General features: G+C 43.8%; 5 protein-coding genes, 1 non-coding gene and 1 pseudogene across 17 annotated transcripts; 1 reads left to right on the top strand and 6 right to left on the bottom strand.

Moving 5' to 3' along the window:
- Positions 1 to 5,250: 5,250 nt before the first annotated feature.
- On the bottom strand, positions 5,251 to 26,905 carry LOC140847366 (uncharacterized). Its single transcript, XM_073227538.1, has 6 exons — positions 26,781 to 26,905; positions 26,154 to 26,651; positions 21,138 to 21,582; positions 19,281 to 19,485; positions 7,135 to 7,251; positions 5,251 to 6,858 (listed from the first exon to the last, which is right to left on the bottom strand). Exons 1-6 carry the CDS (start codon positions 26,903 to 26,905, stop codon positions 6,287 to 6,289), a joined length of 1,962 nt encoding a protein of 653 aa, XP_073083639.1. The 3' UTR covers positions 5,251 to 6,286.
- Positions 26,906 to 27,760: 855 nt separating this feature from the next.
- Positions 27,761 to 27,862, top strand: LOC118972160 (U6 spliceosomal RNA). Its single transcript, XR_005060990.1, has one exon. It is a non-coding gene; the product is annotated as a U6 spliceosomal RNA (small nuclear RNA).
- Positions 27,863 to 32,793: 4,931 nt separating this feature from the next.
- LOC108404222 (small integral membrane protein 10-like protein 2A) lies at positions 32,794 to 38,158 on the bottom strand. Of its 2 annotated transcripts, XM_073227620.1 has the most exons (3): positions 37,338 to 38,158; positions 36,318 to 36,487; positions 32,794 to 33,689 (listed from the first exon to the last, which is right to left on the bottom strand). In XM_073227620.1, exon 1 carries the CDS (start codon positions 37,979 to 37,981, stop codon positions 37,745 to 37,747), a length of 237 nt encoding a protein of 78 aa, XP_073083721.1. In that variant the 5' UTR covers positions 37,982 to 38,158; the 3' UTR covers positions 32,794 to 33,689; positions 36,318 to 36,487; positions 37,338 to 37,744. The 2 variants fall into 2 exon arrangements, with proteins under 2 accessions (XP_073083721.1, XP_036872875.1); XM_037016980.2 differs by having other exon boundaries at positions 32,794 to 36,487.
- A 19,541-nt stretch (positions 38,159 to 57,699) lies between these two features.
- Positions 57,700 to 78,410, bottom strand: ZNF449 (zinc finger protein 449). 10 transcript variants are annotated; one of them, XM_037016989.2, is made up of 7 exons: positions 78,330 to 78,410; positions 77,313 to 77,378; positions 76,301 to 76,375; positions 75,782 to 76,220; positions 73,759 to 73,963; positions 61,273 to 61,392; positions 57,700 to 61,084 (listed from the first exon to the last, which is right to left on the bottom strand). In XM_037016989.2, exons 4-7 carry the CDS (start codon positions 76,133 to 76,135, stop codon positions 60,201 to 60,203), a joined length of 1,563 nt encoding a protein of 520 aa, XP_036872884.1. In that variant the 5' UTR covers positions 76,136 to 76,220; positions 76,301 to 76,375; positions 77,313 to 77,378; positions 78,330 to 78,410; the 3' UTR covers positions 57,700 to 60,200. The 10 variants fall into 10 exon arrangements, with proteins under 10 accessions (XP_036872884.1, XP_073083567.1, XP_036872885.1 ...); XM_073227466.1 differs by lacking the exon at positions 78,330 to 78,410 and adding an exon at positions 76,790 to 76,905 and having other exon boundaries at positions 77,313 to 78,318; XM_037016990.2 differs by lacking the exon at positions 76,301 to 76,375.
- A 12,747-nt stretch (positions 78,411 to 91,157) lies between these two features.
- Positions 91,158 to 96,751, bottom strand: LOC140847387 (proteasome subunit alpha type-7 pseudogene; annotated as a pseudogene).
- A 1,163-nt stretch (positions 96,752 to 97,914) lies between these two features.
- Positions 97,915 to 104,537, bottom strand: LOC140842983 (zinc finger protein 75D-like). Of its 2 annotated transcripts, none has more exons than XM_073227581.1 (2): positions 104,415 to 104,537; positions 97,915 to 98,852 (listed from the first exon to the last, which is right to left on the bottom strand). In XM_073227581.1, the coding sequence occupies exons 1-2, from the start codon at positions 104,512 to 104,514 to the stop codon at positions 98,146 to 98,148; spliced, it is 807 nt and encodes a 268-aa protein (XP_073083682.1). In that variant the 5' UTR covers positions 104,515 to 104,537; the 3' UTR covers positions 97,915 to 98,145. The 2 variants fall into 2 exon arrangements, with proteins under 2 accessions (XP_073083682.1, XP_073083683.1); XM_073227582.1 differs by lacking the exon at positions 104,415 to 104,537 and adding an exon at positions 103,660 to 103,718.
- Positions 104,538 to 106,943: 2,406 nt separating this feature from the next.
- On the bottom strand, positions 106,944 to 121,557 carry LOC118972144 (zinc finger protein 449-like). The gene is made up of 5 exons (XM_073227539.1): positions 121,190 to 121,557; positions 119,343 to 119,547; positions 110,992 to 111,108; positions 110,470 to 110,715; positions 106,944 to 107,068 (listed from the first exon to the last, which is right to left on the bottom strand). Exons 1-5 carry the CDS (start codon positions 121,538 to 121,540, stop codon positions 106,944 to 106,946), a joined length of 1,044 nt encoding a protein of 347 aa, XP_073083640.1. The 5' UTR covers positions 121,541 to 121,557.
- Between the last annotated feature and the right edge of the window lie 339 nt (positions 121,558 to 121,896).

Consider the following 121,896-nt stretch of genomic DNA (forward strand, 5'->3'; position numbering starts at 1 on the left):
ATTTATTCCTAAGTATGTAACATTTCTACAAAGATGCATAAATGGCAAATAAATAAATGAAAAGATGCTCAATATCATTAGCCATTGGGGAAACACAAACTAAAACTAAAATGAAATACTACTTCATACCCATGAAAATAGCCATAATTTTTAACGAGGAAAATAAGTTTTGCAGAGGATGTGGAAAAATTAGAACCATCATACATTACTAGTGGGAATGCAAAATGGTGCAGCTTCTAAGTAAAAGTTTGGTGGTTCCTCAGGGAGTGAGTAATACATAAAACTACCATGTGATCAGTAATTCCACTCCTAGATATGAACCCCCAAAACTGAAATCAGGTGTTCAAACAAAACTTGTACATGAATGTTCATAGTAGCCACAGACAAAAGGTAGAGACACACAAATGTCCATTAACATATGAATGGATGAACAAAACGTGGAATGGCCATACATGGTATATTATTCAACCAGGAAAAAGAATGAAGGACTGGTACATGAAACAGGGTGGATGAACCTCCAAAACACTATGCTAAGTTGAAGAAACCAGACATAAGAGGTCACATATCATATGATTCTACTTTTATGAAAAATTCACAACAAGCATATACACACAGACAGAAAGCATATTTGTGTCTGCCAAGGGATCGGGTAGGGAAGAAATGGCAAGTGACTGCTTAAGGGGTATGGCGTTTCCATTTGGGTAATGAACGTGTTCTGGTACTAGAGAGTGCTGATGCTTCCACAGCGTACTTCATGCCACTGAACTGTATACTTTAAAATTTTTTAAATGATTAATGTTATATGTGTTACGCCACAATACAAAAAATCAATTGATCATAAATGTAAGGATTCGTTTATAGTCTCTCAATCTGTCTTGTTATTTACACCTATCTTTACACCAGTACTACTCTGTCTTAATTATTGTGGCTTTTTAATAAGTTTTGAAATAGGTTTGGTAAGTTTTTTCCTTTTCAAAATGTTTTCTCTATATAAGGTAATACATTGTAGCGCCATCTTGTCAATGTTTACAGAAGTCAGCTGATATTTTCATAGATAGTGTGTTCACTCTACAGGTATTTGGGGGAAGACCGCCGTCTTGACAGTATTGGGTTTTCCAATCCATGAAATGTCTCTACTTATTTAAGGAAACATTTCTTTGAATCTTCCCAGCAATGTTTTGTAATTTTTAGTGTGTGGGTCTTGTACACATTTTATCTGATTTATCCTTAAGTGTTTTATTCTTTTAAAACCTATTGTGAATCAAGTTATTTACTTAATTTCATTTTTGGAATTTTTGTTGCTAGTACATAGGCATACAATTGATATTTTAATATTGATCTTGTGCCTGTGGCCTTGCTAAACTTGTTCATGTGCCTACTAGCTTTTTTAAAATTTATTAAAGTATCATTGATATACAGTCTTATGATAGTTTCTCATAAACAACACAGTGGTTTCCACATTCACCGATATTATCAAGTCCTCAGCCCCTCTATTGAGGTCACTGCCTATCAGTGCAGTAAGATGCCATAGGGTCATTACTTGTCTTCTCCGTGCTGTACTGCTTTCCCCGTGACCTACTCATATTGTGATTGTGAATTATACTGCCCCTTAATCCCCTTCTCCCTCCCCTTTGGTAACCACTAGTCCCTTCTTGGTGTCTATGAGTCTACTGCCATTTTGTTCCTTCGGTTTTGCTTTGTTTTTATACCACAAATAAGTGAAATTATATGGTATTTGTCTTTCTCTGCCTGGCTTATTTCACTGAACATAATACCCTCTAGATCCATCCATGTTGTTGTAAATGGCAGTATTTCTTTTATTTTTATGGCTGAATAATATTCCATTGTGTGTAAGTACCACAATTTCTTATGTATTATCTACTGACACTTAAGTTGCTTCCATAACTTCATAGGCCTAGTAGCTTTTTTATGTGTGCATTTCTTGGAATTTTCTCCATACACAATCATCTTTGAATAAAGACAGATTTATTTTCTCCTTTCCAATCAGAATGGTTTTATTTTGGTGGGTCGGGGGGTTATTCCACTGGCTAGAACCTCCAGTACAATGTTGAATACAAGTGGCAAAAGTGGACATCCTGCATTGTTCCTGGTATTAGGAAAACCATTCACTCTTGCACCATTAAGTGTTATGCACACTGGGAGTTTGTGTAGACACTTTTTATTGGGTTGAGGAAATTCCCTTCTCTTCCAAAGCTGTTTTTTTTTTTTTTATCATGACTGGGTGTTGGATTTTGTCAAATCTGTTTCCTGCATCTGCTACAATGGTCATGTTTCCCCCCTTGTTCTATTAATATGGAATATAACATTCATTCATTTTTGGGTGTTAAACAAACTTTGCATTCCTGGGATAAATCCCTCTTGGTCGTGGTATATATCTCTTTTGAACCAGGCCTTGCCTAGTCTCCCCACTTTCAGTTCACAGAGGCAGAAAAAAAGAATTCCGTGTTGTGGGTGTGGAGCCGCCAGCCTCTTAAAGGACTGCAGCCATTCTCAACAAGCCACCACTTCCATACCAGGCTCCCAGCCTTCCAGGGACCTCACAGAGCAGCCCCTTGAGTCCCGAAGCACAGAGTGCCTGGAATCCACCCCATTTTGCTAGGGCCCCCACATTTGCATCCCCATCAGTGATGGGAGGAGTCAGAATGTCCCTGCCCCTAGTGGCCACAGGAGCTGTCCGCTGCACCCCATTGCCTGCAAGAGGTGAATTCATGAGCTGGGGTGGAGGCAGAGTCTCTTGTGGGGCACAAAGGCTGAGGAATTGAAGCAAGAGACCTGTGCCCTGAGAGGTCTCTGTGCCCTGAGGGCATCCGCGAGGCAGCAACTGTTAAAGCGGCAGGCCTCCTGTGGCACACTTCCAGGTGGCGACAAGGACAGACCCATGCTCAGGCATCTAACCTGGTCTATGGCTTCTTCTGCAGAAGGACTCCATGGAGGGAGGTTGGCCTGAATAGCTCGGGGGCGGGAGGGGCCCGTCAGGGACTCTCTCACTCACTTTGTCCCCAGAGGAGCACCCCCGACCCTGGCTCCCGGCTGCAGGGGTGGCTCATTCTTGTGTGCACTGGGGAGTGTCCCCAGGTCCCCAAGGGCCACGCCTGCTTCCACATAAGCCCCAAAGTGCCCTGTCTGTCCAAAGTGGCGAAAGTGGCAGCAGAGAAGGCTGTGGGTGCTCCCCTCCCCTGCATTCCCCAGAGGCTGGGGCAGCAGATTCCTCCCCATATTTCCAGCACAGTGCAGCTCCCTGATTTGAGGGTGCATTTGACTGCGGGCTCACACCTTGAGCCATAGATCCCATCCATAAGAGGGCAGGGGCTTCCTTTAACTTCTTACCTTTGCATCCTGAAAATGGGTCCTGGAGATACTGGCAATTTTATTTTGGACTATGTACCCATTGGGAATAAGTGCCCTATCAGTTAGGCATACTTTTCTATTTATATTAGACAGCAGTGCTTAGAAATGACACTGAAACCAAGTTCTTCTATTTTTCCATTGCCAAAGGTGGATTCTGTGATGGCAGAGGCCTGGTATGTCCCTTAACTGACCCTCAGAAGCAGCAGGGCCAGCAGGTTAATGGGCTTGATTTAAACTTACAATTGAGTCCCCTTTCCCTGCCTGTTCTGTTTCTACTCTCTACACCATTTATCATCACCTCCCATCTCCTGCCCAGTTTGCTAAGCAGTTAGATTTATTCTTTACATCTGTCTTTTTCCCCCTGCCAGAAGGTATACTCCACAAGGACAGGCCATTTTTGGTCTGTTTCCTCACTAATGCATCCCCAAGCACTTAGAAGAGTGTCCGGCACATACCAACCACACATTAAATATTATGAAATTCCATGAATGAGTGATCTGGTCAGCAATGATCTTTAGTTGCGGTTAATTCTTCACTCATTCTCTAGGAATAAAATTGTCACATAACCCAGGAAGACCTCAGTTGGTTTTTTCATCCCAAATATCTCCAGATCTGCTGCACGTGAGCCCAAAAGAGGTTAGAGAACTACTTTGTTGGCAAGATGCAGCCCAACTCCAGACAGGAATGACGGGTCAAACCTGCGCCCCAGGAAAGGAAGGCAAGCTTCTCTCCCAAGGCATGATGGCACTGAAATTCCCCCAGTTTTTCTCGGTGGGAGTGCTAGGATATGTATAAGTCTAAATGTGTGTGCTCACACATACATACAAACTTCTTGCAGATATATATTATCTCTATGTTGATGATATATACGTATTTGTCTGTATGTATGATGAAATAGTATCCCCCCAAAGCTCATGCCCACTGAGAACCTCAGAGAGTGACTTTATGTGGAAGCAGCCTTTGAGTTTGTGAGTAGTTAAGGATTGAGATGAGATCATACCAGGTTAGCATGGTATGGGCTGTAAGTCCAATACCTGGTGTCATTATAAGAAGAGGAGAGAGCAGAGAAAGAAGCCATGTGAGGACAGAGGCAGAGATTGGCCTTATGCAGCTATAAGCTAAGGAATGCGTTGGACTCCCAAGTGCCACTTAGAAGCTAGGAAGGGTCAAGGAAGGATTCTTCCCTAGAGCAAGCAGAGGGAGCATGACCCTGCTGACACCTTGATTTCCGACTTCTGGCCTCCAGACATGTAAGAGGATAAATTTCTGTTGTTGGAAGCCACCCAGTTTGTGACCTTGCCTTACAGCAGGGCTTGAAAACGAATACAACCCCCGAAATAGTCAAGCCACCACGTCCAGTTCCAGTGCAAGACTCCACAGTCCTCTCTCGCCTTACCCTGGCCATCCCTGCGCCTCCCTTCTCCAGCAGTGAGAATCCTGGCTCTCGCTATACTCATTGGCCTGTGTGCAGCCAATCCATGGGCGCTGCCCTGCTGCTGCCAGACTCCTGCGTGAGTCCTGAGCCCCCACTCACCCGCCTGTACCTCCTGCTCCGGCACTGTCCTCACACAGCCCCAGGCCCCCCGGGGACAGGCCTGTGTACCCCGGAAAGCTGGTACCTGGACTATGTTACAATGGGAAACCATTATACCATCAAAAGACACCAGTGAGTGAGTAAAACCACTGGCCAGGGACGGGAGAAGGTATTTGTACTACATTTTAGCAGTATTGAGAGAAGGTGAAGAGATGTAAATAAACACTGAGACGCAACCATTAACTCCTAGGGTGTGTCATACAAATGGAACCTTTATTTTCTATGGTCATAGGACATGAGTCTCCAAGAAAATCGAAATGAAATCAAAGCGAAAACAGAATGAACCTCGTTTATTAATGAATGGGCATTATAACCAAAAATCAACAGAAGGTTATCAACAGTGTCCAACTCTTGGGACAGAGAGGAAATACCATGAAAATGGCAGTAACAAACAACTGCAAAGTCAGAAGGAAGAACATTGGGTAACACTTGTGGACTGTGACCAAATCTAGACTTAAAATTGACAGCCATCCATGCTTTCACCATTTTAAAGAACAAAGAAAGAAAATACAGTATTTATTGGAAGTTCGCTCTGGGTAGGGCCTCCCCATTAACATCGATCCACTCGCTCTTCCTCGTAATTGTGTGGTACCGTTACCTGCCTTTCACGGCCCTTTCTGAGTTGGACATTTTTCCGTGAACCTATCCTTATGAAATGCTCGACATTTCAAAAGTGGGCTGTGTTAAGTCTCAAAGCATATGTAAACACACCAGCGTGGCTGCACAGGTGCACGTGGTTCTGACACAGGGTGTAAGCAGGAGTCAGGGGAGGTGCTCGTTGCCACCTTAGGGAAGCATATGCGTGTTGCTCCAAGACCTAGTTAGTGGGAACGAACCAGCAGGACCACGTACATTTCCACATGAGGGAAATGGTGCACAGACACAGATGGCTGGGGCACATCTCTTTTACTGCGATGCCGACCCAGGATCTCATGGGATTCTGACACTCCTATGTTCCTTACTTAACCCCTATGCTGTGGCTGGCTTAGGATGACATTTTCATCACAGCCATCAAACAAATCATTTTTTTCCAAGACAAAAAATCAAAACTAGGACAGTGGCAAGAGTTGGTGAATTCTCCAGAATTTATATGCTTTGGAAGGTGGGTTTTAAACATAAGAAAACACAAAACTATCCTTATGGATAAGCTCAAACAAAACTTGTTTTACCAAGACAACCTAGTGTAGGCTAAGACTTTTGTGAATTAGTGTTCGTTTGTGTAGGAGATGCTTCCCTCAACAAATGCTAAGAGGATTCTTCTTTAAAGTTGGTGCACATAAAACCTGCTTTCCTTATGAAGCTTCTACAGCCATGGCTACACTTCTATGGCTTCTTCCCTGTGTGGTTTCTTAAATGAAACCGAAGGCTTGATTTCTGCCTATAGCTTTTCCCACAATACTCGCACATGAATGGTCTCTCATCAGTGTGTGTTATCTGGTGCATAGTAAGATCTGGGTGTCGACGAAAACATTTACCACAACTTTGACATATATGGGGTTTTCCACCTGTGTGGATTCCAAGGTGTCTTATAAAACTTACTCTACTACAGAAAATCATGCTACACTCATGACATTGGTGTCTTTCTTGTCCAGAATAAGTTTTAAGGTGTAATGCAAGGTATGACCGTTGCCTGAATCGCGTCTTACACACACTGCATTCAAAAGGCATCTCCTCTGTGTGACCCTGATGATGCCTCATGAGGTCTCCGGGACTTTCCTGCTTCTGGGATTTGGGGCTGAGGGGCCCTTCCCTGCTGGAGCTTTCAGCTGCCTCTCCTAGAGAGGCGCTCTCATCATGCACAGGCACTGCGCTATCCCAGGGCAGCTGCTCTGCGGGAGTTCCCAACGGACTTTTCAGCTCTTCTGAGTGTTTGCATGAATTGGGCCCATTTCCATCTAAAGAAACAGAAAATGGATACACAGTTTCCAGTTTTTTCTGCCTGGACATATTTCTCTATTTTCTCTCCCCATACCAAAGCTTGCGAGAAGGAATAGACATTGCAGGAGCCACTGTGCTCCAAGGAGGATGGAGAGATGGGGACCAAGAAGAGTTATCCTCAATGGCTAGTGGGAAGACACAAAGTCCCAAGTGGCATCCCGAATGTCGTTACCCTGGGACTGGGGTCAATTGCCCTTTTCCTTCTTCCCAAGCATCAGTGAACCTGCACCTACCTGTCACGGAGCCGTGGACCCCTGGCATCCCTTCCTTGGGGTCGTGGAATTCCATCTCCCACGGCTCTTCTTGATGCCCTTCGGGGAGCCTCAGGTCCAGGTTCGGCCATGAGTATCCTGCCAGAGGAGGGATGGGGAGGAAGGGTAGGTTGAGTTGTCACAGGTTTCTCCATCGTCTGAGCTGCTTTCCTGCTCACGTAGCCTCTGAACACCTGCCTACTTCCTCCTCAGACAGGACTGCCTTACCGGGAGCCTCTGACAAGTTCTCGTTTTGTTTCATTTTTGTCTTTTAGGGTGAAGACAAACCCAAATTTAGGGACAGAACATCCTATTGTGTGCTCTCTGAAGGCGGCGCTGCTCCAACCTACGGAAGGAGAACCCAGCAGTTCGGGGGTGAAATGGAGGCGCTGAAGTAGTTCCACATCTGTTTCAAGAGTGGAATGGAATCACTTTGGTGATAGCAGAGCATGAGCTCAATCTTCCTTAAGTGCTGGCGTATCATACCTGAGAAACACTGTCCTCTTGACAGCCAGGGAAGAAAGAGAGAGGCCTGCTCCTAGCACTGTCCCCAGTTTGCCTTCCCCAACGTATGCTCGCAGCCCTTGTCAGCTGAGGCCACGAACCATTCTCCTCTGACCCATGTCCCACCCCTCTGCCCGTGCTTCCATCCTCTACTCCTGAACATTCCATAAAATGACATCATGAATGCTGACGAACTGGGTACATTAAAGGTCTGAACAGGTGTCAGCCTTCCTTCTGTCTGCCAATACGGTGGGAACAGTTATGACTCTTAGCAACTGTCAGACAATGTGACAATACAGTAAATAAAGCAAGGAGGAAGGACCTGGCACTCTCATATGCCATGCTGGGAGGGTACGTTGGGACAATAATTTGGGAAGACATTTGAACATACCTATTGCAGTTTTAAATGCATATATGCCCACTAACCAACCATTCTTATTTGAGAAATTTGTCCAAATTTGACACATGCCCATGCAAGGCTGCCTACTGTGTTTTATAGGGTATTATAGCTCCAGGGCATTTTGGTGAACAGTGAATGCCATCAGAGTCATGCCTCTATGCCCACTTCTGTAGGCAGGGCTCTTCTCTGTACCCATGATACCATCCAGTCAGTGTTCCCACAGTAACCACCAGAGAAGTTGTTCTAGAAGTGGGCCTAAGGGTGTAAACGAGCCCTCTTTGCATTGGCCCCTCACCGGTTCATTTTTTCACTGTAGCCTGAGACTCCTTATCTCCAAAGGCCGCCGGCACCGAACTCAAATTCTCACACATCCAATTTAAAAATTAGTCCCCAGAAGCAGACTTTTATCCATTTAGAGCCTGCCTGCTTTGCATATCCCAGAAAACCACACCCCACATCTGCTAGCCATCGAAAAGAGGGATCCTTGTGCTTACGGGAGGACTCCCAGGCCACTGCTGCCCTTCAGAATTCTCTGACCCATAGACTCCCTGTGATGCTGCTGGGCTATGTGTGACATCAACCAGACTAGTAATTCCCTTCAGTGTGCCCTCCGTCCCTGGGGACTTCCCTTGTCCTCCTCCCCTTCTGACTTGACTCCCCGACAGGCAAACCTCACAGATGCCAAACAAGCTGTGTGTGCGCTGCTGCCCCCTGCTGGGCATGACTTTTCCTTGCACAGTCCCAGATCCTCAGACCCTGGACATGTGATGAGGAGATGGGATTTGGGTGACCAGGAGGGAGATACGGGGGGGGACATCCCAGTCAGTAGGACGAAGTATATAATATCACTTGAAACAGTGATGAGAAAGGGGTAGTTTCCTTTCCTCCTCATTGGTGTATATTTCTTCTTTAATTCATTCTCTCTCTCTCTGGTTCAGGACACAGGACTGTCTTGTGCTTTAGAGAGTAAAGTATTACAGTCAAGAGCAGTATTGCTGCTCGACATCATACGGGAGCCTTGGACTTGCCACTGTTGCTAAGAGGGGCGAATTAGCATGGAGACTGGAAATGCACACACATAGAGATTTATAATTAAACATGACTGAAATGGTTCTGCCACTTGCTGCAAAGCATTCATTTTAGGAGACTTCAACACAATACTCACACCAAAAGAAAACTCAACCAGACAGGAAATAAGGAGACAGAGGCATTGACCAACACAACACAACAGATGGACCTAACAGACAACTGAAGAACACTCCACCCAAAAGCAGGAGGACACACATTCTTCTTAAGTACACATGGAACATTTTACAGAATAAGTCACATACTAGGCCATAAAATGAGCCTCAATAAATTCAAAAATATTGAAATTGTGCCAGCTTCTCAGACCACAAAGGTATGAAACTAGAAATAAATTATGCAAAGGAAACAAAAAAGCCCACAAACACATGCAGGCTTCACCGCATGCTTCTAAATAATCAATGGATCAATGACCAAATTAAAACAGAGATCAAGCAGTATATGGAGACAAATGAAAACAACAATACTCTACAGCCAAAAGCTTGTGGGATGCAGCAAAGATAGTTCTAAGAGGAAAGTATTTACCAACACAGCCTTACCTCAGGATACAAGAACAATCCCAAATGAATAGTCTAAACTCACAATTAATGAAACTAGAAAATGAAGAACAAATAAGGCTCAAAGTCAGTAGAAGGAGGGACATAATAAAGATCAGAGCAGCAATAAAAATAATTGAGAAGAGTAAGACAGTAGAATGAATCGATGAAACCAGGAGCTGGTTCTTTGACAAAATAAACAAAATAGATAAACCCTGAGTCAGACCCACTAAGAAAAAAAGAAAGCATACACACACAAAGAGAATCAGAAATGAAAAAGGAAAAGTCACAATGGACACAATGGAAATACAAAAGATTATTAGAGAATACTATGAAAAATTATCTGCCAACAAATTGGACAGACTACAAGAAATGGAAAACTTTCTAGAAAAATTCAACCTTTCAAGACTGACCCAGGAAGAAACAGAAAATCTGAACAGACCAATTACCAGCACAGAAATCAAACTGGTAGTCAAAAAACAAACTAAGAACAAAAACTCCTGGTCCAGATGGCTTCAAGGAGGAATTTCATCAAACATTTAAAGAGGAACTAATACCCATCTCCTTAAAGTCTTCAAAAAAGCAGAAGAGGAGCGAGTACTTCTAAATTCATTCTATGAGGCCAGCACCACTCCAATACCCAAACCAGGCAAAGACACCTCAAGAAAAGAAAATTACAGACCAATGTCCCTGATGAACACAGATGCAAAAACCCTCAGCAAAATAAGAGCAAACCAAATTCAAAACATACATCAAAAAAAATCATCCATCATGACCAAGTGGGCTTTATTGTAGGGATGCAAGGATGGAACAATATTCAAAAACCAATCACTGTCACACACCACATCTACAAAAAGAAGGACAAATCACATGATCACCTCAATAGATACTGAAAAAGCATTTGACAAAATTCAACATGCATTCATGATAAAAACTCTCAACAAAATGGGCATAGAGGGCAAGGATCTCAACATAATAAAAGACATACACATACCCACAGCCAACATTAATAGTTCATAGCAAAAAGCTGAAAGCTTTTCCTCTAAGATTGGGTACAACAAGGATGCCCATTCTCACCACTTTTACTCAACATAGTAGTGGAGGACCTAGCCACAGCAATCAGACAATACAAGGAAATAAAAGAAATAAAATCCAAATTGGTAAGGAAGAAGTTAAAACTGTTACTGTTTGCAAGCGATGTGATGTCATACAAAGAAAACCCTATAGAATCCACCAAGAAATGATCTGAATAACTGAATCCAGCAGAGTTGCAGTATACATAATTAATACACAGAAATCTGTTGCATTTCTCTACACTAACAACAAATTATCAGAAAGAGAAATCAGGAAAACAACTTCATTTACAAGCACATCAAAAAGAATAAAATACCTAGGAATAAACTTAACCAAGGAGGTGCCTCAAGACATTCATCAGAGAAATCAAAGAAGACACAATAAATGGAACTATATCCTATGTTCATGGATAGGAAGAATTCATATTGTTAAAATGGCCATCCAGACTTTAGCAATCTAAAGATTCAGTGCACACCCTATCAAAATACCAACCGCATTCTTCAATGAACTAGAACAAATTGCTATAAAATTGATATGGAACCACAAAAGATGCCGAATAGCCAAAGAAATCCTGAGAAGGAAGAACAAATCTGGGGGATTATGCTCCCCAAATTCAAGCTCTACTACAAAGCCAGAGAAATCAAAACAATTTGGTTCTGGCACAAGAGAAGACCTATTGATCAATGGAACAGAATAGAGAGGCCAGATATAAACCCACACATATACGGCCAATATATGATAAAGGAGCCATAGATATACAATGCAGAAATGACAGCCTCTTTCAACAACTGGTGTTGGCAAAACTACACAGCTACAGGCAAGAGAATGAAACTGGATTATTGTCTAACCTCATACACAAAAACTTACTCAGAATGGATCAAAGACCTGCATGCAAGTCATGAAATCATAAAACTCATAGAAGAAAACATAGGCAAAAATCTCTTGAATATAAACATGAGTAACTTTTTCCTGAACACATCTCCTCAGGCAAGGGAAACAAAAGCAAAATGAACAAGTGGGTCTACATCAAACTAAAAAGCTTCTGTACAACAGAGGACACCAGCAGCAGAACAAAAAGGCGTCCTACAATATGGGAGAATATGATTGTAAATGACTTGCCGGATAAGGCGTTAACATTCAAACTATATAAAGAGTTCATGCCTCAACACACAAAAAATAACGTGATTAAAAAATGATACTTGAGAGGGCGGAGCCAAGATGGCGGCGTGAGTAGAGCAGTGGAAATCTCCTCCCAAAAACACATAGAACTATGAAAATATAACAAAGAAAACTCTTCCTAAAATAGAGACCAGAGGACACAGGACAACATCCAGACCACATCCACACCTGCAAGAACCCAGCGCCTTGCGAAGGGGGAGAGGAAGGCCACAAACCAACAAGAAGGGAAGCTCTTCCAGCGGTCACTCATACCAACTCTGCAAACTATCTCTATCACCATGAAAAGGCAAAACTACAGGCAGACAAAGATCACAGAGACAACACCTGAGAAGGAGACAGACCTAACCAGTCCTACTGAAAAAGAATTCAAAATCAAAATCATGAACATGCTGACAGAGATGCAGAGAAAAATGCAAGAGCAATGGGATGAGACACAGAGAAACATGCAAGAGCAATGGGATGAAGTCCGGAGGGAGATCACAGATGTCAGGAAGGATATCACAGAAGTGAAACAATCCCTGGAAGGATTTATAAGCAGAATGGATAAGATGCAAGAGGCCATTGAAGGAACAGAAACCAGAGAACAGGAACGTATAGAAGCTGACATAGAGAGAGATAAAAGGATCTCCAGGAATGAAACAACACTAAGAGAACTATGTGACCAAGCCAAAAGGAATATATATAGGGGTACCAGAAGAAGAAGAAAGAGGAAAGGGATAGAAAGTCTCTTTGAAGAAATAATTGCTGAAAACTTCCCCAAACTGGGGGAGGAAATAATCGAACAGACTACGGAATTACACAGAACCCCCAACAGAAAGGATCCAAGGAGGACAACACCAAGACACATAATAATTAAAATGGCAAGGATCAAGGACAAGGAAAGAGTTTTAAAGGCAGCTAGAGAGAAAAAGGTCACCTATAAAGGAAAACCCATCAGGCTAACATCAGACTTCTTGACAGAAACCCTACAGGCCAGAAGAGAATGGCATGATATATTTAATGCAATGAAACAGAAGGGCCTTGAACCAAGGATACTGTATCCAGCACGACTATCATTTAAATATGATGGCGGGATTAAACAATTGCCAGACAAGCAAAAGCTGAGGGAATTTGCTTCCCACAAACCACCTCTACAGAGCACCCTACAGGGACTGCTCTAGATGGGAGGACTCCTAAAAAGAGCACAGAACAAAACACACAACATATGAAGAATGGAGGAGGAGGAATAAGAAGGGAGAGAAGAAAAGAATCTCCAGACAGTGTATATAACAGCTCAATAGCAAGCTACGTTAGGCAGTAAGATACTAAAGAAGCTAACCTTGAACCTTTGGTAACCACGAACCTAAAGCCTGCAATGGCAATAAGTACATATCTCTCAATAGTCACCCTAAATGTAAATGGACTTAATGCACCAATCAAAAGACACAGAGTAATAGAATGGATAAAAAAGCAAGACCCATCTATATGCTGCTTACAAGAAACTCACCTTAAACCCAAAGACAAGCACAGAGTAAAAGTCAAGGGATGGAAAAACATATTACAGGCAAACAACAGTGAGAAGAAAGCAGGGGTTGCAGTACTAATATCAGACAAAATAGACTTCAAAACAAAGAAAGTAAGAAGAGATAAAGAAGGACACTACATAATGATAAAGGGCTCAGTCCAACAAGAGGATATAACCATTCTAAATATATATGCACCCAATACAGGAGCACCAGCATATGTGAAACAAATACTAACAGAACTAAAGAGGGAAATAGACTGCAATGCATTCATTTTAGGAGACTTCAACACACCACTCAACCCAAAGGATAGATCCACTGGGCAGAAAATAAGTAAGGACACACAGGCACTGAACAGCACACTAGAACAGATGGACCTAATAGACATCTAGAGAACTCTACATCCAAAAGCAACAGGATATACATTCTTCTCAAGTGCACATGGAACATTCTCCAGAATAGACCACATACTAGCTCACAAAAAGAGCCTCAGTAAATTCCAAAATATTGAAATTCTACCAACCAATTTTTCAGACCACAAAGGTATAAAAGTAGAAATAAATTCTACAAAGAAAACAAAAAGGCTCACAAACACATGGAGGCTTAACAACATGCTACTAAATAATCAATGGCTCAATGAATAAATCAAAATAGAGATCAAGGAATATATAGAAACAAATGACAACAACAACACAAAGCCCCAACTTCTGTGGGACGCAGCGAAAGCGGTCTTGAGAGGAAAGTATATAGCAATCCAGGGACACTTGAAGAAGGAAGAACAATCCCAAATGAATAGTCTAACATCACAATTATCGAAACTGGAAAAAGAAGAACAAATGAGGCCTAAAGTCAGCAGAAGGAGGGACATAATAAAGATCAGAGAAGAAATAAACAAAATTGAGAAGAATAAAACAATAGCAAAAATCAACGAAACCAAGAGCTGGTTCTTCAAGAAAATAAACAAAAGAGATTAGCCTCTAGCCAAACTTATTAAGAGAAAAAGAGAATCAACGCAAATCAACATAAGCAGAAATGAGAATGGAAAAATCACGACAGACTCCACAGAAATACAAAGAATTATTAAAGACTACTATGAAAACCTATATGCCAACAAGCTGGAAAACCTAGAAGAAATGGACAACTTCCTAGAAAAATACAACCTCCCAAGACTGACCAAGGAAGAAACACAAAAGTTAAACAAACCAATTACGAGCAAAGAAATTGAAACCATAATCAAAAAACTACTCAAGAACAAAACCCCGGGCCGGATGGATTTACCTCGGAATTTTATCAAACACACCGAGAAGACATAATACCCATTCTCCTTAAAGTGTTCCAAAAAATAGAAGAAGAGGGAATACTTCCAAACTCATTCTATGAAGCCATCATCACCCTAATACCAAAACCAGGCAAAGACCCCACCAAAAAAGAAAATTACAGACCAATATCCCTGATGAATGTAGATGCAAAAATACTCAATAAAATATTAGCAAACAGAATTCAACAGTATATCAAAAGGATCATACACCATGACCAAGTGGGATTCATCCCAGGGATGCAAGGATGGTACAACATTCGAAAATCCATCAACATCATCCACCACATCAACAAAGAGAAAGACAAAAATCACATGATCATCTCCATAGATGGTGAAAAAGTATTTCACAAAATTCAACATCCATTCATGATAAAAACTCTCAGCAAAATGGGAATAGAGGGCAAGTACCTCAACATAATAAAGGCCATATATGATAAACCCACAGCCAGCATTATACTGAACAGCGAGAAGCTGAAAGCATTTCCTCTGAGATCGGGAACAAGACAGGGATGCCCACTCTCCCCACTGTTATTTAACATAGTACTGGAGGTCCTAGACACGGCAATCGGACAAAACAAAGAAATACAAGGAATCCAGATTGGTAAAGAAGAAGTTAAACTGTCACCATTTGCAGATGATATGATATTGTACATAAAAAACCCTAAAGACTCCACTCCAAAACTACTAGAACTGATATCGGAATACAGCAAAGTTGCAGGATACAAAATTAACACACAGAAATCTGTAGCTTTCCTATACACTAACAATGAACCAATAGAAAGAGAAATCAGGAAAACAATTCCATTCAACATTGCATCAAAAAGAATAAAATACCTAGGAATAAACCTAACTAAAGAAGTGAAAGACTTATGCTCCGAAAACTACAAGTAACTCTTAAGAGAAATTAAAGGGGGCACTAATAAATGGAAACTCATCCCATGCTCATGGCTAGGAAGAATTAATATTGTCAAAATGGCCATCCTGCCCAAAGCAATATACAGATTTGATGCAATCCCTCTCAAATTACCAGCAACATTCTTCAATGAATTGGAACAAATAGTTCAAAAATTCATATGGAAACACCAAAGACTCTGAATAGCCAAAGCAATCCTGAGAAAGAAGAATAAAGTAGGGGGGATCTCACTCCCCAACTTCAAGCTCTACTACAAAGCCATAGTAATCAAGACAATCTGGTACTGGCACAACAACAGAGCCACAGACCAGTGGAACAGATTAGAGACTCCAGACATTAACCCAAACATATATGGTCAATTAATATTTGATAAAGGAGCCATGGACATACAATGGCAAACTGACAGTCTCTTCAACAGATGGTGCTGGCAAAACTGGACAGCTACATGTAGGAGAATGAAACTGGACCATTGTCTCACCCCATATACAAAGGTAAACTCAAAATGGATCAAAGACCTGAATATAAGTCATGAAAACATTAAACTCTTGGAAAAAAACATAGGCAAAAACCTCTTAGACATAAACATGAGTGACCTCTTCTTGAACATATCTCCCCGGGCAAGGAAAACAACAGCAAAAATGAGCAAGTGGGACTACATTAAGCTGAAAAGCTTCTGTACAGCAAAAGACACCATCAATAGAACAAAAAGGTACCCTACAGTATGGGAGAATATATTTGTAAATGACAGATCCGATAAAGGCTTGACGTCCAGAATATATAAAGAGCTCACACGCCTCAACAAACAAAAAACAAATAACCCAATTAAAAAATGGGCAGAGGAACTGAACAGACAGTTCTCTAAAAAAGAAATACAGACGGCCAAGAGACACATGAAAAGATGCTCCACATCGCTAATTATCAGAGAAATGCAAATTAAAACTACAATGAGGTATCACCTCACACCAGTAAGGATAGCTGCCATCCAAAAGACAAACAACAACAAATGTTGGCGAGGCTGTGGAGAAAGGGGAACCCTCCTACACTGCTGGTGGGAATGTAAATTAGTTCAACCATTGTGGAAAGCAGTATGGAGGTTCATCAAAATGCTCAAAACAGACCTACCATTTGCCCCAGGAATTCCACTCCTAGGAATTTACCCTAAGAACGCAGCAATCAAGTTTGAGAAAGACAGATGCACCCCTATGTTTATCGCAGCACTATTTACAATAGCCAAGAATTGGAAGCAACCTAAATGTCCATCGGTAGATGAATGGATAAATAAGATGTGGTACATATACACAATGGAATACTACTCAGCCATAAGAAGTGGAAAAATCCAACCATTTGCAGCAACATGGATGGAGCTGGAGAGTATTATGCTCAGTGAAATAAGCCAAGCAGAGAAAGAGAAATACCAAATGATTTCACTCATCTGAGGAGTATAAGAAAAAAGGAAAAACTGAAGGAACAAAACAGCAGCGGAATTACAGAACCCAAAAATGGACTAAGAGAAGATCAAGGCCTAGCTTGGTTACCCAGAAAATGAACTAAGGTACGATATGAGGAGAAGCTTCCGGCATCAGCACTCTCTGGAGGACTTGTGCCGGGGGATGATCATCAAAAAGCCTCCACAGGTATCCGGACGATGCTGCGGTTGTGGCTGCGTCCACCCCACCATTTCCTGGACTTGCCATTGGAATGAGGAGGGAGATGTCTAGGCTGGCATGTGCATACAGTGAGACAACGAATTTGACCGGATCTGTACTGTTGGAACTCAACCAGGAGTTGGGAGGGGTGCAAGTTGTAGCACTCCAAAATCTTATGACTATAGACTATCTACGGTTAAAAGAACATATGGGATGTGAACAGATCCCAGAAATGGGTTGCTTTAATTTGTCTGATTTCTCTCAGACTGTTCAAGTACATTCGGACAATATCCATCATATCATAGACAAATTTTCACAAATGCCTAGGGTGCCTAAATGGTTTTCTTGGCTTCACTGGAGATGGATGGTAATTACAGATTTGCTTTGTTTATGTCACCGTATTCCTATTATGTTAATATGTGAGCGCAAGTTAGTTAGTAGTTTAAAACCTATACATGCTTAAGGTACTCTACAAGAAGATATGTCAAGGAAATAATCAATCCTCCCATGTTTTCTTCCATATGCTACCTCTATAGCTTTTCTTCTTCCTTCCTAATTACAACTCTTAAATAGAATTCGTGCCCCATATCGAATTTACCGAGTATCATAATTCCTCCAGGTGGTAAAGATACCTCGAGACAAGTGCTGGGCATAGAAGCCACAGGGCATAAATCTGCAAAGAAGTAAAAAGCTAACCTTTTCAAACAATATGGCTTCTCTCTCACTTACCAACTTTACATTTCCCTGTATGGCCCCGGAAGATGACTGGTTAGCCAGAGACGGGTAAGATTCCTCAAGGGAGGAACAACCTAAGACAGGCACAGTCGCAGGGGGGCCATCAGGGGAGAAATTGGGGATCAACAGAGGTGAGGCTCAGAACCTCACCCCCTCCTGTTTTGAGAGAAATATTCTGCATCCGTGGATGTTTTGCTGCCCTTGTCTAGCTTGGATTAATACTTAGTCCATAGGCACACACCTGATCATCTACATTTGCCCACTTACAGCACTAAACTATGTTTTCTACCTTTATCTTGCATCTACCTACCACTTCAGTATTTTATTAAAAATAAAAAAATAATAATAATAAAGGGAGAAATGTGGGATCCACATATAAATCAAGTATAAAATCAAATGAATATTCATATTTGACCTGATTGTTTATAGTTCATAATGCGTGATCAAAACCGAAAGTTTCTGTGATGAATGCCCTTGTACTGTTCACCATGTAAGAATTTATTCACTATGTAAGAATTCGTTCACCATGTAAGAACTTGTTCGTTATGCTTCAGAAGATTGGAGACAGACGAGAATTAGGCTTGAGATGGATTAATGATTGTGCATTGAGCATTGACCCCCTATACAGAATTTTATTGTTGTTAACAACCATTTGGTCAATAAATATGAGAGATGCCCTCTCAAAAAAAAAATGATACTTGAATTAACAAAAATGCACTCTGGGTGAGCCTGCTAGGGATAGTCTGCTTTCTACACCAGAAGAAACATGTAGGTTTTGTTCAAATGACATAGGTATTTGGTTTTTACTGTGGTGGAGGATTAAATTCTCATATAGGACCTGAAGCCCTTGAGTATATTAAGAAAGTATCAAGTGAGAATAAGGCTCTTTTGCCATAAAAGTAAGGAGGCCCTTGGGGCCACATTCCAGGTCCTAGTGATGACATATGCAGGGAATAGGTCCGTATCCAGCAAATCCCAAATCCCAGTCTTCCTGGGTAAAATTCTTGGTCAAGAGCCTCCTGCAGAGGATGATTAGTTTAAGGGGTGTTTAATCCCATTTTATCTAACCTTCTTTACCCATTGTGCCCAGCTATTCCAGAACAGACATCCCCTCCTTCTTTTTAACAAGGTGGGTCCATTTCCATCACATAGGTGGTGTTCGTTAACCAACCCAACCTTGCAGAGCTCTGGAGCTCTCAAACATGAACCAAGGAAAGGAAATAGAGCGCTTGCCTTACCTGGGTCCAGAAAGGGCTGCCATTCCCCAGAAGCACCATAGCTCAGCTCCTGCGGCCCTCCCTGTGGGATCCACACCTCTGCCACTGGGGCTTCCGGGGCAGGTCCCATCACTTGGACTGGGGGTGACTCCAGGTGGATGTTTGGTGGTATGTGCGCCATTCCCACTGGTGCCAGTTCTTCCAAGAGCACTTCCTGCCTATCCACCTGGGGAAAACACCACAACCCGTCACTCTAAGGTCTAGACCAGCTCTGCCCAGCAGCAACATAATGCGAGCCACCCATGTCATTTTACATTCTCTAGCGGCATGTGAAAAATGAGTGAAAAGAAAGAGGATGGGTCATCCTTAATCGTATGTCTTCTTTAACCCAACTTACCACAACTATCAGGATTTCAACATGTAATTGCTATAAGCAAGTATTAACAAGACAGTTCACCTACTATTTTTCATAGTGAGTCCTCTCGATGTGCTGTGCATTTTACACTTACAGCGCATCTCAGTTTGGACTAGCCCGCTCCAGGTGCTCAAGAGGCACACATGGCTGGGGCCACTGCACTGGCAGTGCACGACAACACCACAGGAGAGAGACTCTTGCATGGTGAGCCGAACCAAGGACGCAGAGAGGAAGGACGATACACTCAATCCATCCTAGGAGGGCAGGAAATTAGGAAGGCTCCTGTGCAGGCAGGCTTCTGCCGAGCCCGGCGACACACAAGACTGGAGTGCCCCAGCTGCCCAGCTGGAAGCACTTTCTCCCTTCTCCCAGATTCTGTCCTGTGCTCAGCTATGGCACAACCCGACAGGTTTTACCTGGTCGTTTTGACAGGGGGCAGCCCACCATCCCCATGGGGCATCCCCATGGGTATGATGATGGCTGCTGGTGGCAATTGGAACTACACAGGCCAGAGATGGGTTACACAGAACTCGTAGTGCACAATTACACCACCTCCCAAACAACTGTGGAATGTCCCCTTCAAGCATTCATGTAGGTGAAAAGAGCCTGTCAAGAACTTCATCCTGTTGGGCATATAAGTACAATTGGTTGGTTTCGAATAGTTTTAGCTAACTTGAAATTGTAGGAATTGCAGTCCTGTGAAAATCATAGGAATTCTATACGACTGACTGTTTGGATTTACCAGGACTTGTTTGCCACTTTGGAAACCCCATGAGCAGCAGCAACCCTGCTCAGTGTTTGGGCGGTATCAGTCTGAACATGGCGCTGTCGCCCTCCCAGGGAATCCATGCACGGATGCAAGCGTCTGACAGCTTCATGAGGGCTTCTGATGCACTCAAGCCCAAATGCGGGCAGGTGGCCATGCTGATAGTTTATAATGAACTACCTTCCTGTTCCTCTGTATTCCTTCCTGACTCCACTTGACTCAGGCTGGCAAACTTTTTGAGCAGAGCCAGACAGGAAACATTTAAGGTATTTTGGGTCATTTTGGACCTGCCACTCATTATCTATCCCCTTTTTTAAAAAAACCCTTTAACTTGTAAAAAGGGGGAAAAACACCGTTAGCTAAAAGGGCATACAAAAGAGGCAACGGCAGGACGAGGCCTCAGACTCTAGCACAATATTGGTATTTTTGATGGATGAAGGTAGGCAGGTCATGCTATCTATGAATTTAAGAATATTTAAGAGGACATTATGAAATATTTGTTATAGGTGGGGGAATGGGTACAATGGGTTGAGAACCACTGACCCACATGCTGATTCCAGCAGAAAAGGAAAATGAAAATGCCTGTAGTGAAATCTTGGGATTGAGAAAAGACACAGAAATAAATGTCTAATCCAGTCCCAGCTGCCTCTGCTACTTCTTTGGGTCTAATTACCAAGATGCCAAACTCTTTTCTTACCTGCTGCTCTGATACGTCAGTTTTTGTCTGTAAGAATTCCATCAGTGCCAAAACAACTTCTCTATTTTTCACGTTAAATGGCCTGATGCAGTTCTGTATCTCTATGGGCAGAATCTGCATGAGTTGCTCCAACACTAGCACTTCCAAGATTTCTTCCAGACAACCTAAATTTGGCTTCAGCCACTGACGGCAAAGTTCCCAGAGTTTCTTGAAAGCATCACGTGGCCCAGCTGCTTCTTTATACTGGAACTGTCTGAAGCGCTGGCGGAAGACTTCACGGTCAGTATCATACTCTTCCAACATGGAGCCCTGATTCAAGGTCTGCATCACACTATCCAGGGGCACAGCCATGTCTCTTCCAACGGTGGACAATTTATCTGGGGCCTGAAGTCTCAATTCCGATTTGTTTCTCTGTGTAGCCGTCAGGGGAAGGAAGCACCTACAGCTGAGGATGGGACAAAGTGAGAAAGAAGAAACCACAGTGGTTACCCAAGGGTAACCTAAGCTCCCTTAACTGCGTACATCTCACCAAAGCCCTAAGGTAGCAGATGGTCATCTTTTTGCTTGGCTTTGAGAATCTGATGAAAGCCATGGACTCAGTTCCTTGAAAAATGCACACACACACACACACACACACACACACACACACACACACACACACACACCATGGACTCAGTTCCTACAAAATTCACACACGCACACATCCAATTCTGAATCCACTTTTCAGAAGCTTAATAACATGTCCAACTCCACCCACAGACCCTCTAGAAGCGTGCTGTCCAACACAGCAGTCATTAGATCCATGGGGCAGTTTAAGTATAAATTAATTAAAAATTCAGTTCCTATCACACTTCAAGTGCTATTGGCACCCATCAGTGCAGAGAGTTCTGCTAGACAGCACTGCCCTAGAATTCCACGGACCGAAGGCTAAGAACCCCTTCCCCTAAATGAACCTCTATAGATATGTTGCCTTTTAGCCCATTTCCAGTCTAATTTCAATTTTCTTGCCTTTCTGAATATAGGTGGGCCACAAGAGAACGGAGGAGCAACACTCACAATCCCACCCCATGAATAGTCGTGCAAGTCCATCCAGCTTTGAGTCACCCTAAGTCACCTGCAACCATGGGCATCTTAGACAGAGCCACGCCTTGCAAAGGCAGCAAATCGTCAGTCCCTCATTCTTCTCCATTCGAGGTGTGCAGTTGAGCCAACATCCCTGTGACCCTCACCCTCCGATAGCCCAGTAAGAAAATACACTGCAGCAGGACAGCCACCAGGAATCCCGTCTGCGTTTAGAGGTGAAGGACATTCACCTCGTTGACCACGCTGCGTGCCAGGTGCTGTCCTAAGGCTACTACCTCTGTTAGTCCATTTAGGCCTCACCCAAAGTCAGGCGGTGGTACTAGTATCATGCCCTGAGTATACACGAGGGCACAGAGGTTTGAGGCTTAGGACGACTGAATGACTTGTCCCAGGTCACACAGTAAATGCCAGAGGGAAATAAATGGTGATGAGTTTAGACTCAATAGACTCCTTGGATGCTCATTTCTGAGAACATCCTAATGTTCGTACCGCAACCTCTGAGGTCACAGAACTGCTCACCTACCAGTCTCCATAGGTCTGGAGACCATACCTGCCTTTGTGCTCAGGGTCCTCTCTCTCTGCATTTGCCAGATGCCTCCTGCACCTCTTCTCCTACCTGGAGTGGGACAAGGAAAAAACTTCTCAGGACTCTTCACACCCAGTCATCCCAGTGGGACACTCCCCCATGCCACCCTTCATTTGGAGGGTAGTCTGGACTTTTGTGCCAGGCCGATGTAGGTGTGATGACCTGCCAGCTGTGTGACGCTGACACCCAGTACTCCTGTAGCATGAGAACAGCCATAGCATCTATTAGATAAAATTTCCTGCTGTGGATCCAGGCTCATGGAAGCAAACAGCAGAAGACCTAATAACCATCCTCCTTAAAGTTTTCCAAAAGGTAGAAGAGGAGGGAATACTCCCAAACTCATTCTACGAGGGCAGCATCACTCTAATAATAAAACCAGGCAAAGACACCACAAAAAAAGAAAATTACAGATCAATATCCCTGATGAACACAGATGCAAATACACTCAACAAAATATTACCAAACCAAATTCAAAAATTCATCAAAATGGTCATCCATCATGATCAAGTAGTATTTATTCCAGGGATGCAAGGATTGTACAACATTAGAAATCCACCAACCACCACATCAACAAACGCACATCAACAAAAAGGACAAAAACCACATGATCATCTACATGGATGCTGAAAAAGCACTGGACGAAATTCACCATCAATCCATGATAAAAACTCCCAACAAAATGGGTACAGAGGGCAAGCAACTCAACATAATAAAGGGCATATGTGACAAACCCACAGCCAACATCATACTTAACAGCAAGAAGCTGAAAGGTTTTCCTTTAAGATTGGGAACAAGACAAGGATGCCCACTCTGCCCACTTTTATTCAACATAGTTCTGGAGGTCCTAGTCATGGCAATCAGACAACACAAAGAAATAAAAGGCATCCAGATTGGTAAGGAAGAAGTTAAATGGTCCCTGTGGCAGATGACATGATATTGTATATAAAAAACCCTAAGGAACTACTCCAAAACTACTAGATCTAATATCTGAATTAAGCAAAGTTGATGGATACAAAATTAATACACAGAAATCTGTTGCATTCCTATACACTAATGATGAACTAGTAGAAAGAGAAATCAGGAAAATAATTTCACGCACAATTGCATCAAAAAGAATAAAATACCTAGGAATAAACCTAACCAAGGAAGTGAAAGACATATACCCTGAAAACTACATGACACTCATGAGAGATATTAAAGAAGATACCAATGAATGGATACATGTGTTGTGCTCATGGATAGGAAGAATTAATATTGTCCAAATGGCCACACAGACAAAAGAAATGTACAGATTCAAGGCAATCCCTATCAAAATACCTACAGCATTCTTCAATAAACTAAAGCAGACAGTTCTAAAATAAATGTGGAACCACAAAAGACCCCGAATAGCCAATGCAATCCTGGGAAGGAAGAATAAAGTGGGCGGGATTATGCTCCCCGACTTCAACCTCTACTACAAAGCCACAGTAGTCAAGACAATTTGGTACTGGCACAAGAACAGAACTACAGACCAATGAAACAGACTAGAGAGCACAGATATAAACCCAAGCATATATGGTCAATTAATATATGATAAAGGAGCCATGGATATACAATGGGGAAATGACAGCCTCTTCAACAACTGGTGTTGGCACAACTGGACAGCTACATGCAAGAGAATGAAACTGGACTATTGTCTAACCCCATACGCAAAAGTAAACTCAAAGTGGATCAAAGACCTGAATGTAAGTCATGAAACCATAAAACTCTTATAAAAAATATAGGCAAAAATCTCTTGGACATAAACATGAGCAACTTCTTCATGAACATATCTCCCCAGGCAAGGGTAACAAAAGCAAAAATACACAAGTGGGACTATATCAAACTGAAAAGCTTCTGTACAGCAAAAGATGCCATTTGAACCAGGAATTCCACTCCTAGGAATTTACCCTAAGAATGCAGCAGCCCTGTTTGTAAAAAATATGTGCACTCCTATGTTTATGGCAGCACTATTTACAATAGCTAAGAAATGGAAGCAACCCAAGTGTCATCAGTAGATGAATGGATAAAGATGAAGTACATACACAGAATGGAATATTATTCAGCCATAAGAAGAAAACAAATCCTACTGTTTGCAACAACATGGATGGAGCTAGAGAGTATTATGCTCAGTGAAATAAGCCAGGCAGAGAAAGACAAGTATCAAATGATTTCATTCATCTGTGGAGTATAAGAACAAAGAAAAAAAACTGAAGGAACCAAACAGCAGCAGACTCAGAGTAACCAAGAATGGACTAATAGTTACCAAAGGGAAAGGGACTGGGGAGGATGGGTGGGAAGAGAGGGAGAAGGGGGGGGGAGGAAGAAACGGGGCATTATGATTAGCATGTATAATGTGGGGGGAGCATGGGGAGGGCTGTACAACACAGAAAAGACAAGTAGTGATACTACAGCATCTTACTACGCTGATGGACAGTGACTGGAATGGGGTATGTGGGGGCGACTTGGTTAAGGGGCGAGTCTAGTAAACAAAATGTTCCTCACGTAATTGTAGATTAATGATACCAAAAGGAAAAAAGAAAAAAAAACCAAACTAAAAGTAGAACTACCATTTGAAAGAGGAATTCACTCCTATGAATTTACCCAAAGAAAACACGATCTGAGATTCAAAAAGACCTATGCACCACTATGTTTATTGCAGCACTCTTTACAATAGCTAAGAAATGGAAGCAACCTAAGAGTCCATCAGTAGATGAATGGATAGAGAAGATGTGGTACATATACACAATGGAATATTATTCAGCCAGAAGAAAACAAATTCTACCATTTGCAACAACATGGGTGGAGTTGCAGGGTATTATGCTCCGTGAAATAGGCAAGGCGGAGAAAGAAAAGTATCAAAATATTTCATCCTGTTCAGCATAAGAACAATGCCAAAACGTAAGAAATAGACATCTACAGACTCACAGAACCCAAGAGTAGAGTAACAGTTGCCAAAGGGAAAGGCACTGGGTGGTGGTGAGTGGGGAGGGAGAAGGGGAGTAAGGTGCATAACGATTAGCACACATAATGAAGGGGGTTGGGTTCACGGGGAAGTTAGAATAGCAGAGAAGACCCGTAGTGTCTCTACAGCATCTTACTAAGCTGATGGACAGTGACTCTAATGGGGTGTGTGGTGGGGAGACTCGAGAATGGGGGGAATCTAGTAACCGTAATGTTGCTCATATGACTGTATATTAATGATACCAAAAAAAAAAACACCCCAAGCGAACAGCAGCGTGCCGGCACAGAAGAAGCGCTCTAGAAAGGCTATTGCTCCTGAGGTCTCATCCCTACGGAGCTTCTCTGTCCCCAGCCCAGGCACCCACCTACCCGTCGCTGGAGAGCAGCCAGCACCGGGCTGGTTTGGGCTGGGGACCCGCAGGGCTGACTCCCCCCAACCTCCCAGCACGTCTGTCTTCCCGGGCACTGACCGTCCGGGTGCGCCTCCCGCGGCCAGGACGGGGGGAAGGGGGGCGGACGTCCCTGAACCTGGAGCTGGGGGCGACTCCCCAAAGCCTCCCAAACGGTCGTGGGATCCCAGGGCCCCGGGACATCTACGGGAGTGAAAAGAGCGCACTTCGGACAAGGCCACGGGGAGGCGCGCCTGAAATGACTGAGGAGGGTTAAAATCCGAGGCCATGGGTGCGGGCGCGGCCCGGAGCGCTCCCCGGTGAACATGTCCCCCCGGAGGGGCGCTCCCAGCCCGCAATACCCGGGAAGGCGTGGCCGGGTCGCAGGCAGCGATGGCGGGGACCCGTGCCTGACGGGGACGCCACAGCCCCAGCTCCACCTCGCGCCCGCCGCCTGCGCCTGGAAGGGGCGTCCTGGGCGGGAAAACTCCCTGGAAAGCTCTGCCTGGGCACGGGGGATCCAAAGCTCGCCGCCCCAGGCCCCTAGGGGAGCCTGGCTCCCAGCCCTGTGGGGGGCCGCGCGTCCGAAGCTCGGGAACTCACCGCCTCCGGGCGCCGGGCTCGAAGCTTCCACGCGCGGAGTCCGCGGCTGGCTGGCTGCGCTTCCGACGCGCCTGGCTTCTGCCTGATCCACAGCAGATCTGGCCGCGCCCCCAGCTCCTCACCATCTCCGCTACGGCCGGGCGGACCCTTCCGGCTGCGAGGGCGCAGGTGCACTTGGGGAACTTGGGTTAATTTCTAAAAGTTATCAACATCCTCTACCCTCGGTGGGGGTGAATTTCTTGGGAGAGAAATTTGGATTTCTGGGCCACACCCCGACGTCCCGAGGCGTTGGCTCTTACTTTGGGCGCCAATGAGGGCATTCTAATAAGAGTTCCTGGGGATTCTGCCTGGTCCACTGTTGCTCTGAAATTCCCGTTTTTGACTCGGCGTTTGCACCTTGTGAGACAGGAGACCTCAAACTTCAGAGACGTAATGGACCCGACAGAATACTGTATGATCTCACTTTTATTTGGAACCCAAAAAAGCCGAGCTCATAGAAACAGTACAAAGGTGCGCCTGGGGCTGGAGTTCCAGGAAATGAGATGTTCATCTAAGTGTACAAACTTCCACTTATAAGAGGAATAACTTCTGAGGGTCTGACATACAGCAGGGTGACTATAGTTAACAGTGCTGTATATATTCTTGGAAGCTGCAACGAGAGTACATTTTAAATGTCACCATTAAGAAAAATGTAATATGAGGTGACTGAGGTGTCAACTAACAGCGTTGTGATAATCATCTTGCAATACATACACATATCAAATCATGAAGTTTTACATCGTAAACCTACACAATGTCAGATGGCCATTAGATCTCAATAAAGCTATGGGGGGAAAAAGAGAAAGAGGGGGCCAAGGGAGGGAGCAGGGTGGAGGAAAGGAGGGAGGGAAAGAAAAAAAAGAATCCTCTGCCAGAGGTCAAAATGTTATACTATTTCACAAAAGCTTAACCATAAACAAGAGACTAAGTACTGAACCTGGGTGATCGCCTCGGCACCACATATACTAAAATTGAATGGTAGAAGATTGGCATGGCCCCTGGGTAAGGATGACTGACAAATTTGTGAAGCATTCCACATTAAAAAAAATAAAATGTACAGAACCTGGGGTAACCACGCCTCAGGAAAACAACTGCCCCCACGACTACCCACAGCTGCAGACATAGCAGAAACACTGTTACTGCTTCTGCCTCTCAACTCCTCCCAGGGAGTGAACCTACCTTCTGACCCTACCCAAGCCTTTCTGGCCTTAGCAACTAACTTTATTGTTTCTGAAGCTTAAGAGGCTGTGTGTAGCTTCCAATCTTTTTTCCCTCTGTAGTCGGGATCCCCAATCAGTCCATGGAGAGTGTTATCTCACTTTTAGGTGCGGATATACCTTTACTTCTTTACAAAATCTAACTCCTCTGTCATTGCTGTGGACTTTGGTGGGGATGGAGGATATTTTTCCCCCTCTGAAAAATTACCATCTCGATATGCATTGACCTTTTCTCCCCTCATGTAACATTCAAAATCAGATCTATAATATGATTGAAGATATTTTAGAGAAAGTGTGGTATAGAACTGCACAGTTTGTTGATATTTGGTTTGCACTATTACATGTAAAAACAATCAGCCAGTTTTGTACTATTCAATTTATAATCTCTTTAAGTTTTGTTTGTTTCAAAGGCAGAGAAAATTAGAATTCTTTACCAAAGCATGGATCTGATAATAAAGGTTGGATTGGTAGAGGAGTTTCAAGGATATAAAAAGTCGGCTATCATCATTTCAACTCTATGCAACCCCGTTTTTAGTGGTAATAAACACTAAATTTTGAAGTCATTAGAATTTTGATTGTCTTGTCATTACTATCAAATATATAAACCAGAGAGCAAATGTAAAATAGAATATATATATATATATATATATATATATATATATATATATATATATATATAAAGTTAAGATTACTGCGGAGTAAAAGCAGGAAGGATTCCACCTTGAAAATAAGATTGCATCCAGTTACTTAAAAAGCAAGTTTCTTAACAAACAGACAATAACTCAGCCCACCTTGGGAGAAAAGCAGGCAGTCTTGATTGATATGCTCCTCCCAGCCCAGGAAGCTGCTATCCTGGGAGGAAACCAGAGCAGTAAAATTCTTGTAAATAACCAGGAAGACTAATAAGAAACAGTGTTTCTTCAAAGGTAAACATTTGGGGCGCACGTTGCAGGTGTACATGCCTCACCCTTTGTCCCTCAACCGCCTATGAAACCCCTAGACAACACACCACCCTGGGGCTCTCCTGTGCCCTCCTGGCATGAGCCAGGAGCTGTGTCCTCTGCTTTCTCTCTAAATAAAAACCTCTGCCTTGCTCTCCTCCTCGACTGTCTGTGAAGTTCATTCTTGGACTCTGTGAACAAGAACCCTGGCATCAGTAACCACCAGGTTTTCATGTGAAACATTCATAAGAGTGTATATAAATGACACCTTAACACAAACAATAAATTAGGTAAATAAATAAATTTTCCTGCCCAACAAGTAAGGAGCTTGGAACTCATTACTCTCATCCTCATAACAAGAAAAAACACGAACAAACTGAAAATCAACGACTCTTCTCAAACATACCCGGGCAATGATGTCACAGTGCAAACCAATGCCCCAAAAGGTGGAGCAAGAGGTAAATATGGAGAACCACAGCTTCCAAGAGGCAGAGCCCAAGAAAAGTACTAGCTCCTGGAGCCGCACATACAAGGCGGACCTGGCCTCATCTGTCACCCAAGCCATCTGTCCGGGGTCTTCACATCTGTCTCGGGGAATGTTTCCGAAATGAAGGGAGGAAGGAGTAGAAGGATGTGGGGCTCCACCCAGCAGGTCCCCAGGCATGGCTGCTGAGTGTGAGCCTGTGCTCATGGCACAGATGATGGAGCCAGGCTGCTCAGGCCCACAGCCCATTTCTCCCTGGCTTGGCTCCCTCAGGCCAGTTGTTCTGCTTCCTTTTGCTCAGGGTCGTCATCTGCAACTTCAAGGAACTCAGCAGAGAACACACTCTCAGCCTTAGCGGGACCGCTCCTCTAGCACGGAGGGCACACACTCTCAGTCTTAGTGTGACTCTGCCTTGAGGAAAAAGCCTGCCCTCCTTTTCCTTTACCTTTCTCAGCTTTAAAGCTGATGCTGGCTGAAAGGACAGGCATTTCTCTGTACGCTCCCTCCGTGACCCCTTGCTGCCCAAATCCACCCCACAAACCCCAGTGATTGCCTAGTCCAGGGGACACTCGGAGCCCACGGCACTGGACACCCATGTCCCCCACTCCCTGTAGATGTCTCTTGTCATCCAGCACTCCCTCGCCTGCCTGGTGGGCCCCCCTTCCTGCCTCCTCCCTCATAGGCTCCTCGGCAGCCCGTCTCCTCCCTGCAGGACACGAAGGGCACACAGGTCTGGTCCACGGTGCCCACTGCCTCTCCCCGGGATGACTAGGCAATGTCCTCCTGACTGGGAATCCTGCTTCCCTTCTCGCCCACCACAGCCTGCTCACACCAAGCAGCCGCACGGATCCGTCTACCACATGAGACACAACTCGCACTCCTTCGTGGCTTCCAACTCTTCAGTGACTTTCCACGTCAGGCAGTGTAAAAGCCAAGGAGTGTAGAGTGGCCCACAGGGCCCTATGCAGTCTGCACCCTTCCTTATGAGAGTGTCCCCTTTCTGAGCTCAGTTCCTGCTAGTCTGGCTCACATGCTCTCCTCTGGCCCCTGGGCTTCTCCTTGAACACATCAGGCGCACTCTTGCCTAGGAATCTTTGCACTGGCTGCTCCCTCTGGAGAGCTCCTCCCCCAAATAGCTGCCTGGTGACTCCATCACCTCCTTCAAGACTTTGCTCAACTATTGCTTTCCAACGAAGCCAACTCATACCACCCTGTTCTAAAATGCAATCCAACCGTGCCCCAGCACTCGGGAACCCCCTGGCCTTGCTGTGTTATTCCATAGCATTTATTGTCTTCTATCATATTCATGTATTTTATTATTTATTATGATTACAGTCTCCTTTTCCTTCCTCATATGAGAAAATTTCCTCCACAGGGCCATGATTGTGGCCGCTTTTGTTCATTGTTTAATTCCAAGTGCCCAGAAATTGTCTAGCTCATGATCAGTACTCAAGAGACATTTATTAAATGAATGAATAAAGGCAGTGGTATAGTACAGCAGAGTAACTGACACAGTTGAGTGAATAATGAATAACTGGTAGCAATAATGATCAACGAGCCCTAGGATAAATTCCCATTGGGCGCCATCAAGGGAGCCAGAGTGTAAAAGACATCCCTAAATGTCACATACTCACACGGCCTCTCTGTCTCACACACACACAGACACACACACACACACACACACACACTCACACACCACAGCTGATCTATACCCGGGGTAACTACTGACCACCTATTGGGTTGTCAAGCTTTATGTGAAGCACCATGAATGCTGCTGAGCACTGGATTTTCTGTTTGCCCACCTGGGGCAGGATTGGGCCACACCTTCCATGCCAGGCTCCCATCCTCCCAGGGCCCTCACACAGAAGCCCCTCATACCCCTGAAGCTCAGACTCCAGCTCATTTTGCTAGGGACCCCACATTGGCAACCTCCCAGTCCCTTTGTCCGCAGAGGAGTGCTCCCAACCCTGGCTCCCAGTTGCAGGGGTGGCTCATTCTTGTGTGCACTGGGGAGTGTCCCCAGGTCCCCAAGGGCCACGCCTGCTTCCACCTAAGCCCCAAACTGTCCTGTCTGTATAAAGTGGCAAAGGTGGCAGCAGAGAAGGCTGTGGGTGCTCCCCTCCCCTGCATTCCCCAGAGGCTCGGGCAGCAGATTCCTCTCCATATTTCCAGCACAGTGCAGCTCCCTGATTTGAGGGTGCATTTGACTGCGGCCTCACACCTTGAGCCATAGATCCCATCCATAAGAGGGCAGGGGCTTCCTTTAACTTCTTACCTTTGCATCCTGAAAGTGGGTCCCGGAGTCTGGCACTGAGGGGATGACTCAGGGGACACTGGTGCAGCCGTCATTTGGTTGGTGGGAGTCCGTTCAAACTGAGCAGCTTTGCTGGGGCGGACGGCTTCCCTGCTCTGAACTGCATTGGTCTAACGTGTGCCCAGGACTTGTCTGAGCCAAGCACTGGGCTCAGGGCCTTAACACATTCACCTCACTTAATGCTCAGAAAGCTCCCATGGGAGATGGGAGAAACGGTAGTATGTCAGGCCCATTTTCCCGCCAAGTCAGGGAGTCACAGCCAGGAAGAGAGTGCACATAGCTAGTGTCACCCAGACCTAGTGCTGCCCAGACCGGGAGGCCCAGCAGCCACTTCCTGACCTCTGCTTTCCCCGCCCCTGAGGTACTTCCTTCCACAGGAGTAAATTCACAGCGTGCTCAGGATGGTGGGCTGGAAGAGACTCTCCCTCGGTCAGTGTTATTCTCTCAGCAGGGATCCCGCGTTCCTGGTGGTGCCAGCATCTCCCTGCAGCTTCTCTGCCCATGGAGTCTGAACCCCTGCTGAGGTGGCTGTGTCTTAGCAAAGTTTGCCATAGAAGGCTGCTGTGTAGCCCTTTCTCTTCCCCTTCCTTCCTCGGAGGGCCGGGCACAAGGGTAGAATGGTGAGCTGCGAGTCTGCCCCAAACAGGTGTGAAGGCGGCCTGGTGGAAGCCAGGAACAATGAGAAGAGTGAGTCAGAGCATCATGGAAAGGCTGCCCGGCAGAATCAGAGTATGCCCAGGAGGACTGTGGGAATCAGCCAATGTCCTGAGGAACCTGGGAGGGAGGCTTCTCCATGTCAGAAGAGAGCCTACAAACATGGAAAGGTGGATAGAGAGGGAGACCTGTACCCTTGGCTGGTACTGGAGGTGCCCACATCATCTCATGACTTTCAAAAGACATAGAAATAACATCTTGATTTCAAAATGTTCTTTTCCAATAGGACCAGGAATTTTTTGAGACTGACAGAATAGGATTTTTAATTTCTGACAAAACAATTCAAAGAAACATACATCAAACATGACAATGAAGGAGTGTTTATACTGATAAACATAGCTATCCAGGAGGAGGTACAGGCAAACCTGTGTGCATCTAATACCCTTAGTGAACACAGAAGGCAAGAAGAGACCCTGAAAAGAGGCAGGCCACTCCAGATTTGCAGGTGACAGGGTTAATAAGCAAAGGAACTTACACACAAGGCTTGTCTTGGGCAACCCCAAGATGAGTAGATCTCTGCCCCATCTGCCCGAATCTTAATTAAGAGTCTACATGGAGGCTGTAGTGGGGTTCAGTCAAATATATACTGTCCAGATGGTCTCAACAACACATTGCTATCCTAAGGCTGGTCCTTGAAACAGCTTCAGCTGTGGGAATGGGGAGCAGAGCATACATTTCAAGAACATGGGAGATGAGGTGCCTTTGATTGCCTGGCACCAGCTCTCAGGTCGGCCAGAGGTCATGTCCTCTTGATGTCCTCCTCCAGTGGGTGGCTGTGGGGAATGATGAGAGTCCAGAAGCATAGCACTCAGCTCTGTGCCTAGAGCTTGGTCGGCTGTCATCACATGTCAGTTCCCTTTACTTGGTTTCCTCTCCTTGTAGTCACAGGGCTGCTCAGGTCAGACTTGAGGACAAATGCTGACCATTCATCATCACACTGAATGCCCACAGCCACCCTGCAAACACGAGTGCTCATGGCTGAGCTGGGGCCATGAGGTAGTTGGAGGAAATGCTGGGCTCAGGTGCCACTCCTAACCAGAGCAGGACCTGCCTGCCTTCCCCTGTGCCAGGGAAGGGGGTCCCCCCTTACCCTAGTGCCTTGGATCCCAGGTTCTGGTCTGATCCTCTCCCAGCTTGGTTGTTCCAGACTACATGAACCCTGGAGTGGGTGCAGGACCATCAGGGACAGAACAGGACCATCTGGACAAAGGGGAGGGCAGCTCAGGGCACTGGCACCCACCACTTTGGTGGTGGCAGGTGTTGGTAGGCTTTGACCCCTAGGGAGCTTTTGGCCGCAGGTGAGGATGGGCACAGCTCTTCCCCAGGCTGCACTCCTCAGTGTGACCATAACCCTGTGTCCTCAGGACGCCTCCCTCCTGGGGTCCATAGGCCTTCCTTCTTCTATTGGGGTGCTGAGATCCTCCCAGCTGCCTGACCTGCAGCCGTCCACCCTGACCCCTGCAGCAGCCCTGGAGCCCCTGGCCGAGCTTCTCTGCAGGGACAGCTCAGGTCTAAGGTGGGGGAGGAAGTGTGTTTCCGGTGTTGGTGGTTTGTCTTCTCCAAAACTCATCACACACCTGGCCAACAGGGAGGGAAAGGGGACGTTGCCAATGGCTGCAGCATGCCCTCCAGGTGGCACAGATGATCTGCAGACAGCCTACTTCACCTCACCTCCCCCAGCCCAGCCTCAGGGTTCAACTGAATTAAGTGCTAAGGCCAGGCTCTAAAATGAAGGCCAGACTTAGGTATTAGGTTATTCAAACAATGGTTGTCAATGACACCAACTGCCAACTCTTGGCTGGGCCTCTCCGGCTGCCATTGCTTCACAGGGAAGTGGTCCAGGACAGGCTGGGTCTCTGAGCATCTTCTGAATGGACCCGCGTCCTGCCGTCCCAACCCCCGACACCAGCCCTCTGAGGGAGCCCCCTCCCAGCTTTGGGCCATCAGAGCTGGTGACCTTACCACTGGCCTCTCTGCCCCAAGGCTACTGCCCCACACCAGGAACAGGAAGCCTCCAGTTTTATTCTATTTTATTGAACTCAAGGACTTCTTCCTTTAACTTAGAGAGGCAGCAAGATGTGACACCAGAAACAAGAACATCTCTCTAGGCAGACTGTGCTGACCAGAGTTAATCACACACAGGAAAGTGAACATTCTCTTGTTCGGGCCGATGGCTCTGATTTTGTGGAAGCTCCAGTGCCTGGAAAACAGACTGCAAATAAATACAGTGCACTGAGAGTCCATCCAGCAGCAGGGGCCCCGTGCGGACAGAAGGAAGAGGTGGGAAAGCAGAAGCTCGCTAACTACTCAAGGGCAAAACGGTAAGAAAAGCAGTGGCAGGAACACAAGCGAAGGATGCACCATCGGCCTCTCCCCCAGCCAATCGATGTGAGCCAAAGGGCCAAGCACGGGAGCCACTGTGACTTCCTGGGCCCCTCTGCATGGATGGGGTCCCTGCAGGGGAGGGCCAGCGCCAGTGCAGCTCAACCTGCCCACCAGCCCCGCCCCTACCGGGAGCCCTGGGCCAGTGAAAAGCCTCCCCAAGCCATCCTCAGGCCTCTCTCCTCCCAGCCTGCTGCCTCCGCCCCCACCACGAGGAGCTGGAGTAACCCAGAGGATGAGACCTGGGCTTCACAGGGACACATCTGTGCATCAGCCCCAAGGAGGCCCCTCGTCCTCCTCTCTCATGCAGCCCTGGGTCACATTCCTCTCTCAGAGGACATCCCCACAGATTTGTGGATGGAGTCAGTGGGCTGGCTGGCTCCCAGAGGTGGTCCTGGGTGATCAGGGTGAGGCAGGAGCCCCCAGGACACTTGGCACAAGGAATGATGCTACCAGGCCCTGTCTCTGGGAACTGCAAGGGGCACACAGTGGCCTCAGTCCAGCCTCAGTCCCAGGAGTGACGCAGGCAGAGGTCTTCACCCAGGCCCTGGGCTCCAGCTGGGCGGCTGAGGAGGGCAGGTGGTATGAGACAGGGCCATTGTGTCCTGGGGCTGGCCGGGCTGCTGCGGCTTTCAGTCCCGACAGGAGCTGGGCAGGGGTCTGAGAGCAAGCAGTGCCAGAGCAGATGTGGGCCGGGGCTGGGTGGTGAGGGCCGAGGACTCTCCTGGCTCCACTCTGGGCTGCTCCTGGCCCCCTGGTGCTCCAGTCAGCAGCTCACCCAGGGCCCCCAGGACCAATCTAAGCCCATGAGAGGAGAGTCTCCGTGTGACCTGGGCTTTGGGGGCTGAGCCTGGGGACAGACAGATGGGTCATACATGGGTCCCGGCCCCATCCCATCCCCAGGAGCCTTGCCACCATCCCCACCCTGCCACCCAAACAGAGAGGCCTGTGCTACTCAACTGCCAAGGACCCTTGGTCAGCCTGGGGTGGGGCAGGGAGGCCCGGCCCTGTGGGGAGGACTGTGGCTCCCAGGACATCTGGGACTCATCTCTCCTGTACCCACTCCAGCTCAGACTTTCCTCCTGGTCTTCCCTGTGACCCCCATACCACTCTAAGGAAGGCTACTTCCCTGCATTCCCTACCCTGGAGCCCTCTCCCCAGGTGCGCCGGGGGCTTGTGTGCTCCTCTCCAGGCCCACCACAGCCGGGTCTTCCAGAAGCCTGGGCGGGGGAAGGGGAACGCAGGCCTGGGGCAGACTAAGCTCCACCACTTCCTGTCTGTGACAGGGCAGGTGTCTCCCCTCCGGGAGCTCCAGTTTCCCGAGTCGGTAGGTGGGAGACTACAACTCCCTCATGGTGTTGCCAGGAGATTTCAGTGTCCAGTTGGCAGTGTCCCCATGCCACACCCTGACCACTGAGGCTGGAGAGGGGATCCTACCCCACCTACCCCACCCCTCGGGGTCTCTGCCTAGATGGCCCTTCCTCTCCTCCTCCATCAGGTTCTTCACTCAGCTGCTCCCCAGGCAGCTCTGGGGCCTGGAGCACCCCCTAGGCATCGGTGTGACTCTGTCGACAAGGCCAGAGAAGGGCTGGGTCACTACCAGCAAACACCAGTTCCTGAAAGAGAGAGACAGATGGAGGCTGAGAGCTGCCTCCCCACCCAGACAGGGCCCTGTTCCCCCAAGTGTAGCCTTCTCTAAAAGCCCCTCTGCATCTGCTCTGCCTGCCACAGCCTGGGAGCTGCTGTCTGCGCAAAGAGGTCCCCATTTCCTGCCTCCTTTGGGTACGCAGGGGGCTGCTGGAGGATGGGTAGGGGCTGGAGGGAGCATGGCTGAGGTGGTGGAAGAGCAAGTTTTGCGGGTCAGGATGGGGAGGAGCGTCTTCCCCTCTCTTCTTGTCTCCAAAAGCAGAGCTTCAGAAGAGGCCCTCAGGGAGACAGAGGGGAGCAATAGGGACAGTAGAAGCAGGCAGAGAGCAGTCCCCTGGCCCCTAACACCAGGCAGGAGGCAGTTTTGTCACCGACTGTGCAGGATTTGCATAGAGCCCCAGATGCCCCCAGGGCTGAGAAGGGGACACACCTGGGGTTTGGCCAGAACACAACCATCCTTCATGACCTCCTACTGCAGGGGGGTGGAGAAGGGTGACAGCATCTTTTCTCTTCTAGGGACTTCTGGGGACTCCCCCTTCCCCCGCCCTGCGGGAGGGGATTGGACTACGGGCAGTAGTGGTCACCCCGGACCGTGCCCTCCAAGATACCGCGTCACCCCTTGATTCCATCTCGGAATCATGATGAGCGAGTCTGGAGAGCCTGCGTCTGCTGTCTTGCTTCCACTTGGCTTGGCAGCCTTTCGGGCTGGCTTCCCCTGGCCCCTTCCCTAGGTTCCCCAAACCCCCAAGGGACCTGGACATCTAGATATCATGGCAACCGCCTCACTCCAGCCCGCAAGTCCGACCTCTGGTCTCCTACCTTTTAAAATGGTCAGGGCCGGTCAAATCAAGTTTCTGCCGCAGATTTTCTTCTTTATGGTTCTACCCTCGGCCACTGTGAGGCAACAGGTCTGCCGCACTCCAGTAATTTTCTCCAGCACGACGGAAAGGGCCGATTTTGTGCGTTTCTAAAAGCGATGAGGCACCGGCCGCGACGCGAGTGGGCGGGTCGCGGCCGGGGTCGGAGCTCGGGGGCTTGTGGGGGGGGGGGGGCGACACCCCGCGGAGGTCTAGGGTCCGGGGACCCGGGCAGCTCTGCCCCCTGCGTCTGCAGCGACCCTGCGGCCCCGCGCTTCCCCGCCGCCCCTCATGCCTGCGACGCTGCGCATCGCAGGCGGCGGGCGCGAGACCCTCCCGTCTGGCTGCTGGGACTGCGGCCGCAGGCACTCACTCGATCCGCACCTGCAGGCGGACGTTGAGCATCACCGAGGCCACGACGTAGAAGTAGGGAAAGTTCATGCGCAGCCGCCAGGCCAGGTCGAAGAAAGTGATCAGCGTGCGTGTGAGCCCCTTGCAGAAGGCGCTGTACGAGCCGCGCGCCGCGGCCGAGCGCGAGAGCCGCACCGCCAGGCCCGACAGGGCAGCCGCGGCTGCAGCTGCCGACAGAGCCGCTGACGCCGCCATGGGTCCTGGCCGGCACCGGCTCCGCAGATCGCGGAGCAAGCGGGCGGGCAGGTGGACAGGAGGCCTGGAGCCACCCGCCGGCGGCTGGGCGCCCTCCGTCCCCGCCGCGCCCCGCCCCCCGCCTCCCCGGGCCTGGCTGAGCGGGGCCGCAGCCGCAGCCTCCGCCTCTGCCCCGGGTCGGCCACCCACAGACAGCCCCGCCCCCTCTTCGCTGCCTGGGCGGCCGCCGCCAGCGTAACTCCGCCGCTAGCGTGGGCACGCCCCCTCTCCACCGCCGCGGAGCTGCTGCTGCCGGCGCGGCCCCGCCCAGGGGGCGGAGCGGCCCCTCCACACGGAGCCAAGAGTGTGCCCGAGGGCCACAGGGGAGGGAAGGTGGTGCAGTCCAAGGACAGCTTTTGCCGGTACCCTGGGGCGGAGTGGAGGGCTAAGTGGGCTGGACTGAAGGCCCACAGGCAAGTCTGTGCCCATTCACACCATCCGCTTTTCCCACTGTCTCTGCAGAAAATCCGACCCGCCAACCCATTGTACCTTTCTTTAATTTGCATTTCTCGGGTAACTGCGTTATGGAGTTTCACCAAACCCACATGCGCATTTTTTCCCTCTGTTTGGTATATTTGCTGGTCATGTGTACTTCTTTATTGAATTGCCCCGTTGTCCTGTTCTTACGTTTCACTCCGTAGCGATTTCTAAGCACTACTGTTAGTCAATCGTTGCCCTGGATACTGCACAAGGTCTCAGGTTTTTCATTTGTCCTTGTTTGTGGCATTTTTTGTTACGCTTAAAAGCCTTTCGTAATTTCATCTAATCTTTATTCTATACCAAATCCAACCCAAATTTGATCATGTTTTCAAGGTTATTGAAATGCTTAGGCTTCTTTATAGTCATGACTTCAGTAAAGCTGTTTGTAAGAAGCCGATTCACCACAGCCTGATCCCAGTTTTCGCAAGGAGGGCTGGCCTGAGTATTAAGGCCTTCTCCAAATACCTGTTTACTGTCACACTTGAACATCTCTGTGCCATCTGTATAACTGTTTGAGGAACCCAACAGACTCTCATACCCTGTTTGAGCAATTGTCATACCTACATGGTTAAGGAAAAAAAGCAAATTTCAGAGACACTAGGTAACTGGGTGGCATCATGATTTTATCAACAATATTACCATGCATGGCTATAAATGCATAAAATTTGCCAGGGCAGATATATCAAATTACTCAACATTGTTTACCTCTGGTTAAGGCAGTGGGAAGGAAGACTTACACTCTCTGTATATATATATATGTATATATATATATGTGCATATCTAGCTATAAATATTACTTGTATAATAAAATGAAAAAATTACTTTAAAAAGAAGGGCCCACAGAAATACAGACTTAAGCCACATGGAACTTTAGTTTGTTCTTGACGGATCCAGCCTCCTTCATGTAAGAGCCTGTTCCCTCCAATTGTTTCTGAAACCTCTGCTTGGCCTCATCTTAATTATTTTTAACATTTTATTTTGAAATAATTATAGACTCACAGGAAGTTCCAAAAATAGTACATAAAAGACCCTTGTGCCTTTCACCCAGCTTCCTCAATAGTGATTTTTTTTCTACAGATGCAGTTCAATATCAAAACCAGGAAACTGACACTGTTACATACTGTTACCTAGACTACAGTTATCATTTAGTTTTCACCATTTTTCTGACCTGTGTTAATTTGTATGTGTGTACATGTATAGCTCTAGCAACTCTATCCCATGTCAGGATTTGTGTATCCATCACTACAGTCCACATACCAAAATATTCCATCATCACAAAAGAACTCCTTTGGCCTACAACTTTCTACTCACTTAACTACCAGGTACATATTTTCTTTGTTGTGTCTATTTCATTTGGAGTGGCTGTGTGTCATGCTGTATGTTCAGTTTTGGTTTCCACATGTTCATTGTTAGTATAAAGAACTGCAATTGATTTTTTTTTTAGCTAAACTCACTATTTTGAGATAATTGTAGATCAACATGTGGTTACAAGAAAAAAAATACAGACAGATCCCACATACCTTTTACCTAGTTTCCCACAGTGGCAGCATCTTTCAAAACTAAAATACAGTATCAAAATCAGGATATTGACACAATCCATCTATCTTGTTCAGATTTACCCAATTTACTTGTTCTCGTGTGTGTGTGTGTGTGTATTTAGTTCTACGCAGTTCTATCACATGTGTTGTTCATGCTTCTTCACCATGATAGTCAAGATATAGAATAGCTCCATCACCACATTGGAAGGTGGATCCCTCATGTTGCCCTTCTTTGACCACACCCATTTCTACCCCTCTTTCCCTCCTAACCACTAATCTGTGGTCCACCTCTATGATTCTGTCTTTTCAAGAATGTTATACAGATGGAATCACACAGTATGTATCCTTTTAGAATTGGGTTTTTTCACTTGGCATAATTCTCTGGAGAATCATCCAAGTTGTTGGGAATGTCAATGGTCAATAGTTCATTTCTTCTTTTTATTGCTGAGTAGTATTCATTGTTATGGTTGTACCATAGTTTGTATATGATTCACCCATGAAGAACATCAGGGTTGTTTCCAGTTTCTGGCTATTAGCAACAAAGCTGCTGGGAATATATTTGTTTACAGGTTACTGTGTGAACAAAAATTTCCATTTATCTGGGCTAAATACCCAAGCGTGTGATTGCTAGTGCATGTTTAATTTTGTAAGATTCCACCAAACTGTTTTCCAGAGAGGCTGTAACATCTTACATCCCTTTCTTCTATTTATGAATATATTCAGTTTCTCTGCATCCTCTTCAGCATTTGGTGTTATCATATTTTTTATTTTAGCTATTCTGATAGGTATATAGTGATATCTCACTGTAGTTTTCATTTTTATTTCCCTAATCGCTAATGATGGTGAGAATATTTTTATGTGCTTATTTTCTATGTATCTTCTTTAGTGAAATGTCTTTTGTCATTTTCTAATTGGAATGTTTTTTATTAAGTTTTAAAAGTTCTTTATTCTAGATATGAACCTTTTGCGGGATATGTGGTTTGCAAATATTTCCTCCCATTCTGTAGCTTGTCTTTTCATTCTGTTATCAAGGACTTTCTCAGAGCAAAAGTTTTTTATTTTGATGAGGTCCAATTTATTTATGGATTGTGATTTTGGCATCATACATAAGATGTTCTTACCAAGCTGTAAGTCCCAAATATTTTCTTCTATGTCTTTTTTTTAATTTTTGAAGTTTCATATATAAGTCTGTGATCCATTCTGAGTTAAGTTTTGTGTTAAAGTTTGGAGGTTTAGGTCCACATTAAATTTTTGCTAGAACACAATAGTTGAAAAGGCTATCCTTCCTCCATTGAATTTCTTTATCATCTTTGTCAAAAATCAGTTCATCATATTTGTGTGGGTCTATTTTTGGTGTTCTCTATTCTATTGCACTAGCCTATGTGTTTATCCTTTCTCCAGTACCACACTTTCTTGATCACTATAGCTGTATAGTATGTGTAATGTGGGGTAGAATGATTCCTCCCACTTGAGTTTTCTTTTTCAACATTTCTTTCGTTATTCTAGGGCTTGTGATTGTCCACATAAATTTTAGAGTAAGCTTGCCTATGGTTACAGAAGGCCTCACTAGAAATAATGTTAAACTTACAGATCAATTTGGAGGAGAATTGACATCATTTTGATGTTTCATCCTCAATTTTTGGTTTTCCTCTGGCCGGGCAGAGTGAACGCTGGGCACTTCTGGCTCACAGTGCAAAGGACTGCCAAGAGAGAGGAGGGTGAACCCAGTGTGTCTCTATTTATAATCTTCGATTACTTTCATTAAAATTTGCATAATTTTCTGACCTATCCATGTTTAATAAATGTATTCCTAAGTATTCATTTTCTTTGAAGCAATTATAAATGATACTGTATTTGTAATTTCAGTCTCCACATGCTTGTTGTTACTATGTAGAAATTATGTAAAATTAATTAGAAGTGTGTTGTTTATTTTCCACATGTTTGGAGATTTTCTTGTTATCTTTCTGTTATTAACTTCTAGTTGGATCCCACTGTGGTCAGAAACCTAACTCTGTATGCTTTCAATCCTTTTCAATAATTTTAGATTTGTTTTATGACTTTAAGAAGAGTATTCCTCTGGAGTGTTTCCAGAGGGAGACAATGCAGGTGACCGAAGAGCGGGATCCATGTCTTGGGATGAATGATTGAAAGAATATTTGTAGTTTAGAGGACAAAAACTTATAAAGGTCTACCATACTCAAGAGAGATTAAACTACTCCTGTATTATTCCTTGGTGTAGAATTTAGGCCAATTAGCTGAAATTGTCCTTGGCAACTCAAGAAGCAATGAGGCTCCTGTCATTTTAAGTGTCCTAGCACAACCAGGACAGGTTCACTAATGTTTATGTTCATTATATAATTAAGTAATTTCATTTTGTCATTTATTTGGAAAATAGGTCTTTTGTATAAGAAGCATAAAACTGTGCTTAAAAATGAATAAATCTTTAATATAAATTTTGAAATGTGGTTCTTGTACAAAGTGTAGAGTTGAAGATGTTTTTAAAAACTGCTCTGCTAATTTCTGTCTTGTTATACTTTTTACATGTACAGTAATTATTGATATTAGAGCATAAGTCTGCTATTTTATTGTTTTCTGTTTGTTCATTTTGTTTCTCATTCTTAGGTTTCCCCTTTTTTGCTTTCCAGTAGGATACTTGTGCATTTTTTAGGAATTCCATTTTTATTTATTTATAGTGGTTTTAAATATAGCTCTTTGTATAGCCTTTTATTGTTTTGTTTTATTTTTCTTATTTTATAGTTTTATGATTTATTTTTATAGTTTTTAAATGCAATATATGTGTGTACACATCACAGTTTACTGGTATCAGTATCTTAATCACTTGGAGTGAAGTAGGGGAACTTTATTTCCATTTAGGTCTCTTTATCCTCCTCCTTTTTCATATAAATAGTCTTAAGTATTTCCTCTGCATACATTGAACCCCCATCAGGTGATGTTACAGTTTTTGCTTTAACCATAAAACATGATCTTAAAAACTTACAAGGAGATGGTTATTCTATTATATTTACCCCTACTTTTACTCACTCCATTGGTCTGCCTGCCTTCCTGAAGTCCCATACTCCTTGTGTTAAAACTTCCTTTTTGCTTAGGTAATTTCTTTAAGGGTAGTTCTGCTGTCAGCAGTTTCTCTTAGGTCTCCTTCATCTGACAATGTTTTTCCTTCCTACCTGAAAGATGTATTTACTGGATATAGAATATTGGCGGTGGACAGTGGTTGGAAAAGCAGAGGGCCCAGTAGTCCTGCCCACCTGGTCCCATGATGGACTGAGAGCAGGGGTGTGGGGCTGAAGACCAGCTCTCCACCTCGTCCTGATGCAACTAGGGTGAGGGACGGCTTTGGTGAGGAACATGGATAATGTCAAAAAGCTGTCCTGTTCTATTAGGACACCCTTTGCCCAGTCCTCCAGCTGGGGGGAAAAGGCTTTTCTCAAAGCTTTTCTTTGTTGATGGTTCTAGGTGGCAGGCTTCTCCAGTGACCTGTTAGGGATATGTGGGAGACAAAAAGAAAACCGGGGGAACTCACTACCCTGTCTTTTCTTAAGTCCCTGGGTCCCTAGGCAAGATCTTAATTTTACCTTTCAGAGTTTTCCTATGATGGAGGTGTAAGTAACATACAATGAAATGCAGCCCTATTAAGTACACATTTTGATGAGTTCTGGTAAATGTGTACATCTGTGTAGACATCATCACAATCAAGATATAGACCTTTTCCATCATAGCAAAAAGCTCCCTGTGCCCCTCCCAGTCAGCACCTTCCCTCTACACCCAGGCTCAGACCACCCCTCATCTGGTTTCTGTCACTCCAGATGTTTTTTTTCATTATGGATTTGTTTTTCTAGCTGATTCATATCAGTGGAATCATATAGTATGAGAGCATATATGTCTAATCTCTTTGGCTAAGCAAAACATTTTTGAGATTTGTCCATGTTGTTGCATATGAGTATGTAGTTACTTTTTATTGCTAAATAGTTTCCTATTGTGTGGATAAACCACAAACTGTTGACACATTCACCTGTGGCAGGCAGCCTTTAAGACTGCCCCCAGTGATCCCCACCACTGGGTATCCACTCCATTGGGCAATCCACAGCCTTGAATATGGGCTGGGCTTACTGATTTACACTTAATAACAACACTTGGTAATGTGGGTATTTTTAATATTAGCCATCCTAATGTGTGCATGCTGCCATATCTGCCTGGTTTCCTTTTGCATTTCCCTTATGACTGATGATGCTGAGTATCCTTTCATATGCTTATTTGCCATTACTACTATTTTTTCTTGTAAAATGTCCTTTCAAATCTTTTACTCCTTTTTAAAAATTAGGTTGTTTGTCTATTTATTAACGAGTTGTAAGAGGTCCTTATATATTTTAGATACCAAGCCTTTGTGGGATATATGTTTTGCAAATAGGTGCTCCCAGACTGTGGCTTACCTTTTAATCTTTGCAATGTATTTCAAAGACCAGGAGTTTTTAATTGTCATGAAGTTCGATTTACCAGTGTTTTCTCTATGGTTCATGGTTTTTGGTCCTGTGTAAGAAATCTGTATGTTTCCCAAAGTTGCCAAGACCTTCTCCTGTGCTTTATTTTAGAAGTCTTATAGTTTTAGTTTTGCATTTTGATCTGTTAGCCATTTCAAAATAAATTTTGGTTTTCCTCTGGCCGGGCAGAGTGGAGGCTGAGCGCTTCTGGCTCACAGTGCAAAGGACTGTCAAGAGAGAGGAGGGTGAGCTGCTAGAAGTGTCTGTGTGCAGGGAAAGAACTTGCCTGAAATGCTTGAAAAAAATCATTTTTGTGTATGGCATGAGATAGTAAAAGGAAAAGAAGGGATGCAAACTCCACAGTCCAAACAGGTTTATTGCTTAACCTGAGAGGGACCCCTGTGTTCTGGCGAGCAGAACAAAGAAGGTGTCTCTTACAGGTTAAGAGGCTTTTTATGGCCGGGTTTTTGGCAGGCTTTTGAGGGGATGGGTCAGGGAAAAGGGGTCCTTGTGGCTTGCTGGCATGTCCTTCAGAAAATGCTTGTAGCCTAAGTAAAACGAAACCTAGGTCTCTCTGAGATGGCGGGTGGGCTTATTCAAAATGGCAGTACCCCTGTCCGGGCTTTATCAGATAGACAATGTTCATTTCATTTTTTAAGACACCTTTATTGAGGTGTAATTCACATACAATATGTCAAGCACATTCAAGGTGTATAACTTAACAAGTTTTGACATATGTATACTCTCTTGAAACCACCAGCGTGATCAAGTGAACATCCATCACCCTCTAGTCTTTTCATGCCCCTTTTACAATTTCTTCCTTCCATCTTTTCCTGCCTCCCCACCTCAGCAACCACTGATTTGCTTTCTGTCATTATAGATTCGTTAGGAATGTTAGGTAGAAAGAGAGACATGAGCAGCCAGAAAAGGGGAAGATAAGGCTCAAAGAAGAAGCCACCCAGATAGGGTTCAAAGAAAAAGTCACCTGAACTCTGCCCAGGTAGGGGTTTCCGTGTGGAGACAACAAAGGCTTCACAGGGAGAGAACTTCCTCCCCAACCTGATCACAATCAGACAGAACTAAGAACCACTCAGATCACACCTCAGCGTGGGGAAAGGACATGCTCACCGAGAGGACATGCTCACAGAAAGACCTGTAAATCAAATAACCCCACCTTGTCCTCAAAGAGGTGCCACCTAACCACAATGCAATATACAAGCCTCCTGCCTAACAGATAGAGGCCTTTGTCTACCTTTACTCTTTCCCGTTCCTCCCATGAGTGTATTCAAATATAACTTTTCCCTGCTTGGCTACTGTGTCTCTGCCCTTCAGTTCTTTGCTGCAGCGGGACAAGAACTGAGGACAACACACTCAACCTGTAACAGAGTCATGGAGAAAGGGCTCTCACCAGGAGCTACAAATGTGGAGGGACACAGCCAATGCCAGAGACATAAGGCCAAGTCAGGTTTGTGATAGGGAGTGAACACCTTAGCCTCTCTCCTCCCATCCTTGGATTCCATGATGTTGCTTACCATTGGCCAAACCCAACTACCAGCGAGAGGGCAAGGGAGCGCAGGTAAATATAGTCTATGAATTTCAGCATATAGAGACAGTCATCTCTTTCAGAAACTGTTGATGGAAAAAGTCCAGTACTGGTCAGCCTATAGGCTTGCAATGGGAAGAGAATGGAACCAGAGCTAATTGTCAAGACCAGTCAGACAAGTAAGTGCATGTCTACGTAGTGTGAGGTGAGGATGTGGGGCAGAGGGTAGCCCCATTCTCTTGTTGTTACCAGGCAGCTGCATCTGGGGAGGTCTTTCCCTACGCACTAGGTGAAGCACTAGGAGAAACCTCAACCTGGGTGGGGGAAGGTTCTTGACTCTGAAAGAAAGAATCCTTAAGCAGGTCTTACCAAGTATAGGTAAGGAAGGAATTCATTAAAGCAAGAGTAGCAGGAAATGCCTTGCAGGCAGCAGAGAGCAGAGGAAGGAAAGGGAAGCTTGTTGAACTCCTGCTCCATGTAGGGCAAATCCCTTGTCAACTCCTAAAGCCAGGGTCACCTGGCATCATGTCCACTTGGATCTACACTGCATGGCAACTAAGCCCCTACCACCACAGGATAGGGGCAGCCACAGAGCACTGGATGGAGTGAGATTATGTTCTGAGAGCTTCCCACAGATGAAGAAAGGAGATTTTTGGGGTAGGCTGCTAAACAGCGTGATCATACAGCTGCAGTCCTGTCCAGGTCACCCAAGTGAGGGGAACTTGCAGGCCCAAATCAGAGCTCACAGTAGCTCTTCCCTACTTGTCTGGAGTAGAACACAGACAGAGTGAAGACTTGTGCTTAAGTCTGGACAACAGAATGGGATAGCAAAGTGACAAAGACATTTGCCACTGGAAGAGTACAGAGATAAAACATAGTAAGTTAAGCAGTGAGAAGGCTTTATTTAAGGCAAAAAGTACATACTCTAAGAAAGAGGAGTGCAGGCAACATCAGAGAGGAGATACACTTAAGGGCTTAGGATTCTGTCTTTTAAGGTTTTCAAGAATGGTGCAAAGGGTGGGGGTGGGGGTGTAGGCTTGACATGTGGTCTCATGATGTCTGTCTCTGGTGAGAGACATTATGTCTCCATCCTCAGTCAGTCCTCTAGATAATTCTGTAAGGTAAACTTAACACAAAGAATTCATTGGTTCTGTTCTCCACGACAGTGGTTTCCCTCAAGCACTGGGAACATATCAGATAGGACTGCTTGTCCTGCCTTAAGCTAGGGTGAGTTATTGTCTGATTACCAAAGAATATGTTAGGAATCTGACTTCCTAACTCCCTGGTTTTTAAAATGGAATCTTAGCTTTAAGATGGAGCCCTCTTATTCTTACTTTACTATTTATATCTCAGCATTTTTCATCATAGGCAGGAAAAGTTAATCATGAAGTTTGTCCCAGGTCCCTGCCCTACTTCATTGTCACCTGTGCCACTGCTAAAGATGGTGTTGAAAGCCCCTCCCTCCATCTCTAGAGACAGGAATTAACCAGCAGTGGCAGGGTCACTTCCGGGCGCTGCTGACTTGCGGTGGTAGATAGTCTGTTTCTACAGTCTGTTCCTTTCACTAGGCAGTGACATCCTTTTTCAGTACTTGTGTTCCTCTGTCCACTGTGGGTGCTGCTGGTACAAACACATTGACTTTATTAGATGGTTCTCATTTAAAATAAACTTAAGTTTGACCTTTTAAGCATCAAAGTTTTGGTCATTATAGTTATCCTTTTTTTTTTAAGAAAGCTTGCCATAGCAGGAAGCAGCAGGAAGACAGGCTAGACTAGATTGTAGGGGTGCTGCTCATCTGCCTTGGTTTCGGGGTAAGAATGTGGATGTAAGTGTTATGTTAAGCCAGCTTTATCTCTGACAGAGGGAAAGATGGTACTCATGGATCAAGTGGGGAGCAGGTAGGGGTAGGCTGCCAGTTTCTCCCTGCAGTGGTGCAGTAGGCATCTGGTAGGGGTCCTGGAAGTACAGGCCAATAGCCAAAGTAATATGTACAGCAGGATTTGTCCATATCTTTACCTTTCATACATTGTTGACCATTTTCTCTCCTTGCAGACATTTGGGATCACAAATGATGCCTTATTCACAAATTCCCAGTATCTGAGTCTGAAAGACCATTGGCTCATTCTGACTAAACCTCAAGCCTGAGTTTTCTCAGCCATAAAATGGGAATCATATTTTGCTATCAGGAATGTTGTGAGGATCAACATTTTGATTCTTTTAATAAAGTGCTCAACACACAGGAGATAACTCAAGGAATTAGTATTCCACATTCTTAACCCATATTCTGGAGCAGGACATTATGGTACTTACTTTAGTATTTCTTCCTACCTCACCGTCTTCCCACTCTTCCATCCCCCACAATCCAAGCTCTTTAGACTTTGTTATCATTTCTTTTAATTGCTTGTTTCCTTTCACAGGACCAGCAAGTTTCCTTAGAGATTACATGGGCTTCTCTTTGGAAATTACACTTCTGTGGTCTTACTGTGAGCAAGAGGCAGCCCAGAACCCCACACTTTTCCTTGCTCTGAGCCACAGTCTGCTCTGGTCAGCTTGGACACCTTATGCAGAGGCTGACATGGCTCAGTGCCCAGCACTGTGAGGACTTTCTGGGATGTAAACACTGTGCAGGCCAAGGGTACCTGTTAACAGGTAGTGCCAAAAAACACCTACTCTTTTCTTTTCTATGTAAATCACTTCTTTTATGGGAAGTAATTAAAATTCACTGATGATCAGGTGAGGACTTCTGGCAATTTGAGGTGGGGGGGCATTACCAAATATAAATATGAATTATTAGAAAATATTCTTAAAGAGACTTTTAACCTATATCCTCCATAGACATCTCTGGCCTTTCTATTCCTTTATATGCAGTTTTTATTGCCAGGATGATGTGATGCACCTGATGTCAGGAAAAGCTACATAATTTGCAGGGTTTCAGTGCAAAATGAAAATAAGATGTCTCTTGTTCAAGAATTAGTAAGACTTTCAAGATACCAATAGCAAAGTATCAAACCAAGCACAGGACTTTCTTTGAATGCATCAGTTGCATACCCATGAGGCCAGCTGTTCTCCATTCCTAGGGTCCACAGCCCTAAATTTCTATTTGGTTAGAAACTAAACACCCTATCTCACTTCTGCAGAGCACATTGACATTTCAAAGCCTTTTGATTTATTACTATGATTTATTAGAAATATAAAACCCTAGGAAGTTGGGGATCTTATTTTCTACCTGTGAAAAGCTGAGGCATCATGTATTTAGAAAAAACATAGCCCAAAACCATTTATTTGAGCAATGGCAGCCAAGTTCTTCCTCCAGATGACTTGATGGTGACCAAGTCGCTCACCACCCAGATGGATAATTGGCTCTTGACCAAAATGTTGCTTATTTGCTAGACCAAGAAAGTCGTGAAGGTTAAATACATCTATGAAACCTCTGTTACCTTAGAAACCCAGTCATCTTAGGTGTCTTTATTGTAGTAAATTGGGGGGAAGGGCTCAGTGACTTGTTCGATTTAATGAGCAATTCCACTAAGAACTGGCATTTAAAAAGGGGTTGCAAGGCGGAGGAGTTCAAGTACGGTGACTCTAATTGGTGGCAATCTCCAAAATGGGAAAACCACTTCCACAGGGAAAGGCAAGATGACTCTTTTCCAAACTTATGGGGAGATAGAGCTCCTTGGATCATTCCCAGTGAGTTGACTCCTAGGCAAGCTTTTGTCCTTTCACTCATGTCCCTTCTATTCGTGAATGTTTCCTCATTGGTGAGAATGTTAGTTTGCTGATTACTGGGGTGATGTAGTCCATATCAAACAAGTTACTGGATTAAATAAGTTTTCCTTCTCCAAGTTATTATCCTTACAGGAAAGAGAATGAATTATCATTGAAACCTAAGGCAAGTCCACTGACTTAACCACTATGGCTTATCTATGTAGGAGGCAATTTTTCTAGTACTTGATGAAAAAGCACAATATGCAAAAAGGCTGGATGTGCTCAATTTTTATTCTTTTTGAGAAGACTTTTCATACTATACTTGTAATATGTGCTTTGTGAAAATTAATAAAGGGAAACCTCACCGACTTGGCATCGGGAGGCCTGTAGGGGGAGCTCTCATGCCCACTACTCCTGGTCAATTGCAGACTCCGCAGGGAGGAAGAGAGGACACCTTACAACTCATACTATTTTGGCTCCTTTACCACCCAGGAGGAGTAAGGAAGAGTTTCTGCCTCCCCCAGCAACAGTCCAGCCAGTGAGAGACTGTCACAACCCAACCAATGAGCAGCCACAGTATGTGGGACTCCCAATTTCCTCCAATGGACTTTTTGCTTAGAACAGCCCTCCCAACTCCACACTCCCTTCTATAAAAGAGAGGGTCTCTCCTTTGTTCTCTGGGCATGCCTGTAGTTTTGTCACAGCTTGCTTGTCTCAAATTGCAGTTCTCTGCTGTTCCTGAATAAACCTATTTTTGCTGGTAAAGTAACTGACTGTTTTATTTTTAAGGTTAGCAGCTTATGTAGAAGGTCTAGAGAGTTCAGAAGTATATCATGAAATTTAAGTTACCAAAAATCCACCTACTAGAATTATACCCACTGTTAGCATTTTAGTGTATTTCTAGTTAGGCTTTCCTAATTCCCTAGCCACACTGGGCAGAAAGTCTGTTTTTGCTGTCCTGTTGCATGAAATGGCACAGAATAGCCCAGTAATTGCTAGATTTCCAAAGAACAGACCTGTGAGCTTCTGCTAGGGCTCTCCTCCTGGAGTCGGACCTTGCTTGAACCCTGCATCTGATGACATCATGATTGATGTCTGGGGAAGGACTTCTCTGGAGAAGACAGAGTAAGAGATAAAGCTGGAAGCACAGTGAGAAAGGAGTAGAGACAGAAGCAGCACTGTTCATAGTGCAGGAAGGAACCTGTGTAGCAGCCCCCTCAGAGCGTAACTTCATTGCTTCTCTAAATGTACTGTCTACCCAACAAACCCAATTTATTGTTTTCACCGTTTCCCCTTTGGCGAATAAGTGCCTGTCTCTTGGGATCCTTGCAAAGTGAGGATGTGTGCAAGTAACAGAAGAGAAGCCCTATTTAAAAATAAAGTGAATAGGTGGGGGGAAAAACACTCTCCCTTCCAACCCCTGCTGGAAATTTCAGACCTGTACTTGTCACCTTGAATGATACCTTCAATCCTCCTAGTGACAGTATGCTGTTTTTCTAGAGCTTAGGTTCCAACCATAGATGGGACACAATAGCCACTGAAAAAGATGCAGCTGTGTGTATTGTTTACTGAAAGAAGAAGGGTTCCCATTAAACCTAGCCAACAGAGGAACTCATGTATCAACAGTCATTTCAAAAGAAACACTAACTTGCTGGAAATGACTACTGTGATGAAGCTGAGCCACTGCTGCGGGCTCACTGGCACCAAGAACTGTGCTCAGCTCTTTCCATCGATCTCACACAATCTTTTCCACAGCCCTATGAGCTAAGTACTACTCTGAGCTCCATTGCACAGATGAGATTGATTATTCCAGTGTTTCTCACCATACTCGATGCCACACATTATTATAGTCAACTTCATGCTTGTCACACCTTATGTTTCTCTAGCAGCCATCTTCCTGCTCATTGTCTCACACTGAAGCCGAAAATTATGCCAGCAGCCATCTTGAGGCTCGTGGTTATACCAAACCTTCAGCTACTGGCCTTCATCATCATGTCTGTTATTTCAGATTAAACTGTAACCTTCTTGCAACAATCTTAAGCTTGCTTCTTATGTCACACTGATCATTATCCTTGGTTGAGCCATCACCAGCATGCTTGCTGTCCCACTGTTAAACGTATTCCAGGAGCCACCATTATTCTTGCAGCTTATTGTTAAGGATCCTGGAGCTGCCCGTTTTCCAGCATCTTCCTCATGCCTGTTGTCTCACACTGAAAGCTAACCTTATCACAGAGGTCATCTTCATGCTCCTTGTCTCACCTGAATGTTGCCCTTTGTCCAACAGGTATCTTCTTGGTAGTTGTGTCACACCGAATCTTAACCTACACCATTGTAATAGACTAGATTTTTGAGACACTTCAAACCTTCACCTTAATCCAGTGGCTGTTTAGTCATTGTTGTGTCACATGAATGTCAACCTTTTTCCACCAGGACTCTCCTTGTTTGCGTTGGCCAGTGAACCTTAACTTTATTCAGGCAGTCATCTTCCTGCTTGTTGCCACTCATTGACCCTTGAACCGATTCCAGCGGCCCTCTTCATGCTACTTGTTGCAAACTGTAGACTAATTTTATCCCAGCAGTCAACCGAATGCTTGATCTCACCCACAAAGCAAAACAGAATTCCACTGGCCATCATCACTTACTTTGTCTCATACTGAACCTTAACCTTGTTCAAGCAGTCCTGTTCCTGACAATGTTTGGCACTTAACCTTAACCCCATACCTGGGGTCATCTTCAGGTTTGCTGACTCATGCTGAACAATAGCCAACAGCAATGGTCAGCTTCACACTTGATGTGTCACAAGAAACCTTACCCACATCCCAATGGTTCTTCATAACTGTAGTCTCACACTGAACTTCACCTTCTTCCAGAGGTTGTCTGCAGGCTTGCTGCCTCACACTGAGCTTAACGAGCTTGGTATCTCATCTACTCGCTTACTGGTGCACACTGAGCCTCAACCTTATTCCAGCACGCATCTTCATACAAATTGTTGCACTGTGAGCCTTACTCCTATTTCCACAGTCATTCTCAGGTTTGTTGTTTCTTGTTTCCTCACAAGGACAATAATTTTATTCCAGCCCTCACCTTCTGACTTTCCAGTGCACGCTGAAGAGTGACCTGGATCCCGCGTCATCTTTATGATGGCTGGCTCCTGATGAACATCACCTTATCCAGCAGTCATCTTCATGCTACTGTCTCACTCTGACCCTCAACCATAGTCTATCAGTTGCATCCTTAGTTGTTGTGTCACACTGACCTTTGAACTCATCCCCTTAGTCATTTTCCTTCTTGCTGCGCACCAAACCTAACCTCATTCAGCAGTCAGCTTGATGCGTGTTGTCTCACACTGACGAGAAATACACTCGGGCATTGGTTGCTATGTTTGTCATGTGAAACTGAAGCATAACTTTCCTTGAGCAGTCACCTAATTGCTTGTGTTGTCCAGTGAACCTTAACCTCATGCCAGGGCTCATCTTTGTGCTGGGTGTCTCACACTGAACCATAACCTTTTCCTAGTGGAAATTCCATGCTTTGGTCTCACACTGAACAAGTGGTCTTTGTCACTGTGGTTTCAACCTGAATCTTAACTTTACTCCAGCAGTCATATTCACGTGTGTTGCTTCACACTGAACCCTAAAATTATTCTTCCAGTCAGGTCTCTATGCCTGTTATCAAACACTGAACCCTAAGTTTATTTCAAGTGTCATCTATAGATGCTTGCTGTTTCACTCATCTTAATAAAATTTATGCAAGTCATTTATAAAAATAAGTGTGACTATATCTGTATGGTGCTTAACATTTAAAATAAAATGATCTGTCCAACTGCTATAGTTTTAAAAAAACAATCATTCTCCCATCCCCTTTTTGGAAAGAACTACAGCTGGGAGCCTTTTCTGCTGCCTGATCCAGCTTCAGAAACCTGAGCTAAACCAGAGACTGAACTTTGAGCAGTCTGAGTATCTGCGAATGAGCAGATTCAGTCTCTGCCACAGAATCTGTTAAACAGAATCCGTTTCATCCTGCTGGGATTCAATCATGTTCATGGCCATTTGTCTTATATGCTTTTTTCTGCCACATTTGTTCAGTACTAAGACATTTGTCATCAGTACTTTGCTCCTTCCCCTTTCCTTCTTCATTCATCCTGCTGCAGTTTCTGCAGTGGACCTGGTCACTGATCACAGCCTAGAGGAGGGAGAGATGAGGAGGCCACCACTCCTGGGGACGGCGCCAGCCCAGCAACCAGAGGTGGGTGGCCTGAAATCCTACACTCAGAGGCTATAAATCTGCTTTAAAGCATGTATTTTTTACTCGCTGGGGGAAGAAGTCGTCACATTGTAAGGTGCAGAGAAGAAAGGAAAACCCTGAATAAGGTTTGTAAAGTGGAATGCAGAGGATTGTCTAAGGTTTCACAAATGAAGTTCTGGTAAGCAATGTCCCTTTGGAGAAATGCAAGCGCCCCTCTGAGAACACTGAAATGACAAAGTTTCAGACTTCCAACAGCCAACAGCTTTTAGCAGAGAAGAAAAGGAGAGTGAGCCATTTTTTTTGGAGGGCCCATCAACTTCTCCACATTAAAAATGTTAGGCAGCTAAATCTTGTAGCAACAAGCACCTTTGCTCTGTATGAGCAAATGACTTGTTCTCAGAGGCCTTCTGGCACCACACGGAAGAACTAAATGTTCTGATCCACCTTTACCAAGGTGACTCCACCTCGTGTGTTGGGGGTATGGTCTTGGTACAGCTGTATGAATCCAAGAGCTTGCTGACGCTCTTAATCCCAGGGGCCTTCAAAGAGGTGAGCAGGAATATAGTGGTGTGAGAAAGTTAAGATAAAAAAAATGCCCTATAGGGAGAAAACCTGACTCCAAAGCTTGGAGATTCTATTACCCAGAACTCAGTGTGCCTAGGAGGTCTGAATGGAACCTGAAGATTGCTGAGGTGGACAGAGGGAACATCCTAGTTTGAATTCATTGCTCTCATGGAAGGTGTTGTGAACCCAACAGAGAGAGATTTATTGAACTTTTATAATTCTTCAGGAGCTGGAGCAGTATAAGTACAAGACCAAAGTTGTACTTTGTGTTTGGTTTATTTTCCACTTTTGACTTCTCTAGAAGTGTGAAACCTGGGCCATTTTATGTAGGAGTCAGAGCAAGAACTTTGGTAAGACTGAGAGGAAAGGTATTTTGTTTTGAAAGAGTATGAATAAATAAGTGAGTAGTTTAAGGGATATAAAAAAATCTAGTATAAAGATCCAGAGTGTTATTCATCCTGTATATTCTACCTTTCAGCATGCAGTGCTTTAAAATGCTGGCAGTAGGAGTATCCAAGCTCTAAAGGGAGGATCGTGGATGGAATCTGTCGTTGCCCTATTGAAAGGAAATTTCAGTGTGGCAGGAAGTGCTTGCATACAATCATCATATTGTTTAATTTGAATAAAAATCTAGAGGAATTCTTTACTGATGCAGTAGCTCTGTGTCTTTTGAACATAAATTGCCTCTTTAATATAAGAATCAGGTTTCCAGGTCATCCTTGGAGATAAAATTTGTTTTTGAAAATGAGTGCATCATGTTTGTTTGGGATTGTGATGGGTTTAATTCATTCAGAAAAAAGATACAGAATATTTTAATATCTTTGGATCTGTAAAAATTGTGAACTTGGGCCTTGCTAGACGCTTAAGTCCTGTCTGACAATTGCAAGGCGGAAAAGGCTAGAAAAGAGACAGACCTATACATCACTCTGGTGAGGGAAGAATCTATCCTGTAGTCAAACTTCCAGAATTAGGGAACCAGGTAAACAGATGATTAATACTAAAGACAGACTAAGAGGTGAGCTGTCTTCCCGTCCATTCCGTATCTGTTACAGAGGAATAGAAAAGCAGCAGTGGCTGCCCAAGGCTTAAGTGTGAGCTTTGGTCATTTATGAGATTATGCAGCCCGTATCACTAACCTAGGAATGAGAAAGGGTTTCAGAAAGAAAGATTGTGCAGACTCCTGGAGGTGCCCAAGACTGCTTCTCTTCAGAATGTCACGGTGGCTGCAGGTATGAGAGGGCAAGTGTAACATGTCTCCCCCACCAGTGATGGTGAGCCACTTGGGGACTGGTTCACTTGTATGTTCCCTAATTACTCCGATTTAGCCTCAACAACTTCCTTGTCCCCTATGAAACCACCCCTGATGATTCAGGAAGGGTCACTGTTACAAAACCCTCAGAGTGCCCTTTGCAGGAGGACAGACCGTGACGGACTCCTGAAGGAGAGTATTTCCAGCCTGCTGCGGAGAGGCAAGGTCTCTCCTGGCTGTGCTGGCCTCCTGCTTTTACTGCCAGCCTGGACAGCCAGGCAGCTTTCAACAGTTGCTATGTAACGTCCATAGAACATACCCACATAAAGCATCTTACCAAGGGAATGGGGGCACAAAAATGTAGGCATACAGAATGGGGAGCAACCCAATCTCTTTGATGTCCCTGGCCCTCCACAAACACCAAGGCCACTCCTAAACACATTAAGGTAATTGAGACGCCCAAGACTATATTCTCAATCTGTCCTTACAAATGGAATCCTTATTTTCTAAGGTCTTTAGTATACTTACTAAATTTTATCAAATATAAGTCTTACAATCCTAAACAATCTTTAAAAACAGAGATAGAATGAAGTTCATTTTCTAATCACCCAAACCAAAAATTAAGACGGAAATGGCCAAATTGCACAGTTCTTGGGGCAAAGTTCTTGGGTCATTACAATGAAAACTTCAGTAACAAATAATTTTGAAATCATCAATAATAACATTTGGTGGGTAATTAAATGTGAAAACTGGACTATGCTAAGGAATGGCCAGATCGCTGGTAAAACATTATTTCTGGGCTTGTATGTGAGTACTTTTCTGGAAGAGATTAGCATTTGATTCCATGACTGAGTAAAGAGATCTGCCCTCACCAAGTGGGGTGGGGAGCATCATGCAGTCTGTTGAGGGCCTGAACAGAGCAAAATGGCAGAGGAAGGGCAAACTCCTGTGCTGTCTTCTCAGGCTGGAATGTCCATCCTTTCCTGCCCTTGACTATTGGAGCTCCTGGTTCTCTGGCTTTCAGACTCCAGGATGTAGACCAGCAGCCCCTAGTTCTCAGGCCTTTGGCCTTGGACTGAGAGTTACACCATTGGCTTCACCAGTTCTGTGTCTTCAGACTCGGACTGAGTCATACCACCAGCTTTCCTGGTTCTCCAGCTTGCAGACAGCCGATTAGGGGACTCTTGGTCTTCATAACTGAGTGAGCCAATTCCTATGATAAATCTCCTCTTACAGGTGACCCTTGAACACCACAGGGGTTAGGGGCATTTATCCTTTGCACAGTCAAAAATCCGTATATAACTTTTGATGCCCCCAAATTTAATTACTAATAGTCTACTGTTGACCAGAAGCCTCAATAACATAAACAGTTGATTATCACATATTTTGTTGTATGTCATATGTATTATATACTGTATTCTTACAATAAAGTTAGAGAAAAGAAAATGTTTTTTCAAATTGTCACAAATCTCAAAAAAAATTTCCAATATATTTATTGAAAAAAAATCTGTGTATCAGTGGACCTGTGTAGTTCAAACCTGTGTTACTCAAGGATTGATTGCATATACATCACTATACATACTATTACTTCTGTTTCCTCCTGAGACAGACTAATACAAACATAAAAATTATTGAATGTGACTAAAGCCATATTTACAGGACAATCCACAGCCTTAAATGCTTTTATCATAAAACAACAAAAAAGTAAAATACAATATGCTGGATATTTATTGAAAGCTTACACCGTGTAGGGCCTGAACAAAATGTATTTTATTTAATCTTTATAGTACTTATGTCGGGGGTACTGTTTTTTGCCCTTCCTAGTGCTTAGGAGATAGGTACCATATCTTGCCCTTACCTTTTTGATATGCTCAGTACAACTAGGCACATCTACATGATGTTCTAACTATGATATCAATTTCCAAGAACAATTTCATATGTTTCAACTCCATGCCACACATATTTATTAGTTCATGTTGTATACAGGACACTGTAACAAAGAAATGAATAATACATATTCTCTACCCTGTAAAATCCAGTGATGGGTATTTATGTTATAGATGAAGGGGAAAATGTACTCATAGTACGATTGCAACTAACCCTACTAGCTGAAACTGACTGTATTTAATGCGAAAAATGATGCATAACCCCAGCACCATGGCTGCAGAGAGTAAAGTGATTCCAACTTAGAGTGAGGGCAGGAGTCAACTGTGGTGCTAGTTGCCACTGCTCAGGGAGCAGCTCTAAGTTGCTCAAACAATTAGTTAATGTGATTGAAGCAGGAAGAGCATATATATCTCCACTTTATTAAAATATTGCATAGATACAGAGCAGCTGGGATCATCCACTCTAAGGCACTGTTCTAGTTTGAATGCACTTCCACAAGAGAGAAAAGAGAAGCCATTACATTCGTTACCTTTCATCTCTACATTCAGACTCCTCCCACGTTACATGTTTATTGCCTTCGGGATCTCAGTGTTAACCTCACACTTACAGCAGCATCATACAGGGACCTGGATGACAGAATTAAAGACACATCCTGCCTCTAGCACTTGACATGATTTGGCACTTAATGATAAACTCTCTTGCACTGCTCTCCGTTTGTTTCCCAAATCTTATTTAACTTAAGTTTACAAACTCTTTAGGAACCTGACCCATGAATTATTAATTTTTTTAAGTAGTTTCCATTAAGCCTAGAACAGGACTAGTTAGGCACATACTGGTTCCCCCTCCCCAATACTTATATTAAATATATCACTTTCAAGAACATTAGTGGAATAGAAAAAATATACTTTCCCTAATTTTAGTCTAAGGAAAGGATGACTGGTATCTTTATAAAAGGAAAATAATTGAATGAAAATATTTCTTGTATTTTTATAACAAGGAAGTAGGGTGAATTAATATTTTCAGGAATTAACAGTTTTAACTGACAAGGAGAGTTCTTCCCTTGTTACAGGAATTTGAGTCATTACCATGAGTATACGGGAACATTTACATGAATATCAATGTGTGTGATTATAAGTAAAATTCAAAGAGGTTGAGAATCACTGAGCAACTTATAAATTATCTGAATTAGTGACCCTCACCTCCTTAAAATAATATATTTATGTGTGTGTGTATTACATAAAAAATGTATATGTGTAAAGAATTTTTCTAACACCCTTAAACAAGTGGGCTTTAACTAGGCTTGGGAGCAACAAGACTATACTGATTAACTACAGGAATATCTGTTAAAGGCAGTGTGCTCCAGGGAATATTTGCAGAATATTAGTTCTGTGTGTTATTACTGGGCATACATGAAAAAGGGTTTTGGGGTCAAATAGGTTTGCAAAACATTGAGTCAAAAGAGGTGTTTTTCCACCTTTACTGGAAGACCCCTCAGAAAGTATCATTTGCTGATGTGCACCGTGAATCTAGAAAGGGGAAACAAAAAGGAAGGGATTCCAAAACTTATTTGCAGAATATCTTTTAGCACTAAGTGTTCTATGACACACACATAGGCTGACACTGAATTAAAGAATGGATGAAATTTAAAAAGCACTGAGACACACGAGGTGGACTACCAAAGGAGAGCCAAAAGCAATGGACACTGGCTCCTCAATCTAAATTCAATTAGATTCTACCTGTATGACCCAACTGTCAAATGGATTCTTCCACAGAGATTACTTATTCTGTGAACAAAATCTATCATCATCAAATTAATACTCAGCTCTAAGCAGCATCACCCCGACTACCAACTAAGCAGATTAGCAAACTTTGCAAAATTCATAAGTAAAAGGTAAAATCTTAATTTCCTTAAACATAAAAAATTTCAATGGAAATAACCCAGTTCTTATCAGGCAAATGAAATCCCTTTCATCCATGCATTCCTGACACATTTTTATTATTTGACAAAATATACTATCTCCTTTCTTGCCACTTGGGACACATATAAAGCTTTGAACTATATCATCACCTTTAATAATGACAGCAGAATAATTATGGTGCTGCTATAATAGATATGTCAGATAGACATGCTAACCCATTATACTAACCCTGCCTGAAAAGGACTGTCATTATTTATATGCTTTATGTTTACATCTATGATACGGTTGGCTTGGGACACAAAAATTTTCATTGCAATAAAAAAATAAAGGCTGTAGAGACAGAATAAATCAAATCTTGGTAAGCTACAAGTATAGGTGGACACTCTAGAATTCATATGCCTTGAAAGATGAGTTTTTACAAAGTAAAAAGAAAAAAGCCTATCCTTATAAGCTCAAACAAAAAGATTCTTCTAACACAAACTGCCTGCTGCAGGTTAAGATTTTTTGTTGTTGTTAGTGACAATTTCTGCAGGACCGGTTTCCTTTAACAATTCCTAAAGAAGTCCTCTAAAATGAGTGACTTGGTGCATAATAAGGCCTGCTCTCTGCCTGAAGCTTTTGGAACAATGACTACACTTATATGGTTTCTCCCCTGTATGAATTCTTAGATGAATAACAAGGCTTGGTCTCTGTCGAAAGCTTTTCCCACAATAATTACATTTGAAAGGTCTTTCTTCTGTGTGAGTTCTCTGGTGCAAAGTAAGAGCTGTCAGTCTACTGAAACTTTTCCCACAGTTATGACATCTATGAGGTTTTTCACCCGAATGAGTTTTCAGATGTCTTTTAAGACTTGATCCATGACAAAAGCTTTTCCCACACTCGAGGCACTTATATGTTTCTTCTTCAGAGTGGGTTCTCTGGTGCCCTATAAGGTGTGACCGCCGAGTGAATCGCTTTTTACACACAGTGCATTCGTAGGGTCTCTCTCCTGTATGCAGGCGTTGGTGTCTATAAAGGTCTGAACTACGGAGGAATTTTTTTCCACATTCAGGGCATTTATGAGGTTCCTCTCCTGAATGAATTCTCTGGTGCCCTGTAAGTTGTGACTTCCGAGCAAAACATTTTCCACACTGAGAACATCGGTGAGGTTTGTCCCCTGGACTCTTTTTCTTATGGGGTCTAGGGTTGAGAGGTTCTTCCAAGTTGGAGCTCTCAGGTTTCTCTCCTGCGGAGGGGCTCTGATTATCTACAAGTTTTGTTAAATCTGTCTGTAAATCCTCTGGTGGGGGTTCCCATTGATTTTCTAACTGTACATAGTCTTTTTGCAAAATGGGACCATGGAGAGCATTTCCCTCTAATGTAACAATAAATGGATACATAGTCTCCATTTTTTTCTGTTTTGAAGTATCTTCTTCATTTTCTATCCCGATCTCAAAACCTGAGAGAAGAAACAGAAACTGCAGGTTCAGTGTGTCTCACAGAGAAAAGAATCTAAGGGAAAATGAAGTGTTACATTAAACTACCAGCAGGAATGCAGACATTCCTAAGTAGAATCCAAAACGTTTTACCCTGATGAAGGTCGAATTTGTCCTTTCTTTCTTCCCTAGTATCAGTGAAGTTACTTACCTATCTTGGAATCAAGTAACTGTTTAATTTCTTTGGAATCTTGTAGTTCCTTCACCCATGCCTCTTCTCTCTGCTCCAATGGAAAGCTCATGTCAAGCTTTGGTATTGGATATCCTGGCCCTAAGAGAGATGAGAAGCCTAAGAGTTTGGGTCATCAAGGTTTATTCCGGAGTTCAGTCTGATGTCTTGGACACACGGACACTTAATGTGTACTTCCTCCTCAATTAGTATTACTTTACCAGGGATCTCTTGCAACGCTCTTTTTTAAAAAAGAATGAAATAAAAATGAAAGAACATCCTTTTAGCCCAATTCAAGGCTATGCTCCCACAGTCTATGGAAGGTAGGGGTTGAAGGGGGTGAATCAATTCTGTGTTGAAATCAATGCATGAAATTACTTCTCTATGTATTTTGGTAATAGATTTATTTAAGTTAGAGCCAAAATATGAAGTATATCTTCATAAAGTTTTGGCATATTAAAATGGAGAAATGCTGCTATTGAGCACCAAGTGAAGAAGAGAGGTAAAAGTAGGAGTTAAGAAACTACTTACTGGAATAATTTCGGTTGAGATTTTCAAATTTAAAATGGAAATTGACTGAGTTGGAGACCAGCAAAAGCAGTCTTTATGTTTGTTTCAGCTGAACTTTAGAAGTGGATTCTCTTGAAATGAACTCAGATAACTACCAAAAGTGTTTTTACTGTCAATCTAAGGACAACCAGGAAAAGTTTCTAGCACTACCACAGTTCTCCTTATTGAGAGGGGGCGGCTTGTCTTTCCATGCCCCTCCTTGCCTTCCTCAGCTCTGGTGAAGAATACTGGTCTGCAGGAAACTGTGGGATGGGAATTATGGATTTGGGATCTAAATGCAGGATGATGCTTAAATATTAGCATTATTAAAATAATATTAGCAAGTTAATTTGATGGAAATTTAAATTTCAAAACATTATATCAAAACATAGGAAGTAGACTAAAATATTTTATATTTTTGGGGGAAAAAAGACCCCTTTAAGTTTAAGAAACAAAAATATGTTTTAAATAAATGCTGTTTAAATTCACTGTATTGCTTTTGCTTGGATTTCAAAGCTAAGAGTGGGATGTAATATGGCATAGGCCACAAAACTGGAGGTCACAGAACAAAGGAAAGCTGCCATTAAGTAAAAGTGGGACCGAACTGAAACTTGAAATAAGCAGAGTAGCAAAGGCCTAGATGTAAAATACTGATTTATGATCTAAATATAAGGAGGGAGACAGACTTCAGTGTGATTGCATGAGGAGCTCTGCAGATCGACTTCCCAGTGAAATTGGTGAAAATTATTAGATGTTAATAAAAACAAACATTTAAAGTGTCTCAAAATGGACCTAAGGGCATACAGCAAATTAGGAACACCTATTTTTTTTTTTAGGAACACCTATTTTTAAAAATCTTCTGATATTCACAGAGAACAGTGAGAGTCTTAAGTATTAAAACCAAAACTGTTCTCTTAGTCACCCTCCCAGCTCCACTTGAGATCGGTGTAGCCAAGAGGCTGGGGCACCCTCTTCCCCACCTCCCTTTCAGAGGGTTATCTTCATGGGAGGAGCAGGGCTTCAGCATCTCTCATCCCACCCCCACTACCTATTGTTAAGTCTAAATTCCAGGCAATTGTGGCTGAGAGGCAGGGGCCCCTTTTGTCTACCCAGTCTTCATTGGTGGGACAGAGATCTACCTTGGGAATCTACCTGAGAATACTAGGTCCCTGACTGACCTTGTAAGACAATCATGATTGCCACTCCTGGCTGGAGTGGCAAGCCAAGAAGACCCAGGCACAGACCTAATGCTCAGCTCCAAAGTGGCACTGTCACCCAGAGAGAAGCGTTCCATTGTCCCCATCTCCAGCTCCAGAGCAATGCATCCGAAATTTGGCTTGGGAGGAAAAGTATACCTTAAAAAGATAGCTCCTAATGTCTTCTCAAAGAAGCTGACTTTATTTGCAACAGAGAGAGAAGTTCAAGCCTAACGGTACTCTCAAAAAGAGAGGAGGTTGCAATGAAAGGCAACTGGAAAGAGTTTGGTAGATTTATTGAATAGACAAGCTAAACTGTAAGCTGACTGCTTTGCAGAAGGGAAATGGAGAAATAAATAGCTGGGAGGAGGCTTCCTGGGATGAGAACAAATCTCAAAATCTGACCTCAGGAACTAGCCCAGCCCATCAAAGGTATCTGAATTTGATTGGATTAGTCTACAGAGCAATTTATGTGCCAGGGTACTGCTGAAAACAATAGAGCAATTAGCTGGCAATTAATAGCTGAGTCTGGTCAGGGTGACAGCCAAAGAATGCCCTGCAAAAACTACTGTCATTCCAGGGTAACTGTGTGCACACCATGGCTGTGCTCCATGAGGGGCAGAATGAAATGTTTTTAACATTGCAAGATGGGCTAGACTTCACCAAAATAATTCAGCCATTTGCCAAACAGATAAACAAGCAAATAACAAGCCCTGGGGAGTGGAAGGACATAGAGTTGCTATGATACATTATCCAAAATGTCCAGTTTCCAACAAAAAAATGGTGAGGCATGCAGGTGAAACTATGACCCATACACTGGAAAAAACAGAAGCACAGGTAACAGAATCTGCCTGTAAGAGTGACTAGATAATGAATTTAACAAAGACTTTAAAGTAGTCATTATGACTATGTCCCAAGAACTAAAGGAAAACATGACTAAAGAAGTAAAATAGGATGGCAACCTCACATCACATTGAACAGAGACTAACAATAAACAGACAGAGATTATAAAAATGAATCAAATGGAAATTTTGGAGTTGTAAAGTATAATAGCTGGGATGAACAATTTTCACTAGAATGGCTCAAGAGTAGATTTGAACTGTCAGAAGAATCAGTGAACTTGAAGACAGATCAATAGAGACTATGCCTTCAGAAGAACAGAGAGAAAAAAGAACGAAGGGAAATGAATAAAGCCTCAGAGAAAAGGAGGGCACCATTCAGTGTACCAAGAGATATATAATGAGAGAACTGGAAGGAGAAGAGTAAGAAAAAGAGCAGAAAAAAATATTTAAAGAAATAATGGCCACAAACTCCCCAAATATATTGAAAAACATTAATCTCCACATCTAGGAAATGGAATAAGTTCCAAGTAGGATAAGTACAGAGACCTACTAACAGACATATTATAGTGAAAATCCTAAAAGCCAAATGAAAAGAAAAAACCTTGAAAGACAGCGAGAGAAAAATGACATGTCACTTAGAAGGGAACCCCCGTAAGATTTAAAAGCTGAGTTCTTGTCAGAAGCAGTGGAGGCCAGAAGACAGTGGGATTACATATTCAAAGTGTTCAAAGAAAAATAAAACTGTCAACCAAGAATCTTATGCCCAGAAAAGCTATCTTTCAAAAATGAATATGAACTAAGAATATTTCTGATAAACAAAAGCAGAGGGAATTCTTTGGCAGCAGACTTGCCTAACAAGAACTACTAAAGGAAGTTTCTCAGTCTGAAAGTAAGAGATCCCAATGGTAATTTGAATCCACATGAAAAAGCAAAGGGCACAAGCAAGGGTAATTATGCAATTACCAAAAATAGGATAAATATAAATGTCTGTTTCTTGTAAGATTTTAAACGCAATTGTATAAAACAGTATGTGTGTAGTGCATTGTTGGGCATGTAACATAGAAATGTAAAATATTTGCCAATAACAGCAAAGATGAGGTGGGTGGGAGCAAAGCTATATTGGGCTAAAGAAATGACTCCCATTACGAACTCAAATTCATGGAAAAAATGAAGAAAACCAGAAATGATAAATAATGTTAATATAACAAAAGCTATAATATATACCTGTTTTCCTTTCTTCCTTCAGGTACTTTAAAAGTCTTACAATTATACGTTGAGTTTGTAACATTTTTGATGTAATATGTATGATAGTAATACCACCAAAAGAGGGAAGAGTATAGAGCTGTATGGGAGAAATATTTCTATATCTCACTGCCATAAGTCAGTACAAATCTGAAGCTGATTATGATAAGTTAAGATGTACATGTTAAACTCTAGAGCAACTAGAAAGGAAATAACTAAAAAATAGTGAAAATTCATTAAAGTAAGTAAATTGCTATGTTCCAAATATTTGTTCAGTGTGAAAGAAAATAGTAAGTAGAGGGACAAAAAGATAGGAGACATACAGAAAACAGAAAGTAAGTGGCAGGTGTAAATCCAACCATATCAAAAATAAGATTAAAGGTATATGGATTAAACAACTCAATCAAAAGGCAGAGATTGTCATACTGGATAACAACATCCAACTAAATGCTGTCTATAGGAAACACACTTCAGATTAAAAAATACATATAGAGTGAAAGTGAAGGGATGGAAAAAGATGTATCATGCAAATAAGAACCACAAGAGAGACAAAATCACTATACTAATGTCACATAAAATAGACAATAAAACAAAAAGAAGTTGCTGGAGATAAAGCAGATCATTTAATAATGATAAAATAGACCAATCAATGAGGAAGACATAACAAGTATAACCATACATGCACTTAATAATAGAGTACCGAATTACATGAGGCAAAGACTGACAGAGATAATAAAAGAAATAGACAATTGAATAATTATAGTGAGAGACTTCAATAACTCCTTGCATTATTAGATAGAAAATCTAGGCCAAAGATCAACAGAAGACAAAAAGTACTATAAACCAACTACAAACCCTTTATCAACATTTATAGAACATGCAATCCAACAATAGCAGAATATACATTCTTCTCAAGTGCAGATAGGAAAATTCTGCAGGTCAGTCAAGATACTATAGCATAAAAACAAATGTTCAAAAATTTAAAAGGATCACACTCACAAAGCATATTCTCCCTCAAAAGTGGAATGAAATTAGCAATAAATAACAGAAAGAAATCTGGGGACTTCACAAATAATTAAATAACACACTCCTAAATAGGCAATTAATCAAGAAATCAAAAGAGAATTCAGAAATATTTTGAAGTAGATGAAATGGACACATAACATCCAAAACTTATGGGATGTATCTAAATCAGTGCTTGGAGGGAAATTTATAACTATGAATGCTTTTATTAAAAAAGAAAAACCTCAAATTAACAGCCCAACTGTGCACTTTAAAAAACTAGAAAAACAACAGTAAACTAAGCCTAAAACAACTAGAAAAGAAGGAAATAATAAAGATTAAAGCTGAATATAATGAAATAGAGAATAGTAAAACAATAGAGCAAATCAGTGAAACCAGTGTTGGCTCTTTGAAAAAATTAACAGAATTGACAAGCCTGCAGCTAGATTTATAAGAAAAGAAGAGAAAAAACTCAAATTACTAGAATCAGAAATGAAAGGAGAGACATCATTACTAATCTTAAAGAATAAAAGGGTTATAAAGGAATACTGTAAACAACTGTATGGAAATAAATTAAATAAATGAAATGTACAAATTCCTAGAAAAACAGAAACAACCCAAAACTGGCTCAAGAAGAAACACAGCAGAAGAACAGACTCACAAATGGTCACGTAATTAAATAATATCAGCAAGTTAGTTTGACAAATGTTAATCTGAAGGAAAATTTAAATTTCAGTACATTACGGCAAACCCTAGGGACTCGCATAAAATACTTTATATTTTCATAGGGAAAAAGTAATAGATTTCAGGTGAAGAAAAATAAAATGCATTTCCAATAAAATGCTTTTTAAATTCACTACTATGTTGCTTAGGTGTCAAAACTAAGGGTAGGATGATTGAATGATGTGGTACATCATAAGGTAAAATAAAACCAGAGATCAAAGGTCAAAGAAGCTGCCATCAATGACAAGTGGGAAGAAACCAAAAGTGGGTAGAGCAGCAAGTAACCAGGCTTAGCTTGGAGGAAGCTTGGAGTCCCAGGGTATCTTAATATAAAAGAGGAAAAACCATTTGGGGAATGACAGGAACTGTTCACATGGCTATTTCATCCTATAAGCATGAACTTGAAATCTTCAAGCTGTAGATTTCATCATACGAAAGTTTGAAATCTGGCCCAGACAATTGCCCCTTGGGTGAAAGTGAAGCTATTAGACCTACTCACAGACTAAAAGCAGCCCTGAAGGTAGAATGTAGTCTCCAGGGGAACTAAGACTTGGGTAATTCTCCAAGTACTGCTATCACGCAGGTGCATCTCACAGGTTTCCATACGGTTTGACCCTCAAGTGCAGGTGCTACCTTCTGCAAAGCACCAAATAAAGAGGCTCTAGAACCTGTGTTTTGGTTCTTCATCCCTAAGATCATACTCCTGGTGCCAGCTTCCAAACTCTTTGGCCCTAAATTGGAACTTTAGGACAGTTCCCACACTCTGGATGCAGAGAACAAGCAGTCAAACTTGGGATTCTTCCTGGATGTTAACCTCACGCACTTCTTAATTATCTACCACCCCACCTTTGGTGTAACATTCAGATCCTTGGGCCTCAGGTGTACCTAGCCTCCACTTCTGGACTCTCAAAGCCCTGCTCCTGACACTTTCACCAGTTTGCATTCCCCTATGCTCATAACCCTTGTCAGCTAAAGCCACTAACCATTTGCCTCTGACCCATGTCCCTCCCCTCTGCCCTCACTTCCATCCTCTACTCTTACACATCCCATAAAATACCATCATGAATGCTGAAGAACTGGACATTTACTAAAAAGGCCAGTGCAGATATCAGCCCTCCTTCTGTTTGCCAATATCATGAGAACAGTTATGACCCTTATACAGCAAAGATCAAACAGTTAAATGATACAGTATAATGAAGGCAAGGAGAATATGGTACTCTCATATGTTGTGGTGGGAGGAAAAATTGGTACAATAATTTTGGAGAACAATTTGACCATATCTTTAAAGTTTTAATAATCCATTAGTCAATCAATCCCACTTCTAGATAGATGATAGATAGATAGATAGATAGATAGATAGATAGATAGATAGATAGATAGATAGATGCTCACTGTATGTTTTATAGCTTGGCTCCAGGGCTTTTGGGTCCATGTTGAATAACATTCAGAAAGCAGGCCCTAATACCTACTTCTGTCAGGTGGCTGTTCTCTTTGCCTTCCATGCAAACTAGTCTGTGTTATAAGTGGTTTTAGACCAACTGAAGAAACATCAATTGCTAGTCAGTTTGAATAAACAGGAGGGTCCTATAGGATAGAATCCAAAGCATGTTACCTTAAATTCAATCATGTCTTCTGCCTTTTAGACTACGGTCTAGAACATTAGTTTCCCAATGATGATGTACTGTCCAGATTATTGAACTCATCTTGTGGATATAGCCAAGAGACTCATCATGGGTATATTCTACTTGACCTAATTAACTCAAGACATTTACTCAAGAAAAACAGGAAAAAGAACAAAATTAGTTTCTGATCTAAAAACCTGAAATAAAAAGTAAAAAGCTAGTAGAGACAGGGAAGCATGGGTGCATAGTTGTTTTAAAATATGCTCCCACATTATTTGATATTTATCCCTCAAGAGGTGGAGGTTAATTTTCTTCCCCTGAAGTGTGGGTTGGACTTACTGCATCTTTTCTAAAGAATACAACGCAGTACAAGTGATGGTGTGTGACTAGGCCATCAGAGGCGCTGTGGCACTCCTTCTGCTTTCTCTTGATTCATTGCTCTGGGGAAATCTGCTGCCCTGTTATGAGTACACTAAGGTAGCCTATAGAGAAGACCATTTAGCAAGGAATTGAGGCTTCCTGCCAGCCCCTGCTGACATCTTAACAGCAACCAAATGAGAGACTTTGAGCCAAAAACATCCAATAAACTACTCACAAATTCCTGACTCTAAGAAACTGTGAAATGACAAATGCTTTTTCCTTTAAGCTGCTAAGTTTGGGGGGTGTAATTTGTTATGCAGCAATAGCTATCCATACAAAGAGAGAAAAAGCAATTTGAGGTTTATGAAGAAGGTACTTCATTGATGAATGTTGCCCTGTCCCATGCTCAGGGAATGACTTTATTAAGCCCCATTAGCAAAGACTGCATCACAAAGACTCCACTGCATCAAGAAATATCATTACTATGGTTGGGGTTGGATATTAGCTAATGATATATTTTTTGGTATAATAGGATAATCTGAAAAAATTCAAGTTACAAGAATCTTCTGACACTTTGCAGAATATTTTACTTTAAATTTTCATTTCTCATTTCTTTTATGATCAAAAAGATACAATCTCTGACATTTCACATAAAATTTCCTAGTGAAATATTATCCACTTAAATAAAACACCTAAAGCTTTGGCAAATGAAAACATGTTCCAGACTTGGTGTACTAATATTGAACCCCACATTTTAAAAGACAAGCATGATTTTTTAATACTTTTAGGACCAGCACATCTATTCTTTCTAATTGCAGATATTCTAATATCTTTGTCTACCTCTAGCATCTGGTATGTCTGGCTTTAATTTCAATAGAATTTTTATTTAAGCTTACGTGTTTCTTAGATCACTTTGCATTTTCCACTTCTTTTTTATTTTACTTTGTCTCTCCTGTGTGTGTGTGTGTGTGTGTGTGTGTGCATTCACTTATATCAAATGAATATCACCAGGTGAATATATATGTGTGTATACATCTATATTTTTTTCATTTCATATACCAACAACAACTTTTTGCTGACAGGGAATATATTCTAAACTTTAATATAAAATCAACTGGCTTCTTCCATTACTTTAAAATTTCTTCTTCCATTCTACCACTATCCTGTGCTTTCTACTCAGCCTACAATAGCATATTTCTCAAGTAATACCTGAAAATGTTTTGATTTTTTTAAAACAGTAGAGAGAGATATGGGCAAAGTAAAGATCTAATATACATTTATAGAACACTCTACTCAACAAAAATACATACACATTCTTTTCAAGTGTACATGGGACATTTTCCAGGATACAGTCCATATGTTAGACCACAAATTAGTTTCAATAGATTTAAAATGACAGATATTATACAAGTATTTACTAAGACCACAATGGGGTGAGGTTAGAAATCAATAACAGAAGGAAGACTGGAAAATTGACAAATCTGTGGAAATTAAGTAACACACTTTTAAGCAACCAATGGATCAAAGAAGAAATCACAAGGAAAATTAGAAAATGCTTAGAGACAAATGAAAAGGAAAACTCTACATACCAAAACTTATGGGATGCAGGGAATGCAGTATCAAGTGGGAAATTTATAGCTATAAATACTTACATTAATAAACAAGAAAAATTCCAACACAGCAACATAACTTTACAACTTAAGGAAATAATAATAATAATAAAAGACCCTAAGCCCAAAGCTAGCAGAAGGAGGGAAACAATAAAGATTAGGCAGAGATAAGGATAATAGAGATGAGAAAACAATAGATAAAATCAATGAAACAAAAAACTGGTTCTTAGAAGAGATCAACAAAGTTGACAAACTTTTAGCTATATGGACTAAGAAAAAAAGAGAGAAGTTTCAAATTATTAAAATCAAAATTAAAGTTAGAGTATTACCAATGGTTCTACATAAATAAAAAGGATTATAAACAGTACTGTGAACAATTATACACCAACAAATTGGATAACCTAGATGAAATGAATAAATACAAGAAACATAAAACTTACTAGGACTAAACCATAAAGACACTGAAAAATATGAACTGACCTATAACTAGTAAGGTGATTGATTGAATCAATAATCACATATTTCCTGACAAAGAAATGCCCTGGACTTGACGGCTTTACCAGTGGATTGTGCCAAACATTTAGAGAAGAACTAATACCAATCCTGCTCAAACTTTCCCAAAAAGTTGAAGAGGGGACAATACTTCCTATCTAATTCTCTGAGGACAGCATTACCCTGATTCTAAATTCAGCAAGTAAAAGGACTATATACCCTGACCAAGTGGTACATTTCCTGGAATTCAAGGATGTTTCAAAATATGAAATTTGGTCAGTGTAATATGCCACATTAACAGAATGAAGGAAAAAAACCCACATGACAATCTCAATTGGTACAGAAAAAGCATTTGATAAAATTCAACACTCTTCCATGATAAAAACACTCAACAAAATAAGGATAAAAAGAAAATACGTCCACATAATAAAAGCCATATATTAAAAACCCACAGGAAACATCATACTCAATAGTGAAAGACTGAAAGCTTTTCCTCCAAGATCAGGAGGAAGGCAAGGATGCCTGCTTTGGCCACTTCTATTCAACACAGTACTGGAAGTTCTAACCAAAGCAGTTAGGTAAGAAAAAGAAATAAAAGGCATTCAAATTAGAAAGGAAGAACTAAAACAATCTCTATTGGCAGATTATAAGATCTAATATGTAGAAAATGCTAAAGATTCCATTATAAACTGTTAGAATTAAGTGAATTGAGCAAAGTACTAGGATACAAAATGAATGTACAAAAAGGTTCTATTTCTATACAATAAAAATAAATAATTCTGGAAATTATGAAAACAATCCATTTACAATAGCATCAAAAAGAATAAAATAGATAAAAATTAAACAAGTAGGTGAAAGACTTGTACAATAAAAATTATAAAAATCGGTAGAAGTAATTAAGAGACATAAATAACTGGAAACACATCCCATATTCATGGATTAGAAGACCTAATATTGTTGAGATGTCAATACTTCTCAAAGTGACCTACACAGTCAATGCAAGCTCTATCAAAATCCACTGACGTTTTTTGTAGAAATAGAAAAACTCATCCTAAAATTCATATGGAATCTCTAGGGACCACGAATAAACAAACCAATCTTGAAGAGGAAGAACAAAGCTGGTGGACTCATAATCCTGATTTCAAAACTTACTACAAATTACAGTAATCAAAACAGTTTGGTACTGATAAAGACAAGATATACAGACCAATGGAAAAGAATAGAGCCCAGATATAAACATTCACATATATGGTCAAATGATTTTTAACAAAGATAACAAAATCACTCCATGGAGAAAGAACAGTCTTAACAAATGGTGCTGGGAAAACTGGGTATGCATATGGAAAAGAATGCAAGTGGACCCTTACCTAATACCATATACAAAAATTATCTCAAACTGGATCAAATACCTAAAAGTAAGACCTATAATTATAAAATCCTTAGAAAAAAACATAGGACAAAACTTCATGACATTGGATTTCTTGGATATGAAACCAAAACTATAAGTAACAAAAGAAAAAGTAGACATAGAATACTTGATGAAAAATTTGATAAAATTGTCCATCAAAATAGAACATAAACACATATAAACTATATTTCAATTAAAAAAAAGACAATATAAGCAGAGTAAAAAGGCAACCCACAGAATGGGAAAAATTATTAAAAATCTGATAGGGATTAATATCCAAAATGTATAGAGGACTTTAAAATTCAACAACAAAAAAACCAGACAACCTGATTCAAAAATGTTCAAAGGACATCAAAGGACATTCTCCAAAGAATTTACACAAATGGCCAATAAGCACATGAAAAGATGTTCAGTATCACTAGTCTTTTGGGAAATGCAAATCAAAACTACAATGAGATACCACTTCACACCCATTAGGAATGTTACTATAAAAAACCCCAGAAAATAACAAGTTTTGATGAAGATGTAGACAAAATAGTAGTTTGTGCACCACCGGTGGGAATGTAAAATGGTACAGCCACTATGTAAAATGTATAGCAGTTCCTTAAAAAAAAAAAAAGTACCATGTGATACAGCAGTTCCACCTCTGGTTATATACCCAAAAGAAGTAAAAGCAGGGTCTCAAAGAGATATTTATTCACCTACGTTCATAGAAGCATTATGCGCCATAGCTAAAACAGAGAAAGTTTTCCAAGTATACATTTATGGAAAATGGGTAAGCAAAATGTGGTTTATCCATTCAATGAAATATTATTCAGAAATTAAAAGGATGGAAATTCTGACATATGAGAATACATGTATGAAACTTGAGGACATTATGCTAACAAAATAAACCAGTCACTAAAAGATAAATATGGTATGATTCAATTTATATGAGGTACATAGAGCTGTACAATTCAGACAGAAAGTTGAATGGTGGATGCCAAGGGCCAGGGGAAAGGTGGGAATGGCAGTTGTTTAAATGGGTACAAGTGTTTCACTTTTACAAGACGAAAATAGTTAAGGAGATGGATAGTGGTGAGTTTTTCACATTATGGATGTATTCAATACCACTGAGCTGTACATGTAAAAAAGGTTAAGATGGTAAATGTTAGTTTATGTGGTAATATTTTACCACAATAAAAAAAACTAAAAAGAGAAAAATAGGCTTCTAGAGCAGGTTCATGAGCTTGAGGGATTTAAAATCCATTCTATCAAATGTGTGTTGTGCCCAGCTATTCCCAGAGAGACATCTCCTCTTTTTCTTTATCAGAGTGGGTCCATTTCCATCACATAGGTGGTGTTCGTTAACCAGCCCAACCTTGCACAGCTCTGTAGCTCTCAAACACAAACCAAGGAAAGGAAATAGAGCCCTTGCCTTACCTGGGTCCAGAAAGGGCTGGCATTCCCCAGCAGCACCATAGCTCAGTTCCTGCGGCCCTCCCTGTGGGATCCACGCCTCTGCCACTGGGGCCGCCGGGGCAGGTCCCATCACTTGAACTGGGGGTGACTCCAGGTGGATGTTTGGTGGTATGTGCGCCGTTCCCACTGGTGCCAGTTCTTCCAAGAGCACTTCCTGCCTATCCACCTGGGGAAAACGCCACAATCCGTCACTCTAAGGTCTAGACCAGCTCTGCCCAGCAGCAACATAATGCGAGCCACCCATGTCATTTTACATTCTCTAGCGGCATGTGAAAAATGAGTGGAAAGAAAGAGGATGAGTCATTCTTAATCGTATGTCTTCTTTAATCCAACTCACCGCAACTATCAGGATTTCAACATGTAATCGCTATAAGCAAGTGTTAACAAGACAGTTCACCTACTATTTTTCATAGTGAGTCCTCTCGATGTGCTGTGCATTTTACACTTACAGCGCATCTCAGTTTGGACGAGCCCCACTCCAGGTGCTCTAGAGGCACACGTGGCTGGGGGCCACAGCACTGGCAGTGCACGACAAGACCACAGGAGAGAGACTCTTGCATGGTGAGCCGAACCAAGGACGCAGAGAGGAAGGACGATACACTCAATCCATCCTAGGAGGGCAGGAAATTAGGAAGGCTCCTGTGCAGGCAGGCTTCTGCCGAGCCCGGCGACACACAAGACTGGAGTGCCCCAGCTGCCCAGCTGGAAGCACTTTCTCCCTTCTCCCAGATTCTGCCCTGTGCTCAGCTATGGCACAACCCAGACAGGTTTTGCCTGGTCGTTTTGACAGGGGGCAGCCCACCATCCCCATGGGGCATCCCCACGGATATGATGGCAGCTGGTGGCAATTGGAACTGCACAGGCCAGAGATGGGTTATGCAGAACTCGTAGTGCACAATTACTCCACCTCCCAAACAACTGTGGAATGTCCCCTTCAGGCATTCATGTAGGTGAAAAGAGCCTGTCAAGAACTTCATCCTGTTGGGCATATAAGTACAATTGGTTGGTTTTGAATAGTTTTAGCTAACTTGCAATTGTAGGAATTGCAGTCCTATGAAAATCAAAGGAATTCTATACGACTGACTGTTTGGATTTACCAGGACTTGTTTGCCACTTTGGGAACCCCACGAGCAGCAGCAACCCTGCTCAGTGTTTGGGCGGTATCAGTCTGAACATGGCGCTGTCGCCCTCCCAGGGAATCCATATATGGATGCAAGCGTCTGACAGCTTCATGAGGGCTTCTGATGCTCTCAAGCCCAAACGCAGGCAGGGGTTGCTGTCCAACACGGTAGCCATTAGACCCACGGGGCAATTTAAGTGTAAATTAATGTCCCGATTCTGACAGAAGGAAAAACTGAAAATTACTATGGGGAAATCTTAGAGCACAAAGACAAATGTCTGCTCTGGTGTCAGCTGTCTCTGCTACTTCTTTTGGTTTAACTACCAAATGGCAATGCTTATAGTTTATAATAAACTACCTTCCTGTTTCTCTGTATTCCTTCCTGACTCCACCTGACTCAGGCTGGCAAACTTTTCTTATAAAGAGCCAGACAGTAAATATTAAGGCTTTGTGACTCATGTTGGTCTGTTGCTTATTCTTCTTCTTGTTCTTAACAACCCTTTAAAAATGTAATAACCATTATTAGCTCATGGACTGTATAAAATCAGGCCAAGGGCTGTACTTGGTCCAGAGAGCACATAGAACATAGTATATTGATGTTTTTAATTTAGTGTGTATAAGCAGGTTAAATTATCTATAAATTTCATTTGGGTTAGTAAAAGGGACAGAACCAAATATATGCTATACAAGAGGAGTTGGATTTCAATAGTTGAGAGTCACTTAACCATGTCCCGATTCTGACAGAAGCAAAAACTGAAAATTACTGTGGGGAAATCTTAGAGCACAAAGACAAATGTCTGCTCTGGTGTCAGTTGTCTCTGCTTCTTTTGGTCTAACTACCAAGGCCCCACACCCTTTTCTCACCTGCTGTGCTGGGACCTCAAGTTCTCTCTGTAAGTCTTCTATCAGTGACACAACTCTTTCTCTATTCTCTGGGCAATGTTCCCTCACCCAGGTCTCTATCTCCGTGGGCAGAATCGTCAGGAATTGCTCCAACACTAGCAGCTCCAAGATTTGTTCCTTAGAACGTAGTTTTGGTTTCAGCCATTGACAGCAAAGCTCCCAGAGTTTGTTGAAAGCTTCATGAGGCCCGGCTGCTTCTTTGTACTGGAACTGTCTGAAGCGCTGGCGGAAGACTTCACAGTCGGTATCATACTCTTGAAACACGGAGCCCTGATTCAAGGAGGCTTGGATCGCACAACCCAGGGCCACAGCCATGTCCCTTCCAACAGTGAACAATTTATCTGGGGCCTGAAGTCTCAATTCCAATTTGTTACCTCGCGTAATTGTTGGGGGGAGCCACCTACAGGTGAAGACAGGACAATGTGAAAAAGAAACCTCAGTGGTTACCAGAGGGCTTACTAAACTCACTTAATTGCTTACCAGCAAAGCCCTAGAGCAGCAGGTGGTAATCTTTTAGTGGTTTTGAGGATCTGATGAAAGCCATGGACTCAGTTCCTAGAAAAATGCACACATCCCATTCTGCATCCAATTTCCAAATGCTTAATAACATGTCCAAGTCCACCCACAGACCCTCTAGAACCATGCTGTACAACACGGTAGCCATTAGACCCATGGGGCAGTTTAAGTGTAAATTAATTAAAAATTCAGCTCCTACCACACTTTAAGTGCCATCAGCAACCATCCGTGCAGAGAGTTCTGCTGGACTGCACTGCCCTAGAGTTCCATGGACCCAAGGCTAAGAACCCCTTCCCTTAACTAGATCTTGCAGCCTTTAAGCCCATTCCCAGTCTAATTTCTATTTTCTTGCCTTTCTGAATATAGATGGGCCACAAGAGAACGGAGGAGCAACACGCACAATCCCACGAATAGCCCTGCAAGTCCATCCAGCTTTGAGTCACCCTAAGTCACCTGCAACCATGGGCATCTTAGACAGAGCCACGCCTTGCAAAGGCAGCAAATCGTCAGTCCCTCATTCTTCTCCATTCGAGGTGTGCAGTTGAGCCAACATCCCTGTGACCTTCACCCTTCAATAGCATGCCAAGTGAGAAAATGCACTGCAGCAGGCCAGCCACCAGGAATCCGGTCTGCGTTTAGTAACGAAGGACATTCACCACGTTCACCACACTGTGTGCCAGGTGCTGTCCTAAGGCTCCTACCTCTCTTGGTCCATTTAGGCCTCACCCAAAGTCAGGCAGTGGTACTACTATCATGCCCTGAGTACACATGAGGGCACCGAGGTTTGAGGCTTAGGAGGACTGAATGACTTGTCCCAGGTCACACAGTAAATGCCAGTGGGAAATAAATGGTGATGAGGTTAGACTCAATAGACTCCTTTGATGCTCATTTCTGAGAACATCCTAATGTTCGTACTGCAACCTCTGAGGTCACAGAACTGGTCACCTACAAGTCTCCATAGGTCTGGAGACCATACCTGCCTTTGTGCTCAGGGTCCTCTCTCTCTGCATTTGCCAGATGCCTCCTGCACCTCTTCTCTTACCTGGAGTGGGACAAGGAAAAAACTTCTCAGGACTCTTCACACCCAGTCATCCCATTGGGACACTTCCCCATGCCACCCTTCATCTGGCGGGTAGCCTGGACTTTCGCGCCAGGCCGATGTAGGTGTGATGACCTGCCAGCTGTGCGACGCTGACACCCAGTACTCCTGTAGCATGAGAACAGCCATAGCATCTATTTGATAAAATTTCCTGCCGCGGATCCAGGTGCATGAAAGCGAACAGCAGCGTGCTTGGCACAGAAGAAGCGCTTGAGAAAGGCTATTGCTCCTGAGGTCTCATCCCTACGCAGCTTTTCTGTCCGCAGCCCAGGCACCTACCTACCCGTCGTTGGAGGGCAGCCAGCACCCGGGTGGGTTTGGGGACCCGCCAGTACCACGCTCTAGCCTCACAGCCGGGCAGCCCTGCACTGACTCCCCCCAACCTCCCGTCTGTCTTCCGGGGCACTGACCGTCCCGGTGCGCGTCCCCCAGTCTGGCGAGGGACACGTCCCTGGCCCCGGGGCTGAGGGCATCTCCCCAAAGCCTCCCGAACGGTCGCGCGCCCTCAGGGCCCCGGGACAACGAGGAGCGTGAAAAGAGTTAAATCGGGGCAAGGCCAGGGGGACGAGTGCCTGAAACGACTAGGCGAGTTAAAATCCGAGGCCGCTGGCGTGGGCGCGGCCAGGAGCGCTCCCGGGTGAAGATGTCCTCCCGGAGGGGCGCTCTCAGCCCGCAGAACCCGGGAAGGCCCGGCCGGGTCGCAGGCAGCGGCAGCGGGGACTCGTGCCGGACAGGGACACACCAGCCTCGCTCCGTACCCTCCTACCCGCCCTCGCCCGCTGCCTGATCAGGGATGGCTGGGGGCAGCTCGCGTCGCCCGAGCGGGATGGGAGCCCCGCTCCCCTTGCCCGCGCCCCAGGGACAGCCACGCCCTCTGGCTGCTCAGGGACTCACCGCCTCGGCGCCCAAGGCTCTGCCAGGCTCACCGGGCAGCTGCCCAGGGCGCATGCGCGGCTGCGCTGCTGACTACATCTCCCGGCAGGCCCCGTGCCACTGGCCCTGTCATTGGGGCCCAGAACGATGCTGACGTAAGAGGGGCTGGGACTTCCTTTGCTCCCCGAGGCCTTAAGCTTCTTTGGAAGTGATCCCATTTCCGGTCCTAACCGCTTCTAGATCCCAGTGGATTGGGTGGGACGTGCCTTGGGTCTTGATGCTGACTAGGGTTTCTCTCCCATCAGCCCTCGAGAAAACGGAGCCGATAGGAACCTTCTTTAAATCTGTATGACTGGTTCAGTGATTATCAAAGCTCCATGTAAGAAGTATTTCTTGGGAGAGCTTGTCAAAAATTCAGATTTCTGGTCCCCACCCCGACTGCCTGACGCACTGGATCTTGCAGGAGCTCGAAAATTTTCATTCATGAGGCTTTCTTGGGGATTATGACTCTGGTCTTCCCCTCGAGGGTCACAGCGGCCTTGAAATACCTTTGTATTTTATCCTCTGAAAGACCAGAGGATCCACCCAGTTATCTGGTGCGTTCGTCTCTCCCTCAGCGCTCACTTTAGGGCAACCGGGTCTTATGGTTCGCCCTATGGCCCCGCCCCCTGCCTTTCGATTGGTCCCTCGCTGCCCCGGGTCAAATTTTCCCTTCTGTGTGGTCAGCTGTGAATAGAGACCGGGCCACATGTGGCGCTGTCATTCGGAAAACCTAGGGCTAACATGATCTTTGGACGCCAAACTTTAGTGCTGGTACTTCCTGCGTGGAATCAGGACGGAGAGAAGAGAGCTGCCTGCGATTATGCCTTTCAGAGACCCTGATGAAAGCGAGAAGAGAGGGCAGGCGTCTCAAGGTCCCAAACCTACAGAGGCCAAGTCACTGGAGAAAGCTCCGCGGGGGCTGGAGGCGGGCTCTTGGGATGGGACTTGGGAGCCCTGGGCTTACAGACTTCTGTGGATGCTATTTATTGTCGTACAGGGCGCCAGGCACCTTCGCTGGCTGTTGCGGCTGGTTTCGGGTCCAAGGTGGTCGAGGAGCATGGCGTCTGGCTGGGGCTCCCAGGAATGAAAAGGGCTCCCGATTGTGAAACCATAGTAGTTCCTACGCGTGAAGCCAGGAGTTGTCTCCTCCCGACCGAATGCACAGCATGGAGGCCTCCCACCTGCACTTCTGTGGGTTCTGCCCCTGGGCCACGGGAAACATTCAGGCTACTCCTGCAACTTTGCCACCGGCTGCTTCAGCCCTGAGATGCGCACCGTGGAGCAGCTCCTGAGACTGCTGGTGTTCGAGCAGTGCCTGACCATCCTGTCCCAGGAGATCCACAGCAGGGTGCAGAGCTGCGAATAAGCTGAGGCTCTTTTAGAGTCTCCGCAGAGAGCCTGCGAGATGAGGAGTAGGTGAGAGACAGAGGTTCCTCTGTGGTTTTGTTGTGCCCGAAGACTGGGACGTGACGGAGTCTTACTTGCCCATCCGGGTGTTTTTCATGGCCCTGAGTAGACCTCATGTGAATAAGCGACCTTTTGTAGCTTAGTCTGCAACTTTCATCCTCCAAATTTCGCCCGAGCGCAGAGGGAAGAGTGACGAGCGCCCGTTTCCACTGGGGGGCAGTGTCGCTGCGGCAATAGTGTCAGCTCTGGCGTTAACGCAAAGGGGTTCAGGTCCTGGCTCCGCTCGCTGCGCACTAGCTGTGTGCCTTCGGGCAAGTTCCTTTCGTCTTTGGGCCTCAATATCTCCGTTAGTGACATGGTTTCTGGGACTGCTCTGAGGATTAAAGAGAGAGCAGCATGTACGTTGTGATCACACTGCTGAAAGCGGTTAGCTGGCCAGGCATGGGGACGCACGCCTGTAGTCCCTCCCACTGGCAAGGCTGAGGCGGGAGGATCGCTTGAGCCCAGAACTTCTGGGTGGTAGTGCGCGATGCCGATTGGGTGTTCGCACCAAGTTCTCCATCAATATGGGAACCTCGCAGAAGCGGGGGACAACCAGGTTGCCTATGGAGGGGCGAACCCGCCGAGGTCGGGAACCAAGCAGGGCAAAACTCCAGTGCAGACCAGTGGTGAGAATCGCGCCTGTGATGCACTGCACTCCAGCCTGGGCAACACAGCCAGACCCCCTCTCTAAATAACAAACAAAACTGTTAGCTGTCCTTATATTAGGCTCAGCAGCCTGGTCTCCTCTGCAGAGCCGGGTCTCAGTTACAATGGTGCACTTAGATAAACAGCTTGTCACTGAGGCTTTGAGGTTCCTGTCCCAGGGCCCCCCAAGCTTATCTAGCAGTGAGGAATGGGAGCATCTGGTAAGGTGAGGGATGGGGCGGAGAAGTACATCAGAAGGTCTGTAGGGGAAAGGTGTGCGTTGGACAGGACCCTCTCCTCACACCCTCCACACACAATCCCATAGAAATTTCGCTCTTGGACATGGCATTAAAAACCGCTCTAGCTTAAACTACCCGTTTCTCTTGTTGGGTTCAAAGGGGCAGACCCTGGTCTTCTATTGAGTTTGCCCTCACATTTCAGTAATAATTTCCCTATTGGGCCCTGTTGTGATGGGCAGCTTGGCTCCTTGGTCACAAACAATGGGCTGGGGACCTAAGGCCTTTTGGAGGGGCCTTTACCTCGAAACAGCAGGGTACTCTGGGAAGGCTGGGGCCCCAGGCAGCATGAGCTGCATTAGCCATTAGTCCTGAGCTCCCAAAGACACCCCCATGCCTTGAAGGAGACAGGTGAGGAACTGTCATGTGGGCAGGTGGAGGCAGGCAGGCCTTTAGACCGGCCTCACCGACACCAGCCACGGGGAGCATAGCTGCCAACAGGAGAGAACTACTCAAGTCAAGGTTCTTGAGTATGGAGGGAAGGGCCTCAGAGATGGTGATTTGGGTTGTTCAGGTGGACGGGAAATGTCTAGTAGAGTCCCTCTTTTCCATTAAACGTGCAATTCTGACATGATTGTACATTGACATGCAGTTGAGAGAAATGGAGGGGTCCCCTGTAGCCTTTACCTGCTGTCCGCAGTGGTAGCGTCTGGCGAACTAGAGTACCATGCACAGGCAGGATATCGACTTAGTGCAGCTGGATACCGAACAGCTCATCACCACAAGGATCCTTCCTGTTGCCCTTTATAGACTCACCTGCACCCTGTCCTTCCCATCACCCCCCTCCTACCCATTGCCACATCCCTCACCCCTGGCACTAATCTCGTCTCCCTCTCTGTAATATTGTCCTTTCAACAATGTGCTCTAAGTGGGATCATACAGCATGTGACCTTTTGAGATAGGCTTTTGCCCCCCACTCAGCAGCACCCTCTGGAGATTTTCCCAAGTCCTCGTGTGTAACAATATGTGTTCCTTTTTTGGCTGAGTAGCATTCCATGGTATGGATGTTCTGTTGAACCAGTTTGTTGAACCAGTCACCCACGAAGGACATCTGGGTTGTTACAGCTTTTGGTTGTTACAGATCAGCCGGTATGAACACTGAATAGTTTGTTGAACTGTTTGTATGATCACGGCTTTAAAATCATGGTCAGATAATTCTGACATTGAATTCGTTTTGGAGTTTGTGGCACCTGATTGTCTTTTGTCATTGAAGTTGTGAATTTCCCACTTCCTTGCATGAAGGAAGATTTTCCGTTGTGTCCTGGACATTCGGGGCATCATGTGAGGTGACACTGGTTGTACGTAAACTCTGCGCTTCAGCAGACAGCTGCCCTGCTCAGCCCACTCGTGTGTGGCTGGGATTGTGTGGGCGGTATGATTTCCCAGCCTAGGCGGTGCTCTGCTGGGGGGCTTGCTTCGTTGCAGGCCTCCCGGCTGCTGCTGGGGCCTGGAAGGAGCTGCCCCAGCCCCGGTCACCTAGTGGTGAGGGAAAGGTGAGTTCTGGAAGAATGCTTCCAGTGTTGCCAGTTTCTGAGGCAGGAGTCCCTCTCTCAGTGGGTCCGGATCATTTTCTAGGCCTGGCACTTTTTGTGGCCTGATACCCTTTGCTGGGGCCGCCCAGCAACAGAGCGTCTGTGGGTCTGGGAGGGCAGCCTCCCGCCCAGTGCTGTAGGAGAGGCTTCTTGGGCCAGTGCTGCGGTGGGACCCCCTTGCTGCTGTCCCTTGGATTATTGGTGCTTCTGGCTCAGGGTGGGGAGTCTCAGTCCTGGTTGGGGAGGGGAGCATTTCCCATACCAGCCGCTTGTTGTGTGGCACCTCCATTCCCAGAGCCCCAGTTATGAGGTGGCTGTGGGGGAGGGGAGTCTCAGACCCAGGGGGAGAGGAGTCCTTCTCCGTGTCCTCCTGGGAGGGTGAGCTGCATGATTGCAGGCTTGGGCACTGCCGGCCAGTAGGGAGAGAAGGCTGGTATCCTGTACTGTGATCCCACCGCTCTGGAAATTATTAAGCCTCAGGCGCCTTGTCTTGTTGGAGTGTTTAGTCTTGCGGAGCAGGGCCTGGGGTGCGGGGAATGGATTCCTTGTTCTAATGATCCGTGGGATGCCATGGGGTAGGCTGCTGTTGTCTGTGATTTCTATCACCTTCAGCCTTCCTGCACCTGACTCTTTCTCTTTCCTCCTGAGGGGACCATGGGCCACAAGGAGTCGATGGACCCAGGTGGCATGGAAGACAGATGCCACTGTCTCCCCACTGTGCCCTTCCTCCTGGCTGACTGCCCTCCTGTTGGGCCCTTACTGCCACTTGCAGAGGGCCCTTCCTCTCTTTCCCCACATGTCTGCCCACCCTCCTCATCTGTCTCCCCCACATCTCAAATGTGGTCCTGCTCCCCTTCTGCTCCAGGGAACCTGTTATCAGCATGCCCATACTTGCCCTCTATCCCAGGGTCCTTTTGTAGGACTGTTCTAGATGCTTCTGGGGGAAATGGACCTCGTGCTCCTTCTGTTGCCAGGGTGCTTGGGGGACGTGACTGCGTACTTCTCCCAGAAGGCATGGGGCATCCGGATCCTAGCAAGAGGATCCTCTCCAGGGATGTGGGACATGGTGCAGTAGACTAATGGGAATGTGCACCCAGTCAGTAAGAACTTCCCTTCCAAGGATGAAGACTGAGCCACATTGGAGCAGGATCCTGTCTGTCAGACACTCACCTCCCTGACATAGGCTCTGAGTTTGCCAAGCAACCTTCACAGGCAGCATCCCTTGATCTGATGTCCCTTGACTGAGATCAGTTCAACATCTGCCAGGTGGCACAGTCATCAGGGACCCAAGCCCCAGCCTGCTGAGCCTGAGGAAGGGAGCCTGCAGCACAGTGGGCTTCCTTGGGCAGAACGAGTGGAACCAGTGCCCACCCCCCACTGCCCCCACCCTGCAGGCTCATAGCATCCCAGGAGTCCGGGGCTACTCTAGGGTTTTGACTTTTTGCAATGTCAAGGCACTGGTTGTATTGAATTCTCTTATGCTTTCTAGTCCCCACTAATATCTTTAGGCCCTTCCCCAAAGAAGAAAATTTCAGGGGCAGTAGCGCAGTGTTCCAGGTTTTGTGCTGTCACAGACCTGAGAAAATTCAAGGAGGATAAATGCCCATCAGTAGAGGAGTTGATAAAGATAATGTGGTACACATACACAATGGAATACTATTCAGCCATAAGAAGAAAACAAATCCTACCATTTGCAACAACATGGATGGAGCTACAGGGTATTATGCTCAGTGAAATAAGCCAGGCAGAGAAAGACAAGTACCAAATGATTTCCCTCACTTGTGGAGTATAAGAACAAAGCAAAACTGAAGGAACAAGACAGCAGCATATTCACAGACTCCAAGAAGGGACTAGCAGTTACCAAAGGGGAGGCAGGGGGAGGGAGGATGGGGAGGGAGGGAAAAGGGGATTGCGGGGTATTGTGATTAGTACACATGGTGTGTGTGGGGATCATGGGGAAGACAGTGTAGCACAGAGAAGACAAGTAGTGACTCTGTGGCATCTTACTACACTGTAGTAGGGAATGGGGGGGACTTGATCATATGGGTGAATGTAGTAACCACAATGTTTTTCATGTGGAACCTTCATAAGAGTGTATATCAATGATACCTTAATAAAAAATTAATAAATAAAAAATTCAAGGAGGAGGGGCTGTGTGCTCAGGGATTGTCATCAAGCGTTATCTGTAATCTTGGAAATTTGGAACCAAGGAATATAGTCCAAATAGGAGCGTGTCCAAATTAAGGCTCATCAATGGGATGAACTATTATGCAGAAATGTAAACGATGCACATAAAATATGACAAGAAGCAAATCACTGGATCCCGGGGGAGGGTATACAGGTGCGCACTGTCCAATTTTCTAACTCTTATATATATGTAGGGAAATCCTCCTGAGAGAAAGCTTCGTGCACACCCAGGGATACAAAAAAAGAAAATGAAAAACTCATAAACCAAGATCCATGTACATTATGATTAAAGCCGCACTGGAGCACACATGGGAAGAACGAATAGCCTTCAATTTGTTTTCATGCATCAAGTACATGAAGTGAGTCACAACTATAGTATCGTTTATGCAAATTCTGAAATGGCCTTACTGTTAGTTTTCTTTCCGCTCTGGGACCATCTGCATGAAAATCCGTGAGCACACAGACCCTTCTCCTTGAATTTTTAAGGTCTTTGACAGCACAAAACATCTTCTCAACTGTGTGGTGTCCATAGTAGGGGCTGAATGAAGGTGGACCCCTTAGGTTCACATCACAGTTTCCTGGGGCAGGACTTGTGTTTGAATCTGTTTGCTAGTGGCAGAGTGAGGTTTTTGTGGTTTATCTTCCCAGCATAGTGGACCAACAGGACTTTGGATTCTCAACCTCATTTCCTTCTGAACCCCAAATTCTTTTCTGGTTATCCATCACTTTCCTTTTTTCTCCTTCCAAAGTTTCCCAGTCAAATGTACTTCTATTTTATATTTACACATAAGAGTTAAGGCTTTTTGTAATACTAACTCATTCTACAAGGAATGTAAGCTCTTCCCAGACCACCACTGTAATAGTCCCCCATGCAGATCTTATAATGTCATCAAAATACTGTTGCTCTCGTGTGAGTCATTGTCCTTTGAGCCTAGAACAATGAGGAGCCTCAGGTACTTGGCCCTGGGCACTAGAAAGGTATTCCAGTAGTTTCCACTAGTCCTCAATCTTGCTCTTCTTCTGGCCGGCAAACCACCAATGTCCTCTGCTTGGTTTCAATGAAATGATGTTACACAAAATATTACACATAAAACAACATAGTGCCTGGTGCACATATTGTATTTGTGCCAAATTCGGGTAAAACTGGCATCTTTCCTTTCTTCTCAGTCCCTGGCACTGGGATCAGTGTAAAACTGCACTGGCAGGAAACTCAGGGAGTAGTCTGCTATGGGAAGGCAGGCTTGATGACCTCCTATTCCCCAGTAGTCATATTTCAAACAACAGGTCCAAGACCCTTACTGGAGGCTGCCAAGAGGTCACTCCTAGGGACAGCTGAATTCATACTTTTTCCATTCCTACTTTTAAATTACATACATAGTTTTATGCTCTAACATTTTAATTAAAAAAACGACAACAGATTTCAACTGATTTTCTATGCAAGTGAGACTGATGCTGGGAACAAAACAGATCACTGGCCCTGAAGACCAGGTGGATACAAAGGAGATCTATGAGTGGTGGACTGAACCTGAACCTCCCCTTTTGGAGCTTAGGGAGTACAAAAGATGGCCAAGGCTCTGGCTGGAGTATCAACACCATATTTACATAACAATGAAAACACAGACAGCCATACCAGACATAAGGCAAGGACAGTACAAGTTGTACGACAAAAATCAATAACTTGTTTGACATTTTTTTCCCAGGAAATCTACTTAGAAATCACTTAATCTTAAATTTTTTTATGGCAGTAACAAAAGAATATATCTATCTGAACACTATAATCAGCAGTTTGAGGTTTTAGACTCACCAGCCTTTTAAAAACAGTTTAGAAAGATGACTGTTGAATCACTCCATCAACATATACAATTTTAGAACGTGCAAAATCACCAAGGCCACTTTAAGAATTACACTTTATTTAAATGTTTCACAAGCAGCTGAAATAACTAAGTCTTGATATGGGTTACAGGAAAACCTACCAGCAAATGTAGCAGCAATGGAAGAATTCCTAACTTTTCTGTGGGTGTCAGGACCTCAAGAATGACAAGAACAGTTGAAGGGGAAAAGTGCCTTTGTTTTGTAACATTTTTTAAGCTGCCAATCTAGCTTTATTCATGTGCTTTTTGGCCATATGTGTATCTTCTTTGGAGAAATTTCTGTACAAGTCTTTTGCCAATTTTTTAATTGTTGTTTTGACATTTTGTAATTCATTTGTAATTCTTCTTTACATATTCTGGATATTAGAATGATCAGTTGATTTTTGCCAAAGATACCAAGACAATTCAGTGGAGAAAGGATGATATTTTTAAAAAATGGACCTGGGACAGCTGGTCCATGCAAAAGTATGAAATTGGACCCTCATCTTACACCACATACAAAAGTTAACTCAAAGTGGGTCAAGACCTAAATGTAAGTGCTGAAACTATAAAACTCTTAGAAGAAAACACAGGTAAAACTTTCTTGAATATAAACATGAGCAACTTTTTCATGAACATATCTCCCCGGGCAAGGGAAACAAAAGCAAAAATGAACAAGTGGGACTATATCAAGCTGAAAAGCTTCGGTACACCAAAGGACACCATCAGTAGAACAAAAAGACATCCTACAGTATGGGAGAATATATGTAATAAATGACTTTTCCATAAGGGGTTGACATCCAAATTATATAGAGAGTTCATGCACCTCAACAAACAAAACGCAAATAAGCCAATTAAAAAAATGGGCAAAGGAACTGAACAGACACTTCTCCAAAGAAGACATTCAGATGGCCAACAGGCACATGAAAAGATGCTCCACATCGCTAATCATCAGAAAAATGAAAATTAAAACCACAATGAGATATCACCTCACACCAGTTAGGATGGCCAACATCCAAAAGACAAACAACAACAAATGTTGGCGAGGATGTGGAGAAAGGGGAACCCTCCTACACTGCTGGTGGGAATGTAAACTAGTTCAACCATTGTGGAAAGCAGTATGGAGGTGCCTCAAAAAGCTCAAAATAGAAATACCATTTGAACCAGGAATTCCACTCCTAGGAATTTACCCTAAGAATGCAGCAGCCCAGTTTGAAAAAGACAGATGCACCCCTATGTTTATTGCAGCACTATTTACAATAGCCAAGAAATGGAAGCAACCTAAGTGTTCATCAGTAGATGAATGGATTAAGGAGGTGTGGTACATATACACAATGGAATCTTATTCAGCCATAAAAAAAGCCAATCCTACCATTTGCAACAACATGGATGGAGTTAGAGGGTATTATGCTCAGTGAAATAAGCCAGGCAGGGAAAGACAAGTACCAAATGATATCACTCATCCGTGGAATATAAGAACACAGCAAAAACTGAAGAAACAAAACAGCAGCAGACTCACAGAACCCAAGAATGGACTAATAGTTACCAAAGGGAAAGGGACTGGAGAGGATGGGTGGGAAGGGTGGGATAAGGGGGGGAAAAGAAAGGGGGCATAACGATTAGCATGTATAATGTGGAGGGAGGTCTGTGCAACACAGAGAAGACAAGTAGTGATTCTACAGCATCTTACTATGCTGATGGAAAGTAACTGTAATGGGGTTTGTGGGGGGGGACTTGGTGAAGGGGGAGCCTAGTAAACATAATGTTCCTCATGTAATTGTAGATTAATGATACTAAATTTAAAAAAAGGATGGAACTAGAGAACATTATGCTAAGAGAAATAAGCCAAGCAGAAAAAGAAAAATACCATGTTATTTCACTTATTTGTGGCATCTGTAAAAAATTTAACAAAATAGCAGTAGACTCATAGACACTGAAAAGAGGCTGCTGGTTACCATGGGGGAGGGGTTGGTGTGAGTGGGTGGGGTAGATGGGGCAGATAAAGGGGCACAAAAATTCTCAGCCATAATATAAGTTGGTCATGGGACTGGTAGTATAGCATGGAGAATATAGCTCATGATTCTGTCACATCTTTCTATGTTGTCAGATAGTAACTGCACTAGTTGGGGCGAGGATTTAATAATGTAGGTAACTGGTGGACCACTGTCTTGTATACTTAAAACTAATATAAGATGGTATATCAACTATACTTCAGTTAAAAAAGAGACAACCTCACACCCCCTAGGATGGCTACAATTAGAAATAAATAGAAATTAGCAAGCTTTGGTGATGATGTAAAGACGCTGGAAACATTGTACTTTCTGGTAGGAATGCAGAAGCTGCAGCTGCTGTGGAAAATAATTTGAAGGTTCTGAAACTGTTATACACACAGTTACCATATGACCCAGGAATTCTACTCCCAGGGACCCACCTAAAAGAATTGTTATTTTCAATAATTTTGTAAGCAAGCATCCAAAAAAACAAAAAGAGAACAAAACAAAATGATTAAAATGGCAGTAGACTCATAGACATGAGAAGCGACTGAGTTTGGGGTGAGTGAGTGAAAGGGGGAGGGGGATAAAGGGGCACAAAAGTTAACAAGCCTTGGTGGTGATGTGCAGAAACTGGAAGCGCTGTACTTTCTACTCATACGTCCCTAGAAGTAGAATTCCTGGATCATATGGTAATTGTACGTATAACTCAGAGACCTCCAACTGATTTTCCACAGCAGTCGCATGCTGTAATATGGATGGACCTCTAAAATAAGTGTACAATTGGGTAGCATTTAATACATTCATTTTGCTGTACGTCTATCACATCTATCTATTTTGAAAACATTCTCATTACCCCAAAGGAGACTCCCATCTCCCTAGCTCTGGAAACTACTAATCTGCATTCCGTCCCTATGGATTTACCTATACTGGGTATTTCATATAAATGGAACCCCATAAAATCTGTGACCTTTGCTGCCTGATTTCTTTTATTTGGTATATTGATTTTTGAGGTACATCCATGTTGTAGCTTGTGTCCACATTCTATTTCCTTTTTCTGGCTTTACAATTATCCATCGAATAAATAAATGACATTTTGTTTATTAAATCCAGATTTGGGTAAAACTGCAGTATTTCCAGAATCTCTCACCTGACCTTAGTGCATCTCCATAGCAGTAGGTGTTTCCAAGGGGTGGAGAGAAGTAGTCCATCTCCAAATCAGTAGGTAATTACAAGGGGGAGCGAGGGCATATCTGGACCAGAGGGGTTGGGTGGGGTGCCTTACTGCAGCCAGGTTGCGAGAGACACGGGCAAGCAGAATTGGACTGCTTGTAAGAGATAAACGGGTTTCTCCAACTTCATTTGTCCCTTTGACTGATACTGGTTCAAAGGTATTTTGCCCTGGGCTGGGAAAATATTTCCTCCCCAGAGTTACATCTGGTGGTAGTCAGCAGGACCTCTGAACCCTTAATGTGTCTTCCTGGGTGTGACCCTTGGGCTGGCTGCCCCTAGAGATGGTGGGGAGATACCCAGAACCACCTCACCATGGATGGTGAGGAGGCCCCCGTGGCTGCAGTGGTGGAGGGTGCAGCTTCACCTCGGAGCCCCCTATCTGTGGGGCTTCCAAATGAGGAGCCCTTAGTGGGGATTTGGTCTAGGGTAGAGCCTCTGCTAGAGCGGTGGGGCCTTTCCCCAAATTGGGGAAGGGTGGAGACACCAGAAGCAGTGGAATTAGCCCTCCCAGAGAGAGAAGACTGCTTAGAGGCCCTGAGTGGCCATGGAGCAGCAGGATTGTGGGGTCTGTTTCTCGAGATAGTGGAAAGGGTTATAGAAGAGAGAGACTGATTTCGGCATCGCTTGGAGGAGCTGGGCGATGCCCTATGGGATGCCCCTAAGAAAGACATTTGACACATGGATGTTTCGACACATGGACCAACCATGGCTGGCCCTTGTGGCACCTTGGGGATAAAGCCTGAAAGCTGGCCTCCTGTGTGTTCCCGGAGTGAGAGCAGAGGGGCCCCCAGAGATGAAGGTAGTGTACCCAAAAAGGCAGGAAGGTAAGAGCTTCTTACTGGGGAGTTTCATCTTAGCATTGTGGTCAGGCATGTGCCTCCAGTAGCCCTACATACAGACCCATCTGTAACTCCCACAGGGAGTCAGGTATACTAGACCAGGATGAGATCCCATTCCCGTCACTGTCCTATCACGGAAGCACCCTCTTGCATGCATCCTACTTGATGGACAAGATTTGCTCTGCTGGAGTCATTAAAACATGTATCCTATCACCCTTAAGGTTACTTTCTTCCATAGTTCCTGTGGCCTGGATCTGCCCCCCGGCTGCAGCTGCCCCGTGATGACTGCTCTGAACTCCCTACCTGTTCAGCTACTGACCGCCTGTGGAATGGGCAAGCTATGGACTAAATCTGCATAGGACTGAATTTAGCTGACTCCTCCAGCTGGAAGATTATCGTGATTTTATTGCTGTTGCTATTGTATGTTAGTAGTGTGGTTACACTGCTCCAGTTTTCTCACACAGGGGCCACTGCAGAAGATGCGGGGTGAGTAGATTGTGAGGCAAAATTTCTGGAGAGCTGGGCTGTGGGTAAAATGGCAGTGTTTCCAGAGTCTCTCACCTGGCCTTAGTGCGTCTCCATAGCAATAGGTGCTTCCAAGGGGTGGACAGAATAGTTCATCTCCATATCAATAGGTAATTACAAGGGGAAGGGAGGGCATCTCTGGACTGGAGAGGTTGGGTGGGGTCCCTAATTGCAGCCGGGTTGAGAGAGACAGGGGCAAGCACAAGTGGACGACTGCTTGTAAGCAATAAATGGGTCTCTCCCACTTTATTTGTCCCTTTGACTGATTTTGGTTCAGAAGTATTTTGCCCCAGGCTGCCCTCAGACTGACACACATGAATTGTCGATCTAAATGTATAAGATAAAATAATACAAGTTGTAAATGAAAACAGGAAAATATCTTAATGACCTTGGGGTAGGCAATGATTTCTTCACCAAGACTCCAACAGCACTAGTAAGGAAGGAAAATACTGATAAACTGGACTGCATTACAACTGGGAACTTTTCTTCGTGAAGGGACATCACTGAGTGAGTGAAGCAGCACCCTGTGCAGTGGGAAAATACATCTGCATTACATGTATCCAACAAAGGACTCATTCAGTACCAAACACATCAGTGAAAAAAACCCTGCAAATTTGGGAAAGAGACTTGACAGGCATTTCAAGAGTATATTTCAATACTCATTAGACACATATTAAACACAGGAAAAGGTGCTTATATTAACTGATCATCAAGGAAAGGCAAATTAGAACCACAGTACTAATACTCACCAGGACGGCTGAAATGAAATAGATAATTTCAAATGTTGACAAGGCTAAGGAGCAACTAAAACTCTCGTACACTGCTGGTGGAAATGTAGATTGGTACACTTTGAAAAACATTTTGGAATCTAAAGTATCCAAAGAAGGTGAACATATGTAAACCCTATGACTCAACCATTCCACTCCTAGGGTGCCCGAGTCCTGGTAATGTTCTTTTTGCTGATCTGGGTGGTAGTTATGAGGATGTTCAATGAGTGAGCATTCCCTGAGCTGTACACTTAATCCTTGAGCATTTTTCTAGTTGTGTGTCAAGCTTCAATGAAAGTTTCCTTTTTTAAAAGGGTACAAAATACGTAAGTTTGCTGTAGGACTCCTGGGCAGTATAGGTAAATGGAATGGAAATGCCCACACATCATTTTGAGGCTCAACCATGATTTGAATCTAAAAATCACTACAAGCAAAAATTTTCTCATCATAATGCTTTGGGTTTTTCTCTTTTTCTTTTGCAATTTCAACAACACATTTCTCAATTTCTTCAGGACTTAAAATCTTGAGGGGCTGATCTCTCTGCATGAACGCAAGCTCGATGGTTTTCTGCCATTCTGAACCACTTGCAGAGAAGGGCCTTGATAACCAGTTTAATGGTCAGATTGTCCATTCGGATGGCTTCATCAGTGTAATTCTCTTCTCTAGAAATTCACACCCCAGCCTATGCCATTGGCCTTTCAGGCATGGTAGGTGCCTGAGGGATCAGTCTGACAGAGTCTGGGGTTGCCATCAAAGTCAAAACCCTCAGTAAGTGCAGAGATGCCAAACTATCTGAGCCCACTGCTGGGTGGCCCTGCTTCAGACTGGCAATGTAGTGAGTGATGCACTCGGCAGGGACGGGGTCTTCCACGGCCAGCTGGTAGCTCTGGCACTCCACCCAGACCCTGTTGATGACTGTTTAGCACAGGCAGTGAGGCCTGCGAAGGCCAGGCAGACATTGTCATCCAATGCACAGATCTTCCGCACCGTTCCTCTATCCTGCAGTTCGGCTGCCCGCTTGATCTCCACGCCAAGAACAACAATGTCTTTTCCTCAAATGCCAACTGCGATGGGGCCCTTCTTCATGGCTTCCGGCATGTACTCCACTTCGAAGAGGTGGCCACGGGCCGAGAAGATCGTGATGCTGTGCCTGTAGTTTATGCTGGCAGAAAGGCATGGCCAGGCCCAGGAAAAGCGCATGCTCAGTGCAAGCGCAGCCCACGATTCATGACACTGCTGTGCCTGCGCCGCATGCCTGCCCACCCCCAGTGCCACCAAAAACTTTCTTTAAAAATGCATAAAAGTAGGGGAAAAATCCCTTGACCGTGATATTCTAAGTGTTAATGTGTTTTGTTTGATTGAGCTTTTACAACTATCAAATAAATATTTCATAAATTTGGTAATAAATAAAAAACATTGGAAATCCCACTCTTAATTATCCGGATGATTTAAAAAAATTGGTTTGGGTCATGAATACGTTATTTCCAGAATGAGGCCTGGCTTACCACCAATTATACCCCCGTTTCTCATTTCATTTCATAAATGGGCATGAGAGGAAGTTTGCACGGTCATACAAAAGTGTTTTCAATTTCCTTTAGAACTATATGGCATAAATCAAATACTGAGCTACGATCAACTTTTTTCAATGATGATCCTATGATCCGTTGATCAGTCCTCCGTCAATTCTGTCTAAAGGAAAAAACAGGAAATTATTTTGATATGCAGGATTTCCTACTCAGTCATTAGCCATTCAGTTTCCTGGCCAGGAGATTTTAAAGCACCTTCAGCGACTAAGACATGTTAAACTCTGGAGGCAGCACACCATGGTGAGATCGGGGAGGAGTGGTGGTGAAGGGGAGGTGGGCACAGCTGCTCCCTCAGGGTTTCCTCATCAGTTTTAAGAAGAAAAATGTATGGAACTAAGGATTTGGAAATAGGTTCCTTTGAAACCACCTTGGGCCGTTTTGGGGCACTCCCAGGCACAAGTGAACTTTGGTCACTTAAGGACTCCTCAGAGGTGGCTCCTCACACTGCATTTCCAAGAGGCCTCTCTGGGTCTCAAGCACTCAGGCTGCTGCTGACCTGAAGGGGCTGGGGAGCAACAGGCCTCAGTGAGGGTGCAGGGTCTGTCTGACTGCACCAGTGATCAAGTCCACCTCTGGGGCACTGGATGATTCCAGCCCCTGCCCATCTCCAAACTGAGAAAGGAGTTAGGAGCACTCAGAGAAAGGTGAATGTCCCTAGAGAGATGCAGGCCCCTGTGCTTCCCAGCTACATCATTTGCGCTGCTCTGTGACCTCTGCATCTGCCAAGGTCAGTTTCCAGAGGGGACAGGGTGCCGGGAGGGCTGAGTTGCAAAAGGGTGGCAGGCAGGCAGGACAGTGGAGGAGACACAGCACCAAGAAGGACAAAACCCTTTACAGAGACGCTTCCTAGGTGGTTCCAGTAAGATCCCAGAGATCCTTGAAAGGCTTCCAGCTTCATGGTTCCTGGTTCGTCAGGGCCCAGAGAAGCAGACTGTAGAGCTGCTTACAGGCACATTTCCTGGGCTTCCTGCCCGGGGAGGCCCAGAGCTGGTGGGCCTAGGTCCGGAGAGCTGCAGGGAGACCAGGCATGCTGGCAGTCTGGGAGACTGAAACAGAGGGTGAGATTAGGGAGGCAGACACGGAAGCCTCAAAATTCAAGCAACATGCACACTTTATACACACACTTAATTGCTGGTAGTGACTTGCCAATTGGATGAGAATCAAGCACAGATTAAGTTCACATTGAACCCTAAAGCGGTCAGCCCCATATGCTCAGGGAGCCTCTATGGACATCCAGGCCGGGGCCAGCCTTTGATAGACTTACTGGACTTCTAAGACAACCTCTGCCCTCAAGGAAAAGTACGTTAAGAGGTGTTCCGACAGCAGTCAGTTGTCAAAGTGGGGCTGCTGGAGCATCGGCATCACGTGGGGACTTGTGAGCAATGCCAGTTTTCTGCCCCTAACCCAGACCAACTGAAGTAGAAATTCTGGGAATGACGTCCAACAACTGGTGTTCTAACAAAATCTGAGTTTTAAGTGCTGTTCAAAGAGAACGGTAAGTATGGAGTGAGTTTTGAAGGGCTAAAAGGAGGAAGATGGGATGTGATGCTCAGGGAAGAATTTGGACAAGTCGGGAGGCAATATTGGGGACTAAAAACAAAGAATAATCAAAGACAGATTAAGAGCTCTGGAGTAACAGCCGTGCCATTGTTTGCTGGGAGGGAGAAGATACAGACCTGAGTCCTGCACACACTGGCTGGGACCACGGGCACCCTGGGCCTCTGGGCTGCAGCAAGCAGCCACGCTGGGCTGCCTTTCCGAGCCCTTGCCTTCCAGCTTCGGGCTTCCAGATGCAGACCTGAGTGGAAAAGGACCACTGTCCTTCTCCTCTCTCATCCCTTCTGCCCAGTCCACATTATCCCTCACATCCTTCCCTAGGACAGGAGCACAGGATATGAACCCACACCCCTCACACCTGGCTCGGGCCAGCTTTTGTCCCCTCACTTCCATGTCCATCTGGGGGAGCTGCAGGTGAGCCTTCTGCCTCTTCATTCTGTGCCCTGCACGAGTAACCAGCTGCTTCTCTAGTCCCTGAGCTTTTGCATGCTGTCTTCCTGGTGTGTCGTCAGAAAGGCAGTGGCATAACCATCCTTCAGGCACATGCTGGGGAGGTGGTGGGCAAGCATAAAGCAAAAGGACAGCTCTCCCCTTTATTCCATTCTGCCGCTTCTTTAGTGCCTACAGCTCTTTTTCTGAGATGGTGAGGGTTGATACAAGCAGTAGGATGCATGGGGAATGTGGCCCTAGGGAGCTGGCAGAGAACTAAAAGGGAAGAATAGGTACTGATGAGTCAGGCAGGAACCCCAGCTTCTAAACACTGTTCCCCAAACATGGGGACGGAAATGTCCTTTCTCCATGACTCCTGTTTAATCAAAGGGCAATGGAGTCTGAACGGAGAACCAGGAGCCCTCAGGTCCCTTCCTGTTTTTACCCATTCACATCTGAAGGCCCTCCTGCCATTTGCCTTCAATAACTCATCTCTCATAGGACCCATGTTCCGTTTTTTGCCTCTCCCGGGGATGCCAGGAGAGATGAGGACGGGCAAAGTGAGCTTTCAAGCTAACAGGTGTTATAACAATGGTTGGCAGTTTCATGAAAACAGAGTGCCCTTTTGCTGACTCTTTTTCAGGACCTTTGCTGAATCCTGATTGGCCGTCCGTAACTGCTGGCTCCATTGATGCAGTACTTCCTCCAATTCTTGAGGCAATCTCTTCTTCCTAAATGCCACCTGAGTAAATGTCCTTTGAATGGGGGTTAGAAAGCAGCTACCGTGGTTGCAACCAAACACGGATTCACACAAAGCAGAGAGTGGCCTCTGCAAGGTGCATTTCCAAGGGCCCAATAGCAGATAGTTCTGGAAGGGATGGTGGGGCAGTCTCCACGGCTTTAATAATAGAATGGGGTCCCTTCCTTCCAGGTTACTTCCTCCTTTGGGCTTAGCCCTTTCATTCTTTTTAGTGGCCATGCTACAGTCACCTCTTTCCTCCTTCATTAGTTTGAGGATGCACCTCACAGTGCAAATACTGCCCGCAAAGTCCAACCACGGCCATCACCTCCCCTCCTTTTCCAGGCATCTCAAGTTGAGAGCATCTAATGTCTTTTGGTTCTGTTACTTATTTTCAGTGTGTCAAACTAAACAGGGACATTATCTTATGACTTGACTAGAGAAGCATCTCTAGAGAGGACTGTCACGCCAGAAGGCGACCCTTCTGGCTGTCATTAGCAGGCTCAATAATCAGCTGGAAATAATGGAAACCCTGCTAATTAAGGATGCTTAAAAGCTGGACAAGTACACAAAGTTGATGATTTTTAAATAGCTAGCTGAAACATGAAGAATGTTCCAAATGTTTACGGAACATCTGCTGCGGCCTATCAATCAGTGTGCGACATACTCATGTGTCTCATTTAACCCTTACAGCAGCCCTGAGAGGGAGGAATTATGGCCTCCACTTTACAAACCTGAAAACAGGCTACGGAGGCCTCTTGATGGAAAAAACGTCTTAAGACATCTATTCCAAAAAGGTGAAAAGTGGCTAGGCTATCTCTGGGTGATACTGTAACAATGGAGTTCTGTTTAATGTTTACATTTAATAGAAAACATGCCATCTTATTTTAAAAAGTAATACTTTCTGAAATAACATGTAGAATCCTTGGCCAACATCTTAAACTAGGATCTGACACAGATATAAATCCATGCCTTCCAACTTCCCTGCCCTTCCCTTGACATCACATTGTCTTCTCAGGAGATAATCACTGAGGCCAGTGGGGAAGGAAGAGAAACCACCAACATCAAAAACAGTTTCCATCTGACTGAGCTCCCATCAGGACCATCACTCTAAGTCAAAGGCCCTACTTTGCCCTGACACTTCTGGACATTCCCTCCTGGTATCCAGTGTGCACCAAGGCTAAGAGGCCACAGGGTTCTCCTTGCCATTCTCAGTTAAATCCGTTTGTAAATTACCCAGACCTTCTTGTAGAACATCCAGGTGTACAGGGCTGTAGCTAAGCAGCCATAAAAATGAGCCTCCCTTTAGGCCCTGGGAGAAGTGTGGGACCAGTTGGAAAGCCTCCAGCCCCCATAGTCACAGTAAAAAAAAAAAAAAAAAAAAAAAGGCCATTCACCACTGTCCTATGCTTTCTACAAAGAGACAGATAGATACCTGGATGAGGGCCCAGACTGTCCCCTTCATCATGTCATTCTATATGCCTCAGTGTTGGGAGGATTAGCAGCCAGAGAAATACATAGGGCTTGCAGGGTCCCTAAGTCTATGTTGCCATTCGGGCCTTTGCTTGCTACCAACAATCCCAGACAGAAAACATTACGGTAGTGGGTGCTGAGGGGAGAGGCAAATAGAATGGGACACTTCTCTGAGGGAAAACGTGGAATCCTCTCTTCCTGCTCTACAATAAAATTCCCTGAGCCTGGGCTTAGATGTTCAAGCAGACAGAGCAGCCATAGAAACTCTAACTTAGTAATTCTTTCTGAGCTCCCTTCAGAGGACCTGATCACTCTTATTTTCCATCTCTCCTGAGAAAGAATGAAAGCAGGACTCATAGCCATCATACAATTGCTGAGCACCTGATACCTGGAGAATTTAGACTACAGAGGGTGGAGAAGCTGAGTAACCAGACAGTTAGTTAGATAGATAATTATAGATCTTTGATAACTCCATTTTCTTTCTTTTATTTATAAGGTACTCATTATGCATCAGTCTTCTGCTAGGCACTGAAGATACAATGCTGAATAAAAGAGATACAGCGTCGATTCCCTTCGGTGAAACGTGACATCCACCCTTCACAAATTTTCTGTTGATGACAAATTCCTATCATTGGATGCCTCAGAATTTTGTATTCTTTCATCACCTCTAGGGTCAAGCTCCATATGGTGACTCTCTTCAGACTGGAGACACTGGACAGGATTCCCTTCCCCTGTGGAGTTTCTGGTGTCTAAGAAGGCTTGACCGCCTGCTAAAATTTCTTCTGCATATGCTACAAGTATAAGGCTGCTCACCTGTGTGGGTTCTCTGGTGTTTAATAAGGTGGGAGTTCTGAATGAATCTTTTTCCACATTCGTAGCATTTAAAGGGCTTCTCTCCTGTGTGAATTCTTAGATGTGTGTGTAGATTTGTGTTATGACTGAAGCTTTTCCCACACCAGGAGCATCTATATGGTTTTATTCCTTGGTGTGCCATTAAGTGCTTATTAAGATCTGAACTCCACCGAAACCTCTTATCACATTGTTGACACTTATAGGGTTTCTCTTCAGTGTGAATTCTCTGGTGCTTAATAAGGTCAGAACTAACTCTGAAGGCTTTCCCACATTCCTGACATTTAAAAGGTTTCTCTCCTGCATGGCCTTTCCCGTGAAGATCCATATGCTTTGGAAGCTCTTGTTTACAAGTTGAAAGTTTCTTTCTTTTCTTCCCTAGGAAGGCTTGATGCCGCTTCCGTACCCTGCGTGTCCCATCGTTTCCTTTGCCTGTTGTTTTCTGGGCAACTTTCATTCTGGCCTTTCTTAATACTTTGCATCCTGATGCTTGTCTTTCTAATGTAGAAATCAATATAGGTTGGTCATTTCCAGTGTCATTTTTGAGCTTTAACCCTGTTGGAATAAACAGAAGAATCAGCCATCTGTGTCCCAGAATGACAACACTATAGGAATGGAGAGAAAAAGCAATGACTACTTAAAAACAGAACAGGAACAATGATTTCTAGTCCAATCTGGACAAAAAGGCACAGACCTATTTCTCTGATCCCCCCTGCTAGACACAACAACAAAACAATTGAAGAGTGCAAGGCACGACCAAGAGAAAATTCTAAAATGTGGTTAAAAGAAGACAAAATTGTTTCGGAACCCAGGACTAGCAGCAGACCTTGGCAGCACGTCTTACATCCCCACACTCAACAGAGGGAGGCAACCCACATCAAGAGTTTTTTAAACCTCAACCTAACAACAGAAGTCTGCCTGGATAGGCTCATTCCTTCCCTAGTCTGGGTGGGAAACCTTACAACATCAGAATCCCATGTAGGAGACACCAAAGTTGATGGGCAGAACTAGCAATAGGGACCAAGCCACAAGTGGTCTGGCTCAGGAAGCCTCTTCTTCCTTGAGGGTTTGAAACTCCCCTCTTCCACTGAAAGACACTCTGGTATAGGTAAATACCTTCCTCACCCTCAGGCAGCACCAGCAGGGACATATGGGAGCCTTAGCAGTACCAGATACACCAAAGAAACCAAAATAACACCACAAAGGTTCTGAAAATTAAAGCGTCACTAGAAGCACACCCCACAAAAGTGGGAAAGAACCTACATGCTAAACTAGAACAGGGCAACTGTCCATTGAATTAAAATATTAAATAGGACCCAATCTCTCCTAACCTAATAGACAAAATGATTAGGATATAACAAAAAGTCACCCATCAGACTGAAAAAGCAAAAAGCAAAAAAAAAAAAAAATCATAACTTGAGTAACAACAAGCAATCTGACAAAAATGGAATTAGACTAGAATTCAAAAACAGAAAGACAACAGGAAAATCCAAAAATATGTGGACATGACACAATACACTTCTAAATAATCCGTGCTTCAAAGAGAAAGCTTCAAAAAAAATCTAAAAATGTATAGTTGAATGAAAATGAAATTGCAATATATAAAAATGCAAGTAAAGAAGTGCTCAGAGGAAAACGTATAGCTATTAATGCTTGCAATAGAGAAGGGGAAAGGTCTCAAGTCAATACTCTATGTTTCTACCTTAAGAAACTAGAAAAAAAGCAAAATGAACCCAAAGCAAGTTGAAGAACGGATATAATAAAGATCAGACCAAAATCACGACCAAATGAAAAGCTTATACTTCAAAAAAACCAGCAAAATTGATAAACCTTTATCACAACTGAGAAGGATAAGACACAAATCACAAATATCAGGAAGGAGACTGGATCTATTACTACACATTTTGCAGCAGTTAAGAAGATAACAAGGGAATACTATAAACAACTTCATGTTCAAGAATTTAAAGTTAGGAAAAAATGGACCAAGTCCTCAAAAGCCACATACTACCAGAATTCACCCAGCATGAAAGAGATAACCTGAGTAACACTACTATTATTAAAGAAACTGAAGTCATAATTTAAAAACTTCCAAAAAGAGAAATGTCGAGATCCACATGGTGTTACCAGAGGATTATATCAAATATTTAAAGAACTAATAATCTTATATAATCTCTTCCAGAAAAAAGAACAGCAAATACTTACCCAACTCATTTTATAAGCCCAGCATTACCCTGAGAGCAAAAGCATACAAAGACAGCACATACTAAAAAAGAAGATTACAGACTTAACATCTCCCAAGGACTTAATGTAAAAATCCTGAAAATACTGGCAAACTGAATATAACAACACTTAGGAATAACATACCAGGATCAAATAGGATTTATCCCAGGCATACAAAGCTAGTTCAGCATTTGAAATCAACAACATAACCCACCATATCAACAAGCTTTGAAAGATCATATTCCTACCACTTGACACAGAAAAGTATTCGACAAACACCACATCTATTCATGAAAAACACACCAGAAAGGTAGGAATTACACTACCTTTATAAAAATTAACAACAACAAAAAAATCTCATACTAACATCCTAGGTAATAGTGAAAGACTCGATACTTTCATGATGAAATTGGGATCAAGGCAATTTTGATCTCACCACTCTTATTCAACACGGTACTAAAAGTTAGAACTAATGCAGTAAGGTAAGAAAAAGCAATAAAAGTCACTGCAGATGATGTGATTGTCTATGTGTAAAAATCTCGAGTAATCTACAAAGAATACTCTTAGAACTAATAAGTGAGTTCAAGAGTTACAGGATAGAAGATCAAAACACAAAATTAGTGGCATTCCTATATGGAAACAATGAACATGCAGAGACCAATATTAAAAATAATAACATCTACGACTGCCCTAATGAGAATGCAATGCCTCGGCATATACTTAAACAAAACATGTAGAGTATCTGCACACTGAAAATTATAAAAAGTTGAGGAAAGCAAAGAAGACCTAAAGAAATAGACATACTGTTTTCATTAATTAGAAAAATTAGCATAGTAAAATAAAGACATCAAACCTCTTCAAAGTAATACATAAGTTTGATGTAATTTCTAGCATGATCCCAACAGTTTCTTGCAGACACAGATAAGCTCACTCCAAAATTCATATAGCAAGGCACAGGCCCTGGAATAGCTAAAATAAAATTGTATCTGGACAAAAAATGAAGTGGGAAGAAACACTCTACCTCACAGATAGTAAGGCTACTATATTAGATACCTACAGTAATAAAGACAGTGCAATATGAACAGAGGGAAAGAGACACATAGCTCCGTGGGAGAGAACAGATGCACAAAAACATGCTCAACTCATCTCTGACACAAGCGCAAAAGCAGTTCAATGGGGAGAGGACAGCCTTTTCAACAGACGGGGCCGACACAGTTGAACCTCCACAGGCGAAAAAGTGAACGTCAACCTGAACTTCACACCTCATATAATTAACTCAAAATGGATCACAAACTTAAATGTAAAATTATAAAACTTCTAGTTAAAGACATAGGAAAAAAATTTAGTAATCTAGAACTGGTCAGAGTTCTAGCTTGGCCACCAAAACTACAATCCATACAAGGAAAAAAGGAAAAATTGGTCCTCATCAAAATGAAAATTGTATACTCCATGGAAGCCCATGGGAAGAGAATAAAAAGATGATATACAGACTTGGGGAAACTATTTGCAAACTGTTCATCCACCAAAGCACTAGATTTTAGAATTTATCAAGAACCCTCAAAACTCAACAGTTAAGACAATCCAATTAAAATATGGGCAAAAGACATTTCACTGAAGAGAATATAGAGATTGCAAATAAGCACATGAAAAGCTATAAAAGATCATTAGCCATTCTGGAAATGCAAACCCAAACCACAATGAGATAACACTAAATATCTATCAAAATGGCAAACATTTTTTTTTAAATGGTGGCAATATTAAACACTGGCAAGGATGTGGAGAACTGGATCACTCAACCACTGCAGTTGGAATGTAAAATGGTAGAGTCACTCTGGAAAATAGTTTATCATGTTCTTATAAAATTAAATATGTAATCACCGTATGAAGCAGAAATTGCCCTCTTTAAGATAGTTATCCCAGAGAAATGAAAATATATCTCTACACAAAATCCTGTGTAATGCTGATGGCTGTCTTATTCACAATAGCCAAAACCCGAACACAGCAAATACATCTTTAAATGGGTGAAAGGTTAAACAAACTGTGGCATATCAATACCATGGAATGCTAATCAGCAGTTAAAAGAAGTTGAACTATTGATACCTGTAACAACTTAGATGAATTTTCAGGGAATTATTTTAAATGAGAAAAGTTAATCCCAAAAGGACACACACTTAATGATTCTATTTATATAACATTTTTGAAATGGTAAAATTTTAGAAATGTAGAAGAGATTAGTGGTTGGCATGGGTTGGTGATGGAGTGGGGTGTTGGGAGAGAAGTGGATGTGGTTGTTAAAGGTCAACAGGAGGGAGCCTTGTAGGGATGGAATGAATGGTCCAGTAGCTTGACTGCGGTGGTGAATACACAAATCTACACCCGATAAAATTTTACAGAAGTAAATACATACACACACAGATGAATACAAGTAAAGTGAGAAATATGAATAAGGTCAACAGATTGTATCAGTATCAATATCCTGGTTGTGATATCATATGATACCTTTGCACAACTCATCATTGAAGGAAACTGAGTAAAGTGTACCTGGGTTCTCTTCCTATCACATTTTAAATTTGCATGTGAATCTATAATTATCTCAATAAAAAGTTCAGTTAAAAAAATACAGAAGCAGAGGGTATTATGCTCAGTGAAATAAGCCAGGCGGAGAAAGAAAGTGCCAAACGACTTCACTCATCTGTGGAGCATAACAACAAAGCAAAAACTGAAGGAACAAAACAGCAACAGACAGACCGACTCCAAGAAGGGACTAGCGGTTACCAAAGGGGAGGGGTTAGGGAAGGTGAGTGGGGAGGGGGAAGGGGACTGAGTGGCACTATAATTAGCAGTCACGCGGAAGGAAGAACAGCACGGAGAAGACAAGTAATGACTCCAGCATCTTACTACCCTGATGGACAGTGACGGCAATGGGGTGAAGACTTGATAATGTGGGTGAATGTTGAAACACAGTGCTCATGTGAAACCTTCATAAGACTGTATATCAATGGTACTTTAATAAAAAATAAAATAAAAATAAAGGCACCTTTTGGAGAGACAAAAAAAAATACAGGAAGAGAATCTTAAAATGTTAAGCCCCTGTAAAGGTTCCTATCAAGGAAAATTTCTCCTCTTCCATTTATATATTTACCTGTAGGAGACTCTCCAAGACCGTCCTTGAGCTCTTGGGGACCTTGGATTTATGGTTCTTCCCCTTGTGCTAAACAGATAAGTTTAAGTTTAGGGTGCAACAATAATGTTCTGAGAATAAAATCTTGAGGTCATGGGACTGCCATTTTAGTTCCCACCTATTTTCAGGAAGAGCGAATGACTCTTTTATACTTTCATTTACTCCAAATGTTTAAATGGGCAGAACCTTAGGAGGACACATGAAAGTGATATGGGGAATGGGAATCCAGTGCCACTGAAGTAGCCTTGGTTAGAGATGATGGTGGCTTAGACTAGGATCGTAAGAGCAGAAGAGGCTGTCACATGGTTGTGTTCAGGATCTATTTTGAAGACAGAACTAAGAGGACTTGCTGATGGTTCAGTTGTGGGGTACAACAAAGGCTGGAAGAAAGGATAACTGAGAGGTTTTCGGCCCGAGTCACTGGGTAAATCAAGGCACCCTCTCCTGAGATGGAAAAGATATGGGAAGAACAGGTTATCAGGGTGAGGCAAGAGTGTGCTAGATCAAGAATTCCATTTGGGATGAACAAGTGAGACATCTCCTTGTAAAAAGCTCCCCAGGTGAGCTGGATATGCCTTCCCTTTCCCCTGCCCCATCACGTGGACAGCCAAGCAGCTACTGGAACTCTGGGACTCCTTCAAAGGAGTGCATTTTCCAAGGACTGAGAATAGAACAGATTACTCAACTTCAACACAAAAGCAAAGCAGAATCTTTACCTAGAGAGATGACAGCCTCATAGTTTTCCTGCATTACATCACTGTACAGCATCTTCTGGGTATGGTTCAGTAATTTCCATTCTTCCTCAGAAAAAGACATGGCCACATCTTCAAATGTCAACAAACTCTAAAGAACAGAATGGGATTCAGTTCAGTACTTGCCATGACAGAAGTGGTTCTAGCACTCATCTCTGAATTACAGGTCAGGTTTGTCACTAAAGTTAAGATTACCATGTAGTAAAAACAGGAAGGATTCCATCTTGAAAATAAGATTGCATCCAATTAGTTAAAAAGCAAGTTTCTTAACAAACAGACAGCAACTCAGCCCACCTTGGGAGGAAAGCAGAAATCTTGATTGATGTGCTCCTCCCAGCCCAGGAAGCTGCTATCCTGGGAGGAAACCAGAGCAGTAAAATTCTCTTGTAAATAACCAGGAAGACTAATAAGAACCAGTGTTCCTTCAAATGTAAACATTTGGGGCCCATTTAGCAGGTGTACGTCCCTCGCCCTTTGTCCCTCTACCACCTATGAAACCCCTAGACAACACACCACCCTGGGGCTCTCTTGTGCCCTCCTGGCATGAGCCAGGAGCTGTGTCCTCTCACTTTCTCTCTAAATAAAAGTCTCTGCCTTGCTCTTCTACCTCGACTGTTTGTGAAGTTCATTCTTGGACTCTGTGAACAAGAACCCTGGCATCAGTAACCACCAGGTTTTCATGGCATTGCTATGTTATTCCATAGCATTTATTGTCTTCCATCATATTCATGTATTTTATTATTTATTGTGATTACAGTCCCCTTTTCCTTCCTCATATGAGAAAATTTCCTCCACAGGGCCATGATTGTTGCTGCTTTTGTTCATTGTTTAATTCCAAGGGCCCAGAAATTGTCTAGCTCATGATCAGTACTCGAGAAATTTATTAAATGAATGAATAAAGGCAGTGGTATAGTACAGCAGAGTAACTGACACAGTCGAGTGAACAATGAATAAGTGGTAGCAATGATGATCAAAGAGTCCTAGGATGAATTCCCATTGGGCCCCATCAAGGGAGCCAGAGTGTAAGACATCCCTAAATGTCACATACTCACACGGCCTCTCTGTCTCACACACACACAGACACACACACACACACACACACACTCACACACCACAGCTGATCTATACCCTGGGTAACTACTGACCACCTATTGGGTTGTCAAGCTTTATGTGAAGCACCATGAATGCTCCTGAGCACTGGATTTTCTGTTTGCCCACCTGGGGCAGGATTGGGCCACACTTTCCATGCCAGGCTCCTATCCTCCCAGGGACCTCACACAGCAGCCCCTCATCCCCCTGAAGCATACACAGTGCTCAGACTCCAGCTCATTTTGCTAGGGACCCCACATTGGCAACCTCCCAGTCCCTTTGTCCCCAGAGGAGCGCTCCCAACCCTGGCTCCCAGCTGCACGGGTGGCTCATTATTGTGTGCACTGGGGGGTGTCTCCAGGTCCCCAAGGGCCTCGTCTGCTTCCACCTAAGCCCCAACGTGCCCTGTCTGTATAAAGTGGCAAAGGTGGCAGCAGAGAAGGCTGTGGGTGCTCCCCTCCCCTGCATTCCCCAGAGGCTCGGGCAGCAGATTCCTCCCCATATTTCCAGCACAGTGCAGCTCCCTGATTTGAGGGTGCATTTGACTGCGGCCTCACACCTTGAGCCATAGATCCCATCCATAAGAGGGCAGGGGCTTCCTTTAACTTCTTACCTTTGCATCCTGAAAATGGGTCCAGGAGTCTGGCACTGAGGGGATGACTCAGGGGACACTGGTGCAGCCGTCATTTGGTTGGTGGGAGTCCGTTCAAACTGAGCAGCTTTGCTGGGGCGGACGGCTTCCCTGCTCTGAACTGCATTGGTCTAACGTGTGCCTAGGACTTGTCTGAGCCAAGCACTGGGCTCAGGGCCTTAACACATTCACCTCACTTAATGCTCAGAAAGCTCCCATGGGAGATGGGAGAAACGGTAGTATGTCAGGCCCATTTTCCCACCAAGTCAGGGAGTCACAATCAGGAAGAGAGTGCGCATAGCTAGTGTCACCCAGACCTAGTGCCACCCGGACCGGGAGGCCCAGCAGCCACTTCCTGACCTCTGCTTTCCCCGCCCCTGAGGTACTTCCTTCCACAGGAGTAAATTCACAGCGTGCTCAGGATGGTGGTTTGGAAGAGACTCTTCCTTCGTCAGCGTTATTCTCTCAGCAGGGATCCCGCATTCCTGGTGCTGCCAAGATCTCCCTGCAGCTTCTCTACCTGGCAGGGTTTCTCTTCTGCGTGCAGGGCCCCGTCAGCAGAGATGACTCAATTTATGTGCAGTCGGGTCTGGGTGTCACTAGTTTTACCATGGGCTTCTGGAGTTCCAATGTGCCAGCCAGGTTGGGACTCACAAGCTGGAGTGACCTCCAGCTTAGAGCCAGACCAAGGAGGTGCAGACCCTGTTACCACCTAGGATGCTTTTACATGAACATTTCCTTTATTTGTGACTATGGGTCTGTATTGTCAGCCTTCATGAAGGAATGGGCTGAAAGGTGATAGCATCATTTTCACCTTGGATTCTCTGAAACTTCCTAATGGATACGTACCTCGAACATCTGATGTTGTCAACCTGGTCACAGTGGAGAGCCTGCTGGCCTGCGGTATTAAAGAGCAATTTCCACAATCATGGTGCAGGTTTACAAAAGGAAACATATTATTCTCCTCGCAGTTTTTCTTTGGTCAGTAAAAGGCGCGGCTATTTAAAAAAATTAGCAGAGCAAGCCTAAACAATATTTTAAGTAGGACTTCTCTGGTAACCCGTTAAGACGCTGGCGATTTTACTTTGGACTATCTACCCATTGGGAATAAGTGCCCTATCAGTTAGGCATGCTTTTCTACTTTTATTAGACAGCAGTGCTTAAAATGACACTGAAACTAAGTTCTTCTCTTTTTCCATTGCCAAAGGTGGATTCTGTGATGGCAGAGGCCTGGTATGGCCCTTAACTGACCCTCAGAATCAGCAGGGCCAGCAGGTTAATGGGCTTGATTTAAACTTACAATTGAGTCCCCTTTCCCTGCCTGTTCGTTTCTACTCTCTACACCATTTATCATCACCTCCCATTTCCTGCCCAGTTTGCTAAGCAGTTAGATTTATTCTTTACATCTGTCTTTTTCCCCCTGCCAGAAGGTATACTCCACAAGGACAGGCCATTTTTGGTCTGTTTCCTCACTAATGCATCCCCAAGCACTTAGAAGAGTGTCCGGCACATACCAACCACACATTAAATATTATGAAATTCCATGAATGAGTGATCTGGTCAGCAATGATCTTTAGTTGTGGTTAATTCCTCACTCATTCTCTAGGAATAAAATTGTCACATAACCCAGGAAGACCTCAGTTGGTTATTTCATCCCAAATATCTCCAGATCTGCTGCACGTGAGCCCAAAAGAGGTTAGAGAACTACTTTGTTGGCAAGATGCAGCCCAACTCCAGACAGGAATGATGGATCAAACCTGCGCCCCAGGAAAGGAAGGCAAGCTTCTCTCCCAAGGCATGATGGCACTGAAATTCCCCCAGTTTTTCTCGGTGGGAGTGCTAGGATATGTATAAGTCTAAATGTGTGTGCTCACACATACATACAAACTTCTTGCAGATATATATATCTCTATGTTGATGATATATACGTATTTGTCTGTATGTATGATGAAATAGTATCCCCCCAAAGCTCATGCCCACTGAGAACCTCAGAATGTGACTTTATGTGGAAGCAGCCTTTGAGTTTGTGAGTAGTTAAGGATTGAGATGAGATCATACCAGGTTAGCATGGTATGGGCTGTAAGTCCAATACCTGGTGTCATTATAAGAAGAGGAGAGAGCAGAGAAAGAAGCCATGTGAGGACAGAGGCAGAGATTGGCCTTATGCAGCTATAAGCTAAGGAATGCGTAGGACTCCCAAGTGCCACTTAGAAGCTAGGAAGAGTCAAGGAAGGATTCTTCCCTAGAGCTAGCAGAGGGAGCATGACCCTGCTGACACCTTGATTTCCGACTTCTGGCCTCCAGACATGTAAGAGGATAAATTTCTGTTGTTGGAAGCCACCCAGTTTGTGACCTTGCCTTACAGCAGGGCTTGAAAACGAATACAACCCCCGAAATAGTCAAGCCACCACGTCCAGTTCCAGTGCAAGACTCCACAGTCCTCTCTCGCCTTACCCTGGCCATCCTTGCGCCTCCCTTCTCCAGCAGTGAGAATCCTGGCTCTCGCTATACTCATTGGCCTGTGTGCAGCCAATCCCCGGGCGCTGCCCTGCTGCTGCCAGACTCCTGCGTGAGTCCTGAGCCCCCACTCACCCGTCTGTACCTCCTGCTCCGGCACTGTCCTCACACAGCCCCAGGCCCCCTGGGGACAGGCCTGTGTACCCCGGAAAGCTGGTACCTGGACTATGTTACAATGGGAAACCATTATACCATCAAAAGACACCAGTGAGTGAGTAAAACCACTGGCCAGGGACGGGAGAAGGTATTTGTACTACATTTTAGCAGTATTGAGAGAAGGTGAAGAGATGTAAATAAACACTGAGACGCAACCATTAACTCCTAGGGTGTGTCATACAAATGGAACCTTTATTTTCTATGGTCATAGGATATGAGTCTCCAAGAAAATCGAAATGAAATCAAAGCGAAAACAGAATGAACCTCGTTTATTAATGAATGGGCATTATAACCAAAAATCAACAGAAAGTTATCAACAGTGTCCAACTCTTGGGACAGAGAGGAAATACCATGAAAATGGCAGTAACAAACAACTGCAAAGTCAGAAGGAAGAACATTGGGTAACACTTGTGGACTGTGACCAAATCTAGACTTAAAATTGACAGCCATCCATGCTTTCACCATTTTAAAGAAGAAAGAAAGAAAATACAGTATTTATTGGAAGTTCGCTCTGGGTAGGGCCTCCCCATTAACATCGATCCACTCGCTCTTCCTCGTAATTGTGTGGTACCGTTACCTGCCTTTCATGGCCCTTTCTGAGTTGGACATTTTTCCGTGAACCTATCCTTATGAAATGCTCGACATTTCAAAAGTGGGCTGTGTTAAAGTCTCAAAGCATATGTAAACACACCAGCGTGGCTGCACAGGAGCAAGTGGTTCTGACACAGGGTGTAAGCAGGAGTCAGGGGAGGTGCTCGTTGCCACCTTAGGGAAGCATGTGTGTGTTGCTCCAAGACCTAGTTAGTGGGAACGAACCAGCAGGACCACGTACATTTCCACATGAGGGAAATGGTGCACAGACACAGATGGCTGGGGCACATCTCTTTTACTGGGATGCCGACCCAGGATCTCATGGGATTCTGACACTCCTATGTTCCTTACTTAACCCCTATGCTGTGGCTGGCTAAGGATGACATTTTCATCACAGCCATCAAACAAATCATTTTTTTCGAAGACAAAAAAATCAAACCTAGGACAGTGGTGAGAGCTGGTGAATACTCTGGAATTTATATGCTTTGGAAGGTGGGTTTTAAACATAAGAAAACACAAAACTATCCTTATGGATAAGCTCAAACAAAACTGTTTTGCCAAGACATCCTAGCGTAGGCTAAGACTTTGGTGAATTAGTGTTCGTTTGTGTAGGAGATGCTTCCCTCAAGAAATGCACAGAGGACTCTTCTTTAAAGTTGGTGCACATAAAACCTGCTTTCCTTATGAAGCTTCTACAGCCATGGCTACACTTCTATGGCTTCTTCCCTGTGTGGTTTCTTAAATGCAAACTAAGGCTTGATTTCTGCCTATACCTTTTCCCACAATACTCGCACATGAATGGTCTCTCATCAGTGTGCGTTACCTTGTGTATAGTAAGATCTCGGCGTTGACGAAAACATTTCCCACAACTTTGACATATATGGGGTTTTCCATCTGTGTGGATTCTCAGGTGTCTTATAAAACTTACTCTACTACAGAAAATCATGCTACACTCATGACATTGGTGTCTTTCTCGTCCAGAATAAGTTTTAAGGTGCCATGCAAGGCATGACCGTTTCCTGAATTGCGTCTTACACACAGCACATTCAAAAGGCATCTCCTCTGTGTGACCCTGATGATGCCTTATGAGGTCTCCAGGACTTTCCTGCTTCTGGGGTCTGGGGCTGAGGGGCCCTTCCCTGCTGGAGCTCTCAGCTGCCTCTCCTAGAGAGGGGCTCTCATGCACAGGCACTGGGCTAGCCCAGGGCAGCTGCTCTGCAGGAGTTCCCAACGGACTTTTCAGCTCTTCTGAGTGTTTGCATGAATTGGGCCCATTTCCATCTAAAGAAACAGAAAATGGATACACAGTTTCCAGTTTTTTCTGCCTGGACATATTTCTCTATTTTCTCTCCCCATACTAAAGCTTGCTAGAAGGAATAGACATTGCAGGAGCCACTGTGCTCCAAGGAGGATGGAGAGATGGGGACCAAGAAGAGTTATCCTCAATGGCTAGTGGGAAGACACAAAGTCCCAAGTGGCATCCCGAATGTCGTTACCCTGGGACTGGGGTCAATTGCCCTTTTCCTTCTTCCCAAGCATCAGTGAACCTGCACCTACCTGTCATGGAGCCGTGGACCCCTGGCATCCCTTCCTTGGGGTCGTGGAATTCCGTCTCCCACGGCTCTTCTTGATGCCCTTCGGGGAGCCTCAGGTCCAGGTTCGGCCATGAGCATTCTGCCAGAGGAGGGATGGGGAGGAAGGGTAGGTTGAGTTGCCACAGGTTTCTCCATCGTCTGAGCTGCTTTCCTGCTCACGTAGCCTCTGAACACCTGCCTACTTCCTCCTCAGATAGGACTGCCTTACCGGGAGCCTCTGACAAGTTCTCGTTTTGTTTCATTTTTGTCTTTTAGGGTGAAGACAAACCCAAATTTAGGGACGAAACATCCTATTGTGTGCTCTGTGAAGGCGGTGCTCCTCCAACCTACGGAAGGAGAACCCAGCAGTTCGGGGGTGAAATGGAGGCGCTGAAGTAGTTCCACATCTGTTTCAAGAGTGGAATGGAATCACTTTGGTGATAGCAGAGCATGAGCTCAGTCTTCCTTAAGTGCTGGCGTATCATACCTGAGAAACACTGTCCTCTTGACAGCCAGGGAAGAAAGAGAGAGGCCTGCTCCTAGCACTGTCCCCCAGTTTGCCTTCCCCAACGTATGCTCACAGCCCTTGTCAGCTGAGGCCACGAACCATTCTCCTCTGACCCATGTCCCACCCCTCTGCCCGTGCTTCCATCCTCTACTCCTGAACATTCCATAAAATGACATCATGAATGCTGATGAACTGGGTATATTAAAGGTCTGAACAGGTGTCAGCCTTCCTTCTGTCTGCCAATACGGTGGGAACAGTTATGACTCTTAGCAACTGTCAGACAACACGACGATACAGTAAATAAAGCAAGTAGGAAGGACCTGGCACTCTCATATGCCATGCTTGGAGGGTACATTGCAACAATAATTTGGGAAGACATTTGAACATACCTATTGCAGTTTTAAATGCATATATGCCCACTAACCAACCATTCTTATTTGAGAAATTTGTCCAAATTTGACACATGCCCATGCAAGGCTGCCTGCTGTGTTTTATAGGGTATTATGGCTCCAGGGCATTTTGGTGAACAGTGAATGCCATCAGAGTCATGCCTCTATGCCCACTTCTGTAGGCAGGGCTCTTCTCTGTACCCGTGATACCATCCAGTCAGTGTTCCCACAGTAACCACCAGAGAAGTTGTTCTAGAAGTGGGCCTAAGGGTGTAAACGAGCCCTCTTTGCATTGGCCCCTCACCGGTTCATTTTTTCACTGTAGCCTGAGACTCCTTATCTCCAAAGGCCACCGGCACCAAACTCAAATTCTCACACATCCAATTTAAAAATTAGTCCCCAGAAGCAGACTTTTATCCATTTTGAGCCTGCCTGCTTTGCATATCCCAGAAAACCACACCCCACATCTGCTAGCCATCGAAAAGAGGGATCCTTGTGCTTATGGGAGGACCACCAAGCCACTGCTGCTGTTCAGAATTCTCTGACCCATAGACTCCGTGGGATGCTGCTGGGCTATGTGTGACATCAACCAGACTAGTAATTCCCTTTGGTGAGCCCTCGGTCCCTGGGGACTTCCCTCGTCCTCCTCCCCTTCTGACTTCTGACTCCCCCACAGGCAAACCTCACAGATGCCAAACAAGCTGTTTGTGCGCTACTGCCCCCTGCTGGGCATGACTTTTCCTTGCTCAGTCCCAGATCCTCAGAACCTGGACACCTGGTGAGGAGATGGGATTTGGTGAGCAGAAGGGAGATACAGGGGGGACATCCGAGTCAGTAGGACAAAGTGTATAATATCACTTGAAACAGTGATGAGAAAGGGGTAGTTTCCTTTCCTCCTCATTGGTGTATATTTCTTCTTTAATTCATTCTCTCTCTCTGGTTCAGGACATGGGACTGTCCTGTGCTTTAGACAGTAAAGTATTACAGTCAAGAGCATTATTGCTGCTCGACATCATACGTGAGCCTTGGACCTGCCACTGTTGCTAAGAGGGGCGAATTAACATGGGGACTGGAAATGCACACGCATAGAGATTTATAGTTAAACATGACTGAAAAGGTTCTGCCACTTGCTGCAGGCATACACAGAAAAAATACAGATTAAAAAACAAATCTGTAGTTAACAGACCAAAGATGTAGGTAAGGTAAAGATTGGAATACAAATGACAAAATTTTATATAACTCAGCATTGACCATAATAGAACCACATCGGTTCTTGTGGGGTTTCCTTTTGGTCACCTCTATTAAAAAGACAAGACAGAGTGCATGTCTACTACACGCCCAGTACTTGCCAGAGTAAGCTAAAAAACACAGTACCCAGACAACTGATGGAATGCAGAAAGAGGTACAAGTTGCCACCACATAATACACTATAACATTGTGAGTTGAATTCTGCTGGGTACTGGCACTGCATACATAACATGTGGTCCTGCGGGTAGGTCTGGAAGGAACCCAGACACTCTCTCCAAGGAGGTGGTAGAGTCTCAGCCATGCCCCTCCCCATAGGCAGCCAGACACCTGCAGAAGAGAGATGGCACTCAGAAAGGAAACCAGAAGAGATGGGAAAAAAGCCATAGGTAAGCCCAGAGCTAGAATATCAATAGGCTTCAAGAGCAAAGGGGTCAAAGGGTATAGGATATCTGTCCTCACACAGCCAGAGTGGTCACAGGAGAGCAAGGAAACCAGGCAAGGGACCTGAACGTTTGACAGATGTTTGAAGTTGGTGATCAGCTGACAGCCCACACACCTCACATGAAATCAGAACACTACAAGTGAGGCAGACAGGTGCCACACCTACTGCATGCCAACAGCTGGGGCACCCACACAGGAAATTGAGCTGCTGGGCACTAGAGGGCGCCTCATATCCAAATCTATTATCCTTTCAGAAACACTAAAAGAAAAACAAATGAAGACACAGAGGAATTTGATCCAAACAAAAATTAAAATAAAACAGAAGAAAGAGGGTTTAGTGAAATGGAAATCATCAATCTCCTAGATAAAGATTTCAAAATAAAAGGCACTAACATGCTCACAGATTTACAGAAAAGTATTCAACATCTCAGGGAGGACTTTAACAAAGAGATGGAAATCTTCAAAAAAAGCCTCTGAGAGCACTCACTATTCACAATAGCCAAGATATGGAAGCAACCTAATTGTCCATCAGTAGATGAATGGATAAAAAAGATATGGTACATATGCACAATGGAATATTATTCAGCCATAAGAAGAAAACAAATCCTACCATTTGCAAATAGAACTTGAGGGTATAATGCTCAGTGAAACAAGCCAGGCAGAGAAAGACAAGGACCAAGTGATTTTACTCATTTGTGGAGTATAATAACAAAGCAAAACTGAAGGAACAAAATAGCAGCAGACTCACAGACTGCAAGAAGGGACTAGTGGTTAGCAAAGGGGAGGGGCAGGGGAGGAGCAAGGGAGGGGGAAGGGAGGGGGAAAGGGATTGAAGGGCATTATGATTGGCACACATGGTGTGTGGTGAGTCACTGGGAAGACAGTGTAGCACAGAGAAGAGAAGTAGCGACTCTATGGCATCTTGCTACACTGATGGACAGTGACTGTGGTGGGTTTGGGGAGAACGTTATTATATGGGTGAATGTAGTTACCACCATGTTGCTCATGTGAAACCTTTATAAGATTGTATATCAAAGATACCTTAATAAAAAAAAAGCCACTCACACTTGAAGTACAGTATCTGAAATGAAACATACAATGGAGGGTTTTGAAAGTAGATTAGATGAGGTAGAGGAGATGATAAATAAAACAGAAATTAGAGAAAAGGAAAACAAAGAAGCTGAGGCACAGAGAGAAAAAAGGGTTTCTAGGAATGAAAGAACACTAAGAGTGCTGTGTGACCAATCCAAATGGAACAAAATACACATTATAGGGGTAGCAGAAGAAGAGACAGAAAAAGGGATAGAAAGTGTCTTTGAGGAGGTAATAGCTGAAAACTTCCCCAATCTGGGGAGGAAAATAGTCACTCAGGTCATGGAGGTGCAGAGATCTCCCCAACAAAAGGGATCCTAGGAAGACAACACCAAGACATATAATTGAAATGGCAAAGATCAAGGAAAAAGAGAGAGTATTGAAAACAGCCATAGAGAGAAAAAAATATCACTTATAAAGGAAATTACATCAAGCCATCAGCAGACTTCTCAGCAGAATCCTTACAGACAGAAGGGAGAGGCATGATATATTTCATAAAATGAAACAGAAGAGCCTTCAACCAAGAATACTGTACCCAGTAAGATTATCATTTAAATTTGAAGAAGGGATTAAACAATTTCCAGATAAGCTAAGGTTTAGGGAATTTACCTCCCACAAACCATCTCTACTGTGAATATTAAAGGGACTGCTCTAGATAGAAGTGCTCCTACAGCTAAATAGCCGTAACCAGAGAAAATAAAACCACGGTAAAGGAACTAGACCATTAATCACTACGCAAATACAAAATTAAACCAACTACTCACAAAGGTAGTCAATGGATACACAAAGAGTACAGAATATGACACCTAATATACAAAGAGTGGAGAAGGAAAAAGAGGAAGGGGAGAAAAAAAAAGAACCTTTAGATTGTGTTTGAAATAACATGATAAGCAATTTTAGATAGCAAGGAAACTATCCTTCAACTTTTCGTAACCACAAATCTAAACCTACAACGGAAATAAGTACATACCTATTAATAATCACCCTGAATATAAATGGACTGAATGCACCAATCAAAAGACATGGGATTGCAGAATACATAAAAAACACAAGACCCGTCTATATGCTGTGGACAAGAGACTCACTTCACCCCAAAGTCATACACAGATTAAAAGTTAAGGGGCAGGAAAAAATATTTGATGAAAATAATAGGGAGAAAAAAGTGAGACTACAGTACTTACACCAGACAAAATAGATTTCAAAACAAAGTAACAAAAGACAAAGAAGGACATTACATAATCATAAAGGGGTCAGTCCAACAAGAAGATATAACCATTACAAATATCTATTCACCCAATATAGGAGCACCTAAATATGTAAAAAAAATACTAACAATTAAAATGGAAAATAGAATGCAGTGCATTCATTTTAGGAGAATTCAACACAATACTCACACCAAAAGAAAGATCAACCAGACAGGAAATAAGAAGACAGAGGCATTTACCAACAAAATAGAACAGATGGACCTAACAGACATCTGAAGAACACTCCACCCAAAAGCAGGAGGACACACATTCCTCTTAAGTGCACATGGAACATTTTCCAGAATAGATCACATACTAGGCCATAAAATGAGCCTTACTAATTCAAAAAGATTGAAATTGTGCCAACCAGCTTGTCAGACCACAAAGGTATGAAACTAGAAATAAATTATGCAAAGGAAACTAAAAAGCCCAAAAACACACGCAGGCTTCACCACATGCTTCTAAATAATCAATGGCTCAATGACCAAATTAAATCAGAGATCAACCAGTATATGGAGACAAATGAAAACAACAATACTCTACAGCCAAAAGCTTGTGGGATGCAGCAAAGGCAGTTCCTAGAGGAAAGTATATACCAATACAGCCTTACCTCAGGATACAAGAACAATCTCAAATGAATAGTCTAAACTCACAATTAATGAAACTAGAAAATGAAGAACAAATAAGGCTCAAAGTCAGTAGAAGGAGGGACATAATAAAGATCAGAGCAGCAATAAAAATAATTGAGAAGAGTAAGAGAGTAGAAAAAATTGATGAAACCAGGAGCTGATTCTTTGAGAAAATAAACAAAACAGATAAACCCTGAGCCAGACCTTTCAAGAAAAAAAGAAAGCATACACACACAAACAGAATCAGAAATGAAAAAGGAAAAGTCACAATGGACGCGATGGAAATACAAAGAATTTTAGAGAATACTATGAAAAATTATATGCCAACAAATTGGACAGACTACAAGAAATGGACAACTTTCTAGAAAAATTCAACCTTTCAAGACTGACCCAGGAAGAAACAGAAAATCTGAACAGACCAATTACCAGCACAGAAATCGAACTGTTAGTCAAAAAACAAAGTAAGAACAAAAACTCCTGGTCCAGATGGCTTCAAGGAGGAATTTCATCAAACATTTAAAGAGGAACTAATACCCATCTCCTTAAAGTTTTCAAAAAAGCAGAAGAGGAGCGAGTACTTCTAAACTCATTCTATGAGGCCAGCACCACTCCAATACCCAAACCAGGCAAAGACACCTCAAGAAAAGAAAATTACAGACCAATGTCCCTGATGAACACAGATGCAAAAACCCTCAGCAAAATAAGAGCAAACCAAATTCAAAACATACATCAAAAAAAATCATCCATCATGACCAAGTGGGCTTTATTGTAGGGATGCAAGGATGGGACAATACTCAAAAATCAATCACTATCATACACCACATCTACAAAAAGAAGGACAAATCACATGATCACCTCAATAGACACTGAAAAGGCATTTGACAAAATTCAACATGCATTCATGATAAAAACTCTCAACAAAATGGGCATAGAGGGCAAGGATCTCAACATAATAAAAGCCATAGACATACCCACAGCCGACATTAATACTTCATAGCAAAAAGCTGAAAGCTTTTCCTCTAAGATTGGGTACAACAAGGATGCCCATGCTCACCACTTTTATTCAACACAGTAGTGGAGGTCCTAGCCACAGCAATCAGACAATACAAGGAAATAAGAGAAATAAAACCCAAATGGTAAAGAAGAAGTTAAAACGTTTACTGTTTGCAAGCAACATGATTTCATACAAGGAAAACCCTACAGACTCCACCAAAAAACGATCAGAGTAACTGAATCCAGCAGAGTTGCAGGATACAAAATTAATACACAAAAATCTGTTGCATTCCTCTATACTAACAACAAATTATCAGAAAGAGAAATCAGGAAAACAATTTCATTTACAAGTACATCAAAAAGAATAAAATACCTAGGATTAAAATTAACCAAGAAGGTGTCTCAAGACATTCATCAGAGAAATCAAAGAAGACACAATAAATGGAACTATATCCTGTGCTCATGGATAGGAAGAATTCATATTGTTAAAATGACCATCCAGACTTTAGCAATCTACAGATTCAGTGCACTCCCTATCAAAATACCAATGGCATTCTTCAATGACTAGAACAAATAGCTTTATACGGAACCACAGAAGATGCCAAATAGCCAAAGAAATCCTGACAAGGAGGAACAAATCTGGGGGATTATGCTCCCCAACTTCAAGCTCTACTACAAAGCCACAGCAATCAAAACAATTTGGTACTGGCACAAGAGAAGACCTATCAATCAATGGAACAGAATGGAGGGCCCAGACATAAACCCACACATATATGGCCAATATATGATAAAGGAGCCATGGATATACAACGGAGAAATGACAGCCTCTTTCAACAACTGGTGTTGGAAAAACTGGACAGCTACAGGCAAGAGAATGAAACTGGATTATACTCTAACCTCATACACAGAAACATACTCAGAATGGATCAAAGACCTGAATACAAGTCATGAAATAGTAAAACTCATAGAAAAAAACATAGGCAAAAATCTCTTGAATATAAACATGAGTAAGTTTTTCCTGAACACATCTCCTAGGGCAAGGGAAACAAAAGCAAAATGAACAAGTGGGTCTACATCAATCTAAAAAGGTTCTGCACAGCAGAGGACACCATAAGCAGAACAAAAAGGCGTCCTACAATATGGGAAAATATGATCGTAAATGACTTGTTGCATAAGGTGTGAACATTCAAAATATATAAAGAGCTCACATGCCTCAACACACAAAAAATAACCTGATTAGAAAATGATACCTGAATTAACAAAAATGCACAGCGGGTGAGCCTGCAAGGGATAGTCTGCTTTCTACACCAGAAGAAACATGTAGGTTTTGTTCAAATGACATAGGTATTTGGTTTATACTGTGGTGGAGGATTAAATCCTCATATAGGACCTGAAGCCCTTGGGTATATTAAGAAAGTATCAAGTAAGAAAAAGGCTCTTTTGCCATAAAAGCAGGGAGGCCCTTGGGGCCACATTACAGGTCCTAGTGATGACATTTGCAGGGATTCGGTCCTTATACAGCAAATCCCAAATCCCAGTCTTCCTGGGTAAAATTCTTGGTCAAGAGCCTCCTGCAGAGGATGATTAGTTTAAGGGGTTTTAAATTGCATTTTATCTAACCTTCTTTATGCATTGTGCCCAGCTATTCCAGGACAGACATCCCCTCCTTCTTTTTAACAAGGTGGGTGCATTTCCATCACATAAGTGGTGTTCGTTAACCAGCCCAACCTTGCACAGCTCTGTAGCTCTCAAACACAAACCAAGGAAAGGAAATAAAGCCATTGCCTTACCTGGGTCCAGAAAGGGCTGGCATTCCCCAGCAGCATCATAGCTCAGCTCCTGCGGCCCTCCCTGTGTGATGCACGCCTCTGCCACTGGCGCCTCTGGAGCAGGTCCCATCACTTGGACTGGGGGTGACTCCAGGTGGATGTTTGGTGGTATGTGCGCCGTTCCCACCGGTGCCAGTTCTTCCAAGAGCACTTCCTGCCTATCCACCTGGGGAAAACACCACAACCCGTCACTCTAAGGTCTAGACCAGCTCTGCCCAGCAGCAACATAATGCGAGCCACCCATGTCATTTTACATTCTCTAGCGGCATGTGAAAAATGAGTGGAAAGAAAGAGGATGGGTCATTCTTAATCGTATGTCTTCTTTAATCCAACTCACCACAACTATCAGGATTTCAACATGTAATCGCTATAAGCAAGTGTTAACAAGACAGTTCACCTACTATTTTTCATAGTGAGTCCTCTCGATGTGCTGTGCATTTTACACTTACAGCGCATCTCAGTTTGGACTAGCCCGCTCCAGGTGCTCTAGAGGCACACGTGGCTGGGGGCCACTGCACTGGCAGTGCACGACAAGACCACAGGAGAGAGACTCTTGCATGGTGAGCGAACCAAGGACGCAGAGAGAAAAGACGATACACTCAATCCATCCTAGGAGGGCAGGAAATTAGGAAGGCTCCTGTGCAGGCAGGCTTCTGCCGAGCCCGGCGACACACAAGACTGGAGTGCCTCAGCTGCCCAGCTAGAAGCACTTTCTCCTTTCTCCCAGATTCTGCCCTGTGCTCAGCTATGGCACAACCCGACAGGTTTTACCTGGTCATTTTGACAGGGGGCAGCCCACCATCCCCATGGGGCATCCCCATGGATATGATGGCTGCTGGTGGCTACTGGAACTGCACGGGCCAGAGATGGGTTACAAAGAACTCATAGTGCACAATTACACCACCTCCCAAACAACTGAGGAATGTCCCTTCAAGCATTCATGTAGGTGAAAAGAGCCTGTCAAGAACTTCATCCTGTTGGGCATATAAGTACAATTGGTTGGTTTTGAATAGTTTTAGCTAACTTGAAATTGTAGGAATTGCAGTCCTGTGAAAATCAAAGGAATTCTATATGGCTGACTGGATTTACCAGGACTTGTTTGCCACTTTGGAAACCCCACGAGCAGCAGCAACCCTGCTCAGTGTTTGGGCGGTATCAGTCTGAACATGGCGCTGTCGCCCTCCCAGGGAATCCATGCACGGATGCAAGCGTCTGACAGCTTCATGAGGGCTTTTGATGCACTCAAGCCCAAATGCGGGCAGGTGGCCATGCTGATAGTTTATAATGAACTACCTTCCTGTTCCTCTGTATTCCTTCCTGACTCCACCTGGCTCAGGCTGGCAAACTTTTTGTACAGTGCCAGACAGGAAACATTTAAGGTATTTTGGGTCATTTTCAACCTGCCTCTCATTATATCCTCTTTTTTAAAATAACCCTTTAACTTGTAAAAAGGGGAAAAAACGCCGTTAGCTAAAAGGGCATACAAAAGAGGCAACGGCAGGACGAGGCCTCAGACTCTAGCACAATATTGGTATTTTTGATGGATGAAGGCAGGCAGGTCATGCTATCTATGAATTTAAGAATATTTAAGAGGACATTATGAAATATTTGTTATAGGTGGGGGAATGGGTACGTTGGGATGAGAACCACTGACCCACACGCTGATTCCAGCAGAAAAGGAAAATGAAAATGCCTGTAGTGAAATCTTGGGATTGAGAAAAGACACAGAAATAAATGTCTAATCCAGTCCCAGCTGCCTCTGCTACTTCTTTGGGTCTAATTACCAAGATACCAAACTCTTTTCTTACCTGCTGCTCTGATACGTCAGTTTGTGTCTGTAAGAATTCCATCAGTGCCAAAACGGCTTCCCTATTTTTCATGCTAAACGGCCTCATGGAGTTCTGTATCTCTATGGGCAGAATCTGCATGAGTTGCTCCAACACTAGCACTTCCAAGATTTGTTCCAGACAACCTAAATTTGGCTTCAGCCACTGTCGGCAAAGTTCCCAGAGTTTCTTGAAAGCATCACGTGGCCCAGCTGCTTCTTTATACTGGAACTGTCTGAAGCGCTGGCGGGAGACTTCACGGTCAGTGTCATACTCGTGAAACACGGAGCCCTGATTCAAGGTCTGCATCGCACTATCCAGGGGCACAGCCATGTCTCTTCCAACAGTGGACAATTTATCTGGGGCCTGAAGTCTCAATTCCAATTTGTTTCTCTGTGTAGCCGTCAGGGGAAGGAGGCACCTACAGCTGAGGATGGGACAAAGTGAGAAAGGAGAAACCACAGTGGTTATCCGAGGGCTTAATAAGCTCCCTTAACTGCGTACATCTCACCAAAGCCCTAAGGTAGCAGATGGTCATCTTTTTGCTTGGCTATGAGAATCTGATGAAAGCCATGGATTCAGTTCCTTGAAAAATGCACGCACATGCACACACACACACACACACACACATTGGACTCAGTTCCTACAAAATTCACACATGCACACATCCAATTCTGAATCCACTTTCA

The sequence above is a fragment of the Manis javanica genome, chromosome X (genome assembly GCF_040802235.1).
Source record: "Manis javanica isolate MJ-LG chromosome X, MJ_LKY, whole genome shotgun sequence".
NCBI classification, from domain to species: domain Eukaryota; kingdom Metazoa; phylum Chordata; class Mammalia; order Pholidota; family Manidae; genus Manis; species Manis javanica.

Excerpts from the sequence above, each read along its gene's own strand:
- LOC140847366 (XM_073227538.1), bottom strand. The coding sequence starts at position 26,905 with ATGGTGAGGAGCTGGGGGCGCGGCCAGATCTGCTGTGGATCAGGCAGA. Across the intron at positions 21,583-26,153 it reads TGCTCTCCAGCGACGGGTAG|CTGTAGGTGCTTCCTTCCCC; the intron begins GTGGGTGCCTGG and ends TCCCATCCTCAG. Across the intron at positions 6,859-7,134 it reads GGTCCACGGCTCCGTGACAG|ATGGAAATGGGCCCAATTCA; the intron begins GTAGGTGCAGGT and ends CTGTTTCTTTAG.
- LOC108404222 (XM_073227620.1), bottom strand. The coding sequence starts at position 37,981 with ATGGCGGCGTCAGCGGCTCTGTCGGCAGCTGCAGCCGCGGCTGCCCTG.
- ZNF449 (XM_037016990.2), bottom strand. The coding sequence starts at position 76,135 with ATGGCTGTGGCCCTGGGTTGTGCGATCCAAGCCTCCTTGAATCAGGGC. Across the intron at positions 73,964-75,781 it reads TTGAGGTCCCAGCACAGCAG|GTGGATAGGCAGGAAGTGCT; the intron begins GTGAGAAAAGGG and ends CGTTTTCCCCAG. Across the intron at positions 61,393-73,758 it reads CCAGCCCTTTCTGGACCCAG|GGCCAGGATATCCAATACCA; the intron begins GTAAGGCAAGGG and ends CATCTCTCTTAG.
- LOC140842983 (XM_073227581.1), bottom strand. The coding sequence starts at position 104,514 with ATGTCTTTTTCTGAGGAAGAATGGAAATTACTGAACCATACCCAGAAG. Across the intron at positions 98,853-104,414 it reads TGAGGCTGTCATCTCTCTAG|GGTTAAAGCTCAAAAATGAC; the intron begins GTAAAGATTCTG and ends TTATTCCAACAG.
- LOC118972144 (XM_073227539.1), bottom strand. The coding sequence starts at position 121,540 with ATGGCTGTGCCCCTGGATAGTGCGATGCAGACCTTGAATCAGGGCTCC. Across the intron at positions 119,548-121,189 it reads CTGACGTATCAGAGCAGCAG|GTGGATAGGCAGGAAGTGCT; the intron begins GTAAGAAAAGAG and ends TGTTTTCCCCAG. Across the intron at positions 110,716-110,991 it reads GGTCCACGGCTCCATGACAG|ATGGAAATGGGCCCAATTCA; the intron begins GTAGGTGCAGGT and ends CTGTTTCTTTAG.